This window comes from Monodon monoceros, unplaced genomic scaffold (assembly GCF_005190385.1).
Source record: "Monodon monoceros isolate NGI ecotype Baffin Bay Population unplaced genomic scaffold, NGI_Narwhal_1 Super_Scaffold_9, whole genome shotgun sequence".
NCBI classification, from domain to species: domain Eukaryota; kingdom Metazoa; phylum Chordata; class Mammalia; order Artiodactyla; family Monodontidae; genus Monodon; species Monodon monoceros.
The window spans coordinates 46,952,985-47,085,347 of record NW_021703786.1 but is presented as its reverse complement, the minus strand read 5'-3'; the positions used below and the strand labels follow the sequence as shown (position 1 = coordinate 47,085,347).

The window sequence follows — 132,363 nt, the reverse complement described above, 5'->3', positions numbered from 1 at the left end:
GGGCTGTCCACCCACCTAATTGCCATGGCAACAGTGGAGCCGCTGAGGGAGGGGCCTCTTCGTGAGAACTCGGCTGGAGAAACCACCTGGGGGATGGGGAGTGGAGGAGAGGACTGGCTGCCTCAGGAATGCCCCTGACCCCCTTCCCCGGCTGCAGTGGGGAGGGTTGAGAAGGGGATCTCAGATCTCAGGATAGGGAATCCTACCGCAGACCTTTGTCTCTGCACCTCTTGTTCTGTACATAGGAACTGTTTCAACAATTATTCATTGACTGATCCCTGGAGCTGTGCGAGGGGGAGGGGGTGGCAAAGGGAGGTGGAAGGGAGGAGAAGGGATCTATGTCCAGCCCCTTCAAATCTTGCTTGGGTCACCTCAGGTCTAGTCATGTTGGCGTAGCACCCCCAGCCATTAGCCTCACTGGAGGCTGGGTAATGCTATATAAAGAACAAGGAGTCATGTTCTGCCACTGACATGCTGTGTGACCTTGAACAAGTTGCTTTGCTTCTCTGGGCCTTTCTTTCATTGTGAATTTGAAAGAAAGAGAAGGCCGTTTGATCTTTGAGATCACTTCCAGCAATGATGGTATCTCCAAAAGACCCCACTGTCAGCCTTAATGTAAACATCACTTAGAAGAGTTTGAATGAAAAGTCCTTGGAAAGAGGCAGACATCCTCCTTTCTGGACCCTTCTCCTTTGCACATTCCGATGCACAACCAGTCTTGCTCCTCTCCTGCCCCCCCCCCGCCACGCCCAGTTTACCTTGCTGTTGTCCTTGTCCAAGCTATAATCATCACCTACCTCCAATACTCTTATTAGCCTCCTACTTGGTCTTCTTGACTGACCTCCTTAGGTCAATTCTCTATACTCAGAGTGCATGATTTTTCTAAAACTCAAATCTGATGTCACTCTTCTGTTTAAGATCTTTCACTAGCTCCCCACTGTCTTTGGAGCCTCAAGTGTGGCAACCATGATCCTTCAAGATTCTGCCTGCTTCTCCTGCCCTGTTTTTCAGTACTCTACCGTTCAACCTCACATATTCTAGCCATATGGAAATCCTCTACATGCAGTTCCCAGAACTCAAAAGACCCTCCCCAACCATTTCTTCTCCCCCAGAATATTCTGACCATGCCCATTCTCACTGACTTTTGCTTTGTCCTTCATGTCTAAATCACCTCCTCCATGAAGACTTCCTGAGACTGAGTTTGGCTCTTCTGTTTTAGCTACCTGGCTTCAACCCATAGTAACATTTAACACTTTGAATTGTAAATGTTGAATCTCCTTAAAGGCAAGAATTATGTCAGCCTTGTTCAACACAGGGCCTGGCACCCACTAGAGGTTCAGTAACATGCAAGTGAATGAAGGCCTCTGTGTCTGGGTAGGCACTGTGAAATACAGTAACTCCAGGACAAGAGCATGGGATAGTAGGAAAAAACACAGTGCTTTGTGCAAATCATTAATCTCTCAGGTTCAATTCTATCATCTGTAAAACAGAGATAATAACAGGAAGGTTAGGATAAAATAAAATTAGGTATGTGAAGCACTTGGTATATTCAAGGTCCTCAGTAAATTTACCAATGCCTGACTCAGGCAGTGTTTAATAAAGACATACTGAATCAAAGAATAAGCAAATTAAGATCACAGAGGTAGGACAGATGGCCACCCAAACCTCAAGAGGCAGTCTAACCTGGGGGGTGGGGAGGATAGAGAAACAAGATTGGCCCTGTGCTGATAATTATTGAAGCTGCAGTATTGATGTGTGGGTACCTGAGGTTTCATCAGTCTATTCTCTACTTTTATGTATATATGAAATTGTCCATAATAACTTTAAAAGAGACAATGTGGTAGAGGAAGCCCTGGATCAGGCATCAAGGAAAGTTAAACTATTAAAAATAAGACAAATTTTAGGGCTTCCCTGGTGGCGCAGTGGTTGGGAATCCGCCTGCCAGTTCAGGGGACACGGGTTCCTGCGCTCTGGGGCCCGTGCTCCGCAACGGGAGAGGCCGCCGCGATGGGAAACCTGCGCACCTCAGCTGGAGGAGGCCCGCGCACAGCGGGGAAGACCCAACGCAGCCAAAAATAAATAAATAGATAAAAATAAGACAAATTTTGGATCCCTGGGGGTTGGACATTTTGCACAGACCCAATCACCCTCAGGGCCTCCCGCCCACCTTGGGAGGCTGGATTCATTCTCTTCACCCTGGGTCTAGAGGCAACTCTTCTGATTGCAGGCCCACTGCTTTTTTTCCCTACACTGTGCGGGCCTCCATTCAAGAAACTCCAGGACCAATGAGTGGGGAGCAGATAGACCAGCAGACAGTAGGAAGCAGAAGCCCACCTCCCCCAGCCCAGCCCTGGGGCAGCTGCTGCCTCCACTCCACTTGCAGTTAATGAGGTAATGGTCCCTTAGGGAAAGAGGCCCGGAGTGCTGACAATGAGGCTAATTAGCAGAATGCCAATTAGTACCTGGGGACTGGCTCTACATGGGAGGGGGAATTTCTTGTGTGGAAGTGGCTTCTTCAGAGGAACGGAGGGCTGGACTCAAAGGAGAGGATGGGAGCAAGGCCACAGTATCCCCTCTCTCCACGCCATCATCCACAAGCACACTCCTCCTCCAGGAAGTCCTCCTAAACTGCTCACTCTATTCCCCTCTGTTTCTTCCTGCTCCTGTGGTCAATTCTGAGATTGGGGAGTGAGGCTGGGGGAACAAAGGGCAAGATCCAGGACTGCGCTAAACTTTTTTCTAATTGCAAAATATTTCAGATATGCAAAAAGATATGGAAAAAATATATAAAGTTCATATCCCACCACCCAGCTTAAGAAATAAAAGTCACCAGTTCACTCAAAGAGCTCTCTCTGTATACCCCTGTTATCTTATCCTTTTCTCTCCACCTGCCGTGGGAGGTAACCCTCCTCAGTCCAGTGTGAACTACATTCTCTTGTAGACTACACCATCTATTTTCTCTCTTCCCTCTGGAGCAGTGCCAACCAATTGAACTCTGTGCAATGACGGAAATGGTCTGTACCTGCACCGTCCAATATGCTAGACACGAGTAGCTCCTGAGCACTTGAAACATGGCTGCTGCGAGTGAGGAACTAAATCTTTACCTATTTCTAATTGTAATTAATTTAAATGTAAATAGCCAAATGTGGCTGGTGGCTACTGTACTGAACACTGAAGCTCCAGGACATAACGTGCCTGTCCCACGAGGGTGGGGACTTTGTTGTACTCACTGCTGTGAGTTTAGAATGGTGTCTGGCAAAGAGCAGGTACTCAATAAACATCTAAGTCAATGACTGAATCTTTACAGCAAGCCAGTTATTAAGTATTATTCCCATTTCCCAGTTGGGATCACCGAGGCCCAGAGAAGTGATGTGACTTGAGAAGGTCACCAAGGTAGTAAGTGACAAGTCCAGGATTTGGGCCCAGTTCTTCCTGACCTCAAGCTTTATACCCTTATCTACTCCCAGGGGCTTCGCTAAGCCTCTCCCCTTGCAGTCACTTGAGGAACAAGAGGCAGCCCCTCTGGGCCCTTCTTTGGGCGCCTCCCTCACCTGAAGCTGCACCATCAGCTCCACTGTCCTCCAGGAGTCCTGGTTTGACCCCGCCCTTCTTTTACCCAGGCATCCCTGTGTGAACACACCTGGTCTTCCCAGCACCTACTGATGGAGCTCCCGAAGCCACAGACGAGCGGAGCGGAGCTGAAGTCACAGAAAGAAGAAACCAGTGGTGTGGAGAGAGGATGAAGGGGCCTGTGCTGCTGTGTGTAGGCCTGGTGGGGCAGCTGAGACAAGCACTCAGTTCAGCCAAGGAAGCCGCAAGGACCTTTTCTAGGCTTTTATTTATGAAACGCTTATTGAACTGATACAGAGTTAGTGCCTGTCATCAGCTGGTGGGGGGGGTTAGTGTGCATCCCCCCACCCCCCGTCCCCTCCCCACCATGGGCACTGAAGCCGGGAGTGGCTCCATCCTTCCCTCCACCTTGGCAGTAATGAACCGGGAAAGGCCCTGGGGCAGGGAGGGTGTTCAAGGGCAGGAAGACGAAGGGAGAGATGGGAAGGCCTAGGGCAGAATCTGGTCCTCCTGGAGTAGGAGGCTGGCCCCAGGCATCCTGGCAGGTGTTTTGCTTCTCCTTTGTAGCAGTGGTTTGAACTGGGCAGCGAGGAGGATGAACTTCTCTGGACCCTCTCCTGCCTCCCCAGCCCGGGCTTGAGAGTGCCCTCTTGGGCTACTTCTCAAGAAAGGGTCCTCTGTGACTTCTCTAGTTCCCTCCGGGGATGCCTGCCTCCCCCAGGTCTCAAAGGCACTGCCCTCGGTCCTCAGGGTGAGGGGGCAGGGAGCCAGATGAGGTAGAGCCCAGCGGCTGGTGACCTCTCCCGGGCTGGACCCGCAGCTATGTCCACACTTCTAGGGGTATCACGCCCTCCTTGCTCCCCAGGGGGGGCAGCAAAGACTCATCCTCCAGGAACTTGAGGGGGAAGTGGACCAGGTGGCCCTGGACCTGGGTGAGTTCAGACCGGGCCAAGGGAGGGCTGACCGTGGCCAGCGGCTCCACGGCCACATACTCCCGGAGTGCCCGCAGGGAGCGAATGGCGTTGGACGGCAGGCAGCGGAAGATCTGTGGGCGAGAGGCATGGAAGCCAATAAGGCTTGGGGAGACTGCCCAAGAGTCCAAGCCCAACTAGGCTAGATGCCCTCATGCCCACCATATCCCTCTACACTGACCCTGAGCCACTGAATCCCATGATGTCCCCAGACCCTCATCCTCTTATGAGGATGGCTGTGCGGGGGCTCCTCTCTATCCCACCCTAGACAGGATAATCCATGAACTTCCCCCTGCCAGCACCCCTGCCCACCCCCCTTGCCCACCTGCTCATAGATATTGGCATTGCTCTCAGCTGTGTCTTGCCACGACTGGAAGAAGTCATCACAGACAGGGTCTCGGAGATCCAGGTCCGGCCGGGCATCTGCCCCGAGAATCACGCTGCGGGAGAAAGGGGTCCCAGCAGGGCCAGATTAAGATCCTTTGAAAGCCTGAATACCAGAAAATTATAATGTGCCTACCCAGGTATTTCAAAATAGAAGCAATGTTAAACAGTACAATAAGTGTAAACGAGTCCAACAGAGATTTAATTTGTCTCTACTTTGGTGACTACTTTAATGCCTTAAAAGATATACCAAATTACTTTTGAAATATTTGTTTCTCATTTTTTCGGTATCCCTGCTTTGCCGGTACCTTAAACTGGATGAGTCTGCCTCTTGGGAAATCCAGCACTACCTCTAAGCAATCCTCACACTTGCTCAAAAGGCAGACCCTCCCCCTTTCCACCTCTCCCACTACGCTGTAGCACCCCACCCCGGCTCTACCTGAAGCAGTGTTTCCGCAAACTCAAGGCAAACCTGCCCGCCTCATATTCCACACCATTCATGAGGGATGCCTCCATCTCCGTGTCCTCGATCAGCACGGCCAGCTCACTGTCCCGCTTCCCCAGTAAACTCCGATCATTGATGTTTGCGGAGCCTGGTGGGTGGTGCGGGACACACTGCGTCCTCCTGAGCCCAGGAGACCCCATCACCTCTACCCAAGAACCAGCCTGGGGGCAACACGCCTTCTTTGGCCTCCATCCCCAGTTGGGCCTCAGCTGCAATCTCCATCACCCACCTCCATCCCGTTGCCCCTGGCTGGGCCCTGCTCCACTTCTCCCCACCCTCCTCTCATTGCCGGGGGCCGAGATCCAGCACTGACCAATGATGACTGTCCGGTCATCTGCAATGAGCATCTTACTGTGGATGTAGATGAGCTCTGAGACCGGGTGCCTACCCAGCTCTCCGTGTGTGCGAAGCCCACAGATGGAAATATAGTCCCGCCACGCTGTCCCCACTGTGAGTAAGAGATGGGGGGAAGGGGAGTGAGGTGAGAGGTACTCTCCATGTGCAGACAGAGCCCTGTCCCATCTACCTCCTCACTTCAGAAGCCCTGGTCTATATACTTCTCTCTGCAGTGTAAGGCCACCTGCGGGCTCAGGCAGTAGCCCCAGAAGCATGCAGGAGTGATAGCCTCCTTCCCTCCATCCCTGGGGCTCCAGTCCCTCAATTGCCCCCTCCCCGGGGGTCCAGGGCTTGAAACCCCAGCTCCCAGCACTCACTGGCTGCTTTGAGCCGATGTAGAATTGAATATTCCCCACGACACAGCGTCCTGAGGGAAGAGAATGGGTGAGGGAGGTGGAGACTGGGGAGGAGATGGGGGATGTCAGGAGAGAGGTGGACCTCAAAAGTCCAGCAAGAAGGGATCAGGACGGAGTCAGGATGGAGGCATAGGTAGGATGGGGCCATGGAGAGGCAGAGTCTGGCTGAGGGGGGCCCCGGGGGTCACCTGTAAGTGAAGTGCAGAATGGCCTGGATGGAGTTACCACCACCTGTGGAGATGTCGCCCTCGAACCCGGGGAGCAGGGGCAAAAGCATGTAGACTCGGAAGCACTGCCCCTGTCTGGGGAGGGGTGGAGTCAGAGGTGTGACCTCTCCCCCAAGCCCCACCCATCCAGTTGGGCTTAAACCACGCCCACAATCCTCACACTGGCTGGTCTATCTTACTTGTGGGCCTTCAGGATTCTGTCCACAATCTCATCGCCCACCTTGTTCAGCACCGTCCGTCCATCTGAGCAGCTAATGAAGAATTGATTCTGGGGCAGGGACCAATGAGAGACATCAGCAGTCCGGTCCCAGCCCCTGCCCTCAGCTCCCCGCTGCCATCCCCACCCCCAGGCTCCAGGCCCTGGCTTCTGCATTTCTCCAGGCCCAGTACGTCAGTCCTCAACGATTGATGCCACTGACATCCTAAGTCTCTCCCCTGGGATGTCCCCTCCGTTCTCTGCCCCACCCTCACCCCGGTCAGACCTCAATGTAGAGGAAGTGCTGACTCTCCCTGATGGTGTGCAGGTAGGCATTGAGGATGGAGTTCTCCAAGGTCCCCGCTGACCAGCGGTCCACTGACCGCAAGACCTGGGGGGGACGGCAAATATGATGTGGCTCCTGAGCCCGGGAGAGGAGGGGTCTGGCGGGGGCTCTCAGGTCAGGGAGAGTGGGCCGGGGCATTGGGCTGAAGGGAGGGAGGCGAGGGCAGGCTGAAGTCGGAGCCTCACCTGCACGGTGGCGCACTGCACTCCCGGGAGCATGAAAGGGAGCTGGTTTGCGGTGCTGGTGGACTTGGGCAGCAGGTAGGGGTACCTGGGTATCTTGTACTTGGCCTTGGTGGTCTGAGGAAGAGGGATGGCAGAGTCAGAGGGAGGTGACGAGCTGCCCCAGGCTCCCTCCCGCCCTCCAGCCTCACAGGAGGGATCGAGCACCTTGGTGAAATTCCAGCGCTGGATGAAGTGCCGGGCAAGGTCCCTGGCGGGTAAGCCATGGACCACCACCCCGACATCCCGCCATGGCATCCGGGGTGTGGTCTCCCTGTCAATGAAATCTGGGGGTCCCAGGAGAGTCAGGGGAGAGGTCAGGGATGGTCTCTTGGGGACACTTGGGGCAGAGAGGAGGAGGATGCATTACCCTTGACCCAGTTCATCCCATCCTCAGTCCCAGCCCTGCCTTCTACCCCTGCTCCCTGCTCTCACGGGCTTTGGAGGAAGGGGACCCCTACCCTCAAAAGGCCGATCCAGCTGGACCCAGTCCTTAGTGATAAGATTGCTGTAGTCCTTGCCCAGCCAGAAGAGTTGGTTGTGAGAGAGGTCTGGTGTAGCTGGAGGGTCTGAGCATGAGGTGGGAGGCTGTAGGGGGAACACACCCAAGCCAGGGGCAAGGAGAGGTCATGGGGCTGTACAGAGCCAGGCCAAAGAGAAGAAAGGAGCACTGGGAGACTGGGAGACAGAGAGACACACAGAGTAAGAATGAAGCAGAGAGAGTTTGATTCCCCGATCCTCCCCTTCAGATGCATTTGAAATCCCTAGAGGAATGGGGGGAGGGGTGGGTAACGGACATGGGGAGGGGACTGGGTCATAGTATATTCAAAGCAGGTTCTTGGGGTCCCAGAAAGGCCAAGGAACCCTGAGTGTGGGCTTGGAATGACTGGAGGGGAAGGCTGGAGCCAGGAAGGGGTGTGGATTTAGGTTAGCTGAGTTTGGGGGAGCTCAGGAAGGCCTTGGGGGGTTACCTGGGGGGCAGCTGACTCAGAGGAGTCCCGAAGGTCAGTCAGTCTGTAGTGCAGGTCATCCCAGCGGCCATAGGCGAGGTCCAGCCCCCCCAAGAAGGCCACTACTTGGTCCACCACCAGGAGCTTCTCGTGATGGGCCCACAGAGTCACCTGGTTTGGGTGGCGCATCACCTGGAGCAGGTATGGGGGAGTTCAGGAGAGTGAGCTTAGGTGGGAGAAGAAAGAGGAGGCGTTGGGGGAGAGAATGGAAAGATGGAAGGATGAGATGTTCAAGAAAAGGGAGGGTTAAGGGGATGGGAAAGTGTGGTGAGGAGGGCTGCAGAGAAGGGGTCTCTGAGGCCTGAAAGTCACCTTTATGTTGGGATGCAGTAGCATTAGAACCTTCTTGCTATAGCCACTGTTGATGGCCAAGGCCAACTCCACTTCCTTAAACAGCAGTACGGACACCCGGACACCCTCCTCCTGGTGGTCAGTGAGGGAATCAGATCCTAATGCCTCTCTCAGAATGACCCCTTCCCACCCTCCCAAACCCTTCCCCATGCTCAGGATTCCTGTATATTCCTCCTCCCTGCGTGGAGATCCTCAAAGCTCTGCCACTTACACCCTGATTTGATGCTTACAGCAAACCTAGATTGAATATCATCTATCTGCTCACCCATCCACACATCTACCCACCTACCCAGCATTATCTATCCACCCATTTTCCCCAAAATTTACTCATCCCCTTATCTACCATCTATCATTCATCCATCTACCTACCTACTCTCCTACTGATCCACCTTCCCAACCTCATATCCTTCTATCTATCTCTCTTTCCATCATCTACCCATCCATTCGCCCACCCACTCTCCATCATCCACATATCTTTCCTCCCACCCATCAACATCTATGGATGCTCCCAACATAGCAGACACTATGCCTTGTATTGGAACTAGTGATATTGATCAGCCCAGGGAGAGAGACAGACATGTCCACCCTGCAGTAACACAACAGAGTGTAATGGATACTGGGAGGAAAGTCTATACCAGGTAGAGGAAGGGCAAGAACAGGGAGGTGTCAGTTCTCCTTAGGGAAGGGGAGGCGGTGATGTTTGCCAGACACTGAGCCAGGATGGGCATATTTCCTCCTCCTCAAGTTTCAGATTCCCTGCCTTCCCCCATGCTACAGTCCCTTCTAATCAATCTCCACCCACAGGCCACCCTGCCACCATGCTTCCCCTCCAGCCCAACCACTCTCCTCACCGCCTTCTTCTTGAGCATAATGTCCAGTCTCCAGTCATCCGAATGGGCCGGACGCTTCAGGTAAATCTCAGGACTCAACCTGGGATTCAGGGCAGCGGGTAAGGGCAAGCTAAGCTCCCGACAACAGCCACTCCTCCCCTTCCACTCCTTTTCTGACCCATAAGCCGATGTGTTGCAGGCCCTATCCTACCGCTTCCTGCTCAGGCTTTTCCCCCACTTACCACCAGTCTGTGATGAAAATCTCCTCTTGAGCTCGCAGGATGGCATCAGCTGCAGCAGCAAAGTAACCTGCCCCATTCACAAACCTGGGGGAGGCCGAGCCAAGGAGGTCAGGGGAGCCAGAAGCCAGAAAGCTCCAGGGAGCGAAGCCCGGAGGACACTCACGGGCCAGGGGCGACAGCAGGGTCAAAGACCAAGAGTGCTCACAGAGGTCAGACAGTAGCAGATATACCAAAGTGGGATAAACTTGCCAGTACGAGCTAAATAAAATTACAAACTACAAAAGACACAACAAACCAAAGAAAATGACTAAAGATTGGGAAGATTAATACATCACATATAAAGAGTTCCAACATATCAATAACAAAAAGACATATAGGGGGCTTCCCTGGTGGCACAGCGGTTGAGGGTCGGCCTGCCGATGCAGGGGACACGGGTTCGTGCCCTGGTCTGGGAGGAGCCCACATGCCGCGGAGTGGCTGGGCCCGTGGGCCATGGCCGCTGAGCCTGCGCGTCCGGAGCCTGTGCTCCACAGCAGGAGAGGCCACAGCAGTGAGAGGCCCGTGTACCGCAAAAAAAAAAAAAAAAAAAAAAAAAAAGACATATGGGCCAACTGAACAAAGAAAAGTGCTTTCACCGCAGAGGGCACGGGTTTGGTCCCTGGTTGGGGAACAGGGTCCCACAAGCCGCACGGCACGGCCAGAAAAAAAAAAAAGAGAACTGATAGTTCACAGGGGGAAAATGGCCAATCATAGATGAAAAGATGTTCAACTTCATCACTAAACAAGGAAATTGATATTAAAATGAATAACACTTTTTAAATTCACTAGATTGGCAAAAAATAAAATTGCAGGTTACGTTCAATATTAGCATGTGGGGAAGTGAGTATTCTCATAGTTTGTGAGAATATACATTGGTTTTATAGCTTTTTTAGAGGACAGTTTGGTATTACCTATCAGAACATTAAATCCACATACCCCCGATACCATTAAATGCACTTCGTAATTCTATATCTAGGAAGACATCCTATTAAGTGCTTAACCAAAGATTATGTTCATTGTAGTATCGTTTATAAGACTGAAAGTGGGAAATAATGTAAATGCCTAGTCTCTAACACGTGTTAAGTGAAAAAAATAAAACAGAGAGTGCATGATCTCATTTACATTAAAACAAAAAGTAACATATATGCTAAGCACATGAAAATATGCAGGAAAACATCTGGGAGAATAAATATCAAACTATCACCAGGATTACTTCTGGGGAGAAAAATGGGATTTGGGGGAGGGGGTGTAGAGAAGAACTAAGGGCCAGGGGGTAAAGGCTTGTGCAGTGAACTTTAATTTTTTTACTTAATATGTTTCCATATTGTTAGACTTTTAATAACTAACAGTCCTGTTTGATGGTGAAGAGCAGGGTCTTGACCCAGACTAGCTGGATTTGAATCCTGGTTCCACTGTTTACAAGGTGTGTGACATTGACAAGTTACTTAACTTCTCCTTGCCTCAGTTTTCTCACCTGTAAAGTGGATATAACAACTGTACCTGCTTCACGGGGCTGTTGTAAGTTCATAAACATAAAACACTCAGAATGGTTTCTGGCACACACTAAGTGCTACAAAAGTATTAGCTATGATCAGTTCTTATGTTAAAAAATAAATCTCAGGCTTCCCTGGTGGCGCAGTGGCTGGGAATCCTCCTGCCTATTCAGGGGACACGGGTTCGAGCCCTGGTCCGGGAAGATCCCACATGCCACAGAGCAACTAAGCCCGTGCGCCACAACTACGGAGCCTGTGCTCTAGAGCCCGCGAGCCACAACTACTGAGCCCGTGTGCCACAGCTACTGAAGCCTGTGCGCCTAGAGCCCGTGCTCCGCAACAAGAGAAGCCACCACAATGAGAAGCCTGCACACCGCAACGAAGAGTAGCCCCTGCTTGCCGCGACTAGAGAAAGTGCTAGCGCAGCAACGAAGACCCAACACAGCCAAAAATAAATAAAATAAATAAGTTTTTAAAATAAATAAATAAATAAATAAGTCTCTATCCCACCCCTCTAGGTCGTCACAAAGCATTGAGCTGATCTCCCTGTAGGGAGGGTGGGAGGGAGGCTCAACAGGGAGGGGATATGGGGTTATATGTATACTTATAGCTGATTCACTTTGTTGTACAGCAGAAACTAACACAACATTGTAAAGCAATTATACTCCAATTAAAAAAATCTCAACACCACCTCCAAGAAAAATTCTTTCCATGACTCCTCTCTGCCTATGATAAAGGTTAACCCCCTCAGCTTAGTGGGAGTGGCACTGATCAGACCCTGCGACCCCCAGACTCTTTACTGACCACTGCTCCTCACGCTGCAACAATGGTCAGTCTTTGTGGTTCCCAAACACGCTGGGCTATTTCTAGCTTCTCTGCACGGACTGCCCTTCTCCATTTTCTTTATCTTGCTAAGGTTAACCTCAGGGTTACTGCCTTCTAGAAGCCAGTCCTGACATCCTATGCTGGGGCAGATGTCCCTCCTCTGTGCTTGGTACCCTATACCTACCACCAGCGTGGCAAACTCCCATTGTTTCGGGACTGAATCACCTACTGAGTCTTATCCCTGCCACTGGACCTGGCACATAGTGGGTGCTCAGAAAATGTTTATTAAATGGACGAATAAATCAGAGACATTTGAGATCACTGAGAACAGAGAGGGTCAGTGTGGTGAAAGGAGATTAAAAAGGTCACAGGAGGTCGGAGAGGTCGGGGTCAGAGATTACCCAGTTTGGGTTTCAGAAAGATCAGAGGGGAATCAGAGGGATCAGCATGATTAAACAGGTCAGGGGGTCAGGGAAATTTGAGAAGTCAAAGGGGGAGGTTATTGAGGTCAGAAGGGGTCAGAGGAGATAAAGAGGATCAAGGACTCAGAGAAACCAAGGAGGTCGAAAAGGCCACTGACGATTTCAGAAAGGATGCCAGTGTCTCACCACCGGGCCAGGGTCCCAGGCCGAGGTGGAGCGTAGCTTTCGTGCCGGTGCAGCTGTACAAAGTCTCTGCCCGGGCCATGGGCCAGCTCAGCGATCTCCTGGGCCCACCACCGTGCCTGCCGGTAGCTGCTGCACTTGAGAATCAAGGACCTGGATGGGAACAATGGGTGGACCACAATCCTCACCCTCCACACCTCTGGCCTGGCCCAGAAACCTCCCCTTTAGCTATCACCTCTTTCCTACCTCTTCCCTTAGTCCCTACTTGACTTCACAGGGACAGGGAGTGTATCTGCCTTATTCACAGTTGGGTCCGTGGCACCTAGTATTGTGCCAGCCACTTAAGTTTGTTTTTTTGTCTTTTTGGGGGTTTTTTTGGCCATGCTGCACTACATGTGGGATCTTAGTTCCATGACCAGGGATCAAACCTGCTCCCCTTGCAGTGGAAGCATGGCATCTTAACCACTGGACCACCAGGGAAGTCCCTTAAGTTTGTTGAATGAATAAATGGATGAATGCAGTGCCCTATCTTTTGCACCAAAAGTCCTTCCCCCAGGCTTATACTCAACTCTCTTTCTCTGCGCCCAGCCTCTAAGAGCAGCCCCAAGCATCTGACTAGAACAGTTCTCTGGTTCCAAATCATGGCCGGCTCCAGGGAGGTGGGAACGCCTTCCTTTCTTCCATGGTCTCTTCCACTTAACTCCCCTTAGGGCCCCAGGCTGGCTCTTCACTCACCAGGTGTCTGTCCACACCAGGGAGGCCTTACCTATGGGAGGTGTCGATCCGGACCCCGTAACGTGCCTCTGTGCTCCTTTTCCCCACCTGCACCTTGAAGCCAGGGTCGAAGAGCTGAACAAATGTGATGGTGCCGGTCTCGAGGCACATGTACAGCAGGAAGGAGTCCTTCACCACCAGCCACCTGGAGTGGAAGGGCTCTGACCATTCCTCCATGCCCCTGGCATCTCCTTCCTCACCCCCACCCACTGCCCAGCAGCTCTGCTCAGGCCTCACCGCTTGGACCAGCGATAACAAACTTGGTCTCGGCCACAGCAGGTGAGGCCAGGAACACGGTGGCCACCTGAGCGCTTCCGGATCACCCCCTCCCTGTGGGGAAAACCAGGAAGAGATGTTGGATGAGGCTGGATGAGGGATCCAGACCTCCAGCCCACTGTGCACTGCTCTTTCCCTATTTTCAGCCAGGGAGAGATCCAGATATTGGCAGATGGCGGGTGAGGGGTGTCAGACACTCACAGTCCTTTGGATCCAAGGTCTGGGATAAAGGACAGCTGACTGACTTCCAGAAACTCTGTCTGCAGAGGAAGAAAAAGGCTCAGAGGAGAGACTCTTATTTTCATCCCCTCAGACTCTACCGACCCTGGTCCTCTGCTCCCTGCTCCATCTCAAGAGACCTGGCACCAGCCTCTTGACCTTACCATGGCATGGTAGTTGCGGTAGAAAGACATGGTCAGGAGGCGGTTGAGGTAATTCTCCAGGTATTTCTGAAGTAGGGATGGGAAAGAGGGAGAGACAGATGGGACCAGAACCATTTGCACCCAAACACCTTCCCAGAGGACCTGCTGTCCGGTCCCACCTGTTTGCTGGATGCATGTCTGGCGGAGCCCTCAGGACCTGCTCGGGGTAGAGAGGGCATCTGTCTGTTGTTTGCCTCTTGGGTTGGAGAATAAGCAACGGCAAAGCTGTGGAAGTGATGGGGGAGGGTCAATAGGAGGATGGGAGGATGGGTGCCTAGGTTCCTGAAGCACTGGAGGTGGGGTCTTGGAGGAGGCGAGGGGCTGGCAGAAGGAATGCCCCTTACCCTGAGGATGGAGACAGAAAAGGTGGGAGGCTGCCAAGGGTACTTTGGGCATCCAGCCCTGCTGAGATACTGGCCCAGAACCATGGACAGGGAGAGCTGAGCAGGGAAGGTTTCCTGGTAACCGGGGTCAGAGGAGCAGGCCCAGTGGCCAGAGTTGAGGGAGGAAAGCAGCTGGGGGAGGAAAGGCTGTGGTCTGGGGATGAGACAGAAGGAAAGCAGCAATGGGGGCTGGGGCAGTGACATCCCATGCTGCCCCGCGGTGAGGGGGCACCTGCCCTTCACAGGAGGCAGTCTTGTCCCCCTCACCGAGCCAGAGGGAGCAGACTCATCAAGACTTTGTGTCTCAGGAGGTCCCGATGCAATTCCTGGAAATGACGGAACTTCTTCTTGGTTGTCCAGGTAAAGTCACCGTGAGTCAAGCGGACAGAATACAGAGTGCAGGTGCCCACCTGGGGGAGTGAGGAACTGACTGAATGGATGTTCCCTGGTTGGGTGGCAGCCCCCACTCTGGCCAGCCCTCCCCTTAGCCCCCTCCCTGGTGCCAGCCCAGCCACCTTGGATCCACTGGTGTATCTTTCAGTGCCCACCACCTGGGCTATGACGGGAACCCCAGGGGCAAACACCAAGGGGTGAATTTTCAGAGGCTGGAGGTCGTAGATGGCCAGAAAGGGGTGCATCCGGTCAGCTGACAGGAGAGAAAGTGGAAGAATGTGGACTCCAGGAGGTCTCAGCCCCCTCCTCCTCCTCTCCCTGAGGGCGTCCTCCCTGTGTACCTGAGTCCTCTCCCTCCTTCAGAGTGTCCACCTCATCGGGCTCCATCTGTAACTGTCTGGAGTCCAGGTCACCCCCAGAGGGGAAGAGGCTCTCGGAGGTCGCCGCCATCCTAGGAATATGGGGAGGCCTCAGGAAGGTGACCTGCTTTGCAGAACCCTGCCCCCCCATCGCACCCCACGGTCTTCCATCTCCCACAGGTCCCCCGCTACCCCCCACCTGGCTCCCGCTGACTCCCCGTCTCTCTGATTATGGCTCATCGGTCTGCAACGTCCTGCCAACCCGCCTCTAATCTCCATCCCCTACCTCGATCCTTCCTGCCTCCAGAATGCCTGAGTCCCGTCTCCCGTCCCGTAACCAGGGTGCCGAGGAACACCCGGCCAGGCCCGGATGGCCCCGAAGTGGGGCAGAGCAGAAGCCAGGGGAGGGGCCCCGGGGGTTGCCAGGGGTCCCGAGCCACCGGGGCTCCAGCCAGGCCAAGCCAGCTGGAAGAAGGGGTCCAGGCGGGAATGAGGAAGTTACGCGTTCCTCGCCCGGGAGGGAAACCCCGAACTCTGAGCATGAGTCAGGAGGACCCGCAGCCCAAGCTCATTCCCCTCCCCGCCCGATTTCCTGGGCCCGGCACCTCCGCGGCGCCTCCTCCCCGGCCCCCTCACCCGGGCAGCCAAGCCGGCGGCAGCGCAGCAGAGTCAGAGCGGGAGCCCACAACCCAGAGGGCCAGGGCGGGGCGGGCGCTCAGGGCCTGCCCTTGGGGGCGGGACGGCCCCCGGCCTCACCTCCTCCGGATTCTCGTCGGTCCTGTCCCGCCCCCGCCGCCCTCGGCCTGTCCTTGCAGTCCTGCGTGCCGCCTGGGCGCTGGGGCCGCCCTCGGCTCTGCGGGACGGCGCTACCCTCCGCGTGCATCGGTGCGGCGCCGTCTGCCGGGCTGTCAGTCTGTCCCGCGCCGTCGGTCCGTGCAGGCCCGCTCCTCCCTGTGGGCCCTCGGCCCTGCGCACCCTCCTCCGCTCGGGCGCCGGCCCCCCCGGGGCCTCTCCGGCCAACGATCCCGCCAGGGCCCCTGGCGGGACGCGCCTCCGCGGCAGGGACCTGGCTGTGTCCCCTTCCCGGGCCGGCTGAGAACCGCATTGGCATTTGTAGATGGAAGGAATGACGAAAGGCCCGAGGGCTGGTGGCCGCAAATTCATTAACGTACGCAAGCTTGCATTCTTTCATTCATTCACTTACTGCGTACTTGCTCCGCGCCAGACTCTGAGTATACAGTAGTGAACAAAACTATCACGGGACTTGCTCTTCTGAAACTAACAGTCTAAGGAAAAATTTCAGGTTCTAATAGACAAAATATTTCATTTTTTTTTTAAAGTAGATTTCTTTATCTCTTCTAGATGGAAGAGTGGGTTGATGGATATTTCTTCATGGACATTTGGGTTGTTTGTAGTTTTTGCCTGCTGCGAATAAAGCTCCTATAAACACTCCTGGGTAAGTCTTTGTGTAGCAATATGTTTTCGTTTCTCTTGGGTAAATAGCTAGGAGTGGAGTTGCTCCATCATTTTAACTTTTTAAGAAACTAGCCAAACTTGTTTGATCTCTAATTGCACACATTTATATAGAGGCAGGGTGAAGAAAGTGACAAATAAAGGCTATTTTTAAATGGTCATTAAAAAGCACTTTTTAAACAATAGATCTTCATTGGAGTATAATTGCTTCACAATACTGTTAGTTTCTGTTGCACAACAAAGTGAATCAGCCACATGCGTACACATGTCCCCACATCCCCTCCCTCTTGAGCCTCCCTCCCATCCTCCCTATCCCACCCCTCTAGGTCATGGCAAAGCACTGAGCCGATCTCCCTGTGCTCTGCTGCTTCCCACCAGCCAACTATTTTACATTCGGTAGTGTATATATGTCGATTATACTCTCACTTCGCCCCAGCTTCACCCTCCCACCCCAAGTCCTCAAGTCCATTCTCTATGTCTACCTCTTTATTCCTGCCCTGCAACTAGGTTCATCAGTGCCATTTTTTTTTTTTTAAGATTCCATAGATATGCATTAGCATATGGTATTTGTTTTTCTCTTTCTGACTTACTTCACTCTGTATGACAGACGCTAGGTCCATCCACCTCACTACAAATAACTCAATTTCGTTCCTTTTTTGGCTGAGTAATATTCCATTGTATATATGTGCCACATCTTCTTTATCCATTCATCTGTCAGTGGACATTTAGGTTGGTTCCATGCCCTGGCTATTGTAAATAGTGCTGCAATGAACATTGTGGTACATGTCTCTTTTTGAATTACGGTTTTCTCAGGGTATATGCCCAGTAGTGGGATTGCTGGGTCATATAGTAGTTCTATTTTCAGTTTTTTAAGGAACCTCCATACTGTTTTCCATAGTGGTTGTATCAATTTACATTCCCACCAACAGTGCAGGAAGGTTTCCTTTTCACCACACCCTTTGCAGCATTTATTGTTTCTAGATTTTTTGATAATGACCGTTCTGACCGGTGTGAGGTGATACCTCATTGTAGTTTTGATTTACATTTCTCTAATAATTAGTGATGTTGAGCATCTTTTCATGTGCCTCTTGGCCACCTGTATGTCTTCTTTGGTGTAATGTCTATTTAGGTCTTCCGCCCATTTTTTAACTGGATTATTTGTTTTTTTGATATTGAGTCACATGAGCTGCTTGTATATTTTGGAGATTAATCCTTTGTCTGTTGTTTCATTTGCAAATATTTTCTCCCATTCTGAGGGTCGTCTTTTTGTCTTGTTTATGGTTTCCTTTGCCGTGCAAAAGCTTTGAAGTTGAATTAAGTCCCATTTGTTTATTTTTGTTTTTATTTCCGTTAGTCTAGGAGGTGGGTCAAAAAAGATCTTGCTGTGGTTTATGTCAAAGAGGGTTTTTCCTATGTTTTCCTCTAAGAGTTTTATAGTGTCTGGTCTTACATTTAAGTCTTTAATCTATTTGCAGTTTATTTTTGTGTATGGTGTTAGGTAGTGTTCTAATTTCATTCTTTTACATGTAGCTGTCCAGTTTTCCCAGAACCACTTATTGAAGAGGCTGTCTTTTGTCCATTGTATGTTCTTGCCTCCTTTGTCGTAAATTAGGTGCCCATATGTGTGTGGGTTTATCTCTGGGCACTCTATCCTGTATCATTGGTCTGTATTTCTGTTTTTGTGCCAGTACCATACTGTCTTGATTACTGTAGCTTTGTGGTATAGTTTGAAGTCAGGGAGCCTGATTCCTCCAACTCTGAAAAAGCACTTTTTAAATAAGTGAAATATTTTAAGATAGGGGGTAAAAGGAACTGCCAAACTGTTTTCCAAAATGGTTGTTGTGTTTTACATTTCCAAAATCTATGTATGATAATTCCATTTGTTCTGCAGCATGGCCAACGTTTGATATTGTCTATCTTTTTAGTGTTAGCCATGCTAATAAGTGTAAAATAGTACATCATCATAGTTTTATTTGCATTTCTCTGATGACTAATGATGTTGACCATGTTTCATGTGCTTATTGACCATTTTTATATCTCTTTTTAAGTGTTCAATTCTTTCACTAATTTTTAAAAAAACCATGTTATTTGTCTTATTATTGATTTGTAAGAGTTCTTTATATATTTTGGATACAAATCCTTCATCAGATATATGTATTGCAAATATTTTCACCCAGAATGTGCCTTGTTTTTTTAAAATAATGGTGCCTTTTGGGAATTCCCTGTTGGTCCAGTAGGACTTGGCTCTTTCACTGCTGGGGCCCAGCCACTCAGCATGGCCAAAATAAATAAATAAATAAAATAACGGTGCCTTTTGAAAAGCAGAGGTTTTTTATTTTGATTAATTTGTGGCCTGTAGACTATTACTCAGCAATAAAAATGAATAAAGGGTAAAATGGTACAGCCACCTCGGAAACAGTTTCAAAATGTTAAGCGTAGAGTTACCATGTGGCCCAGCAATTCCACTCCTAAGTATATGCCAAAAAGAACTGAAAATGTATGCCCTCACAAAAACTTGTACATGAATGTCCACAGTAGTATTATTCAAATAGCGAAAAAGTAGACACGAACCAAAATGTCCATCAAGTAATGAATAGATAAACAAAATGTGGTGTATCCCTACCATGGAATATTATTCAGCCATTAAAAGGAATGATGTACTGATACATGCTACAACAGGGATGGACCTTGAAACATTATGCTAAGCGAAAGAAGCCAGACACAAAGGACCACATATTACATGATTCCATTGGTATGAAATGTCCAGAATAAGTAAATTCAAAGAGACCATAGCTGGGACAGTAGCTGGGGAGAAGGACAGGGGAGTGACTTGCTAATGGGTACAGGGTTTCTCTTGAGGGTGATGAGAAGGTTATAACATTAGTTGTGATGGTTGCACACCTCTGTGAATATAGTAAAAAACCACTGAATTGTAGACTTTAAAGGGTGAATTTTATGGTGCATGAATTATTTCTCAATAAAGTTGTTATTACAAAAAATACAAACTGTTAATACATACAACACGGGTGAATTTCAAAACCATTATGCTGAAAGAAGCGTACACAAAAGAGTAGTACTATATGATTCCATTAATATAAGGTTCTGGAACGGAAAAACCAATCTATAGTGATGGAAATCAGATCAGTAGTTGCCTGTGGCAGGGAGTGGGGAAAAAGAGGGAGAGTAAAGGCCATACAGGGAACTTGGTGATGGAGATGTCCTATATCTTGATTCAGGTGGTGATTACATGGGTGTATGCACTTGTCAAAACTCATAGAACTGTACACTAAGATGTGTGCATTAAATTGTATGTAAATTTTTACTTCCATAACGTTAATTTAAAAAACAGATTTTCCAATATAAAATAAAAATTAAATTTAAAAAGAAATAAAATAACAGATTTCAGTCAGGCAGCATAGTCAGCAGTGCTTTCCAACCTTTCCCACATCGTGATACCCTTAGGGAATGATAATATAGCTCTTGGAGGGCATTTAGAGTCCTTGGTTAGCATACTGTGGACCTGAGGCTCCCAGCCCGGGCTCTGGCTGCCTTAAACCTGGCTGAGGGCAATACCTGTCAGGAACATGCTTGGGAAGCTCAGTGTGGCAGTTAACAGAGTGGACTCTGGGGTCAGACTGAAGAGGGTGAGGGAAAGTACTGCTCTTCTGATAACTGCCTGCGTGACCTTGGGCAAGCTACCTAATCTCCCAGTGCCTCTGATTCCTCATCTCTGAGATCAGCATAATAATAACACTTACTTTAAAAGATCATTGACGTTAAAAAGAAAAAGGGACTTCCCTGGTGGTCCAGTGGTTCAGACTCCCAATGCAGGGGGCATGGATTCAGTCCCTGGTCCGGGAACTAATACGCCACATGCTGCACGGCGTGGCCACACACACACACACACACACACACACACACAAATCATTGACACGATCAAGTGAGATAACATGTAAAATCCCTAGAATCTACCTGGCACAGCATAATTAATCAATTACAACTATTTTCATAAAAGGGGTCGAGAGCTACTGGACCATTTGAGAACATAACATTTCCCTAACTAGTAAAGTTTCTTGTTCTAAAAAAATAAACTATTCTTTAAATTTTTTACATCTTGGGCATTCTAAATACAAATGAATCTCATTCTAAAATATAAATGAGGGACTTCCCTGGTGGTCCAGTGGCTAAGACTCTGTGCTCCCAATGCAGAGGGCCCGGGTTCAATCCCTGGTCAGAGAACTAGATCCCACAGGCCGCAACTAAAAGATCCCGCACGCGGAAACGAAGATCCCACATGGCGCAACTAAGACCCGGCACAGCCAAATAAATAAATAAATAAATAAATATTAACAAAAAATAAAATAAAATACAAATGAATCCGCAGCAGGGTCCAGCCTGGCACCCTTGTCGTCTGGCATTGCTACGATGAATTTTCACTGCGTCTGTCTGTGCCGGCACTTGTGTGTCTGTCTCTACCATGCCTCCCCTCCTAGTCTCCTCCTGCTTCTTCATGGGGATCAGAGACGACCCCAAAATTAAGGGGGTACAAAAGGATAGGCGTTTGAGTGGGGGATCCCCCACCCCTTCCCTCCTCCCTCTTCTCCCCCTTCCATCTCCTGGCGCCTGTAATCACCAGGCGGTCTGAGGCTAAGTGGTAGTTTTGCCCACAGTGGAGGGGCTTGGAAACCACACCCCTCCTAGGGCGCTCCTGGCCATTGTCAGCATCCCAGTCTCGTCCATTATTGAGATGGATCTGAAGGGGGCATGGTGTTTCCCATGGTGTGGGTGCCGGAGACAGCGGGGGACTGAAAGAGGAGCAGGTATGGGGGAGACAGAGGAAAAGGTGGGCTGCCAGGCAGACAAACTGCACTGGGGAGAAAGGTAAATGCTCAAATCAGGGAAGGGAAAAGGATAATCTGCCCCCTGGGCGGGAGGTGGATTTATCACTTCGCCAAAGGATTGGCTAAACACTTTGCAGGGCCCAGTGCGAAATGGAGAAGTGGGACCCCCTTATTAAAAAAATTATTAAGAATTTCAAGACAGTGACAGCAGAGCATTACACCAAGCATGGGGGCCCTTCTGAGTGTGGCCCCGTGTCCAGTGCATAGGTCACAGGCCAGGGAAGCCAGCCCTGCTGCCAACGTCCCCTCTCCTCTCCCTGCTGATGCTAGCGACACTCACCCCCTAGGTTCCCTGGTCTCTTTCCTCCTCCTGACACACAACTCCTTTCTTCCCCCTCCAATCTCCCTTTTAGGCCTGGATCCAGCTGCTCCCCCAGATCCAGATCCCAGCCCAGCTGTAGCCTCCATCGTGGCTGAGGGAGGGTCCCTTGGGTCTGGCGCCTACTTCAGCAGGAAAGCCCGTCTCTCCTTCCGCCACCAGCTGCATGACATAGCATCGGCCAACGACTCCACCATTTGAAGGGGACAACCAAGGGCTGAACTTCCAGGAGGCCTTGGCAACCTTCCTTCCCCCGCCTTCTCAGTCATCCCAGTGTCCAGCTCCCTCAGATCCCTCAAGACCTTCTTATTAAATACACTGAGAATTGCCAAGTGCTGTGTGTATGTGCATGTTTTGGAGAGGAGATGGGGACCACGACACCAGGGCTGTTATGGGGCTGATGTGGGAAGTGCAGCATGAGGTGGGAGTGAGGACGCAGGATTGGGGAACAGGAGGCAGCTGATCTCATGCGGCGCCCAGGTGTGCCTAGCAGGAAGTAGGTTTACTGAAATCAAGCTTCAGAGTTGAGTGTGGTGAGAGCAGTTTGGAGCGGGTGCGGGGTAGGCAGGACAGCAGATGGGGCTAGGGAGCGTATTAGTTCAATGACTATCAAATGTCCACTCCCTGCCAGGCATTGAAAATATATCAGTGAATCAAGCACAAGGAATTCTCTCTTCTCACTGAATCTGCTTTCTGGTAGGGGAGGCAGACAATAAATAAATAAGCATGGTAATAGGAGACAGCGGTAAGTACTGCTACGAAGAAAATTAAACAGGTAATGTGAGAGCAGGGTGGAGGAGGGTGGTGTTTCTTAAAATTCAAGTGGCCAGGAAAGGGCTTTCTGTTGAGGGATGTAGCGTTCTCATGATTTTGGAGTACAAGGGAAAGAGGAATCAAAGACGCCTTGAGACAGGGAGGACCGGGAGAACAGGTTTTGCAGAAAATCAAAAGTTCCGCATTGGTTCTTTTGAGATACACATTTGGGGTGAGAGATCCTTCTTCACTTAATTCAGGACCTCACCAACTCCTTAGGAAGCCTCCTCTGTACCCCCCAAAATCCTCCAGGGTAGGATTATATTCTAGAACCAGGTTTTCAAATGTGGCTTCCACAGTTCCCTTATCCATAGACTGGAGAAATGTAGATTAGGGCAAGACTGTCGGTCACTGTCAATGAGCACTTGGCTGGAGTGGGGACCGTCTTGCAGGGGCCAGAGCCGGCTCCCAGTTTCTCAGCCGTGGGGCTGAAAGGTAACTTCCCATCACCTCCCCATGGGAATGGCGGCTTCTGGAGCCAACCCACAGCATTCCCAGTGGCCGCCCTCTCCCACTCAAGGTCAAACTTAAACTCCATGTGCACCAAGGTCCAACTTCCTCCCAAAAGCCAAAGAAGTCACACTGCTGCTTCTGACAAGATGAGGTGACAGAGGTGACTGTGAAGAGAGGGGACTGTGAACCTGGGTCAGACATGTGGAGTCCTTCTGACTTTAGGGCCAGTAGCCTCCCAGGAGGCAGGAGGCAGGCTGAGGGGAGGTGACTCCAGTCTCTCTCAGAATTCTGAGTTCCCCCTTAGGCTTAAACAGGGAGGGGAGTGGGTCATTTGCTGGGAGCCCCTACACCAACCACACTAGCGTCACAAAGACCTGGATATGGTAACGAAAGTGTGGGACATGATGACCTGGAGAAGGGTCCTCTCCAGCTCCCTCAGGGCAGTGGTTTATACAAACAGAAATGGGCCAGAGAAGTTCAGGCTTGAGGTTAAGAAAAGAACCCCAAAGCACACAGGTTCTCACTGACGAACTATTTATTGAATTTTGTCATCAGTATGGGATGTCTCTTGTTGTATCTTAGAATCCTAGGATTCAGGGAGGTGGTAAAGTGGCAATGGTGAATTTGGGAATCTGGTCTCCCAAAAGTACCTGCCGCTCTACCCCTGATTCCGCAATGGCTGCCAGGCGGATCACCCCTCCGCTGGAGCCATCCCGCTCCATGGCCAAAGCGAGAGCTGTGGAGAAAAGAAGAAAGTTGGGATTGGAGTCAGATGCTGGGATCGTGGCAAGGAAAGAGGAATGCTGACCTGGCTTGAGTATGGGGATTTATGCTCAGAAGCCGCAGTTCTCACCATTGGCAGTGAATTGCAGACATTCTTCCTTGGTCATGCCCTCCCGGTAGGTAGCATCGACATAGCCATAGATATAGGAACTCCCGGAGCCCCCGATGGCAAAGGACTGTCTTACCATCATACCCCCCATGGGTACCGAATACACCTGCCAGACGGAGGGAGGAGAAGAGTGTCACCATTTGTACCCTCCCCACAACACACATATGTTCGCCTGTCCACTGCGGAACTGGTATGTGAAAAGTTAATAGTAAGTGATGTAGAGACTGGAAAGAGAACTAGAAAATGCCTGCGGTGGGGAGAGAATGAAAGGCATGGCTCCAATGTTCTCGGGGTGGTGGTATCTGACCTGCCCCCCTTCTTGGGAGTCCCAGCCCGCAATGATGATTCCTGCCATCAGGTCTTCTCGGTATCGGTAACACATCTCCTTAAAGAGGCTGGCTGCCGTGTGTACCAGCGGAGGCTCATTCAGCTCGATGCTAGAGGGTGAAGGGAGTCATAGGGAAGGCAGTGTCAGGACCTGGAAGTCAGACCATTCCGCTCCTCAGGTCCCACCTCCTTTCAGATACTTGCTCCCCCACTGCCCACAAGTACCTGTGGAAACCAAGCTGATAAGTGACTGCGTCAGCTACTGCCTGGGTATCAGCTGCTGAGCCTGAGCGGCAGCAAAAAATACGGTCGTGAATAGGGGTCAGCTTGTCAGTCACTCGATTGGCGATGTACGACCTGCAGGATAGCAGAATAGTGAGGGTAGGACCCCACCTGTCTCCCACTTTCATCTTTTACCATCCACTCCCTCAACAGGAATTCCAGTATTTCCTGTTAGTTCTCATCTAAACTGAAGCAGGCTGGAGAACAAACTTTTGCAAGAAGTTCACCAAAAGGTGAAGAGAACTACGAAGCAGTAGAAGCTGGAACAAATCCTTATCTCCCGGGAGGGGCGAAACCTCCCTTCCCACAGTAGTCTATGGAGAGTAAAGATGGGCTGGCAGGCAAGGAAGGAAGGAAGGAAGGGAAAGACGGGAAGAAGACCCTTCACATATCTGTCCTGAGCTCACCCAGTGGTTGTTCTGGAGTCGGCTCCTAGAACCACGCCCCCTTCAAACTGCACGGCCATGATAGTGGTCTGGAGAAAGAGGAGAAAGGAGTGAGTCTGGGCCTCTCCATATTCTCCAGCATACACAAACCTTAATGATCCGTCTATCCAGTCCCTCGAGTATAAGAAAAGTCGTGCGCCACCAACACATCGTCAAATCTCATGGGGTTCTCAATAACCCGCAGAATACCAAAAATTCAATCTTCAAGTTCCCAAAGGCCCACCCTGACCTTAAGCTTTCGTCCTGCAAGATTCCAGAATTCCACGCTTCAGCCTACCTTCCACCTCCTCCCACACCACTCCTGCGTCCTTAGGATACCCCTCCCCTGCCTGACAGCATCACACAGACCACCTCTCTTCCCCGCCCCTCCAGTTCTCCCAACCCACTCCAGCCTTATCTTTCCATCGCTTCAATCCTTGTGCATATCTCGTGAACCCCGAGTCCTTCCTTACCCCTGTTGAGACTTCTCGGTTTTCCCAGTCGGGGGTAATGGCCTCAGGCCCCCAGGCTGGTGCTGGCCGCGCTCCCCGAGCAGCTACTAAGGTGGCCGCCATCTTCCTCCTCCGGTACGGCCACAAAGCAACTGTCGTAAAGCGCTCCGTCACCCTCTTTAGTCGTGCTCTGAGGCCTTCTGGGGGCGAAGCTGCGCCACGGTTGACGGCAGAAAGGAAAAGAAATGTGTAGCGAACCTTCTTTGCGACCGTGAGAGCTTGATGGCAGCGTGGGTGGCAAACAAAGAAACAAGAAACAAACAAACAAAAAAACCCAAACAACAAACAGATCCAAACCGTCTGGAAAAACTACGTTCCTATCGGTATACGCGGGACTGATCGGAGTTGCGATTCAAAGAGGCTTCAGGATAGACTTGAGCGTCTCCGATTTAGAATGACCGCACTATGTTTTCATTTCTCTTAGGTATATACTTAGGCGTATATACTAGGAGTGAAATTGTTAGGTCATGTAGTAAATTTTTGTTTAACATTTTAAGGAACTGACAGCTTTTCCACAGCAGCTGCCTCGTTTTACATTCTCACCAGCCATGAATGAGGATTCCGATTTCTCCACTTCCTAATTCTTGTGGTGCATTTTTAATTTTACCCATCCTAGTGGGTGTGAAGTGATATCTTGTGGGGTTGTTGTTGTTGTTGTTTTTGCTTTTCCCTGTGATGAGTGACATTGAACATATTTTCATGCGCTGATTGACCATTTGTATATCTTCTTTTGAAAAATACCTATTTAAGTCCTTTGCCTGTTTTAAAATTGGGTTATCTTTTTATTGTTGAGTTATGCGGGTGTTTTTTTTCCCTTCAAGAGCAAAGCATCAAACTTTTTCTTTTCTTTTTTTTTCTTTTGTCGCACCGCGCGGCTTGTGGGATCCTAGTTCCCCCACCAGGGACTAAACCCCGGGCCCCTGCAGTGAAAGCCCAGAATCCTAACCACTCAGTCACTAGGGAACTCCCAACATCAGACTTTTTTAAAAATTGAAGTATAGTTGATTTACAATATTGTGTTAGTTTCAGGTGTATAGCAAAGTGATTAAGATATATATATATATTTCCATTATAGGCTATTACAAGATATATGAGTATAGCTCCCTGTGCTATACAGTAAATCATTGTTGTTTATCTATTCTATGTATAGTAGTTTGCATCTGTTAATCCCATAATCCTAATTGTTCTTTTTATATTCTACATACTACACCTTTATCAGACATACAATTTGCAAATATTTTCTCCCATTCCATGGACTGTCTTCTCACTTTCTTTTCTTTTTTTTAAAATTAATTTATTTATTTTCGGCTGCATTGGGTTTTCATTGCTGTGTATGGGCTTTTTTTTAGTTGCAGCTTAGTTGCTCCGCGACATGTGGGATCTTCCCAGACCAGGGCTCGAACCTGTGTCCCCTGCATTGGCAGGCAGATTCTTAATCACTGGGCCACCAGGGAAGTCCCAGATTTTGTATTTATTCTTGAGTCAGGTTTGGTAGTATGTGTCTTTTTAGGAATTTGTCCATTTCATTTAGGTTATCTACTTTATTGGCCTACAGTTGTTTACAGTATTTCCTTATAATACTTTTTATTTCTGTAAGATCGTTAGTAATGTTTCCTCTTTTTTTTTTTTTTTTTTTTGCAGGATCTCAGTTCCTGACCAGGGATTGAACCCGGGCCACAGAAGTGAAAGCCTGGAATCCTAACCACTAGGCCATCAGGGAACACCCCCTCTTTCTTTCTTCTTTTTTTTTTTAAATTAATTTATTTATTGGCTGTGTTGGGTCTTTGTTGCTGTGCGCGGGCTTTCTCTAGTTGTGGTGAGCGGGGGCTACTCTTCGTTGTGGTGTGCAGGCTTCTCATTGCAGCGGCTTTTGTTTGTTGCGGAGCACAGGCTCTAGACACGCAGGCTGCAGTAGTCGTGGCATGTGGGCTCAGTAGTTGTGGCTTGCAGGCTCTACAGCGCAGGCTCAGTAGTTGTGGCACTCAGGCCTAGTTGATCTGCAGCATGTGGGATCTTCCTGGACCAGGGCTCGAACCTGTGTCCCCTGCATTGGCTGGTGGATTCTTAACCACTGCGCTACCAGAGAAGTCCCTCTTTTTTTTTTTTAATACTCTTTTGTATTTTCTTCTATAAACTCTTTTTTTTTTTTGGCTGCATTGGGTCTTCGTTGCTGCGTGCGTGCTTTCTCTAGTTGTGGCGAGCGGGGGCTACTCTTCGTTGTGGTGTGCGGGCTTCTCATTTCGATGGCTTCTCTTGTTGTGGAGCACAGGCTCTAGGCACACAGGCTTCAGTAGTGGCAGCACACAGGCTCAGTAGTTGTGGCTCACAGGCTCTAGAGTGCAGGCTCAGTAGTTGTGGTGCATGGGCTTAGTTGCTCCACAGCATCCCCTCTTTCATTTTTGATTTTAGTAATTTGAGTCTTCTCTCTCTTTTTCTTGGTCAGTCTAACTAAAGGTTCGTCAATCTTAGTGGTCTTTTCAAAGAGCCAACTTTTGTTTTAGTTGCTTCTGTTGTTTTTCTGTTTTCTATTTCATTTATTTACACCCTAATCTTTATTATTTCCTTCCTTCTGCTTTCTTTAGATTTAGTTTGCTCTCCTTTTTCTTTTCTTTTCTTTTATCTTTTCAGCTGTGACACGTGGCTTGCAGGATCTTAGCTCCCCAAGCAAGGACTGAACCCAGGCCCCATGCAGTGGAAGTGGGGAGTCCTAACCACTGGACTGCCAGGGAATTCCCTGCTTTTCTTTTTCTAGTTTATTAAAGTAGAAGGTTAAGCTGTTGATTTGAGATCTTTCTTCATTTTTAATATAGGCATTCATAGCTACACATTTCCTTCTGAGCACTGCTTATGCTGTATCCCAAGTTTTGGTATGTTTTGTTTTCATTTTCACTAACCTCAAAGTATTTTCCCTGTGATTTCTTCTTTGACCCAGTGGTTGGTTAGGAAAATTCACATACTTGTGAATTTTCTAAATTCCCTTTTGCTATTGATTTCTAATTTCACTCCAGTTTAGTTGGAGAATATTTTGTGACTTCAACCTTTTTAAATTAACTGAGACTTTTTTGTGGCCTACCCTATGGTCCATCCTGGAGAATGTTGCATGTGCGCTTGAGAAGAATGTGTATTTTGCTGTTACTGTGTGGAGTAGTCCTCCTATGAACCTGCCATACTATTTCTACATACTGCAGCTGGAGCTGGTGTTTTTTGTTTTTTTTTAAGTATTTATTTATTTGCCACGTAGGGTCTTAGTTGTGTCACGCAGGATCTTTCGTTGTGGTGCGTGGTCTTCTCTCTAATTGTGGTGTGCAGGCTCCAGAATGCACGGATTCCAGAGCACAGGGGCTCATTAGTTGTGGCGGGTGGGCTCTGTAGTTGCAGCACGTGGGTTTAGTTGCCCCGCGGCATGTGGGATCTTAGTTCGCTGACCAGGGATTGAACCAGCATCCCCTGCATTGCAAGATGGATTCTTAACCACTGGACCACCAGAGAATCCCTGGAGCTGGTGTTTTGAATTGAAAATATGATCCAGACAATCCCCCACTTAAAATTAACTCTCAAGATAAAGTCCTGTCTCTATAACATAGTTTATAAGGCCCTTCATGTACTCACTCCTGCCCACCTGTCTGGAATCACATCTCTTATTTACTTCTAAATTTTTTATTGTAATAAAATATAAATAACATAAAATTTAGCATTTTAACCATTTTTGGTGTACAATTCAGTAGCATGAAGTACATTTACTTTGTTGTGCAATCCCCTCTTTTCTTTTTGACACTCTTGTCTCCAGCCATCTGAACTATTTTTAGTGCTCATACATTCATTCAGCAAAAGCTGTTGAATGTGTACTGGGTGCCAGGCAGAGTTTGAGGCACTGGAAGTACATCAGGGAACAAAGTAGACAGAAATTCCTAGCCCCATGGAACTTACATGTATTAAGGGAGACAAAAAAGTAAGTGCAATATACAGCATGTTAAATAGTGAATCATATTAAGAAGAAAAAGCAAAGAAGGGAGATAGGAAGATGTGTGTGTGTGTGTGTGTGTGTGTGTGTGTGTGTGTGTGTTGAAATTTTAGAAAGAATAATCAGGGAAGGTCTCACTGGAGAGACATTTAAATAAAGACCAGAAGGAAGGAGGGAAGTCATTTGTATATTTTGGGGAAAAGCATTCTGGACAGAGGGAAGATCAAGTGCAAAGTCATGAGGCAGGATCATGCCTGACATATTCAATGAATATTGACGAGGTCAGTTTGGCTAGTGCAATCAGATCACATAGGGCCTTTGAGAAGCTTTTCATCATTCTCAACTGAAAATATGATCCAGAAAATTTCCTGCAATAGGAAGCCGTTGGAAAGTTTTGAGCAGGGAAGTGACATGATATGCTTTATATTTTAAAGATCACTTTGGCTGCTCTGTTGAAAATACACTGGAGGGACGCAAAGTATGGAAGAGAGAAACAATTAGGAGGCTATTGCAATAATCCAGGTGATAGATGAAGTTGACTTGACAAGGTTGGTAGCAGTGGAGATAGTGAGAAGTAGATTCTGACTGCTTGGAGGTGGGTACGATGAAAGAGAAACCAAAGAGTCAGGATGACTGCAAGGATTTTGGCTTAAGGACCTGGAAGAATGGAATTGTCGTTTGCTGAGCTAGCGAGGACTGTGGAGTATTTTGGGAGGAGAGAATATTGGAAGCTCAGTTTTGGACTTGTTAAGTTTGCTATCTCTAGTTGAAATCCAAGTGGAGGTGTGGAATAAGGAAGTGATATATAGTATTCTGGAGTCCAGGGGAAAGTGGGTTGGAGTTATAATTTGGGAATTAGTGTGTAACTTAACTATTGTGGGAGTGGAGTCATTTAATAAACATACATTACTGAGCTGAGCACTTGCTTGGTGTGAGGCAAGACGCACAGGTTTTAGCCTTGGGTAGTTGACAGGAAAGGGTGTCATTTATTGAGATAGGAAACACAAGAAGAGGTGCAGTTCTGGGAGGAGGTGACTGGATTCGTGTTGGATGTGTTGCATTTGTGGTGTCTGTGGAGGTGTCCAGGAAAGAGTTCACTTTATGGGGGCTGCAGCTCAGGGGACAGGTCTGGTCTGGAGACTTGGCACGTAGTTGGCAACTGAAGCTGTAGGAGTGGTTGACATAGGCCAGGGGTAGCGTGAGTCTCTCGGCGGCTGGAAACAGGGATGACACATCTTCCCACATCTATTTTTTCCTGTTTCCCTTAAGCGCCTGCTGTCATCACACAAAACGCCCTAAATCGACGGCTACCAAAGAATACTTTTTTTAAAATAAATTTATTTATTTATTTTAGGCTGCGTTGGGTCTTCGTTGCTGTGCACGGGCTTTTCTCTACTTGCGGCGAGCAGGGGCTACTCTTCCTTGCCGTGCAGGCTTCTCACTGCGGTGGCTTCTCTTGTTGCCGAGCAAGGGCTCTAGGCCTGTGGGCTCAGTAGTTGTGGTTCGCTGCTCTAGAGCACAGGCTCAGTAGTTGTGGCTCACGGGCTTAGTTGCTCCGCTGCATGTGGGATCTTCCGGACCAGGGCTCAAACCCGGGTTCTCTGCATTGGCAGGCGGATTCTCAACCACTGCCACCAGGGAAGTCCCAAAGAATACTTTTTATTCCCCACAGCTCCTCCCTTCTCCCGGAGATTGCGGATAGAGGCAGGGTCTAAAAAACCCACCCCTATCGAGGTGAGCCTCCAGGGGTGGTGGCCCCCGGGAGGCGGGTCCAAGGGCTCAACCTGGAGCTGCACCGACCCCTCCCCAGGGCGCTTCCTTCCTCCGGCCAGTAGGCGTCAGGCCAGCTCGAGCAGGCCGCCGTCGGCCAACAAGCCCTGAGTACGGTTGTAGACGTCCTCTAGGGTGCCCGCGGCCCGGACCAGCGCGTTCCGCGCCTCCGCCTCTTTGGAACCCGGACACGCCAGCTCGAGCAAGCGGCCGCGACCCGGGAAGGCGAGGAATGCGAGGTGAGCGGCCTGACGGACGAACCAGGGGTGGTGCGGAGCCAGGGCCGTGCCGTAGGCGTCGCTGCACTGAGCGCCAGCGTCCGGGCCTCCGAGCATCCCGGTAGCCACCCGGTGGAGGCAGAGCTGGGACCAGCGTAGCGCACGGTGCAGCAAGAGCATCGTCATTGAGCCCGGGCACCCGGCCGAGAGTCGTGGGGCGATCCCGGGCCGCTCCCACGCCACCATGGTCGCCAGCGACGTGTAGTGCGCGGCCTCTGGGCCGTGCACCAGAGCCTCGAGGGCTTTCACTTTGGCGGAGGCCTCGCTTGTGGCGAAGGCGAAGATGGAGCCGAGGGGAGTTAGGAACCTGTGTGTGATGGTGGGAAGGGTAGGAAGGTTTGAGAGAGGGAGATGGAGCCACAAAGAGGCGGGGACTGGATGGGGTTGGGGGAGAGACCACTCACCGTACTAGCTCCCTCCATCCTGCCAGGTACTGCGACAACTCCACATCCCTTTCCGGGTTCAGACTGGCGCGGAACGGCCTCATCATGCGGCCCAGCATCCCCTGAGGGCCCAGACACTGAGGCTCTTCCCGTTCCGGGGCCTCCAAGGGTCCCGACTGTTGCCGGTCCTGGGGGTGAGATAGGAGGGGAAAAGAGTGGGAGCAGAAGCCCTAGCTTGCTAGGTTCGCCAAGCAGCCCAGTTGGGCTCTGAAGAAATTATTTCTAAAATCTAGATGGTGTCCCTCTTGCTGTATTCTCAGCTTCTGACGGGAGAAGGGAGAGGAGGAGGAGGGCCTGCCCTTCATCGGATCCTCAGCCTGGTGCACTTCCCCCTGCTCAGGGTCCTACCTGGAGCTCCCAGTCCCAGCCCTTCCTGGAGCATACCTGGAAAGGAGGCGGTTCCCTGGCAATGCAGGACTGGGCCCCAGATCTGCAGCCTGAGAGGGCACCTGAGGGAAGTGAAACAGAACAATGAGGGCTTGAGGAGAGACCTTAGGTCTCAACGGCCTGGATTCCCCGGTTCCTCCCAGAGCAGGTGAGGGAAGGGGTACTCACGGAGGCTCCGAGCCCAGAGATAAACAAGCAGTAGTGTGAAGACAGCAAGAGGAATCGCACTGCGCAACCAGCGCCGAGGGACCGGCTGAGGCAGTGCGACCCGCATGGCTGCTGCAGGGACCACCGCCCCCTCACCAGCCCCTCGCCAGGCCTTGTCCCTTCGCCTCCAGGAGGGGAGAGAAGCCGCAGTGCCTGAGGCGCAAAGGATTAATAATTAACCTACTAAGTCCCCCTCCCCTGTGCCCTTTGCCCCAGAGGGCAGCATCTGAGGAGAGAGGGACTCAATGAAGAGGATTTGGGGGATTCGGTAGCAGTGACACGTCGCTACATTTCCCTTCCCTGTAAGGCCAGTTTGTAGTAAGAGGAAGGCTGGGTATTGTGAGGAGAGGCTGAGGTCAGAACCAGTTCCCCCACTGAGCAATGGTGGACCCTAAGTTGACTCTGGGCCTGAGTTCCCTCCACTGTACATTGAGGATAATATGTTCTTTGCAGGCTTCATGTGAGGATTAACTGATATCGTATGTGCAAACACTGTAAATGGAAAAGCTTACTACAGTTGCTCCATAAATCTTACCTTTTAAGTTCAAGCATGGGGCACCTGGGATTCAGAGAACACCCTCTTCTAAATTCTCTGCCCTGTCCCCAGGGGACCTTATCTTATTATTATTTTTTATTTTATAAATTTATTTATTTTTTGGCTGCGTTGGGTCTTCGTTGCTGCGCGCGGGCTTTCTCTCGTTGAGGTGAGCTGGTGCTACTCTTTGTTGCAGTGCGCGGGCTTCTCATTGTGGTGGCTTCTCTTGTTGTGGAGCACGGGCTCTAGGCGCGCGGGCTACAGTAGTTGTGGCACGAGGGCTCAGTAGTTGTGGCTCGCGGGCTCTAGAGCGCAGGCTCAGTAGTTGTGGCGCACGGGCTTAGTTGCTCCGCGGCATGTGGGATCTTCCTGGACCAGGGCTCGAACCTGTGTCCCCTGCATTGGCAGGCGGATTCTCAACCACTGTGCCTCCAGGGAAGCCCAGGGGACCTTATCTTAATCTGGGTGCCTGAGGTCTCAATTATATAGTTTAGGCTGTCACCTTTTACATTTTTGTAGTTTACTTTTTTTAATCTCCAAATTGATTCCTCAATCATTCATCAAACCAACCTTTATTAACTACCTCCACATGCCAGGCCCTGTACTAGGCCCCATGAAGACAAATGTGCCTTCACAGAGCTCAGGGTCCATTGGAGAATTTATCATCTGTCTCCCCCACTGGAGTGTGAGCTCTGATGAAGACAGGGGCCTTTTCTTGGTGGCTGCTCTATTTAGCATTTAGAATATTGCCTGGGCCCAAACACATTATTTCTAAATAAGTAATATTGAATAGACAAAGGAATGTGTATGAAGGGCAGGCAAATCAGGCAGGGGTGGTACTCCCCACAACAATTTTTTGTTTTTAATTAGGAGTCCCCCTGGTGGTCACAGGGGGAAAAACATCGAGGGAAAGGCTACAGGAAGCGATGAAAGAAATAGCGTCGTCTCCTGTTCTCAGTTCCCTGTCCATAAACTTTTTAAAACTGTTCCTGTCTCTGTGTACATTTTCTTTTGAGGGGAAGGGATGTCCCAGATTCTCAAGGAGTCGGGGCCCCAATCACTCACAAGATGCTTCCCAGCTCCCACAGTTCATGGATTCTTGCCCTGTCTCACTCCGATGCTCCCTCACATCCTGGAGGTCCCTGGGGTCCCTGTGCAGTGGGATTCTGGAACCATCACTTCCATCCCTAGCCGTGGGTTCCCCATTTCCTAGTGCTGGAATGTTCCCTGGCTTGCTGACTGTGACCTTAGGCAAGTCGCTTGCAATTTCGCAGCCCTAGTTCCCTCACTGGCAGAATAGGAATGGTAATTCTCACCTCCTAAAATTGTTGTGTGGATTAAATAAAACATGCCAGCAAAACGCTAACCACGATTCGTGGCCTATAGTCTGTAAACGTTCGGTAGGTTGGTGGTTATTTAAACCCTCCTCCTCTGGCGCTGGGAGCGTCAGTCTCCCTGAGCTGAGAAACAAGTTTGTAGGCTTCCGGAACGGATTAGTTTTGAGTGTCACTTAATCCAGGTGGCCCTTCCGCAGTCGGAGCCCTCTTAGGGCAAAGGTGGTATACACCTGCACAAAGGGCCTGGGCTCACAGAGGCCGCGGGATGGAGCGGGGCGCGGGAGCCAAGCTGCTTCTGCTGCTGTGGGCGACGTGCTTCGGGCGTGCAAGAGCAGATGCGTCGAGTGGCTACACATTGGTCATCGAGGTGACCAACGGGGGGCCCTGGGGCGACTGGGCCTGGCCAGAGATGTGTCCTGACGGATTCTTCGCCAGCGGGTTCTCACTCAAGGTAGGGGCTCAGGCCTAGGTCTCGGTGGGGACCCCAAGCAGAGGATGGTAGTCTTCTGACTCGTCCTCCGCCGCCCAGGTGAAGCCCCAGCAAGGCATTCCTGGCGACGACACGTCTCTGAACGGAATCCGGCTGCACTGCGCGCGCGGGAATGGGGAGCTCAACACGCACGGGGTGGAGTCCCAGTCTGGAAGGTGGGGGGCAGGGGCCGAGGATCCCCTAGGGTCGGGGTATGCCCCTTACTCTCCATTACACGCATCCCCTACCGATAGGCAGGTTCCTCCAGCGCTGTGGGGAGGTTTAGACCTGGGAAGCGGGTGGGAGACTCCCAGCTCCGCACCTCGGTGGAGGTCAGGTGACTGGAGCACCTGACTGGGAAGCCCCGAGGCCTGGGTCCGGCTGGAGGTGGGTGGGGGCGCCCGCGGAGACCGCGCGTCTCTGCTTTCCTCGCAGGTGGGGCGCGTGGAGTGAGCCGCTGTGGTGTCCCGGCGGCGGCTTCCTGGTGGCTTTCTCTCTTCGCTTGGAGGCACCCGTGACCCCCGGGGACAACACGGCTGCGAACAACGTGCGCTTCCGCTGCTCCGACAGCACGGAGCTGCAGGGGCCCGGTCTGTCCTGGGGAGACTTTGGAAACTGGAGTGAGCCATGCCCTAAAGGAGTGTGCGGCTTGCAGACCAAGATCGAGCGGCCTAGAGGCCTCCGCGATGACACCGCTGTTAACGACGCGCGCTTTTTCTGCTGCCGCAGTTGACACCATCGCCGCCCTCTCCCAGCCCAAGACTAGTCCCACCTCCGCTATTAAAGCTTCTCTATCTTGGCTTTGGTCTCTCTTGTTTTAGGGGTGGGAAACTGCGTAGCCCCATCTTCCTCCTAACCTAGCATTGGGCCAGGCCCAATTAGGATTTGGTTTCAGGAGTCCATGGCAAGCTACTGAAAGTTACCGACCCATAGTTCAGAAAAGACACACTTAAACACAATTTTGCGTACAAGTTAAGGAAGTCCCTGCCTTTCTGTGAGCCTCTGCAGATACATCGTCCCCATTAAGAGACCAGGTTGTTTCCTTTCTGAACCACCAGTGACCCCAGATCAAGAAATTTCTACCAAATTAGGAGGTGACAATGCTATATCGTCTTAAGGTTTCATTTTCTAGAACTTAGGAGGCTAAGATGTCTTTTCCATAGTTTTCCTTCCCCGCTGCGCCAAAACTCAAACAGTGGCTTTTCTGTATACTGAGTCCCATTGAGGGTCTTCGTCCTTGCTGCCCTCTCTGCCTGGAATCCCCCAACTGTCCAGATGGTTAGCCCATCCACCAGATTTCAGCTCCAATTTCTCTTTCTTGGACTTTATCTTATTAAAAAAGTCCATCCATCAGTCAATATCTATCCCACTACCTCCGTGTTTTTAAAAAGTGCTTATCACCAATTAAAATAATCTATTGCCTCTTTTAAAAATTGCCCATCTTCTACCCCTGGAATGTTAAATTCTTTAAGAGCACAGAACTTGCCTGTCTTGTTTACACAGTATTTCTAGTGCACTAATAGTTCAATAACTATTTATTAAGGAAGTAACAAGCGGGGTGCAAGGGTCCCAAACACGAGAGCCCCAAGCCACGGTGTATATGGAGACCTTCGGACACTCCTTGTAAAGGGCACAATCTGAGACGCGGAAGAGAGCTCTAAATAGTTTATTCCAGGGCGGGGGCGGGCCAGGCGGGTGTCCAGGAGCGACGGACCAGGTCCGTGGAGCCTCAGTGAGGGGCGCCCTGCGGAAAAAAAGTGAGGACTTTAGTCAGGGAGCAAATAGATTTCCTCGACAGCTCCATCCCACACAGTCCCACCTCCTTCTTCCGACAATCGCCGCAGAAGACACCAATGGACGCGTTCACCAGCTGCACCCCACACAGCAAAATCTCCAGGCACGAGGCGGCCACCAGCAGCGAGAAGAGTGTCACGTTCCAGTAGACCACACCAGGCGGCTCCACGCACGAGCTCCACTGAGTGCGGTTGAGCAGGTAGGAGCCTCTGCGGGCGGGGCAGGGTCACGTGAGAGAAGGAGGTCACGCGGAGCGCGCCCCCCTCGGGGCTCCCCGCCCCGCGCAGGCGCCGAGGGGGATATGCAAAGGACTCGTTCGGCCCACGTGGAGGAAGCTGTCTCGAAGCCGAATCCCACCGGCGCGAATACAGGCTGAGCCTTACGCGGTGTGTTGGAAGTGGTAGTCCCAGGAGCCGTGCATTAAGCATCGTGGTCCAATTCGGAGCCCGGCTCCTGATACCGAGAGGCAGTAGATGGCACCAAGCATCCCGAACGCCGAGCAGAAGACCGATCGCAGCATCTGGATACAGAGTGCGAGGAGAGGTGAGTTGGGCCGTCCCCGCCCCACTCGTGGGCAAAGCGCGCCTAGCGCCCGCCCCCCCCCCCCCCCCGCTTTGTTACCGAGCTCTAGCCAGTCTCGTTAAAAATACATTTCCCGTCAAACTCCAGGGCTTGGAGTTCGGCTAATTCTAAGAGCCACTGGTCGCGGAGGTTCATGGGGATTGTAGTTCCCTCCGGTCAGGCTCACTGAAGCCTAAGATTTGCGGGTGCGAGGGAGCGGTAAGATGGAGCCTGGGACTCTGCAGAGGAGCTCGTGAAGCTGGGAATTCTGTGGAGGGGTTTAGGTGTGATTCTTCGAAGACAGATTCAAAGACCTATGCTGAGTGCCGTCTTAATTTGCATCTTACCCTGCAGCGATTCCCACAGCAGCCTGCACCACAACAGCCTTTGCCCCCTGCCCGGACGGCGGAAATTCCTGGGCACAGTACCTGTGGGATCAGAGTCGATGTGATAGCGAGTCATGCAGGTCCCCAACTTGGATCAGCACTTACCCCGTATTGTGACGAGGTAAGCTTCCTGTGATTGCCTTCAGCCATTTGGACTATAGGGAGACCTTATGTCTACTTCTCCTGGAGCACTGTGGGGCTCTGCTTTAAATTTACCCATATTTATGCGCCTACTTATCTCTGTCCAGATTGTAGCCTCCAGGAGGATAGGGCGCAATATCATTATATCCCCCATAAATCTCAGCATACACTAGGTGCCCAACTGAATGGCAGTCAGGAGGCCTGGGTTTAATGCCAACCTTGTGCTCACTTCACACTCCGTGAATTGATTCATCTCTCTGGGTCTCAGTTTTGTCCTCTGTGAAATGGGCTGTTCTCAGGATTTAATGAAATAACAGGTTGCCTTGATGTCAAGACTTGCTCAGAGTAAATGGTCAATAACTATAGAGTCCCTCAGCGGCAGGAAGGAATAGTGGTGTTGGAATGCCTGGTGAACTGGGATTATGGTGGAGGGTGGAGGAGCATGTAAGACTCTGATGGGAAGAGTAGGAATCCCCAAGATCCAGCCTTGATCCTCTTTGTCTTTTTTTCTCCCGTGGCCCTCCTCAGAGAGCCCATCCCCTTCCAGGGCATCAGCTGCTTCCTCTAACAATTGTTGTCTCCTAAATTGATGCCTCCAAATTCAAATCTAACTGCCTGAAGGGTATGTTCGTTTGAATGTCTTGGTTTTAGCTTAAGTTCATCCAGCCTCATACTAATCTCACAGTTTGTTCCCCCCAATTCATCTCCCTTTGGCTTTCTTGTCTCCATCAGTGGAAATATCCTGCAGGTCACCCCAGCCTAAAAACTTGAATCCTTCACACCTAGCCAGACCTCAAGTCTTTGGGACTTCCTTCAATGGCTCTTGAATCTGTCAGTCCTTTTTTCTTCCCCACAGTCAATCCCCAGTCACCTCCCATGAGAAGGATGTGCTCAGCCTCCCTACTAGATTTTTGTATCTCTTGCCCTGTGCCAACTCACATTCCATACTACATTGCTACCGCCAGATTAAACTTAGCTTTCAACTGGTCTTTTCCCGATCCGATCCTTTAGGGTCTCCTCAAAGAGTAGCCCATCAAGACTGAACTCCACGAAGGCGTTCGAGGCATCTCACTTTTGGCTCCAGTCTTAACTTTGTTGCACCAGACCAGGTTCTTTGCCTGTCTTCCCATCTCTGGAATTCCACAGCTCTCTGGATCTGTGCCTCCCTGTCTTCCTTGTCTGGCACACACCAACAAGGCGGCATTTTGATCTTCTCCAAAGGAGGGGCTGAGAGTTTTAGTTCCATTATATCATCCACAGCAACCTTACAGAAACACCTGCAGAGTTGAATGAACTTTCCACCAGACACTCTTCCCTCTTCCATGTCTCATGGCAGGTCTAGGGCCAATGCTGGCCCCCTTGCTTAGCCTTTCTGTTTACATCACTTACTCAGAAGCTCCTGGATCCAAAGACACCTGGAATTTGGATTTACCAATTTCAAACGACCTCTCTGTTTGTGTTTTTTTTAATATAAATTTATTTATTTATTTTTGGCTGTGTTGGGTCTTTGTTCCTGCGCACAGGGTTTCTCTAGTTGCCACGAGTGGGGGCAACTCTTTGTTGAGGTGCGCGGGCTTCTTACCGCGGTGGCTTCTCTTGTTGTGGAGCACGGGCTCTAGGCATGTGGGCTTCAGCACTTGCAGCACGCGGGCTCAGTAGTTGTGGCTCACGGGCTCTAGAGCACAGGCTCAGTAGTTGTAGCGCACAGGGCTTAGTTGTTCTGCAGCATGTGGGATCTTCCCGGACCAGGGATCAAACCCTGCATTGTGTCCCCTGCATTGGCAGGCAGATTCTTAACCACTGTGCCACCAGCGAAGCCCTGTTTGTGATTTTTTAAAAAAATATTTACTTATTTATTTGGCTGCACCAGATCTTAGTTGCAGCACGCGGGATCTTTAGTTGCGGCATGTGGGATCTTAGTTCCCCGACCAGGGATGGAACCCGGGCCCCCTGCATTGGGAGCATGTAGTCTTAGCCACTGGACCACCAGGGAAGTCCCTGATTTTTACTTTTCTAGCCAAAGTGTTTCCTTTTGTCGTCTGAACTCGTCTGTCTTGCTCTCTGCTATCTCTTCTCATTGAAAAGAGAAGGGTAATTGAAAAGGCAGGAGGAAGCACTGAGTTTATAGCTCGAGTCTGTTTAATTTTCTCCATCTCCGTGGCCACTGGCCTCATCTAAGCCACTATCGTTTCCCCTGGACAACTGTAGTGACCTCAGTCTGGTCTTCCTGCACACAGTGCTGACCTCCTACTGTTTCCTCACCACCCAGCAGCCAGCCATATCCAGCGGGGTATGGAGCAACTAGAACTCTCACCCTTTGCTGGTGGGAATACAATCGGCATAAGTACTTCAGACAACTCTTTGGTAATATCTGTTAGCACCGAACATTTGCATACCTCAAGAATCAGCCGTTTTACTCCTAGGTATCTATCCAACAGAAATGCAAACGTACATTCACCTAAAGACATTTACAGGAATATTTATAGAGCATTATTTAGAATAAACCCGAGTTGGGAACTATCCAAATGTCCATCAACAGTAGAATGTTTAAATAAATTGTAGTAATACTTACACAATGGAAATAATTGTGTAAATATTAGAAATAGTAAACTACAGCACTGTGTAACAATATGGATGAAACTTACAAACATAATGTTGACCTCGATAAACCAGAACAAACGTGTCCACTCTGTATGATTCCATTTATATAAAGTGCTAACCAGACAAAACTAACCTCTGGGATAGAAGTCAGGATAGTGGGGCCCTTGTTGGTGTGGGGTAGGGCCTGGTGGGAGGCATGTCTGGGGTTCTTGTAATGACCCACATCTTGATCTGAGTGCCCAGAACATGGGTGTGTTCCCTTTATAAAAATTCACTGAGCTATATATTAAGGATCTGGGCATTTGTCTGTATGACTTTCTAAAAAGGTAAAAAGTCCTTCAAGAGTTTTCTGTGCACTTATAATAAAATTCAAATTCCTCACTGTGCCTTTCAAGGGTGTAGGTGCTCTGGCCTCTGCCCTCCTCCGATTGGCGGCCTCTCCAGCCCTGAGATGTGAAGGCCTATTCCTGCCTTACACTTTGTACTCACCTGTCTGTCATGCTGATTCCTTCTTTTTGTCTTTTGGCTCTCAGTTCAGAAGTCACCTCATCAAGGCCTTCCTTGAAAATGCTATAAAAAGTGCCCCCCCCCCCCCCGCCTTGCCCCAGGAGCTCTTTACACAGCATCCTGCTTTGTTTTCTTGATGGTCCCTACTTTTATCTGAGATCATCTCACTCGTCTGTTTACTTTGTTCATTCGCTATTAATCCAGTGCCTGTTAATCCAGGCCTAGGCGTCTGGCACACAGCAGCCAGTGAAACAGGCAGCCCTTCCTCCTGTGGGGCGTACATTTTTGCTTCCTTGATACTGTGTGTCTCTCCAGCAGAAACACCTGCTTCAGGGAGTGCAGGGCCCTCGCCTGTGTCCCTGTGGTATAGCAGTAACTGTGAATACACTTGAGAACCTTCTCCAGGGTGGCTGAGAGCATGGAGGCCGGAGGGAAGCTGGGAATGAGCATGTTGGGGGGGCATCCTTGGGGGTCTCCCCAGAAGCAGGCAAGTAAGATCGTGGGGAGGTGGTGGTGGTTTGGGCTGGAGGAGGGGTGTGATGTGACAGCGGCGGAGAGGGTGGGGTTGGGAGGAGTGTGACGTCTCAGAGAGGGTTGAGGTCAGAGGTATGGCACGGAGTCCAACAGCCATAAATCCATGGGTGGGGGGAGTAGGAGGAAAGACCTGGATGGGTAAGAGGGGATTGTTGGGTAAAGGAGAAGAGGTGTCCCCATTAGCTAACAGACTTGTGGCCAGTGAAAGAGACAAAGGTGAGGCATCCCCCTGAGAATTTCATCAGTCAGCCATCCTGAGAAGTGGGGAACCGTGCCGGGTAGATCTTTTATCTTCATGCCATAAAGATGTTAAATTCGCTTGACCTTCCAAAAAGTTCCCCTAGGGACTTCCCTGGCGGTCCAGCGGTTAAGCCAGTGGGCACGGTTTCAGTCCCTTGTGGGGGAACCAAGAACTTGCATGCCACGCGGTGCACAAACAAACAAAACAACAAAAAAGTTCCCTGAGTGGGGAGGGGGGTGGCGAATGGGGGTTAGAAAGTCCAGGAAGTCTGTGTCTCCCCTTCCCCAACTTCTCCTGACAGATCCTAGTCTCCAGGAAGCCACGGGACCCCTTCTCCACCATACTGACCCGAGTTCTGAGTTTATCCTTAGTGCCCAGCGCACAGTGGGCATCCAGGAACCTGGGTGGAGAGTGAAGGGACATGGAAATGGGGGAAGTGACACTGAGTTGATAGGTAGAAAGACTGATCTGCGACATCGCTCCCTGGCTCCAGATACTGTCACTGTAAACCACACCCACACCAAGCCCCATTATTGTCTTAACCTGATAACCTCCCATGGAACCAGCTGCTCCTTCTGCCTCAACCCCTGTAATGAGGTGTTTCCAGCATCTGCTCAGCGGTGAGGATGGCGAGGGGCTGGTAGGACATACTCCCTACCCAGGAGGGAAGAGTTTCGAGCAGTAAGGCTCCTTCCTTCTCATCCCCCTCAGACATTCAGCTCAGGACCCTGGGGCTGAGAACCTCCCCTACAGAGTGCTCAGTGTTTGGGGGCAGCCTGGGCAGGCTCCGGTCCCCCCACCAAGCTACCGCCATCCCTTCCCGGGCAGCCATCCTTTTCCCTCACTCCCTCTCCCTCCTGTTCAGGACCCCAGAGAGTGGCACCCCGCCCCCTGGCCCGTGTGCCCTGGCCAGCCCTCTCACCATCAGGCCCCCGCCGATGAAGCCAGCCATGAGCCAGACTTGCAAGCTGAGGCAGTCCTTGATCCAGGTGGTCTGACCGTTGGGCACTAGCAGGAGGGCGTTGGCCACAATGCAGATCAGGGAGAGGGGGATGAGGGAGAGCCCCACGAAGCGGGCGCACTTTCCCGTGCACATGCTGAGGCTCTTGGAAAGGACAGGCAGCAAGTGAAAGTGAGCCCGAGGTTCCCCGGTCCAGAGGGAAAAACAAGCCCGGAGCAAAGGTCGAGGAGGAGGTGTGGTGAAGCTGGCAGTAGCTGATGATAAGGGACAGAGGCAGGAGACACGGGGCTGCAGCAGAGACACGGAGACACGGGGCTGCAGCAGAGACGCGGGCAAATGGGGAGGATGTGGTGGAGGAGGTGGGGGAGCTTGACACACAGAGGACGTTGCCTGGGTTCAGTGTGTTTCCTCTTTTTCTGCACACGCCTCTCCACAGAACCTCGGTCTACTCCTTACCTGCTTTGTGACTTAGCCAAGCCCCTTAATGTCTCTGTCTCAGTTGCCTCATCTCGACAAAGGGTATACAGCCAAGGTATGCCCTTGGCTCACGGGCAGGTGGTGAGGATTAAATGGGTTAGGGAGTTCCCTGGCGGTCCAGTGATTAGGACTCAGCACCCTCACTGCCTGCGGCCTGGGTTTGATCCCTGGTTGGGGAACTAAGATCCTGCAAGCCGCGTGGGGTGGCCAAAAAAAAAAAAAAAAAGAGTCAAGGTGAGGGTGAGAAACATTTTGTAACCGAGGACACACTAAGCCAGTGTATGGTGCCCTATTAGTCCCATAGGGAGAGTTCCTCCTGGAGAGAAACTAAAGATGGTGGTAGAGGTTCATTATCCTTTTGTTTCTTCTTGTTAATGTCTGTTTATTGAACCATCTTCCTGTTGAGACCACCACTGAGGTCTCATTGATTAAAGCATCCATCCCCCTGGCCTCCATGTTTGATTCAGCAGTGGCCACGTGGTCCAAGCCAGTCCCATGGGAACCAACTTCTGGTTCTTGTTGGCAATCTGAGGTCAAAGAATTCCTGTTTTTGTTGCGCTGCTGCAGTTGCTGGTGGCATATCGTCACCTGCCTGCTGGAGAGTGAAGAAAATCCAGAGGAAAGACCAGTCAAGAGATGGAGAGAGACTAAGTCCCCCCCCCCCCGTGCCCCCCTCCCCCCACTTTTGGGATCTTAGTTCCCTGACCAGGAATTGAAGCTGGGCCCTTGGCAGTGGAAGCGCAGAACCCTAACCACTGGACTGCTGAGGAATTCACAGGACTAAGTCTTGATGACATCATGTGAACGTGTAGACCCAGCTATGCCTGAAGCCTTATCCTTGGAAACTTTTGATTATGTGAACCAGTTTGAGTTGTGTTTCTGTCAACTGCAGGGTAAAGAGTCTTTTTTTGTTGTTTTTTTTTAAACCTCCCTCTGTTTTGAGCTGCACACAACAGCATTTTTTATTCACATCTTTATTGGAGTATAAATGCTTTACAATGTTGTGTTCGTTTCTGCTGTACAACAAAGTGAATCAGCTATATGTATACATATATCCCCATTATCCCCATATCCCCTCCCTCCCACCCTTCCTATCCCACCCCTCTAGGTCATCACAAAGCATGGAGCTGATCTCCTTACGCTTCCCACTAGCCATCCATTTTACATTTGGTAGTGTATATATGTCAATGCTACTCTCACTTCATCCCATCTTCCCCTTCCCCCACCCTGTGCCCTCAAGTCCGTTCTCTACATCTGCATCTTTTTTCCTGCCCTGCCACTAGGTCCATCAGTACCACTTTGTAAAATTCCATATATATGCATTAGCATACGGTATTTGTTTTTCTCTTTCTGACTTACTTCACTCTGTATGACAGACTCTAGGTCCATCCACCTCACTACAAATAACTCGATTTCGTTCCTTTTTATGGCTGAGTAATACTCCATTGTATATATGTGCCACATCTTCTTTATCCATTCATCTGTTGATGGACATTTAGGTTGCTTCCATGTCCTGGCTGTTGTGAATAGTGCTGCAATGAATATTGTGGTACATGTAGCTTTTTGAATTACGGTTTTCTCAGGGTATATGCCCAGGAGTGGGATTGCTGGGTCATATGGTAGTTCTATTTTTAGTTTTTTAAGGAACCTCCATACTGTTCTCCATAGTGGCTGTATCAATTTACATTCCCACCAACAGTGCAGGAGGGTTCCCTTTTCTCCACACCCTTTCCAGCATTTATTGTTTCTAGATTTTTTGATGATGGCCATTCTGACTGGTGTGAGGTGATACCTCACTGTGGTTTTGATTTGCATTTCTCTAATGATTAGTGATGTTGACCATCTTTTCATGTACTTGTTGCCCATATGTATGTCTTCTTTGGAGAAATGTCAATTTAGGTCTTCTGCCCATTTTTGGATTGGGTTGTTTGTTTTTGTGATATCGAGCTGCGTGAGCTGCTTGTATATTTTGGAGATTAATCCTTTGTCAGTTGCTTCATTTGAAAATATTTTCTCCCATTCTGAGGATTCTCTTTTCGTCTTGTTTATGGTTTCCTTTGCTGTGCAGAAGCTTTTAAGTTTCATTAGGTCCCATTTGTTTATTTTTGTTTATTTTTGTTTTTATTTCCCTTACTCTAGGAGGTGGGTCAAAAAGGATTTTGCTGTGATTTATGTCATAGAGTCTTCTGCCTATGTTTTCGTCTAAGAGTTTTATAGTGTCTGCCCTGACATTTAGGTCTCTAATCCATTTTGAGTTTATTTTTGTGTATGGTGTTAGGGTGTATTCTAATTTCATCCTTTTACACGTTATCTGTCCATTTTTCCCAGCACCACCTATTGAAGAGGCTGTCTTTTCTCCATTGTATATTCTGGCCTCCTTTGTCAAAGATAAGGTGACCAGATGTGTGTGGGTTTATCTCTGGGCTTTCTATCCTGTTCCATTGATCTATATTTCTGTTTTCGTGCCAGTACCATTGGTTTCACTCAACCAATGTTGAGTGAAACCAATGTATGAGTGAAATAAATGCTGATATTTGTAGGCCACTAAGACTTCGTGGGATTTTTTTGTTCCACAGCAATAGCTGACTGACACAGACCCCATTATCTAAGCCACAGCTGATTGATCCAAGAAGGAGTAGCCAACCCAAAAGGAGACATGAAACCAGAGACCTGTGTGGTTGCTTGAGGTAAGAACTCTGCCCAACAGAGAGAGGTACCCTTACTGAATGATGACTGATCAATGAATTGGATCTTCATTCTTGGGAGGGTTGACTGAAGACAACCTGAGAGTCATCAGAGGGAAGGATGGCCCCAACCTGAGAGTCATCAGAGGGAACTGAGAGAAGTATGAAAGCAGGGAGTGAGCAAAAGCCACAAGGCAACTGAATCCATAAATAAGCAGAAGCCATAGGAAGAGAATTGTGTAGAGAACAGGTATTCAGAAACAGTGCAGGAGAAAGAAGCACAAGCCCTGGGGAGTAGAGGTGGGAAACCTGGGTCCGAGGTGAGGCAGAGGACATGTGGTTCTCCTGAGTCGCCAGAAGTGACGTTGAACCACTAGAGCGGCTGCGACGCCCATGTCGCAGGTCTTCCCACTTAAGCCTGGAGCGGGGATTCAGCCATTGTCCTGATGGACAGGGAGTAGGGCCAAGAGAAGCTGCATATTCACTACAAGTTCATCAATCATGAGTCTGAGAGATGGTTCTGCTTTTCAGGATAAATAAAGAGAAAAAAAGAAAAGTTGTGTGTGGGGGGTGGTATGTATTCATTTCTATTACATTTTGTACAACTCCGTATGCACGGAATAATAATGTTAAAAACATTATAGGGATTCTGAAAAACTTTATCAAAACAAGAGAAAGGGCACATCGTCCTGAAGATTGAAAGAAAGAAACAGAACTCTTGAGAAATATTTACTGTAGGATTTGGAAGGAATTTTCAGGAAGGGTTTCACTAGAAGGAGGAGTAGAGTTCTTTAAGGAACGAAAGACTGAGATGAAAAGGCACCAGTGCGTGTTTGGGGAAGAAGGAGAATTGCATGGAAACTCAAAAAATGCACAGAGCTAAAGTCCACGCGTGAATCACTAAAGAACAGAACTGAAAGTGGGGCAAAGCGGGAGAGGGAAACAGAGGACAAACTTGAACAAGATGCACAGGAAAAGGACCAAAAGGTTAGAAAAAAAGGACCAGCGATTAAAACAGCACAAGGGAAGATAAGGGAACCAGCTGCTCCCAAAGATAAGAACAGAGCTGGTGGGAGTGACGTCACAGGTGACAAATCTGTACTGGGAGAAGGCTTCCCCAGGGCGCGGCTCCACTTGAGTTAGTGGGCTGGAGGGCATACTGTATCCCAGGTGAAGTATTAAAAATGAACTGAACCCAGATCCATCCTGACTAAATATGTGAGTTAAAGAATACAGCTCAGCAAAGTTAAAAGGCTTCCTAGAAAGGAACAAAAGTCGGTCTTGAGACATCTCTGTAACACTAAATGCCCAGAAGACAAAGGAGCAACGTCTGTAGTCATGACACAAGCTATGAGTCAGTAATTGTATGCGTATGCAAGTTTCCTCTTGCGTGTGAAGGGCAAGAGAACTGCATTTCTGAGAACGTTTGGGTTTGGAAATACCACTATGTCTCCTTCTTCTCCTTTTTTAAGATATTTTAACTCACCAAGAGATGAAGTGAAATAAAAACTCCCAAAATGGGGAAATCTTGGCATGACTGTAAATAATTTTTGTTTTGTTTTGTTTTTTTGGTACGCGGGCCTCTCACTGTTGTGGCCTCTCCCGTTGCGGAGCACAGGCTCCGGACGCGCAGGCTTAGCGGCCATGGCTCACGGGCCCAGCTGCTCCGCGGCATGTGGGATCTTCCCGGACCGGGGCACGAACCCGTGTCCCCTGCATCGGCAGACAGACTCTCAACCACTGCGCCACCAGGGAAGCCCCTGTAAATAATTTTTATAAACCCAGTTATGACACTGAATATGTTTCAAAAAATCCTTTTAAAGAGAAAATATATAGTGTAAATTCTAAAAATTATAATAACAAAAGTAAAGATGTCAATCATTTATTGCGGGCCATGACTAGAGTCCATTTTAAGGAAACGTATCAGGTCACAGAAACTCAACTCTACTGAAACAAAGAGAGCATTTATTGGTTCAGGTAATTAAAATGTCCAAAGGCAGAACCAACTTCTGTGCGTGATCCATGAAAGAAATAATTGATAAGCTGGACTTCATTGATTTTAATTAAATAATTTTTACTAATTGTAATTTTTATTTTTTGACCACACCGCATGGCATGTGGGATCCTAGTTCCTTGACCAGGGATCGAACCCATGCCCCCTGCAGTAGAAGCATGAAGTCTTAACCACTGGACCTCCAGGGAAGTCCTGGACTTCATTGAAATTAAAAACTTCTGATCTGTGAAAGACACTGTCAAGAGAATAAGAAGACACATTGCAGATTGGGAGAAAATATTTGTAAAAGACATATCTGATAAAGGGTTGTTATTCAAAACATACAAAGAACTCTTAAAACTGAACAAGAAGGAAAAAGAGCCACCTGATGTAAAAATTGGGCAAAAGACTTGAACAGACACCTCATCAAAGAAGATATATAAATGGTAAATAAACACGTGAAAAGATGCTCAACATCATATGTCATTTCCCTACAATAATGAGATACCACGACACACCTATTAGAATGGCCAAAATTCAAAATACTGACAACATCAAATGCTGATGAAGACGTGGAGCAACAGGAATTCTCATTCATTGCTAGTGGGGATGCAAAATGATACAGGCACTTTGGAAGAAAGTTCGGCAGTGTCATAAAACTAAACATACTTTTACCATAAGACCTAGGACTCATGCTTCTAGGTGTTTACCCAAATGATTTGAAAAACTTATGTCCCCACAAAAACCTGCACATGGATGTTTATAGCAGCTTTATTCATGATTGCCAAAACTTGGAAGCAACCAAGATGTCCTTCAGTAGGTGAATGGCTAAATAAACTGTGGTACATCCAGACAATAGAATATTGTTCAACATTAAAAGAAATAAGCTCTCAAGTCATGAAAAACATAGAGGAAACTTAAATGCATATTTCTAAGTGAAAGGACCAATCTGAAAAGGCTACACACTATGTGATTCCAACTATATGACATTCTGGAAAAGGCAAAACTCTGGAGACAGTAAAAAGGTCAGTGGTTGCCAAGGGTTGGGGGATGGGGAGAGATGAGTAGGCAGAGCTCAGAGGGTTTTTAGGACTGTGAAATTATCCTATATGATACTATAATGGTGGATCCATATCATTATACATTTGTCAAAACCCATAGAATGTACAACACCAAGAGTGAACCCTATATAAACAATGTTGTTTTTTAAAAATTTATTTATTTAAACTATGGACTTTGGGTGGTAATGATATGTCAATGTAGCTTCACTGATTGTTACCAGTGTACCACTTTGATGGGGGATGTTGATAGTGGGGGAGACTCTGCACATGTGGGGGCAGTAGGTATGTGGAACGCTCTGTACTTTCTGTTCACTTTTGCTGTGACCCTAAACTACTCTAAAAAAATATAGTCTATTTTTTAAAAAAGTGTCCAAGCTAAGAGAGTAGATCTTGTTTCAGAAATTTTATTGAAGTATAATTGATTTACAGTATTGTGTTGGGGCTTCCCTGGTGACGCAGTGGTTAGGAGTCTGCCTGCCAATGCAGGGGACACGGGTTCGAGCCCTGGTCTGGGAAGATCCCACATGCCGTGGAGCACCTAAGCCTGTGCTCCACAACTACAGAGCCTGCGCTCTAGAGCCCGCGAGCCACAACTACTGAGCCCGCGTGCCACAACTACCAAAGCCCGCGCTCCTAGAGCCTGTGCTCTGCAACAAAGAGAAGCCACAGCAATGAGAAGCCCGCGCAACGCGACGAAGCATAGCCCCCGCTCGACAATACTAGAGAAAGCCTGTGTGCAGCAGCGAAGACCCAACGCAACCAAAAATAAGAAAATAAATTTTAAAAAATGTTACAATGTTGTGTTAATTTGTTCTGTACAGCAAAGTGACTCAGTGACACATACATATATATACATGTATGTGTACAAATCATTACATTGTACACTTAAAATATATACAATGTTATATGTCAATTATATTTCAATTTTGAAAAGTCTCCAAAAAGATTACATTGTGTTTTAAAATTGAGACAAAAAAACTAATGATAGGGACTTCCCTGGTGGTACAGTGGTTAAGACTCTGCGCTTCCACTGCAAGGGGCACGGTTCGATCCCTGGCTGGGGAACTAAGATTCTGCATGCCATGAGATGCAGACAAAAGATAAATAAATAAATTAATTTTAAAAACCCTAATGATATATTAAGAAAGTCATGGAAACAAAGGAGTGGGTCAAAAATTGGACGTGAGTGAAGGTGTTGATTTACCACATGATTTACCATGAGGTAAAACAAGAAAGCACCAGCAGTTTGGGAGAAAATCTCAGTGATAGTAGGGGATCAGTCTTGAGAAATGCTGCATCACCAGTGCCCTTAATGGCACAGAGGTCAGTCAGAAAATGAATCAGAAGAGTCGGACTCGGAAGAAACTTTGTGAATATTTTAACCAATTTATTTTACTTACAATTTTCTTTTCATGTATGCACCAGGATGATTTTTTTTTGAAGGGCCTAAAATAACTTTTAATTAGCATACAATACCTATTTTAAGTGCTTAGAAAGCATTGTGCTATAATTTACCAGGCAGCATTTTTTTCTTAGTGGTACATAAAATAATAGTGTGTATTACAATTGAAGACGTCTTAGAGTCAGTGGAATTCTCTGTGTAGGCCCAGTTCTGGACCCAGTGAATCCAGCACTAAACACTTGACAGATAAGGTCCCTCCCTGTAGCTTCTATTACACTTTGGGAAACAGGCAGTAAACTAGAAATTAGAGACTCTACTAAGTTTTGTGAAGGAAATCAACAATGTGATGTGATGGGGAGTGACTTGGGCCAGTGGCTACTCTAGCTCTTGTGGTTAGGGAACCAGAACCACACTGAGACCTGGGCAAGAGGGGCCCCTACCTAGCTCTCTGCTTAACTTTATGCAGATCTCCAGGGGATCTTGTTAAAATGCAGATTTTGACTCAGCAGGGCTGGGAGGGGACCAGAGAGTCTGCATTTCTAACACGCCCCCAGGTGATGCCGAGGCTTCTGTTCCCGAGGACTGCACTTCGGTGGCAAGGCTGCAGGGCGCCCGGTGTATCACAAATACTGAAACACGAGGCCCCTTTCCCTCCCTTTCGGCCTTTGAGAAGGGTTTTGCCAGTGTGGTAAGCAACTGAGCAAATGGGAATTAACGAGGGAGCAGTGGGCCAGTTGGAGTGGATGGGAGGTTGAGAGTCTGCTGTTGTGTGTGTGTGTTGGTGGGTCTCGGTCAACCATGTAGGCATCTGGGCCCAGAGCAGCTCTGCTCACTCTGTCCACCCATTCTGAGCTAACCCTCAGGCTTGCAGGCAGCAGCCCTGGTCTGGGAAGAATTTGGTTCCTTCAGCCTCTGGATCATGAGGAGGTGAGCAGGCCAATGGGGTGAATATGGGCCTGGCCTTGAGCATAGCTTGATTTATACAATAAACTATTTTTTGGGTTTTATTTGTTTTTGTTTTTTGGGGGCCGCGCGGCATGTGGGGTCTTAGTTCTCCAGCCAGGGTTTGAACTCATGCCCCCTGCATTGGAAGCGCAGAGTCTTAACCACTGGACCGCCGGGGAAGTCCCACATACAATAAACTATTTAGACTTACAGTACGTGTGCCTTCATTTGTGCTGCTGTCCTGGGCCTTACAAATGTTAGCAGTGGGCCTGCAGGATATAATAATAATAACAACTGACATCATAATACTGTCTCACCTGTATGCCAGTCTAAGTATTTAACATGTATTAACTCCTGTAATTCTCATAACAAACCTATGAGGAAGTGGAATGGTTATCCTCATGCCCGTTTTGCAGATCAGGAAACTGGAAGAGACTGCATTGGAATCCTGGCAGTTTGGCTCCAGGGTCTGTGCTCTTGACCGTAATGCTCTGTTGCTTCCGCTCAGAGAGGGGAGCCTCTCGGAGGAGGCCTGAAGGACTGGAGGAGACAGCCATGTGATGAGCTGGAGGCAAAGCACATTCTGGTTGAGGGAAGAGGCAAAGGCTCTGGGGGAGAAGAGTCGTATTAAGGAACCAGAAAGAGATCAGTGATTAGGATGGGGCAGAGGGGTCCGAGAGGAGGAGACAGGCAAGATGAGAGAGGTAGGCAGGGGCTAGATCATGTAGGGCCTTCTGGGGAGTCTAGAAGGCATTGGAGGGTTTTAAGCAAGGGAGTGACATGATCTTATTTAATTTTTAAAAGATTATTTTGGTGATGCCTGGCAAATGGATTGTATTGGCAGAGGGGGGGAAGAGTGGAAGCAGGGGGACCAATGTGAGGAGGCTATCACAGTAGCCCAGGTGAGAAATGACATAGGTGTGGACCAGGGGGATGCATAGGGAGAGAACTGGATTGCGGATGAGTTGAATGTGGAGGTGATGGAAAAAAAGAAGGAAACCAAAGATGGTTTCTAAATTTGGGGTTTGGACAACTGAATGGGTAATGTTTTTTCTTCCCTGAGGTGGGGAAGTCAAAACCATGGGAGTGAGAGGTATGGAGGGAGACCCAGGCCTAAGAGTGATGCTGTTCAGAGGACCCTATGAATTTCGGCTGAGGATGTTTTGTAATGTAACCTGGGTAGGGTGGAGGGTGAATGCTCTCTTAGCTTGGCGAAGCCAGTGTTATCAGCCAGGTGAGGACCAGATGGAGTCTTCAGAAGGGAAATATTCATCAGATGGGGTGGAGTGTTTGAATTCAGGGTGTAGACACCCTGCAGATACAACCCTTCAGCATTTCTCTTCTCTTCCCTCTCCCAGCTGAGACCCCTGGAGACTGAGCTCGCTGCACCCACGCACCCACAGTCGCCCTCCACTGTATGTTTGTGGTGAGTAGGCACTCAGATACCAGGAAAAATGCATTTGGCTATAATGTTTACAAGGCCCAAGAAGGTTTGCGGAATAGATTCTTTCCATAGGAAGGAAGGGGTGGTGTTTCCTGAGAAAAGGGCATCAACTCAGCAGGGACTGGGAGAGAATCGTGGAAAGAGGTAGAGCGTTGGAAATGAGTTATCTGCCAGTGAGACACAATCTCGGGTGTGGGGCAAGGGACAAGGTCACTAGAGCAGGAGTTCCATGCCTGGTGTCTCTCTCCTCGTTCCCTCCAGGGGAAGATATCTAAATGTTGCAGTAAATATTGTTTACCTCCTTATAATGGGAAGCTAGCAAGGCAGAATCCTGAGCAGGGGAGGGTCACTTCCTGGTCAATGTCATCCAAGAGGCATCAGTCACTGCATCCTCATCAGGGACCACTGAGTGTTAAGGAAGAGATGCCCACAGAGGGCAGGGCAGCCGGGAATACATCGTGCTCCATCCCCCTCTATAGGTTTCTCTCTAGAGGGTCGTTAGAGACACTGTGTGGAACCATGAGAGGGGGCTTGCCCATGATCCCCTTTTTCCTTGAGTTATTTTGGGTGATGTATTCGTTTGCTAAGGCTGCCATAACAAAGTACCAGGGACTGGGTGACTTAAAGAGCAGACATTTATTTCTCACAGTTTCAGGAGGTCAGAAGTCTGAGATCAAGGCATTAGTAGGATTGGTTTCTTCTGCGGCCCCTTTGTTTGGCTTGTAGGTGGCGGCCATCTCCCTGTGTCTTCACGTGATCTTTCTTCTTTACACGTTGGTGTCCAGATTTCCTCTTTTTATAAGGACATCCGTCATATTGGATTAGGACCCACTGTAATGATCTCTTTTTGACTTTATTACCTCTTTAAAGACCCTGTCTCCAAATACAGTCACATTCTGAGGTACTGGGGATTAATACTTCAACATATGAATTTTGGGGAGATACAATTGAACCCTTAACAGGTGGGTAAGTCTCCCTTACAACCACAGAGCAAGATTAGAACAATAATAACAAGCTCTATCTGTAACTCCCAGTTTATCAACATTATCTGAGGAGGGGAGGAAACAGATATGCTTAACTTCTTGATTTAACTGGGGAGACTCATAGCATGTTATTTTACTCCTTTTTTTTTTTTTTTTTTTGGCCATGCCACATGGCATACGGTATCTTAGTTCCCCAACCAGGGATCGAACCCCGTGCGCCTTTCAGTGGAAGCACAGAGTCCTAACCACTGGACCGCCAGGGAATTCCCATGTTATTTTATTCTTGACTACAAGTTAAGAATACTTTTGGAAATGTTAAAGGAAAACATTAGAGAAATAAAAAATGAGATATATGCCTCCAAGCCTCCAGAGAAGATAAAAGCAAAGAAAATGTAATCCATATAACAAAATATAAAGCATCAAGGAAGCATAAGAAAGAGAAAACATAAAATAAGATCACTAATTATACCAAATATATGGATCAAAACAATTCATGTAACTATTTTAAACTCCTCTATGAAAAAAAATAATGTTTCCAAATTAGGCTAGTCAGCAAAATTCTGTTAACAGTAGTTGCCTCAGGGGAGGGAAACAGGGCAATGGGAGACCAGAGGGAAAGGGAAATTACTTTTCACTTTTATGAAAAGGTACTATTGCACATTTTGAATTTTATTATTATGTTTTGCTTATTCCAAATAATAAATGCACAATAAAACTAAACCATATGGTATAGATGTTTTGTTAAGTGTTAATTTTATATTGATATAGGGTATATTTACAATGATTATATAACAGCCATAAATCTTTAGGCACGAAATCATATTGTATTGAAATATATAAAGTCCAAATACTTAGAAATACCCTGGGAAACTATATATATATCTATATAGCTATATAGACTAGAAAAGATAATAGTGGTGAGAAACTGTGACATAACACAGCAGTCTTTGGCAGATGAAGTAAGAAAAAATAAACAAAGGTACAAAGGTATTGAGAATCTAAATGATAATAGGTGATTGATTAATTAGCCACTCATTCAGCAAATATTTATGGAATGTGTCTGATGTGCACCACGCCCTTTGCGGGATACCAGGAATACAGCAATAGATAAAGTCTCCATCCTGGAGCTTGCCTTCAAATGATATTTCTTGAACCTTGTATCTCATAAATGGAGAACACACATTTTTCAATGTCAATGAAACATTTATAAATATTGATAAAATATGAAGTTTTGAAGGAAATACCAGATAACCCCAAACTTGAAATTGTATTGGCTACCTTCTCCAACCACAATGCAATAAACCAGAAATTTACAAATGTTTAAGTAAAAAAGTCCAACCGTTAAAAAACCCCCAAATAGGGCTTCCCTGGTTGCGCAGTGGTTGAGAGTCCGCCTGCCGATGCAGGGGACACGGGTTCGTGCCCCGGTCCGGGAAGATCCCACATGCTGCAGAGCGGCTGGGCCCGTGAGCCGTGGCCGCTGAGCCTGCGCGTCCGGAGCCTGTGCTCCGCAACGGGAGAGGCCACAACAGTGAGAGGCCCACGTACCGCAAAAAAAAAAAAAAAAGAAAAAAAAGAAAACACCCCCAAACAGTCCTGGGACTTCCCCGGTGGTCCAGTGGTTGACTCCACGCTTCCGGGCTTCCCTGGTGGCGCAGCGGTTAAGAATCTGCCTGCCAGTGCAGGGGACACGGGTTCAATTCCTGGTCTGGGAGGATCCCACATGCCTCGGAGCAACTAAGCCCGTGCGCCCCAACTACTGAGCCTGCGCTCTAGAGCCCGTGAGCGACAACTACTGAGCCTGCGTGCAGCAGCTACTGAAGCCCGCGGGCCTAGAGCCCGTGGTCCGCAGCAAGAGAAGCCACCGCAATGAGAAGCCCGAACGCAGCCATGAAGACCCAACCCAGCCAAAAAAAAAAAAAAAGACTCCACGCTTCCACTGCAGGGCGCACGCGTTCAATCCTTGGTCGGGGAACTAAGATCCCGCATGCTGTGTGGCATGGCCCAAAACAAAACAACAAAAACCCCACCAAAACAGTCCTAAATAATTCTTTGATCACTGAGAAAATCTGAATTGCAAACACAGATGATTATAAACAGATGAGAATGTATCATGGCAAGACTTGAAGAATGGGTGTAAATGACACCAGATTGCTGAGTACTTATGAGTAGCACTTGTGATTGGTATCAGAGACATTTCATAAATTATCTTATATAATCCTCACAACAGATATGGCGTAATGCCTCTGTTGTAAATAGGCACTCCTAAAAATTTGCCAAAGCGGGGTATGTGGCTCAGAGAGATTAAGTCACTTGCTTAAAACCACACAGCTGACACCAGTCAAACTGGGACTTGTACTCATGCCTGGCAGACTCTTGTGCTTGTAATTGCTGTGCCACCATCAACATGATTGATGGAATATGCAGAGGGGAGGAACCGGTGATTTAAGCTGGCTTTAACCGAAACCTGTTTTCTCAGGCTTTTTGCTGACCTGTTCTTTGTCTCTTTCTTCCCTCTCCTTTTCTTTCTTTCATATGACAAAGGTTTATTGAGTACTTACTGTGTACCGGATATTGTTCAATATGCGGGTGATTCAACTGGGGAGAGGCAAACAAGTCAGCAATACATATACAACTTTAGGGAGAAATACGTGTTGTGAAGAAAAAGGAAACAAGATAAGGAGGTAGACTGACAGGCTATTTTAGTTAGCGAGGTCAGGGAAGGTCTCTCTGAGGCAGTGACCTTGAGGAAGGGAGTGGGATTTGGGAGGAAGAGTGTTCCAGCGAAGGCAACAGTAAGGGCAAAGGCCCTGGGAAAACGGGCTTGGCCTGCAAAGAATGGGCACAGCAGGCACTTCCCTGGTGGTCCAGTGTTTAAGACTCTGCACTTCCACTGCAGGGGGCATGGGTTCGATCTCTGGTCGGGGAACTGAAATCCCGCGTGCTGCATGGCGTGGCCAAAAATAAATACTTAAAAAAAAAAAAAAAGGGACTTCCCTGGTGGTCCAGTGGCTAAGGCTCCATGTTCCCAATGCAGGGGACCCAGGTTCAATCCCTGGTCAGGGAACTAGATCCCACATGCCGCAACTAAGAGTTTGTATGCCGCAACTAAAGATCCCACATGCCGCAACTAAGACCGGGCGCAGCCAAATAAATAAATAAATACACATTTTATAAATAAATATTAAAAACAAAATAAACATGAGGAAGCACGGGGAAGACAGGTGCAGAGGGCAAGGGAGAAAGGAGAGTAGAGGACAGACAGAGAGGCAGGAGGAGGAACCAGCACAAGGATACCCTAGCAAAGGGGGAGGAAAACCAGGAGAGTGTGCTGTCCCGGAGGCCAACACAGTGCTTCAAAGAGTGAGTGCATTTAACAACTCTGTTAAATGCTGCTAAGAGAGTGAATACTGACCATTGGGCTTGGCATTATCTCAACAAGGGTACTCTTCATCGGAGTGGTTGGGATGTGAATGGAGAAGAAAGGATGACCAGACATTTGAGGAATGCATTTAACATGAATGACCAAAAAAACAAACAGAAAAACAGAAAAACGGAAATTGCAGGGAATAGATATCATAAGAAGCACTGGTGGAAAGATGAGGAAGTTCTGAGGATAGGGCCGTGCAGTGTTGCCATCTGAGGCAAGAAGGGGAATTTCAGAGAGCAGAAGAGAGGATGGAGTAGAGAAATCATAGGATGGTTGGGTGTGCTAAGAGCCCACTTGTGATCTGTTGTTACACATTCAAAGTGAGATTTGTCAGCCCACTTGTTTATCCCCAGCCGTGCTCAGTTGCTCAGGGAAAGTCTCACTGTTGGTGGAGTTTGGTTTGATCCTTCTTGCAGTTTTGCAAGGAAAATGGTGGGACAAGAGCATTAAGAGTGTGTGCGAAGGAATCATTATAGTCATGGACCTAAACTGGGTGAAGTGGGATGTGAAGATGTGAAGAGGGTGACGGGCAGTGAAAATGTGGACTAAAGAACCTGAAAGGTTAAAGGATTGTTGAACTGAGGATATCAGAGAGGGGACTAGAAGGATGGATAGTAGTGGGGTGCTGGGAATCAGAAGGTTGGAAGAGGTGCAGTTACTGGTAATGACAGGGCTCTAGGGTTTGGCCATTGGAGCGTGTGGCTGAGGAGGGGTGGAAGAGAAGAGGGCAAGGAGCTGAGAGGTTGGGCTGTTGGATGGATTATCTCAGTGGATGTCTCAGTTACACAAATGAAGACATGATTAAAGATGGAGAAGTAAACATAAGCCAAATGCTCAAGCCCTTGATGAAGCCGGTAGATGTCACAAGATGATTGCCCCAGGAAGGGTAATGGCTGGTCTAGTCTCCTGGCATGTGCTTCAAAGAGGCTGGGGTTTTGGAGGGAGGAGAAATTTTTTGGAAGCAAAAACATACGGTAAGAAAGACAACTGCCTCATCTCAGAATTTGTGGAATGTGGGAGAAAAAAATATTTCTTCAAAGGGTTGCAAGGGGGTAGTGGCTTTGGAGGAGCACCAAGTTTCTGAGAGCAAGAAGGCAAAGGGAAAACCAAGAGAAGAGGTGGATGATTTGGGGCATCTTGTTGACCTTAAATCCCAGAGGGTCCAATGAGAGGATCTGGAGCAGGAAAGGGAGGAGGTAGGAGATTGAACCCAAGAGGGCATGAACAGAGTCATGTGGGGATAAGTCAAGGTGACAATGGGTATGTTGGCAAGTGTGGACTCCTGGCGTGTTGACAGTGAAAGCGTTATGACTTTGCTTCCTGGGCTGTAGGTGCTGTGCTGTTCTCTTCATGCCCCTCGGCTTTACAGCAGCTCTTTGGCTTCTGTCTGTGGTTCCTGTCTTCTAGGCCTCAGATCTGTGTCCACGAGGCTGGGCTGGGACTAGCACCCCACACAGGCCCATGTTGTCTTCCTCATCCTACACTTCTACCTCGGTCCCTGCAAACTGCCTTCCTCCTTCCTTGGCCGGAAACTCCATGCGAAGTGTCTCAGGCATATCAACTCCCCGCCCACCAGGGAGGCCCAGACAGTCTTGGGTCCTGCTTTGGTTCCCAGCTGGGACACTTTCTACTTCCTCTTTCCTTTATAATAGAGAAAAATTAGGAACTGCCTAAATGTTCCACTAGGCCATGTCACATTCATAAAGTAAACTAATATACAGCCATCTGTATAGACAGATGAGACAAAGAGACTGTCTAATGACATAAAAAGCTGTTCATAACATATTATACATTTATTTATTTATTTATTATTTTTGGCTGCGTTGTGTCTTCGTTGCTGCTCGCAGGCTTTCTCTAGTTGCAGCGAGCGGGGGCTACTCTTTGTTGCGGTGCGCAGGCTTCTCATTGCGGTGGCTTCTCTTGTTGCAGAGCATGGGCTCTAGGCACGCGGGCTTCAGTAGTTGTGGCGTGAGGGCTCAGTAGTTGTGGCTCGTGGGCTCCAGAGCGCAGACTCAGTAGTTGTGGCACACGGGCTTAGTTGCTCCGCGGCATGTGGGATCTTCCCGGACCAGGGCTCGAACCCGTGCCCCCTGCATTGGCAGGCAGATTCTTAACCACTGCGCCACCAGGGAAGTCCCCAAAAGCTGTTCATAACATATTGTTTATTAAAAGAGCAAGCTAGTTAGCATGATGTACAGCAAGATTAAAGTTTGTAAAAATATGTACATTTTGGTAAAAGAGACTGTAAGCACACCAAAATGGCGATGGTGGTTATCTCTGGGTGTTGGGATTGAGGGCCATTTGAATTTTCTTTTTAGGGTCTTCTGTATTCTCTAAGTTGCCCAATTGTTGCCTCCAATTCGCCTCCCTCTCACTCTCCACCCTCTCAAGGCTGCCACCACCACTCTGTTGAATACTCTCTTGTCTTTGTTGTGAAGTACAGGGGACATTTCTTCACTTTGATCTGACCTGGCCTAAGCAGTGTCTGGCAGAGCTGAGCACCCTTTCTTTGTTTCTGAACCCTCCTGGTTTTCCAGTGCTCTCAGCACTTCTCCCTCCCCTAGTTGCCTCCTCTTCCTCTGACCATCCTTACCTCCACCAGGATTCCGTTTTGAAGGCCCCTTCTTCTTTCTAGGGTCCTCATCCACTCTCCTAGTTGTGTGAATTCCATCTCACATGTCAACTGCCTACCAGAATCTCTACTGCGAGGTCCCATGAGCATTTCAAACTTAACAAGTCCCACCCTGAGTTCATTACCTTTCTCTCCCACCCCTTCCAACCGCTCTAACTCCATCCCTTCTCTTCCTGTGTCCCCACTGTGAGCACACGGCACTTCCTTCGATCTGGTTGTCCTGGCTGGGAACGTTCAGCTCCTTCTCTGCCCTCCTTTTGTTCCAATAGAATTGCTCACCATCTGTTATTTCTACCTCCTCATTAGCCCTAGGATTTAACCTGTTTCTCTCCAGCATCAAGGCACCATCAGCTCTTGCCTGTATTGCTACCAAAAACTCCTAGCTGATCCGTCTCAAGTCTTGCCCTCTCACAGTCCATTTTTCCTCCAGTATAGCAGGAATAGGTTTCTAAAAGTCCTTTAGGGAATTCCCTGGCTGTCCAGTGGTTAGGACTCGGTGCTTTCATTGCCGTGGGCCGGGGTTCAATCTCTGGTCAGGGAACTAAGATCCCTCAAGCTGCGCAGCCGGAAAAAAAAAAAAAATTTCCTTTAGTAAATGCTGAGTGGCTATTACATCCCAGGCACTGTGCTGGGGCATAGTTATAATCAGACAGACAAGGTCTCCCCTTTCATGGAATTCACTTTTTAGTGTGTATTAGAGGAGGAGGGGTAATAAACATAAATAAATGAATGACATAGTAAAATAACTGTGATACGTGCTCAAAGAAAATAAAAGAGTAATGTGATAGAGAGTGATGGGGGTAAGGGATCCTTGTAAATTTCATGGAAGCAGGGACCATTCTCTTGTTTTTTTTCCCCCACTGCATCTCTAACACAAAGCCGTGTGTGCACTCAATCAGTATTTAGTAAGTGAATTATTAAGGTGGGCAGATTTGTAAATTAAACGTTTTTATTACAAAAGTACTGTGTGTTCACGGAAGAAAAATGAGCAGGACAGCAAAACAAAATGAATAAACAAATCCTTAGTAATCCCGCTGCTCGGAGATAACAATATGCTTTCATGTAGGAGATGGCAGGAACTTAGGGAGAGGTTATTTTTCTGGCCAAGGGAGTGGGGAAAAGTTCTCTTTCCCCTCAATCCACCAGGGACCTAGGCTGCCCTTTTATGGCTGTAGGGGATTTACAAGGTATCATCAGGGGGTGTCTACCCTCATCTGGGGTCAAGGAAGGCCTCCCTTCCGAAGGAAGTGAGCTTTAGGCTGAGAAGGAATTAATTGTGCAAGAAAACAGGGAAGTTCCACACTGAGAGAGTGTGGTGTCTTCATTTAGAGCCCCTGGCTCGAGGGTAGGGAGGGGGCAGGAAGCAGGATGAGATCAGCCTGTGGAGGTTGGCAGGCGGCCACATTAAAAGGGCCTTGTTTGTCATCTAGATCTAACTGCCAGATTATAGAACTAAAGAATATAGATGAACAGATTAAAAAAACACCCAGAGGAAATAATCAGCCAGATCCAGAATGAGGAACATTCTACAGCACAAGTGATTTAGTTTCTCATTGAATCAGTGGACTGAAAGTAAAAAAGGGAAGGTCTGTTATAGAAAAACAACAAAAAAACTTAAGAGAGATAACAACCGAAAGCCATGTGTAGATCTTATTCATTTCTTGATTGTAACAAACCAACTGTAAAAGCCATTTCTGAGATAATTCAAGAAATATGAGGGCTTTCCTGGTGGCGCAGTGGTTGAGAGTCTGCCTGCCGATGCAGGGGACACGGGTTCGTGCCCCGGTCCGGGAAGATCCCACATGCCGCGGAGCGGCTGGGCCCTTGAGCCATGGCCGTTGAGCCTGCGTGTCCGGAGCCTGTGCTCTGCAACGGGAGAGGCCACAACAGTGAGAGGCCCGCGTACCACAAAAAGAAAAAAAAGAAAAGAAACTTGAATATGAACTGGGTATTGTGATAAGATATTAAAGAATAATTGTTAATTTTATTGGGTATGATAATGGCATGGTGGTTACATTTTTTAAAAGACTTCATTAGTTATAGATGCCTATAAGTGAGCTAACTGATGTCTGGGGTGTGCCTTAAAACACTCTGGGAAACAGCTGGGGGCGTGTGATATTGTGATGTAAGAAATACATATTTTGGTCTTCATCCCAGATTCTTGGCTCAAAAGTGTGGAAAACCCTTGGAATTTCCTGAGTGATAAGAGGTGAGAGGAGTGTCTTTTGTTATACATAACAGGCCCCTTTGACTATACCTGAGTTTATGTTAATGAGGTGACTCTTGGTGGGTCCTGGATAGCTTTAGGATTATTCCTCAGGAATAACCTCCTGTGTGTCTGGTTGGCGTACAGCCATCTATGATTGTTTAATAGTGAACTGGGGATCCTGTATCAACCCAAACGTGCTGTTCTATCCTGAGCACTTATAAACAAAGATACTGCCCCTCAATTAGTCACTCTCACAATCCATTTTAGTAAAGGTCCTGCAGGAAGCTGATGATACCAATCTACAAAATGAAGCAACTCCTTCACAACTATATTCCTGGTTTCAGTAGATCCTTGGTTTTTGCCTTCCCCCCATGCTGACTACATTCTTGGTGAGCAGAGGCCTTAGAGGTACTTTCTGTTGTCCCAGCCTAATTATTTACTGGATAGCTTTGAGGCTGGTGGCCAAAACTCAGACTGACTCAAACCCAAGCTTAGCCTAGCACCAAAGTCCAAACCAGAACTCTTTTCAAATTTCATTTTAGCTATTACAAATAATTACCAAGGGATTGTATATTTCACTTTTTTTCTTATTGGTTTGCATTTCCTTATGCATCTAGTGAAACAACTGCCTGGGAGTTGAATCCAATTTTAAATTCCATTTGTTACTTTTACCTTTAGTAACTGAGTGCAGCACAGCTGCTGCTCCATGCCATGGGTGACCACGTGGCCACCCAGGAATCAAAGGTTCTGCATCTCCCATCTTTTTATCCTTTCTCCTCTCAAACCACATATTTCTGTGAGCTAGGGCCAGTCTAGCTAATCTCACTTCTGACACCAACTATTAGCTGTTTTTACTAATAGCACTTTTGACACCAAATAGGTGTTTTGTTTTTGTTTGTTCTCTCACACCAACCAATTCTCCAACTACCCTGACACCAACTGGGTGTCCTACAATTCAATCAATTCTTTTTTATTTTTTAAATAGGGTATGTATGTATTTATTTATTTATTTTGGCTGCGTTGGGTCTTTGTTGCTGCACACAGGCTTTCTCTAGTTGTGGTGAGCAGGGGCTACTCTCCGTTGCAGTGCATGGGCTTCTCATTGCAGTGGCTTCTCTTTTTGCGTACCACGGGCTCTAGGCACATGGGCTTCAATAGTTGCAGCACACGGGCTCAGTTGTTGCAGCACGTGGGCTCTAGAGCGCAGGCTCAGTAGTCGTGGTGCACAGGCTTAGTTGCTCGACGGCATGTGGGATCTTCCCAGACCAGGGATTGAACCTGTGTCCCCTGCGTTGGCAGGCAGATTCTTTACCACTGCACCACCAGGGAAGTCCCAATTCAATCACTCCAGACACGGAATTTTTCCCTTTCTATACTTTGTGATAAGAGTCATTAAGCCCGGCCCAGAGTGAGCACAGACTGCCACAGGTTAAGGGCTCAGTCCTAAAAGACTGCCCCCACTTCAGATGCTAATTGCAAGCCCTGGGCCCTCTGACCAACTGACTATAAACAGGCTTCCTGTGATCTCCTTCTCAGGTTCAATAATTTGCTAAAATGGCTCACAGAACTCAGGAAAACAGTTTACTAATTATTACTGGTTTGTTGTAAAGGAACTGCAAAATGGAAAAGAGGTATAGGGCAAGGTGTGGTGAGGGAAGAGGGGGTAGCCTGGAGCTTCCATGTTCTCTCCAGGTGTGCCAGCCTCAGTACCTCAGTGTGTTCATTAACCCAGAAGCTCTCTGAACCCCATCGTTTAGGGATTTTTATGCAGGTTGCTTGGTGATTAACTTAATCTCCAGCCTCGCTCCTCTCCCTTGGAGAGTAAGGGGTGGGGCTGAACGTTTCAGCCCTCTCTAATCATGCCGTTGGTTCCTCTAGTATCTAACTTCCATCCTGAAGTTAAATAAGGGCCCACCTAGAGTTACCTTATTAAACTCAGGTATGGTTGAAAGCGGCTTATTATGAATAACAAAAGATGCTCCTCTCACCTCTGTCACTCAGATTATAGAAGCTCTTGTGCCAGAAATGGGGCACGCAGACCAAATATATATTTCTTATATTATCACATTATCACAGGGAGTAATAATAAAATTTGAAAAATGTTGATAATTGTTGAAGCTGGGTGATGGGCACATAGAGATTCATTATGCTGAATCTTCTGGGCTTTTGTGTATATTTGGAAACTTTGATAATAAGATAGTTCTAATAAAAGAGGATGACAGAAAGAGAAGCAACTTACAAGCCATACTAAAGAGTCTGAAATTTTAAACTTTTTTTTTTGAAATAATTTTAGATTTATAGGTGGGGTGCAAAGACAGTAGAGTGTTCCCAAATACTCCTCACACATCTTCCTTATTACTTCTTCTATAACCACAGCGTGTTTATCAACACTAAGAAATTAGCATTGATACAATACCATTAGCTAAACTGAAAACTTTATTTGAATTTCCCCAGTTTTTCCATTAATTTTTTTTTTCTGTTCCAGGGTCCAAACCAGGATACTGCATCGTATTTAGTTGTCATGTCTCCTTAGTCTCTTCCAATCTGTCACCGTTTCTTGGTCTTTCTTTGCTTTTCGTGACTTTGATGCTTTTGAAGAATAGCAGTCAGGGGTTTTGTAGACTGTCCCACAGATTGGTTTTGTCTGGTGTGTTCTCATGATTAGTCTAAAGTTATGGATTTGGGGGAAGAACACTACAGAGGGGATGTGGCCTTATTGCATCATGTCAGGGAGCATGACATCAACATGACTTCTTATTTCTTGTAAACCTAGTCACTTGGTGCAGGTGGTGTCTGCCAGGTTTCCCCACTATTTTTCCCTTTCTATACTTTGTGATAAGAGTCATTAAGCCCGGCCCACACTCACGGGGATTTTAAAAGTAGAGGAAAGTTCATTGAAGGGATTTAAGCAGGGAGTAATGTTTCGAATGTCTGTTTTGGAAGGAACACGAGATATGGTGGCATTTGCAGTGGGACTGGACATAAACTGCTGGATGTTGAGTGACCAGCAGCCTGACTCAGCTGGAGCTGGTTCTTTATGGGCCATGAAGGATGAGAGAAGGTGGAGTCAGGGATGGCCATGAAGTTTCTAACTTGGACAGTTGGGTGGCTGGGGTCTTTCACTGACTCTAAACCAAGGTTGTGAGTGCCCCTAGGAGGTTGCATGCCTCCCCTGCCCCCGCCCCCGTCCCCTCTCCCCCCCAGAGAGAAGCCACTTTCTGTTTCTTGGTCTTGCTTGACTCGGATCCGGTCCCTGCCTGTTACTGGGGCCGGAAAATGCCTTGTCAACACACACATTAGAAGAAGTTTGGGATTACCCAGGAGGGCAGAATCCCAGAGGGGACAGCTTTCGAGGAACTGAAGAAAGATGGAAGAAAATGTCATCCGTAAATCCTTTAATCCTCTTTCCATTTAAGGACCCAGTTATGAGCGTTTGACTCAGTGGTTTCAAACAAGTAAGTTTAATTACCTTTCGTGTTCCACCAACTGGCCTCCCCCTCGGCCTCGCCTGTTTCGTGTTCCTTTCTGAGGCGTGTTAGGAGAGGGGGTGGACTTTACCTCTCCGCCCTCACCTCCGCCGGCGGGCCCCCCGCCCAGGTTTCTTTTCTCCTCGGCGCCTACGGGCGGGGGCGGGAGGAACGGTAGGAGTTGGGGCGGGAGGCGCGGGCCCTGGCGCCGGGCGGGCCCAGCTCCCTTGCGGAGGCTTGTAGACCAGGTGGAAGATGAAGGCGTTGCAGTACCTGAGGGGGGCGTGGCGCCGTCAGGGGCGGTGCCAAGAGGCCGGGATTTTCCCAAGGCGCGGAGTTTGTGGGCTCCGAGTTTCAGGGGGTGGGGCTAAACTTAGGGCTCTGCCAGCCCGAGCGGAACCTGGCTTTTTTTTGCTGAGGGGTTGGGGCCGGGGGGGTGGGGGTGGTGCGGGGCTGGGAAACGAGGAGTTGGAGAGATTTTTGTGAGCTGGATCTAAAGAGGGGTGTGTGGGCGTTGTCGAGACCCTCCAGCGGGGGTGGTGGGAGTGCGGGCGGCGAAAGCAGGGTGTAGGGCTGGGCCAGGAGGGTCCCAGGACCGCAGAGACGAGGGTAGCGGTGGGCCTTTCAGGATGCGTGGCCAGAGAGTAAGAAGGCCTTACCAGGGCATACAGTTGTCCGCCGCTCTGAGGCGAAAGGGGGAGCGGAAAGGGTTGGGCTGTGGAGGGCTGGTGCCCCCTCCCGTGGCCACCGCCATGGTCTGGTCGTCCATCACACAGCCGTACTCGCTGCTCTCGGTGAAGAAGGCCGGCACTCGGAGGGACTGGGGTGGGGGTGGGGGTGGGGGTGGGGGCGGGGCCTCAGACACTCTCAGAAAGGATCCCAACCACACGTACCTCCCGAGGACCCAGGCGGACCGGGATGGGGAGAGGCACGAGGCAGGCACAGAGGGGGGCAGGAGGACCCGTTGGCACACCCCAGGTCTGTAGAGCGGATGATGGGGAAGAAGAGACTTTCAGAAAAGGAGGAGGGACCGGGCAGGAGGTGAGAGAAGGTCCCTTTTGTCCCATCCCCCACCTGTAACCGGGGCAGCGAGCTCAGCCAAGTGTCCTTTAGACCAAAGCCAGAGTTAAATCCTGCGGAGGAAAGGAGAGCAGGGAGAAGCTGGCTCCCAGGGCCTCCTCCGACCTCCCCCATGCTCCTACCCCAGGCGCTTACCGATAACCAAGTCAGGCTTGGGCCCCTGGAGCAGGTGGTAGGGCCGTGCAGACACCTTGATCTGCAGGTCCCTGCGGCTCCCCTTCTCCTTAGTCCCAGAGCTTAGCCGTGCTGATACCCCGGAACCAGGACGGACAGATACTTCGAGGTCATCCTGGGGAGTTTGGAGTGGGGTGGAGAAGCCAGTGGAAGTTTTGGTACTGGGAGATGCATCAGGTAAGACGGGGAGAGGAGGCAGGGATCGGAAGGGCAGAGCCCAGCTGGGAGGACAGCAGGAGGGTTAGGGCTAAAGAGCAGGGCACCCCCCTCAGCCCTCACCCTCTGCAGGGTAAAATTCTGCTGGTCACTCTCAGGGGGCAGGCTGTCACCCACAAACTGCAGCTCCAGGGCCACGTGGGGGAGCAAGACCAAGAGCTCCTGAAGGGCAAAGAGGACAGATCTGGGTCCCACCCTGCGTCCACCTCCACACCCAAATGCTCAACCCTCAGGCCTGGAGGGACTTACCCAAAACACCATGATGAGGTCAAACTCCTTCCCAGCCTCCATCACGTGGATTTTCAGTGACTGTTTGTTCTGGATGTTGAGCTCAGGGACTGGGTGATAAGCTAGTCATTTAAGAATACGGTCTCCTCCTCCCCTCCCTCCTGTCCCCTACCTCCCCCCCCCACCCCGGCCCTCCTGCTCCACGCACTCCTCCCCCTGCCTCCGCCCTCCTTACAGGACTGGGGCACCAGATGGGTGATGACGTAGTACACAGTCAGCGGGTAGGTGAGAAGCACAGCCATGGGGGAGTCCAAGCTGAGCCCCCGCCATGTGTAGTAATCCTGCCACGAGCCTGGGGAGAGTGGGTTACTGGGGACCTTGCCCCAGGCCTGGACCCCCACCTCTCCTGTCCAATAGCCCCTTTTCTCGGCCACCGAGTCTGCTGGCCCTCCAGTCCCCGTCCCTACCCCTAGCTCCCTCAGGGCCCCTCCAGCTCACCAAAGAGGCCCCTGGGTGGATCTGGGGGCACAGGAGGCATCAGAGCAGGCCCATCCCCCTGAAGAAGCTGGTAGGGATCTCCTGAGAGGATGAAAGAAGAGGAGCCTGGTGTCAGGGAGGTCTCCACCTGGCCTCTTCCTTCTTCCAAAGGAGCTGTGTTCCCTGAGAGAGGGCCTGGAGCTGCAGCAGGAGGAATGGGGAGCTGCCTAGGGATGGGGCTTCTGGATGGGCTGGGCAGGGGTGACTTTTCTGAGGGTTGAGGAGAGGCATGAAATGCCCTGGTGGTGGTGGTGAGGTTTGGTGTGTATGTGGAGGGGTTATCTAGGACCCGGACAACTTTTTGCTCTCCCGTCCTTCCCTCTAGTCTGAGGGACTTATGCCTGGAGAGAGGCCCCACACACCATTGAGAAGAACGCTGAGGGATGGCGTGCTGCCCCTTGGGTGCCCGGGGGTGCCAGGGCCTGGAATCAGCATGCTGAGCTGGGTCCAATAGCCACGAGTGAGGCCTCGTGAGGCCAGGAAGGCCTCCTTGTTAAAGGTTTCACTGGTCACCTCTGGAGAAGGATGAGGGGAGGGGTTGAGGGCCTGGTGGCCAGGATTCCAGACTTTGGCTCTCCTCAGTCTCTCCCCAGGACCCTGAGTCTGAGTCTGGTTCTAGTCAGGCAGAGAACTATTAACATTCCTGAGTGTCTACAGCGTAGCCCAGAGAACCCATATAACAATTCCATGGGTTTTAACATTTGTTAGTCTGCCCATTTCACAGTTGAGGAAATAGCTCTAAGAAGTAAAGCGATTTGTTTCAGGTCACCAGTTAGTGGTGAAGCTGAGAAGAAAGTACTTGAATCCCTACTCCCGAATCCCATAAGTTCTCTCAGGGACCAGGGCGCTCAGTTCTCAGCTCCAGAGATGCTGTGTCCAGCCCCAGGGGTCTAGCCCCCAGCCCCAAATACCCAGCACCCAGCTGTTATTCCAGGGATCTAGATTCCAGCCCCAGGCACTTAGCCTTCAAGCCCAAGACCCTGTTCCCAGGCACCTGGGGCCCCAGTTCCAAAGACCGGGTGCCACTTTCCCCCACCCATCCTGACCTTCTTAGGGTACCTGCGGTGTAGGTAAAAGGCAGAGTTCCCAGTTCTCCGGCCCGCTCCATGAAGGCTGCAAGCCTTGGGCACCAAAATCGATGGCTCACATCATCTGGGGATCGCTTCCAGTCAGCCTGGAGACAAGCCTCTCCGCAGTACAAGACAGCGCCACACTGGGGGCTGGAGTCACGGGGGGTGGGGGGGGGGGGGCACTCAGTGTTGGTGTCTGTAGGTCCCCTGTCTGCTGTCCATCTGTCCTGCGGCTGCCCATACGCACTCAGTCTGTTTGTACTCTCTCTGCCTATAACAGCTTTTTTTTGTGTGTGTCATCTTGTTTCCCTGTCCGTCACTCTGTCTGTCTGCAGGCCCCCCCCCCCAGCCTGCTTCCTCTCTGTTTGCCTGACTGTTGGGGTCTTCCTTCCGCTCCCTCCATCTCTGCAGGCTGCTCACCAGGGGGTTAGCTTCACTTCAAAGCTATGCCTGTGACAAACATGGCAGTTTCGAGCCCGAAGGGAGGCAAAGGTGAAGCCGGGCCGGGGACCCCATGTCCGCATCGGGGTCTTGGCTAGCTTCACTTTCAGCCTTGGGACCAGATTCTCCAGCTCCCTGAATGGGGGTGGAGACGGCATCAGGCTGGGGGGCTCAGGAGCCCAGGGCCCCAGGCTTCCCCACCCTCTACCAGGTTTCTGTACCGATGCAGCTGGGCGTCTCCCACAGTAAGCTTTCGGGGCTTTCGGGGGTCTCCAGAGCCCATGGGACAGGCCATGCTGTGGCAGAGGAGAGCATAGGCCCGAGGAGCCAGGTTCTGTGTCCCTGAGCCCCTGCCTGCACTCCCCTGCCCTCCATCCATCAGCAGGTCAATGCCCAAGATGGTGCCATGTTCATCCGTCACCAGTAGGAGGCAGGAAAGGTGCAGGGGGGCCGCCTCTGGGGAAAAAGGGAAAAGTCGGGGGCAAAGACTGTCAGGGTCAGGGATACCAAATCAAATGCCCACGGGGACTAGGAGACTGAGCGAAGGGGACTAGGGAGAGAGGGCACGCCTCATCGGAAGGGGACTGCGGCTACACAGAACCAGCATTTGCTGCTGGGTGGAAATGTGGGCCTGCTGTGGGAACTTTACATTTTTTTTAAGGGGTAGCTCCAGAATTCTGGAAGTTTTTTCTTTTAATGTTTAAATGTTGGCTCAAATTTTAAAAAACAAAGAACATTGTGGATCAATGAAGACACCTTTTTAGGCCACATTGGCCTGAGGGCCACCCATTTGTGACTCCTAACTGGATTCTGAGGGGCAGAGGAGGGCTTTGAAGGGGAGTATGCCTGGGCAGGGGCAAGGCAGGGCCAGCCCTGCGTTCTTACCACTTCTCTGTCCCTTTCTCCTCTCAGGCCTTGGTTTGTCCTCCGCTCTGTCCTCTTGGCAGCCGACCTCGCCACCTCCTGCCTCCTGCTGGGCCCCGTCTGCCTCCCCTGGGGGGTTTGCTTCCCGTGGGGACTCCCTGCTGGTAGGGGCTGGCTTCCCATCCGCCTCTGTTTCTACTTTCTCGGTGCCTGCGCCCTCCTCCTCTCCCCCTTCCTCCAGGTTGACAAAGCTGACATAGGGGCTTAGGTCCCGCAGGTGGAGTGGGGGCTCGTCTCCCAGGAGCTGGGCAGCCCCCAGGCCTGGTGCAGGGCCTGGCTCTGCCCCTTGCCCCAGGCTGATGCCCACACTACGGTTGGGCAAGACGTGGAGCACCCAAAGGGCGCGGTCCTGGGGCAGCCTTCTGATCTGAGCCTCCAGCTGCCACCAGCAACCCTCCGGGCTGGTTCTCACGGCCCCGCGCTCCGCCACGAACTTGTGGAACCAGCCAAAGAGGAGGGCAACGAAATCAAGGAACTCATCCCGGTATCCAGACACAAACTCCATGTCTTCAGGGAAACAAGGCCTGGGCCCAGACTGAGCAGAGGGAGGGATGTATGGTGAGAGAGAGGTACTCGGGAGAGTTTGGGGCTGGGTCATAAAATGGGGGAGATTGTGGGTTTGAGGGTCACTTAGGGTGGAATCTATGTATGAGTGTTAGGAGTGAGGAAGGAGTTTTCAGGGCGGAGGATGGGAATTCAGGGTGAGAATGGGGTCCAGACTTGAAAGTGGGTGATAGGGTTAAGGATGACTGGTCGGGAGGGAGATGGTATTTGGGGCTCAAAATTTGAGGCTCAAACCCTCAAAGGTAGGGTTTGAGTTGAGGATAGAAGTGGGAGAGGGCTAATCCTATGGGCAAGGGTTTGGTGAGGAGGGAAGAGTTTTGGATTCGTCTGTGGGGTGTGGGAGGAGGGGGACAGGAGCTAGGGCATCTTCGGCTTGGATAGGTTTGGCGGTGAGCCCCGGTACACCTAGCCCCTCCCGTCCGGTCCGCTACTCCGGTACCTGCAGCCGCCACCACTTTTCGAAGGTAAATACCTCGGGGTGGGGCGTGACGTCAGGCTGCCCGAGCCCTCCGCCGGCTCCTTGGGTTGCCACGCCCCCTGTGTCTTGCGCGGCGCAGAGGCGCTCAGGGCAGTCAGTGTGCTGCTGGGCGCGCGGACTCGTCTGCCGCGGTCACTCCAACCATGTGACTGGATCCGTGACTGGATCCCGGTGCGCCGGACCCGAGCCCGAAAAGTGAAAGCCTCTCGAAGGAGGAGGTCCAGCGGACTGACCTGTGGAGGGAGGGCGGGCGGGCGGGCGGGGCTGACATCCCCGGGCCGAACCGGATCAGCCTAGTGGGCAGTGCCCGCCCGCCGCGCCTGGACCTGCAGCCTGGACTTTCTTCCGCTTTCTTTCGCCTTCTTCAAACATTCCTGGCTGCCTCCTCGACGGGGCACTGGGCTGGGTGCGGGAGCGCGGGCAGAGGCGCTCCGCCTCCCGGAGTTTCCCCGCCGCCCCAGGCTGGCGATCACGCGGCTACAACGGTACTGACCGCACTTACTGGTTCGAGACGGTGAGGGCGCCCAGAGGGAGGCGCCGCCACCTCGCGCCTCGCCTCGGCCCGGCCTTGGTGCCGACGGCCGACGTCTCCCGCAGAATCTCAGGCGTAGCGGGAGAAGGAAGCGAAAGCCATTGAGAAACCGGCTGGACGTCAGGCTCCGGAGCACGTCTGGGAGTCAGACAGGGCGAGACGGGTCCGAGATGATGCTGAGCTGGGAACTCCAGATTCTCTTGCTCCTACTCTTTCTATTGTGCCACACTCCTCCAGGTTCGTCAGGGGCCCGGCTGGTGCCCAGATCCCCGAATCCGGGGAAGGGGATGGGGGGCACGAGGGCCGCGGGGTTGAGTTGAATAAGTGGGGAACCAGGGTCCCCAAGGCAGCCGGGGCAGGGGGAGGGCCAGCTGCCTGGGGTTGGGGACGGGCTGGGGAACACCAGGGCCCAGGTGTGATTATGGACGTGTTTGGGGAGTGTGATGTGTGAGTTGAGCCCTGGGGGTGGGAGGGGCTCAGATCCCCGGGTCTAGGGGAGAGGCTGCAGTGGGGCTGTGGGTTGGAGGCTAAGTTTACCGCTGCGTGAGCCCCTGAACCTGGGAACCTGTGCTGACCACCTCGGTCCCGCTCAGGCGATGGCAATGAAGGTAGCATCGCTGGCAGTTGTCCCTGTGATAGAAGAATTTCTTCCCACTCCCCTCCTAACGATCAATACATGGGACATCTCCGAAAATACCTGAAAGTCTATCAACGTTGCTCTTCCTACGTCAGGTAATCTCACCCACCCCTGGGAGCGCAGAGCCTCCGGGTGCCTCCAGGACCCTCTCTGGTCAAACTTGAACTCCTTCTGGGAGGACCCCTAGTCCCTTCTATAGTCCGCATAACATTAGGTTATGTGTGCCCTAATTCTCCACACCTTAGTTTCCCTGTCCCGCCTGGAATTTCCCAGTCCCGGCAGAAACTGCTGAATCTTGGCAGTGACCTCACTTCTTTGGAACGAGGAAAGAGCTGGGAAAGTGGGGGGAGGGAAGGGGGGCGGAGATTGGAGACACAGCTGAGACCACGTCCTTCCTTACAGGTTCCAGCTACCTTTGGGAAATGTGTGTGGAGGCAGCAGTGACCGGTGGGTCCACGAACTGATGCGCTGCTTTGATCGTGAAGGTGAGTGCGTTCTCCCTCCTCCCCAGGCTCTGTCTCCAGGGCTCGGCCGCCTCCACCTTACACTTTTCTTTGCCTCAGCCCTTTCCCCTTTGACGCCTCACATTCCTATTCTGTGTACTTTCACTTAAGTCCCTGTTTACCAGAAATCACTCACCGTCACTTCCAGGATTTTTGCCAATTCATCCTATCACCTGTGCATTTACTTAGTGTTTTCCTTGAAATCAAGGCACTATTTTTATTTTCCAGTAATTTATTATGGAAATTTAAAGACATATATAAAAGTTGAAAGATTTGTACAGTGAATATCCATATACCCACCACCTAGATTCTATAATATTTGATTTTTATATTTTATGTGTGTACATAATAAAGCAAATATATTTTATATTTTACAATATCGAGTCTACAGCATTTTAACTATATTTGCTCTATTGCACGCCCATCTGTCTATCCATCCCTCTATTCCTCATCAACCTGCCTAATATTTTTTGGTGCACTTCCAAGTAAGTTGCAGGGTTGACTATACTTTATCCCCAGACATTTCATCATGTATATTATTAAGGAGGGTTTTATATTTTATTGTACCTTTTTTTTTCTTTTAAGGTAAAATTTACAAACAATGAAACGAATAAATCTTAAATGTACACAGCCACTTCTGAAAAACTTAATGGCAACTAGTCCTAAGCAGGAACATCTGTGAAGTCACAAATTTGATATGCTGGTTGTATTTTTCTCCTAAAATAAATACACAACCACTAAGACACAAAGTGTTCTTCCAGGTCCCAGCTAAAGTTGTCTTCTGTAGCATTGGTGGTACCCATACTGCCCTTTGGCTACGTAGACCTACCTTATTCATTTACTCTTCCTGGCTACTCTGGCCTTTAGTACTAAAATTATCCCTGCTTTACAGCTGAAAGAAATGAATCCCAGAGAGGTTAAGAGACAAGGGGCAAGGTCACAGCTACTTTGTAGCAGAGCCCGGGTTCCAACCCAGGTCTCCTGACTTCCCTGTTCAGAATGCATGCTCGCCCCAGTGGTTCCATGTTGTGGTTTGCTCACTTCCATCTCCCCATGTTTCCCCTCTGCCCCTGCCTTTCTTTCCTGGCATTTAGCTGTTCCCTTGATGTTCTCCTTGACCCACTACCCTTCCCTCTATCTAGTTCTTCAGCTTATCCCCTCATAGCCCTGATTCCTCACTTCTTGCTTCTTCAGAATGTGGACGTGCTCACGCCAGGAGTGTGGCCCGCCAGGGACATGTACCTCCCCGCAGCACCCAGGTTCCTGAGCCCACAGAAAACACACCTTCAGCCACGGGCACCCCCGCACAGAAGTACCTGCCATCCACCCTGCAGCCTACCCAGCAGCCCACCCCTCCAGAAGGAGCACCTTCATTGGACCAAAAGCTCATCCACACCAATGAGACTACCACTTACACTTTGGGCCACCATCTGGGGGCAAGGCCTGGGGCCAAGGGGAACCAGAGGCAGCTGGGAGAGAATGTGGGTCCTGCAGCTGGGACATCAGCCATGGTGCCAGTGCTGTCCCTCTTGGGCATCGTTTTCCTCCTCACTGGAGCCCTGCTCTACATGCTGTGCGAGAAGAGGAGGGAGCAGTCACTGCAGTGTCCTCCAGGTAAACTGGGCCTCTGAACCCCTCCTCCAGGGATCCAGAGGCTCCTTGGTAGGGATCGTGCCCACAGTAGCTCTCAGGCCGGCAAATGTGGAGGCTGCCTGCACCACGGACAACAGGCAATGAGGGGAGAGTCAGCCAGACTACAGAATGGGGAGGGAGGGAAGCCACCATAGGCCCAGGGACCAGTGCATGGCCTTCAAAGCCAGGCAGTGCTTGAGCAACATCAAGATGGCAGCTAGAGCAGACGAGTGGGAGGTGAAGCGATGGAGGAAGGTGGGAGCTATTCGTTCAGTTCACACATCTTTATTGAGCACCTACTGTGTACCTGATCTGTAGTCAATGTTTTGGAATCTGATTCCCCAGTTCAAGCTATCACCCCTTGCCCCCCACTCCCCCCGCCCAACTTCCCTTGATCTCAGAGCTCATCTCTCAATTTCTTTCTCTTTTCCAGATTTGCACCTTCATTATGTGCGTGTGGCAGCAGACGCCAATGCTTAAAGAATGGAAGCTTGTGAGGGCAGATTACGATTTATTCAGTATCAAATGCAGTTAATATACTAGAGCAATCCCTGGCACATGGCAGGCACTCTCTACATATTTGTCGATGTTTAATATACAACTAACCAGCCACCGCCCTCTCTTAGACGTTCCCTCCATTTTTTTTTTCTATGCTGTAATGTAAAATCACCTCTTATACTAGATATCTTGTACAAATTCTATATGTGGATTTTTTAACTACTAAAACTTATTTTTATAATTATTGACTCTTCTTTCTGCAGACATTGGTCTCATGCCCTTGCCCCCTTACCATGATTCCTGGCTTCAGCTTCTCTGCTGATGGCCACCTGACACCTTCCCCCTCAGCGCATCCCCCAATCCCTGCCAACCTCCTCGTCCCAAGTCCCTTGTGTCTTGTCCTTGTCTCTTCACACCACAGCAGTGTTCCTCCCCAACTTCAGCCCTCTCCCACTTTCCCACCCTCCCTCCTCAGCAGCTGCCATACAGCCTGGTTTTACTTCCTCAACCCCTTACATCACCCATATATGCCCCAATGAGAGTCTGAGCTCCTTGTTTTTAGTGTTACTGTTTTTATTATCAAAACCCTTAGTTCTCATTTTATCTTTTCCAGTGAACAAAAATGTGTGTTCATTGGTCCAAGTCTACCAGAAGCCTGGGGCAGGGACCTGAGGAAGTGGATTGGGTGTCTTGAGTCTCTGTCTCCTGTCCTGAGTTTGTCAGCGCTCGGTGAAGTGCATGGCAAGAGGAGCCAGGGCACAGCCAGGCATGGGCTTGGTCTTTAAGGTTCTCCATTCCCGCCTTTTGTGCCTTCGTCCTCATGGTTTCTGACCAGCAGCACATGTACGGGGCAGCCCATGCTCTCCAGGTTCTGTCCTGGGGTGCAGGTGGAGCTCCCCTTCCAAGCTTTTCACCTGCTTGGCCTAGTTTTCCAGCATCTGCTCACAGGTTCGAGCCACCTCACTGAGCTTGAGACGAGCATAGTCCACTCGCTTCAGAGCCATCTGACAGTCCTTCCTCGAAGAGTAGCTGGAGCCCTCATGGGGCTGCCCTGTGGCCACCTACAGGACATTTAGATTGATCAAAGAAGCACCCCTCCCCTTTCCCATCTCCCCAACCAGGCATCAGGTCTCTTGCCTCATTTCTTCCCTGAGTCTGAATTTGCTATGCCACTTGGTTAGCTGGATTACCTAGGGCATATCACTGAATTTCTGTTAACCTCATCTGTAAAATGGGGATGACAGTAACTAACTACTTTCTGGAGTTGTTATAGGATTAGATAATGCAGAGTGGCACACTGTAAAAGTTTAGTAAATGGTAGTTGCTGTTATAATGACCTCAGAACACTTCCAATCCTGTTCCTTTTCTCAGGAGGTAGCCATCTGGAGCTCCATACCCTTGAGGTCTGGTCAAGTTTCTAAGAGCATATCCTGTGGCTTTCGTATTGTTTACACACCCTCTCCCAGGACTTCCCCATCCAGTGGCTCATGTGATGCAACTCAGTGACAAAGGAAACCTACCCTGGAAGGGAGGGGTCCTGCCAGGGTCAACAGGCCTGCTGGGTAGGGCTGGTCTTGCTTAGCTCCTGAGACCAAAGCTCTGCCCGGGACTCCTGAAGGCTAAGGCTAAGGCAGTGAGCTGGGCGTGTTGCACGGTCCAAAACACACACACACACACACACACGCGTAGGACGTTCCAACACACACACACACACACACCTGAGTGAGATAGCGGATCTGAGCCGACAGCTCCGCCTCCACGTGCTGCACCGACGCGGTGAAGGCGGCTGCCTGTCGGTCTAGGAGCCGCTCATTGGTTTTTTCCTTGGAAAGTTCCAAGATCACTGTACCTGCCGGGGTGGAGAGTGGGCGGGGCTCTCCGGAGACTGCCAGTATAGCCGCGCCCCAGAGCCAGCCCCCCCCACCCCTGCACCCACTTAGGATCCCTCCCAACCCCACTCCCAGTCACCGGTCGGCGCATGTGCGCACGGTCGGTCTAGCTCGCGCTCTCGCTGCCGCTCCTCCTCTGGTCGTCGTATCCCGAACCTGCATTCTGAAGAATGGCTCCAATTTCCCGTTCGATGTCTTCCAGGGCGCGTAATCGCTCGTTCGCCAAGCTGTAGGTAGCCATCGTTACTCCGGGATTCCCTCCTTTTGCGAAATGCTGCGGAAAAGTGCCCGGAAATGGCTGTCGGTTTGCGCCCGCGCAGAGCGCGCCCCTTAGCTAACACTACAGTTCCCGGGATGCTCAGCACCGTCTCGCCTTCTCTGTTCTCCTGGTGAACTACAACTCCCAGGGTCTCCTGCGCATGCCCAGGTCTGCGCCACCACCGCGTGACCACCTGTGGTAAGAGGCAATATCGAAATATTCACGCCCTTCAACCTGTCCACCTTTACGACACTGTCTTGTGGTCTGTGTTTAATTTCTTCTACAAGAATTTAGTGAGCGTCTGCTGGGTGCTAGGTGATGATGGTGGGAGCGCTGGGGTATTACAGACTGGACAGCCATGGACCCTGTGTTTGCCTATCCCACTCCGCCACCTATCGGAGCCTGGGGAAAGCCGGACTTGGTGAGTGTGACCTTATTCGCCCTAGCGATTCCCCCTGAATGGGAGCCCTGAAACACGGACTGTCAGTATATTCTGAGAAGCTGGCTCCTATCAGCCTTTTCCCTCTCTGATCGCCTGTTAATGTGGTTGGCTCTGGGGATACAAAGGTGAGTGAGGTGGACTCTCACGTGATAGTGGGATAAATGTTTCGTTAGGGCTACGCCCAGGGTGTGTCTCTGGGAACACAGAGAAAGGATTCTGGGAGGAAATCCTGCTTGAACTGAATCTGAAGGCTTAACCAGGTGGATGAGAGCTTGGCGTGGAAAAGGGGAAGGCACAGGCAAGCGCATGGTGGTGTGAAGGGGCTTACACATTGGAAGTCCAGCAAGGGGTTCAGTTTGACTGGAGTGAACGCAGTGTGGTGGTGGATAGGTGTGACTGAGGAGACTGGAGTGGGGAACCAGATCAGGAAATGGCTTGCAAGCTAAGGAATTTGGACTTTATTTTGAAAGCATTTGGGAGCCTTTGAAGGATTTTCAAGAAGTGTGTTCTGACCAGCTGTACCTTTTAGGGAAGATCAATATTCACAGTTTACGGAAGATTGAGAATGAAGCCAGTTTGCACAGAGTTAGCAAACGAGTGGAGACTTTCAGTTAAACTTGAGAGATCTAGCGTTTAACTTCACTCCTTTACTAAATCCTAGGAAGATAGCAATAAGGGGATTTTAGAAAGGAGTCAAGGAGAGAGAGGAGTTAATAGCAAAACTTTAAATAGAAACTGCAAGACAGAAGGGTGTGTGGTAACTGATTTAGCAGTGAAGCAATTAAGCCAGCAGTGAAGAAAGCTTAGAAGCAACTCTTTTTTAGAATTTAATTTAATTTTTTATTGAAATATAGTTGATTGGCTTAGAAGCAAGTTGATTTACCCTTAAATCAGTGGCATCACAGTGCAGCTGGGCTGTAGGTAGTACTAAAATTAGGAGGATTATTTGAAGTAGTTAGACCCCCCTATCTCCTCCTTTATATCCTCATATATCTTGGCAGCTACTCACCCCCAACTCATCAGATTGCTGGAGGTTTCTTGGTTGGAGATGGAAACCAGAGAGTCTTTGGCATGGAGGGCACCTGGGCATGACTGTATTTAAAACAGAGATTGAGTGAAAGTTTATTTACTGAATGGTGGTTTCTAGAACTCTGGCAACCAGGCTTTTACCTTCCAGGTCAGAGACTGGAAGACTCTCATCTGGGGAATTTGACTATTCAGAGGAAAGATCTAAGAGTATTAACATCAGGGGTTCTCCAGCAAAGCAGTTAGCCGGATCACCCCATAGTGAAACCCACAGTTGATAAGTCCCAACTGTGTCCACAGATCTTCTAGTCAACTTCTCAGCATGTCACCCTTAAAATGAGCAGACAAAAGATTTCTAGATGTTTGCAGAAACTTTCTAACATGGAAGGCAGAGACCAAAATAAACAGAAAAAAAACCCCAAACAAACCAAAAAAACCCCACCTTCGATGACATAGAGTAAAACTTAAGGAAAAAAAAATATTGACGCGCTTAGGTCAGAGATACTATAATAAAGGATTGCATCCAAGAAAACACACTTGAAAAATAAAACCATGAGGGAGAGAATGAAAAATTGAGCAAAAGGGTTGAAAGAGAAATTGAAACACTCTCCCAGCAAGTAAAGCAAAAGAAAGAAGATGGCATATAGGAAAGATGATGTGAGAAAATTAGAGAATCAGTCCAGGGGGCTTAAATTCTCTGAGAACAGGGAAAACAAAGGGAAGAAAGGACTTGTGTTTCTAGATGAAAAGGACCCATTAAGTGCCCAGCATCAAGGCACATCGTGAAATACCAGAACACTAGTCTCACAGAAAAGGGTCTTGCAGAAGCTTCCAGAGAGAAAATAGACCAGCAATCAGAATGGCCTTGATCCTCTGAATACTAACACTCCACACCAGTGGAGCAGCGCCTTCAACGTTTTTGGGGAAAGTGATTTCCAATGTGGAGTTCTGTACTCCAGCTGTAGTAGGGTGAAGGCTAAAAATGCAGTGGCTCAACCAAACAGAACTTAACTTTTTCTCAGAAAACAGTTTGGTGTGGGTAGTTCAGTGTGCTCCACAAATCAGACCGAGACCAAGGCTAGCAAGCAGTGCAGCTCTGCCATCCTTTAGGCTCTTATGCTCAAAAGTATGGTCTTCAGGCCACAGCATTGGCATTACCTAGATGCTTTTTAGAAATGCAGGATCTCAGGCCCCACCACAGACCCACTGCATCAGTATCTGTGTTTGAAGGTCCCAGGGGATCTGTATACACAGTATACTTTGAGAAACGCTGCTTTTCCCTTCCAGGTGATCTGTATGCACAGTAAACTTTGAGAAATGCTGCTTTGCTCTGGGACATTGCTGTGTGCAATGTCAAAACTGGGTTGCTGCCCTCCGTGGGTTGCAGCTGGCAGGAAGGCAGAAGAGTAAATGTGGAGGAGGCACACCTGTCTCGGAGGTCTGGCTAGGGAGTGGCACATATAATTTCTACTCACATTCCTTTGAAGAAAACCCAGTCATGTGGTCTTACCAGCTCCGGGGTTCTGGGAAATCCCGTCCTTACCTAGCTATTGTTCTAGCACCGCGGCAGAATAGGTTTTAGGGGATATCTAGACTCTCACAACAGCCCAACTATCAATAACGAAGATAGAATAAGGACATTTTGATATGTACAAGGTCTCAAGTTTCTCTTCCAAGTACCCTTCTCAGGAGGTGACTAGAATTAGACCCTAGTCAGAAGCCTCCTGGAGAGAGATTTTTCAAGGAGATGGAAGAGATAACATCTGTTTTGTTTTGAATGAATTGAGAGGATACCCAGATTTTTGGAGGAGAGTATAGAGCAGAATTAGTGATAAATCAGAGAATAAGCAAATTTTAAAAATGATAGCTATTCAGGGAAAACAGTTGTGCAAGAAGAGAAAGGTAATCATAGTAGACCACATGACGCAGCTATGGATAACATTTGCAATAAATCCTGGATGTTGATTTAACCCCGATTGATAGAATTCCCTTGGGAGAGCTTCCCATGTCGGGGCAGGGGGGGCGAAAGGGCGCTCAGGCTTCACCTTACATGGCAGGAAGCCCATAGACGATGCTTAAAACAAAAATCAAGAAGTAGCAAAACAAGCATGTTGTTTAGAGATGGAGGTAAATGCCAAAAGAAACATCGAACGGAGGTGAAAGTAATTGCCTCTGAGGAGAAGGAAATTGCAGGGGGAAGGAATTTACTTTTTCTTGTAATAGCCCTTGTAGTTGTATCTGACTCCTTCAACTATGTGGATATACAACTTTGAAAATAAAAATTAAATAAACATGAAAAGCAAGAGAGGAGATAGACTTGACTGTGAAAGAGCCCTGAGTGTGGAGGAGTGTGTTTTCTTTGGTTTCCTGCCTTTATCCCTCCCTTTTTCCCTCCTTCCCTCCCTGCCTTCCTTCCTCTCTCCCTTTCTTCCTTTAACGGAAGAGACTTGCACGGGTCTGTTTACCATGGAGGAAGAACCAGTAGAGAGAGGCAGAGTTTGAAGAGATGGGGGCGGTTTGATGAATCAAGGTCTCAGAGGAGGTGGGAGGGGGAGCGATCTGAGCACAGGTGGAGGGATTAGCTTCGACCTGGAGGCGGCACCTTAGCCTTGGTTGTGTAGGAGAAACGGTGTCGATGTCGGTGCTTGCTTGTCGGTAGGAGGTGGGAATTAAAAATCATTCATCCCTCAGAGCCTAATCTCTGTGAAGAGCGGGAGAAGTCACTCTGAATGTGAGGAAGGTTTAGAAAATTAGTGAGTTGGATGGGAGCAGGAATAGGAGGTGACCAGGGACGTGGAGGGGGATAGGGGTTTATCAGGTGTTGAGGGCCCAGCTGAGGTTAAAGGCCATAGGTTTGTAGTGGCCCAAACCCATACCCAGCGCCTAGCATGGTGTTGGCACCTAGGATGCGTTAAAAATATTTGTTGGATGAATGAGTACATACGTGGTTGTGTGATTTTTCTCTGGCAGTGCCTCAGCAGCCCCGTGTTGGAGGGGACAAGGGCGGGGTGGTGGTTAGAGCCAAGAGTGGGGTTTGAGAGCAGGTTTTGTGAAAGGAGGAACAGTTGAAGGTGCTGATGGGATAGTGGTTGATGTGATGATCCTGAAGTTTAGTCTGGGAAGAAAACCAAGTGTTAAATTGCGAGAAAACAGAAGGGCCAAGAGCTTGGTGACAAAAAACCAAGAAGTCATTAAAAAAAGTGATTATAATTGACTACATATTAAATATAAAAATTATGAATTATTAAAAATGCCAGAAGCAAAATACTTTGAAGCTAGAAGTGATGGTTGCACAACATTTTGCATGAACTAAGTGCCACCGAATTTTACACTTTAAAATGGTTAACTTGGGACTTTCCTGGTGGCACAGTGCTTAAGAATCCGCCTGCCAATGCAGGGGACACTGGTCCGGGAAGATCCCACGTGCCGCGGAGCAACTAAGCACGTGAGCCACAACTATGGAGCCTGTGCTCTAGAGCCCATAAACCACAACTACTGAGCCCACGTGCTGCAAGTACTGAGCCCTTGTGCCACAACTACTGAAGCCCGTGCACCTAGAGCCTGTGCTCCGCAACGAGAAGCCACCACGAGAAGCCCGCGCACCGCAACGAAGAGTAGCCCCCGCTCACCGCCACGAGAGAAAGCCCGCGCATAGCAACGAAGACCCAAAGCGGCAAAAATAAATAAATAAAATAAATAAAATGGTTAACTTTATGTTATATGAATTTTACCTCAGTAAAAAGAAAAGAAAAAAAAGCTAGGAACAAATTCAGAAGACAACGTGGGACAAATATGAGCAAAATAAATGACAAAGGGTTAATTGCTTTACTATATAAAGAGTTCTTAGGGTACTTTTAGAACAACAACATCAACCCAGTAAATCGGGTTCATCCTCACTCATGATCAAAGAGATGCAAATTAAAACTAGGGTGATACCATGTCATCTGCTTGATTGGCAGTAATGAAAAAGGCGCTCACCCTTTTTTTTCTCATTTTTTAAAAAAACTTTTATTGAAGTATAGTCGATTTATAATGTTGTGTTAGTTTTAGGTGTACAGCAAAGTGATTCAGTTATATGTATACATATATATATATATATATATATATACTTTTTACATATATACTTTTTTTATTTTTGGCCACACTCTGTGGGATCTTAGTTCCCCAACCAGGGATCGAACCCGTGCCCCCTGCAGTGGAAGCGTGGCGTCTTAACCGCTGGACCACCAGGGAAGTCCCTGTATACTTTTATATTTATATGTTGGGTTGGCCAAAAAGGTCGTCCGGGTTTTTCCGTAAGATGTTACATAAGATGTTCTGTAACATCTTGTGGAAAAACCCGAACGACCTCTGTAACATCTTACAGAAAAACCCAAACGACCTTTCTGGCCAGCCGGATACTTTTATATATATATACTTTTTCAGATTCTTTTCCACTATAGGTTATTACAAGATGTTGAGTGTAGTTCCCTGTGCTACACAGTAGGTCCTGTTGGTTATCTATTTTATATACAGTAGTGATGCTTACCCTCTTTGACCCACCAATTCTGCTTTTTTTTTTGACCACGTGGTGGTTTGTGGGATCTTAGTTCCCTGACCAGGGATTGAACCCGGGGCCTTGGCAGTGAAAACAGGGAGTCCTAACTACTGGACTGCCAGTGAATTCCTCCACCAATTCTACTTTAAAGAGTTTGTCCTATAGACGCACTTTGCATGTGCAAAAAGACATATCTTCAAGGATAATTATTGTAATACTGTTTGAATTAGCAAGAGTGGACATCCTTCATGTCCATCGATAGAAAATTGGTAAAAGTAAATGACATCTAGGCAATGGAAAGCTAGGCAACTCGTTTTTAAAAATATATTTATTTTATTTATTTATTTTTGGCTGCATTGAGTCTTCGTTGCTGCGTGCAGGCTTCCTCTAGTTGCGGCGAGCGGGGGCTACTCTTCATTGCGGTGTGCGGGCTTCTGTGGTGGCTTCTCTCGTTGTGGAGCACAGGCTCTAGGCGCGCGCAGGCTTCAGTAGTTGTGGAACGTGGGCTCAGTAGTTGTGGTTCGCGAGCTCTAGAGCGCAGGCTCAGTAGTTGTGGTGCACGGGCTTAGCTGCTCCGCGGCATGTGGGATCTAACCGGACCAGGGCTCGAACCCGTGACCCCTGCATTGGCAGGTGGATTCTTAACCACTGCACTACCAGGGAAGCCCCTAGGCAACTCTTTAAAAGAATGAGGTAGATCTATGTGGATTGCTAAAGGAATGTTCTCCTAGCCGCATTATTAAGGGAAAAAAGCAAAGTGGAGAAGGGTGTGCATAGTGTGCTACTATCTGTATTTAAAATAAGGGGGAAATATGTTCATATGTATATGACTGTGTCTGAAGAACGTCTTTGGAAGAGTAATCAAGGAACTGCTGATAATGATCGCCTCTGGGAATGAGAAATGGGAGGCTGGGGATCAGGGGCAGGAGGGAGCCTTCTGTTCACTCTTTACTGTTTAGATTTTTTTTTTTTTAAGCCATGTGCTTGTTTTACTTAAAAACATTAAAAACGTGAAAAGCTAAAAGAAAAAAGGCATTGTTTCTCAAAGTGTGTGCTAATTCAAAATCCCGATTCATGGATTCTTCTGGGATCGACTGAATCAGAATTGGGGAAGGTAGAAGCCTGGACTCTGTGTGTTTATCGCGTACCCCAGAGGATTCTGATTCACCTGAAAAAGTTTGAGATCCACGGGCCAAGAGCTCAGAGGTCAAGGAGCAGGTTCGTGGTTGTCAGAGGGATGATGCCAGTTCCTTCGCATGAAGAAGACCAGGGCGTGCAGGGTAGGCTGCTACTGTGGAGAGGTTAGCAAGGTCATTGGCATTTTGGCAGCACTTAAAGCCTGTGGGTAAATCATGATTTAATTAGATGTCATGAGCCATAACACAGACTAAAGGCCTGTATGAGTGGCTCCATTTGCCTCACCAGCCTCATCTGGAACTACTTTGCCACTGGCTGTCTCTGTCCCAGTCCCTCTGGCCTCTTTCAGTCTCTGAAATGTGCTCTGTTCCCTTCTGCCTTCACATGTGGTGTTACTTTTTTTTTTTTTTTTTTATGGTACGCGGGCCTCTCACTGTTGTGGCCTCTCCCGTTGCGGAGCACAGGCTCCGGACGCGCAGGCTCAGCGGCCATGGCTCACGGGCCCAGCCGCTCCGTGGCATGTGGGATCTTCCCGGACCGGGGCACGAACCTGTGTCCCCTGCATCGGCAGGCGGACTCTCAACCACTGCGCCAGCAGGGAAGCCCCGTGGTGTTACTTTTGCCTGGGATACTGGAACTTCTCCTCATCTTCCAGTACTCTGCTCAAAGGTCACTACCTCCAGTGACATCTTTTTCCAGCCCTAGCCTAGATCAGAACTCCCTAGCTCCTGCATTTCTCCTTTGGAGCACAGATACTGCAATGATTTAATGTTTGCTTCGGTCACTGCCAACCCTATACTATGCCTGGCACATAATAGGGGTTTAAATCAAGATTGTTCATGGAATGAATGAATGAGCCTTAAGAGAAAAAGGAGAAAGGTTGGGCTACAGGAATGGGAGTGGGTGGTGGGGTGAGGGATGTCAGTGGAGTACTGCTAACTCCCTCCAGCCTAGCCTGGGGCTTCGGCCAAGCCTCTGGGAGTCCCTGATGGATGTCAGAGGAGCAGCAGTAGGATGTAGCTTCTTGGACTTGTCCACAGCAGCATGACTCCCTTTGGCTGCCCAAAGCCTCGGTGTCTGTGTTACAGTGTAAGGACCAGGCTCCACAGAGATGTGTGTCGTGTGGCTTCTGCCTGCAGCCGTGGTGCCGCTGAGCCCCAGGAGTGGACAGCTTGAGCAACCATAAAGAGCAGTGGAAATGAACACAGTCGGTCACGACAGGTCACCATGCAGTCGTGTGTGTCAACTGCAACAGGGAAGGGCCTGCCCTGCGCACCTCCCAAGAACATCTAGTCTGCAGGGAAGTGAGTTATTATTCCCTCTGTAAATGAGTGAGTTTACTTTGTGGCTTTACCAAACTGTACCTTTGAGTTGGGACTGACCAAATCAAGTTTCCATGTTTACCTTGGAGCTCAGGTACAGCTCAACCATTGAGTAAGTGTTTACTGACAGCCTGTGGGCCGGCCAGGCGCCACGTGGGTGCAGAGAAGAGACTGCGCCCTCACTCACGGCTAACAGTCATGGGTGCGCACACCATGTGCTCCTTAAGCGCTGCTAGAAAACGCACGTGCTCATGCCTGTTGAAAGGTTTATTTTCTTCTTTATGCTCAGAAGCAAAGAACTGGCCTTGCCCCCCAAAGGGTCTCATCCTGAAGGAATGGGAGGCAGAGATAGTGACAGGAGGGGGTGTTGGTGTGAGGTTGAATGTGGGAGCTCTTCCCCCCGCCCTTTCCCTACTGTCCTCTTCAGTGTCCCCCTCCAAAACATTTAGGTACAAACCCAGCTTGCCACCCACTGGGGGCTGGGGAAGCACAGCCGTAGTCAAAAAATTAATGCCCACGATCCACAAGAGATGGGTCCAGTGTGTATCTGGTGGGGGATAGGGGAGGGAGGGAGGGGAGGGGTTGGTTGAGGAAGCCGCTGGGTGGAGGGGAAAGGAAGAGAGGCTGGGATCCCCCCCCCGGTGACAGTGGGGGTCTTGGTCCTGCCCCTATGTCTCCCAGCACCATCCACGCCCTTCTTCCAGCCCCGTTTCCTAGCAGAACTGGTCGTCGTAGTCCTCGTCCTTCATCCCCTTCAGCCGAAGCCGGGCAAAGTCCTCAAACACGATGTCGTCATCTGTGGCATAGCTTGGTGGTGGAGAGGAGGGGTGAGGCGAGGGCTCCGGCCCTCCTTCTCCACCTCCCACACCCCTCCCGGAGACAGAGGTGCTGGGGCAGCCGCGGGGCTGGAGGTATTTGCAAGAAGGGACAGAGAAGGGGAGGTAATCGGCAGCTCACATGGCTAAGTCCTCTCGATTGGATGCTTCAACCATCCCTCCCCCAAGAGAAAAACAATGAGGGGCAGAGGGTAGGTTTGAACGTTACAGGAATCTCTATCCAAAGAGAGTCAAAGCTAGGAAGGTAGGGGGTGAGTCTCTTACTTGGTATCAAATTCAATGAGGTTGGTGTCCACAGGGGCATCTGTTTCAGGAGCAGCTGAGGGGAGGAGGAGAGTGGGGGGGTGGGGGGTTGCTGAAAGGACCGGCTTTTTCCTCCACTGGCCTTGCTTCAGGCCTTCCCTTGCGGGGCTTGGGCGGGTGGCAAGCTCACCTGACTGGGGTCTGGGGAGGGTGATGTGGTCATGGGGTTTGGGGTGCATAAGAACAAAAGGCAGTTCCACGGAGACATCCCTGGGGAGAGAGAGAGGCACGGTGATGAGATGACACTGCAGCGCCAGAGGAAAGCCCTGCGCCACCGCCCCACCCCAGCACTCACCCGCCTCGAGACACCACCAGCTTCACCTTGACCCTGTAGGACACCAGGATTCCCAGCACCTCCTTGTTGGCACCCTCCTTAACGCTGCAAGTGGGAGGAGGAGTTGGACCAGAGCCCATTGCCCTGCGCCCTAGGCTGGTCTTGTGTAAGGTACCCGGCTGCATCCTTCCTCTCATCTTCTCAGTTCTCTCCAGTAAAAGCCCAAGTCCTTGTGACCCAGCAGCCCTGCACTGTCTTGCTCTCCATTAGCCCTCTGACCTCACTTCCTGCTCCCACGCTGGCCTCAAGGCCTGCTGTGTGTGGTCGTGTACAGAGGTGCCAGTGTGGGTGAAATCCAGCCCACCCTTGGTGGAGCTGTTCCGAGAGGCACAGGGCCCGCAGAGGCCAGCAGTGGCTCTGCGGCCGCTCCTGCCGCCTCAGACACACGGGGCCGTCTGCCTCCGCGTCTTTGTGCCTGTAGTACCCTCTGCCCGGAGCACTCTTCCCCTGCGCACCCACAGTACCTACTTCCTTTATATCTTTCCTCAGAATTCACCTCTGGATTACGTGCCCCCCCCCGCCCCCACCGCGGCTTTGTATCTCCTTTCTCTGCCTTGCTTTTTCTCCTCAACACCTATGACTAAACATGCCTTATATTTTGCCATTTATCTGATCTGTCTGGCCTCCGTCTCCGAGAATGTAAGAGATGTTTGGGGTCTGCTCTGTTCACCGATAGGGCCTGGCACACACCTGGCGTGGAACGAGTGTCTGTCTCCTGTGCTGTAGGACTCCCCTCCCCCAGCCCCCCCCTCACATGGTGCTGGATGCCAGGTTGGTGTCCTCGTGCTTGAGCTTCCCGTCCAGGGCGAGACCGCGCTTCTCGCGGTTGTTGCTGAGCAGGGGGGTTATGGTGTACACCTTACAGAACGTGGAACTGGGCGACACCTGGTCACTGGGGGATGGGGACAAGAGAGCGAGACTCTGGGGGCGCAGATGGGGTGAGGGGGCAGCTCCCACCCCCAGCAGCTTCTCCCCGGTCACTAGCCCCTGCCCTCTTTGGGCACAGGTCACAGGGAGGAGGTTTTGGCTCGACCTGCTCAATAAAATGAGCAGCTCGGAGCCACTCAGCTGGAGGGAATGCCCTTGTAAGTGGAGACAGTTCGGGAAGAATTTCCCCCCAACCTCACGTTCCCTGGGCCTACTCTTCTCCCCTGAGGTTGGGACCCAGGGCTGTTGTGCTACTCACTCTTGTTCGATCTGAGCCACAGGACACTTGTACTGGGCGGTGCTGAAGAGGCAGATGTCGGCGTACTGTCTCACTGTGGGGTGGGGTAGGGCCAAGCAGCTCCACATGGAGTGCTGGCAGCCCCCCCCCCCCCCACCCCAGACCCAGGCAAGGGCCCTGGCCCCAGCGCATCACCGCCCCTGCCCCTCTGATGACCCGCACCCTCCCCCTAGCAGTAAACCCCACCCCCATCTCATCCTGGGACAGACAGCCTGAGTCCTTTGAGCCCCTCGGGTCTCCCCACTGGGCTATGTCCTGGGGCTGAGCTGATGCCTGAGGCCACATTTGCAGCAACTCCCTCCCCTAAGACACTCTTCCAACCCCCATGTCCTACCAGAGACTTTGATCTTCTTGACAGTCTTGGTGGAGTTGTTGGTGACGTGGACATTGACATTGAGGGGCTCCCCATGGTAGTACAGCTTTTGAGTGGGGGGGTCAGGTTAATCGGATCTTTTTTCACTGGTCCCATTATTAGTGTGCCCCCTGACACACACACACACACACACACACACACACACACACACACACGTTGCTAGGCCTCCTCCCTCTAAACCCAAGCCCACCCCCAGCTAAGGTGGCCTCCTTTAAAAACACCATCCTGACATGTGGCTTCACCCCTCCCCCCCGGGTCTGCAGCAGCTGGGTCCCCACCCCACCTCCTTGTCCAGGGAAGCCTCAAGGTGGAGGGACCGGTCAGACATGAGGAAGTGGCGTGTGGTTTCAGCCGAAGGCTGGGGGCCGGGTTTCTCTGGGGCAAACTGCACCTTTCGGATCACCAGACGCACGGAGTTCCTGGGGGCACAGATGAGGGGTGAGAGGGTCAGTCCTCAGATGCCCAGACACTGGCTCCCGCCTCCCACAGGGGCCTGGGGCTCCTGGGACCCAGAGGGAATGGTCAGACCTGAGGGGAGGTTGCTTCTCTCACCTTTTGTGGCTTTTCTCTTCTAGTGATTTGGCACAGAAGGCTCGAATCTCAAAGTCTACCCCACAGGCCTTGGGAGGGGGAGAAAAGGTCACATCTTACACAAGGCCTCTGCCACTGCCGCCACTCCCTTCCTTCCCACTTCCCTGTCTTGGCCATGGACTCTTGCCCCATCATGGTCTGAGGAGCGTAGGGCCTGGGTCTTCCGCCTCTGCCTCCCCGAGGCCCGGCCCGGCAGAGGCTCGGTCCTCGCTGCACAAGGTGAGCCCCCCTACTCAGGGCCGTGCAGGTCAAGAGCAGGAGGCGTCGCAACTGAACAGTGACCGTTCCATACACCCACTGCCATCGGGGACATTTCCCTATCCTTAGTCCCACCCTGACGCCTCCTCCCACCCCCCCGGTGTGTCCCCTGGCTCTTGCTGGACCCTGTTCCTCCCGTACCTTCCCTGTGTCCTCTGGGCCTGGTTGCAGGGTGACGGAGCAGGGCAGGTTCTGGGGTATCTGTGGCAGAAGAAAAGAGTTCAGTTCTTCCAGAAAGCCCCAGCATCTTCCTCCCAATCTCAACTTAAGAGGTTGGAGGACTCCTGGAGAAGAGAAAGGAAAAAGGAAGGGGCCCCGGGGGGAGGCAAAGAGGCAAGGGCTTCCTGAGTGCAGGGTGACCCTGAAGCGGGGGTTCTAGGGTCCCTCCTCACTGTTTCTCCCAGACCTGCCCTTAACAGGTGCCTCACCCCCCCCACCCCACCCCCAACACAGTCCCAGACGCCTTGCTCTGCAGAGGGTGGGGGTGTCCTCACTGTGAAAAAAAAGGGGTGGGCATGCTTGCCCAGCTTCCTCAGCAGCCGGTCCTGCAGGCGGGTGGGGGGCCGGGGCGGGTTGGGCGTTGGGGGGAAGGCCTGGTAGTTGGCGATGAACAGGTCCTTGCGGAAGGACAGGCCCAGCACATCCAGGTCTTCGCGGCCATAGCGGAAGGCACAGGTGAGGGTCACAAACACTGGCAAAGGTGGGCAAGGTAGGGTGGTCAGGAGCCCCCCTCCCACAGTCCCCTCACCTCCTGGCAGCAGCTGCCCCTTCCTCAGCAGCATAAAACCGGCCTGGATCCTACTCCTGGCTCCCGCCTCGGCCCTCCGTCTCCCCAGGGCCCCTCTCAATGCCAGCCCATTTCATTTCCCCACCTCCCTCTTTCCCTCCCTCCCCTGGGGCCCCTGGACTCAGGGCCAGTACCTTTGCGGTCCTTCAAGTAGTCAGGGTCCACTAGCACCACGCCATCTGGGAAGGGGACACATGAGCTCAGTTCCTGTCAGGGCCTCTCCTCCACTCCTGGGCCCAGGAACTGCCTCCCCTCTTGGGGCACATGAGGCCACTTTCGGGGCACACTTACCTACAGGATCCACTCTGTCCAGGTGATCTACAAAGTCCCGCTTGCCCAGGTACACGGTGAGCTGAGGATGCAGAGGGGCCGCAGGGAAGGCGGTCGGCGGGCGGCAGGGCTTCAGAGCCCTCAGAAGTGGCTGCCCTGACCCTGGTCTTCCCAGGCTGGGGTATCTGAAGGAGTTTCTCCTGGTTTCCTCCCAGTGGGGTTGGAAGAGGAGAGTGGTGGGCTTTGCCGGACTAGCCAATCTTGAGGCTTTTTAACTGCTCCCTAATATCTTTTCGCACTTCTGAACACCAGTCGGGTATATGTGTGTGCGTGGGTCCAGGAGGACCTGGCGATAGGCAGGCAGTTAGAGAGCCTCACTGCATGTCCTCAAGGACTTCTGGGATAAACAGGCCATAGCCTGGGGGGATGTTATCTGTTCCCAGCCCCAGGCACCCGTGGGTTGCCTCCTAAGAGGGCTCCAGGCGTGAGCTTCTGGCCCCTCCCCCTTGGTCTCACTTAGGGACCCAAACTGAACTGAGCCTGTCCCCACCCAGCCCTGTTGCTGGCTCAGGCCTTTGCGGCAAGGGGCTTCAGGAGGGAAGGAAGTTGGCTCTTAGCTGTCACAGGAAGTGGGGAGCTTGGGGTTGAGGACTGTCTAGGGGCAGGCTGGGCCTTGTGAGGGCCCAGGGAGGGTTGGGAGAAGCACTGTGGGAGACTCACCTTGCAGTTGGGACTCGACTTCTTGAAGACCCTAACAAAACAGAAAGGGAAACCTCACTGCCTCCCTCAGACTCAGCAGGGACCCCAGTGCCAGGACCTTGTGCCTCCCAGCCTGAGAAGCAGAGGTCACCCGAGATTCCTGCCTGGAGGCTTTGGGGCCTTACCTAGCCCTACCTGTTCCCACTTCTTCCCAGAAGGAAAGGTAACCAGAGGTCCTTAATACTCCCAGCATGGCAGCCCCTCAAAGCTGGTTGCCATGTCAACGCCCCCCCCACCCCCCGTAGTTCCCCTCCTCCCATGGCAGTGGCCACTGGTTGCCAGAGGAACCACTCAGGCTCTTCCCAGAGGACCTCCCCCAGGGGAACCTGAATGGACAGGTTGCAGTAGTGTCTGTGTAAGGCCTAACTCTCTTTCCATCTCTGGTCTCCACCTCCCACAAGAGCTGGAGTACTTGAAAGAGCAATGGCTCTAAAATGGTTTCTATTATGGGCAGTACCTAAGTGTGACCCTACTCTCCATTAACCTCCAACTGTCCCCATCTCTGATCTCAGCAGCTTAAAAGCTTATTTGTCTTTCAAGGCCCAGCTCAGATATCACCTCCTTTAGAAAGCAGATCCAGCCCAGACTCTGGTCACTCCCTTTTTTGGGATTCCTGTCACACGTTGTTTATGCTTTACCTATGGTGTGATAGCGTGCAAGGGCAGTTAGCTGTGTATCATCTATCTCACCAGATAGACTGTGAACAGCAGAGGCCTTATTAATTTGGGTGTCCCCAGCACAGCACCAGCCATGAGACAAACATGATGATGCTGGCTAACATTTATTGGATGAATGGTCTATGCTCAGCACTGCTGCAAGTATTTCATGTGTGTTATCTCATTTAACACTCTTAGCAACCCAATGATGGGAGATCCTAATGTTCCTATTTTACAGGTGAGGAGACTGAGGCACAGGAGAGGTCAAATATTTTACCTAAGGTCACAGAGAGTAAATGGTGGAATTTGGGTGCAAACAGGTATTCTGGCTCTTCATCACTAAACTACTGTACTATCCTGCCTCTGTTATTGGCATTAGGTTTGTTGGAGTGAAGGAGATTCACTTTCCAGTTGCTGAAACAATCTAAGCCTGGACTCCACCCATTGCTGGGAGGGTAGGGAGGTGTCTGGCAACCCCTGTGTCCTGGCCACTGTGGGCCTATTCTTTGCTGCACCGTCTTACTCCTCCCAATCCACTCTGCCTCTGTAGTTATATCTGTGAAGGGTCCCCAGGTAGCAGAAATTGAAATCCTGCCAAGTGGCCCATCCCTCCTCTAACTCCCCCACCCCAGTTTTTGCTATAACAACTTCACATGCCCCTTCTTCCCAGAAGGCCAAGCTATCCAAAGACTATAAGGCATAGGGTATGGAGGCCCCCAGGTATCCCCATCTAATAAAGAAGAGCAAACATTGGTAAGGTGGCAGCTAGGATAAGCACCCTATCTCCTGTCCCCACTTGGGGGCTGACTGCTGTGGCATCCTCCAGCTCTCCCTCCCCTTTGCTTCTGGTTTTCCTCTTTGTCCTAGTGTTTCTTCCTATTAGGAGTACTGGCAGAGGGTTGGGACAGCCACAATCCGTTGGACAACTGGAGTGTGGCTCTGGGGTAATTGCCCTGAAGTAGCTGCAGGGCACCTGCCCTTTAGATTCTAACCCAGCCAGCCTCCTGCGGGCTAGGGAGGAGCAGTGTGTATACTGCGGTTGGCATGACCAGAGAGGTACCCAGTGAGGGGGCAGGGGGCAGCAGAAGCAGATGCCCCTTCACACTTCCTGCTATTCTCTCCATTTCCTGTGGCCCAGAATTTGATGGGGGTGGGAGGAATTGTGCCAAGTCAGCAGTCCCCCTTTGGTCCATCCGTCCCCCTCCCTGAACCACATAACGGAAATCTGGGGCCTCCCTCAAGTCAGCAACTTCCCCTTTCTCTGTGTTTAACCCCTAATCCAGGACACCAATCCTCGCTCCGATCATCTCTCCAATATCAGTTGACTTGGTGCTCACAAACCTACGCTTTCCTACTCTACGGGTGGGGGGTGGTAGGGCTGGTAAAATTTTTTTGCAGAACAAGTGACAAACCAGAACCAGGCCCCCATTCCTGATCCTCTCCGGAGAGAAGCAAATAGCCCCACTCTTTTTCCTCTTTTGCTCCTGCTCTCCAGGGATTCAGGCGTTCACCCACTGCCCCCTTGGGGGTGTTGGGTCACAACAGGAAGTGGATTTTGCTAGAGACCAAAAAAGAGAACTCGGGGTGTCAGTAGAAGGAAGGAGCCTCGATTGCACAGAAAACATCCGGGGAGTGGATGGCGTGCCCAGAGCAGATACAGCTTCCCCTCACGCCCGGGAAGAGGGGTAAGGCCCAGAATCGGGGAGGGTCGCCAAGCACTCTGCTCCACCAAGATGAAGCTGTTGCTCCTAGCAACCCGGGGGAAGGCAGAAGTTTGGAAGCGGAGCCACCCGGCCCTTGGGACAGGTTGGGGCAGCCCGACTGCCTGTGGGTTACTGGACAGGAGGCTTTCCAGTGGCTCGGAACGAGCCTGGGGGGGGGGATCCCCTCCTGGCATCCAGCCTGCCCATACCCGTCCCCTCGGGGCCGGCCACCTGCTCCGCCCTCCTCCGCCCCTGCATCGCAGCCTGTACTGGAGTCGTCCGGCCCCCACATGTCTGCGAGAACCCAGATGCAGGTTTCCTGATCCCCTTCAGCCCTCGCTTTCTGCATGGGCTGTGGCATGCGTTCCCCTCATCATCCCCGAGGACCTAGGCGTGCGGCCCCGGATGGCTGTCCCCTAGGGACCCAGGAGTCCGACCCCCGGATTCTCTCCCCCGGGTTCCTGTCTGGGGACCGTCCCGGCACCCGCCCCGAGCCGCCGCCCACGTCCCGCTGCGTGGCCCCACCTCTCTTACCTGGTCCCGGGTTTCTCCCCCATGGTGCGCGCGCCCGCCGCCCGCCCGGTTCGCGGCTAGCTCGCAGCCTCCTAGCCCGCTGCCAGGTCCCTGCTCCTCCCCGCGCCACTGCGCACGCGCGCCCCCGCTCTTTCTCCACTCCCCCCTCCCCTCCTTTCCCCCCCGCCTCGGATCCTGGGGAACTGGGGCCAGATGCGTCAGCCCGGATCGCGCGCGCCACGGCGCTGCCCGCCCTCTCTTCACAGACACGCGCGGTGATTGGCTCCACCCGCTCCCCTCAGCACTCCAGCCCCACCCTTCCCGAAGGATCCCTAGCTGGCGCGCGCTGTCCCTACACCCTGCTCTTCCCGCCCATCTCTCCGCCCCTCCACACCCGCTTAGGAACTGATTTGGCCTCCTCAAACGAAGGCGCCCGCCTTCCAAGAGATTAAAGCCCTCTGATTGGTTCCCTGCATCCAGGACCCTGCAGGGGTCCCCTCCCCTTTGTTTGCTTTCTCAGTGGCGGTGGAGGCGAAGGCGGTGGTGGGGGCGGTGCAGGAGCTCAAGCACAGTCTAGGAAGGAGGATGAGGGGAGGCACACGTGGGTGAACGGTTGCAGTTGCGTGATGCTCGCCTATTGCGCGCCTCTCACCCGCTCACCCCAGAGCTTGTAGCCGTCTTTGGCCCGCCCTCCCGATTCTTTATTGTGGTGTGTCAGCTCCCCCTGGTGTCTGTCTTTGATCTTTGCAGGGTTACTTTTCCTAATTTCTCTTAACCACCCTTCTCCATCCGTTCATCAAAGCTAATATCCATTCATGCACGCCTGCATCTATCCATGCCTATTTTGTGCTAATCACTATGCTAGGAGATGGGGACCCAGACATGAATTTACATGGCCCCTGCCTTCCTGGTATGGTTGAGGAGACATATAAAGAGGTATTATGATCCTAGGAACGCTATAATAGACGTATGACTCAGAAGACAAAGTGACTCCCAGCGCTTGACTGGGGGAGGGATGGAGGCAGTGCAGGCTGTCCAGAGGAGGGGACATTTGAGGACAATCTTTCTGAAGGGTGGGCAGAAGTTGAGAAAGGGTTTTCCAAAGAGAGAGAAAGGCAAGGGGCACATCCTGTTCTGAGGTGTCTGTGGGGTTAGAGGGCAGGAGAGATAAGGCTGAGGAGGATGGCTGGAACAGGAGTGTGAAGGATATTGTATAGCAGGTAAAGGAGTGAGACAGGGGCCTCTCGTGGAGGAGGACACATGGATCCAGTAGTGGTTTTTTTAAGCCAAGGGGTGGCTTAAAATCTTCCTAAAGGATGAGATTTCTCCTTTAGGAAGATAATTCTGGGCAGTGTGGAGGGTGGAGGGAGTGGGGCACGGCTGTTGTAGATGAAAACTAGTCAAGGAGAGATGACAAACAATAGAGTGGAAGGGAGAAAGGGGGCCAGGCTGAAGAGTCATTTTTAGGGCAAAATTGAGCGGACTGGGGGAGGATGATGGATGATGGACATTCCTAGACTTAAGGAGCTAACGTATCCTCTTTCTTCCATCTCTTTCCCCATACTCCCCTGTCTCCCCCAAATGAACTAACTTCACCCTTCTCCCTCCACTTTTCTGTGCAACAAAAAGTAATGTGCACAACAAGTTTCTGAAATCATCTTTAAGGTTCAAATACAGGCTTACTAACCAGCTGCTACTTCCCCACCCCCAGTTCTCCCACCACCTTCTAAGCTCACTCTTCACACCTTTCGAGCTTTAGCTCATGCATTTCTTTTAAACTCATGAATCACTTTTGTCAAAAGGTCATGACCAGTAGGTAATGAGATATATATTGCTACATATCTAAAGTGATTTTGGAGCTGAAAGGTAGTGGTCTGCATGGCATTAAAGCTACTGTATTTAAAAAAATACTAATATAAAGATAACTTTAGAATATTAAAGAAGGCTGGAAAGAATGAAAGAGATACACCATATAATCATAGTGGGAAAAACCATCATTATAAAGACATCATTTCTCATATTGCCTATACATTTAATGCTGTATCAAAATAATAATGAGACTTTATTGGGGGGGGGAACCGGATTCTAAACATTATCAAAAGAATCAACTTTCACATATAGTCAGGAAAATTCTGAAAAATTGGAGTGAAGCAGGCATTTGTCTTACCAGATAATTTGTTATGTTATGATAATTAAAATAGTGTTATTGGTGCAATCATACTAAACGTGGTGATGAAACAGAATAGGGTGTCCAGATACACACCCACATGGTAGTATTTCAAGTCCATGGAGAAATAATGGCAGATTCACTAGATAGGGTTGGGACAATTGGCTATCTATTTGGGAAAAAAGTTGTATCTCTCACACCTTAAACAAAATGAATTCTAAGTGGTTTAAGATCTAAATGCACAGAATAAAACTATAAAAGTATTAGGAGAAAATACATGAGAATATTTTTATAACCTTGGAGGTTAGGGAAAGCCTCACAAGATATCAGACCCCAGGGCTTGAAATAATAACAGCTTACACTTTATGTACAGTATCTACCATGTGCCAAACATTGTTCCAAGCATTTTACAAATATCAACTCATTTAATCCTCACAAGCCTATGAGTGAATGTTCTACAATATCCCCACTTCATAGATAAAGAAGGGGAGGCACAGTTAAGTAACTTGCAGACTCACACAACTTGCAAGAAGCAAAGCTGGTGTTTAAACCCTGCAGTCTAGCTCCAGAGTCTGTGCCCTTAATCATAACACCTTCCTTGAAAAAGGCTAAGAAATTTAAAAATAACAAAATAAAAAGGCAAATTGGAAAAAATCCCTTGCAACCTTGCAACACAGATAACAGTCAAGAATACATTCCCTCATCTGCAAAGAGTCCCTACAAATTAATAAGATAAACAACCCAATAGAAAAAGGGGTAAAAGTTATGGAAAGATAATTAATAAAGAAGGAACACAAATGTCTACTAAACATATGAAGTTACTCCATTTCGCTAATGAAACAAAAGAAATTGAAAGAAGGAGATATTCTTCTTCATTATTCAGTTGACAAAATTAAAAAATAAACCTAGTTTTGGGATGATGTATAAACTAGAGAACACTGTTCTACATGGTTGGCAGGGGCGTTAATCGATGCAAACTTTCTAGAGGGCATTTTGCTTAGTTCTTGTCAAAATTAAAAAAGGCATTTTCTTACATCCAAAACTCATTCATTTATTCACTCAACAAATATTTACTGAGCACTTTTTATGTGCCAGGTACTACTGTTCTAGGGGATGAGGATAAAATAGTGAAGATGACAAGACCCTTCTCATGGGGTCTGTATTTTAGACAGAAGAAACAGTCAGTGAGGACTTCCCTGGAGGTGCAGTGGTTAAGAATCCGCCTGCCAATGCAGGGGACATGGGTTCGAGCCCTGGTCTGGGAAGATCCCACATGCCACGGAGCAACTAGGCCCGTGCGCCACAACTACTGAGCCTGCGCTCTAGAGCCCGTGAGCCAAAACTACTGAAGCCTGTGTGCCTAGAGCCCGTGCTCTGCAACAAGAGAAGCCACCGCAGTGAGAAGCACACGCACCACAACGAAGAGTAGGCCCTGCTCACCGCAATTAGAGAAAGCCCACACGCAGCGATGAAGACCCAACGCAGCCAAAAAAACACAACAGTCAGTGAATAAGTAAGAAAATAAATTTTGGATAGTGTGATGAGCTGTAAAAAAAATTAAATAGGGTAATGTGATAGAGGGTGATGGGGGTGAGAGTGGGAACTTCTTAAAAAGGAGCCCTTTCTGAGGATGGCCAGATGGCATCAGTCATACAGAGTCAAAGGAACGTTTCTCCAGGCATGTGCCAAGGCACTGAGGTGGGAATGGGCTTGCCAGAGGACAGAAAGTAGGCTAGTGTGGCTCAAGGATAGGGAAAGAGAGGGGGAGTGACTTATGTGGTATGTGTTGAGGTCACAGGTGGGTATGGGTCGGATCGTGGGGATTCTAGTAGGCCAAGGTGAAAAGATGGGATTTCATTCACATGATATTTGGAAGCCACTGAAGGGCTTTAAGCAGGGAGTGACAAGGACTGACTTCCATCTGAAAAGACAACTCTGGTTGCTGCGTGGAGAAGGGAGTACAAAGGGCCAAAAGGGGAGCAGGGAGAGCAATGAAGAGGCCACTGCAGGAGGCTAGCATAAGAGGCCAGGTGAGAGAGAATGGTTACTTGGCCCAGAGTGTCACTGGAGATGGAGAAATAGAGAAAAATGAACCCTACTGGGTAGTATATTTTGGAGGCAGAATGCCAGGACTTGAAGAAGGATTAGATAAAGTGCAATGAAAGAGGAAAAAAGATCACCCTTGCATTTGAATCTGGGATTTGAATTTTATTAGATTCAAATTATGAAGATTTTGTGTACAAAAAAATGCACAGAAGTATCAGGATGTTCATTAAAGTGTTTATATTAAAAAAAAAGTGTATTAGTGAAAAAACTGGAGCAGTTGGAAGTACTCAGCAAAAGAATTGTGAACTCGTGGTGCGCCCATTTCATTGTACCGCGCCGCTTAAAAAACGGCGTAAAGTTGCCCACAATATATATCGAGTGACAAAAGTCAAGTACAGGGCTTCCCTGGTGGCGCAGTGGTTGGGCGTCCGCCTGCCGATGTGGGGGACGCGGGTTCTTACCCCGGTCCGGGAGGATCCCACGTACCACGGAGCGGCTGGGCCCGTGGGCCCGTGGGCCGTGGCCGCTGAGCCTGGGTGTCCGGAGCCTGTGCTCCGCGGCGGGAGAGGCCACAGCAGTGAGAGGCCCGCGTACCGCAAAAAAAAAAAACCAAGTACAGACCCCGCTCTTGTAAAATATACTCTGTATTTATGTGTTTGTGCATAGACTAATATTAGGAAAGTATACACATTACTGGGGGAAGGACTTGGGGGGGAGGGAGTTTCTCTTTTTACTTTATGCCCTCTTTATTGTTTGAATTTGTATTTGCAAGGCACGTGTATTGTATCATTTCTGTCGTTGTAAATGTAGTTAACAATATCTATGATTTCAGACAACGAGGCCAGGCCAGTGATGCCTAGATCGAAAGTGTCCTGAGATTACGCTACGTTAAAGGCTAGCTTTTGGACTCCGGCGCCTGTAGTCCTGACCACGTGTTCTTTAACTGCCACTGGTCCGGCCTCCCGCCCTCGACCCAGCCCACCGACCAGGCCTTGACACCCCGGGAACTAAACACCCACAGCTGGGTCGCCCCGGCCCTTCCACGCCGCGCATGCTCCCTCCCAGCCGGCGAGCGGACTGCAAAGCGCAGGACCAAGGCCCCCTCCTCAAGCCCCTCCCCTCGAGGCGTCCGTCGCGGGGTATTTGCGTCATCGCGCCACGCCACCTCTAGAGCCCGGGGGAAGATGGCGGCAGCTGTTCTTAGCGGGCCGTCTGCGGGCTCCGCGGCTGGGGTTCCCGGCGGGACCGGGGGTCTCTCGGCGGTGAACTCGGGCCCGCGTCTCCGCCTGCTTCTGCTGGAGAGCGTGTCGGGGTTGCTACAGCCGCGAGCTGGGTCCACCGTTTCTCCTGTGCACCACCCAACCCGCTCGGTCCCACATTTGCCGGGGCTCATGTGCCTATTGCGGCTACATGGGACGGTGGGCGGGGCCCAGGTGAGTCTGTAGCCCGCAGGCCCGCGGCCCTGTTGGAAGGTTGGCGCAGCTTTTGTGCACCGGGGTCTTGATGCACTGCAGCTGCAGTGGAGAGGTGGAGGGAAGGAAAGCTGGGGGCAGAAAGCGGATCCAGGTATCACTCTGGACGAGACTCACGCATTTCTCCTTTATCAGCCGTGAATCGAAGAAACTCGGAAGAGAAAGGGCCTCGTTTTCTCTACTGCTAGGCTATCGGTAGACATGCATGAATGGGTTCGATCCCAGGCCTCGTCATTCACTAGATGTATGATCTTTAGCTTCTTTTTCATCTGGAAGTATCTGTTTTGGGGATTGTTTCGACTGAGTGAATGGATGTATTCAACAAATATTTACTGTACTCTTACTGAGGGCTAAATGCTGGGCGCTCCAGTTATAGATGCGATGGCGATGAACAAAATGTTACAAAACACTACGAGAATTGTATAGTAGGGACCTCTAACCTAATCTGGAAAATTGCAGAAATTTTCTTGAGGTACTGGAGTTTAAGTTGAGATTCCCAAAGATAATCATAGGAGTTGGGTAGGGGAAGAAAATAGGAGGGGCGGTTCAGTCAGCGAAAAGCTCATGTGGGAAGGTCCTCTGGTAGGAACTGAAAAGAAGGGCATTGTGCTTGAGGTTCAGAGGTGGAGGGGAAGAGAGTGGGCGCTATGAGGTGAGTAGGCAGTGAACAGATCATGCAGCGCTTTGTAGACTGGTTTAGAAGAGTCCTTTGGATTATACACAGACTAGAATCTAACTTCCATTCAGTCCTACAAGCTAGAAACCCAGATGTCATTCTGAACACTTTCTTTTTGCTCACACACCTCCATATACAGTCTGTTAAGTCCTTTTGATTTTATTCTCTAAGTAGCTTTCAGATCTGTCCACTGCTTTCCATATCTTTCCCATTGCCCCCATCCTGGCTTTAACCCCCATCATCTTACCCAGATTCTAAGAAGACATAACTGTCTAACCTACAGTAGGTTCACCTTTAATATTATCTCCCGTGCTCCATCTTCTCCCGCTAACCCTCCCCCACATTCTATTCATCCTTCAAGACCCGTGTACATGAGTTCTTCCTTGTCCAACATTTGTTACCGGGATCTTCCCAGCTCTATGCTTCCTTCCAGGAAGAGGGTTATCACAACCTACTGGGTGGTTCAGTAATCTTAGCCTCAAATTTATTAGAGATGACCTCATTTATTTATTAGTCCTCATTCAGGGTGACAAAACTGTGCCTCTGTTATCTCAGCCCAGTTCCCCTCCTGTGATTCATGTGGTTCCTAAGTATTTCTGAAATATTATCTATTCTGTTTATAAATGTGTGATTTCCGTCATCATCTCTTTCAAGTCTTCCCCTCCTCCCTCAAGGCGAGCTACATGAACTTAATGTCTTGCTTAATTTCTCTTAAGTGTCTAAAAGCATTTTTTTTAAATTGAAGTATAATTGATTTACACTGTTGTGTTAATTTCTGCTGTACAGCAAAGCGACTCAGTTATACACATATATACATTCTTTTTTATATTCTTTTCCATTATAGTTTATCCCAGGATATTCAATGCAGTTCCCTGTGCTATACAGTAGGACCTTGTTTATCCATTCTATATGTTTTGATATAGTTTATATCTACTAACCCCAAACTCCCAGTTCATCCCTTGCCCACCCTCCCTTCCCTTAGAAGAATTTTGAGTAAAGAATCTAAGGGTGATGTGGGAAACACCTTTAAATTGCCTGTACTATATTTTTTGGGTATATCTTGCCTTGAATTTTTTTCTACTTGTCTGTGTTGTATTGAGTTCTCAGAACGTGGACCTGTGTGGTGGGTTTCCTTCACTTCCTTGTAGATTTTCATTCAACAAAGATTTTTTGAGTATCTCTTATGTGTTACCTACTATCCCTCATCTCTAGGTAGATAAGTAAGACATCATCCTTTTCCTCGGAGAATTTCTAGCTTAGCTGAGATGAGAAATGAAGGTAAGTAAATAGGCCTGGAGCTTGAGAGAAAAAGAGATCCATTGATTGGCCCATCCATCTACGCTTAATCACCAACTTTGTTTTCCCACAGGTACTGCAAACTCAGTAGTTCCAAAATGGAACTACCTGAGCACAGTTCACAGTTTCTGGCTTGCATTATGGCAGCTGGTCTCCTTGCTGTCAGTCTTGCTCTTTTTAATTCATTTCCCACATAACAGCTGATCCTGTTTGTAAAATCCTTAACCTGTGTGCTGCCTTTTAAAATCCTTAAGCACCTGAACTTTCCTGCCTCAGGGCCTTTGCACTTGTGCTTGGAATCTCTCCTTGTGCCGCCTCTCCATACCCGCCCCCCCCCCTCCCCCCCCCCCCACAATCCCCCAAATCTTTTCAACTCAATGTTTGTCTGTCACTGCCTTTGGGAAACCTTTCCAAACCACCTATGATTAGCTGTTCTTTATTACACCATATGGAAATTATTTATTCATTGTACATATACACTCAACCTCCTTCCCCCATACCCACACAACTGGGCTTTGATTTGTTTTCGTGTGTAGTTAAAAAAAAAACTTCTGGAAAATTTCAGATGACACAAAAGTAGAGAAGATAGTATTTTGAACCACCCGCACCCCGGCCCGTGCTGTCTCTATCACCCAGATTTAACAGTGAACATTTTGCCAGTCTTGTTTCATTCCCACTTTCCCAACTTTGCCTCCAACCTCCCCTGCCCCCGGAGCGCTTTATTTTTATTTATTTATTTATGGCTGCGTCGGGTCATAGTTGCGGCGCAGGGGATCTTTTGTTGTGGTACGCAGGCTTCTCTCTAGTTGTGGCATGTGGTCTCAGTAGTTGCGGCACGTGGGCTCTCTGTTTGTGGCACGCGGGTTCCAGAGCGCATGGGCTCTGCAGTTGTGGCATGCGGGCTTAGTTGCCCCGCGGTGTGTGGGATCTTAGTTCCCCTACCAGGGATCGAATCTGTGTCCCCTGCATTGGAAGGTGGATTCTTAACCACTCGAACCAGGGAAGTCCCTCCCACCCCAGAGCATTTTAAAACAAATCCTGTATCTCATTTCCCTTATAATTGCACGTACTTTGAAGGACAGCGTGTCTTGTTCTGCCTTGTGTCCCTAGGGCTTTGTACTGTCCCATTCTCTAGCCAGTACCCAGTGATCTTCTTAAAAATATCAGTAAGATTAGAGCATTGTCCTGCTTAAAACCGTACACTAACTTATTGCACCAGGCCTTACATAGTGCGGCCTATGCTGGCCTCTTGACCTCCCCTCACACAACTCCTGGCCTGTCTTCACTGTGCTCCAGCCACCCAGGCTGATCTCATTTCTGCAGCAGCTGAGGCCACTGCTCATTAGTTCTTTCAGTCTTTGCTGGGAAACTCCTGGGGAGGTGAGCTGCTTGTTTAGATCCCAGCTTCCATGCCACCATTTCAGAGGAGCCTTTCCTGAGCACGCTGTTTTAAAATACAGTGGTCCTTCCCATTTCAGTCATTTTCTGTCAGATTATTCTGTTTTGGTTCTTTCCTAGCGTTTATCACTATTTGAAATAAATTAACTTATTTATTATCTGTCATGTTCTCTCTTCTCACCTTGTTTAAATTCCATTATAATCACTTCCTCACCCTCCTGCCTTCATTGTACTTGCCCGGCAGCACCCCGTCTGTGCTAAATCCAACTCTGTTTATTTGGTGCCTGTACCTGTTACAGCTCAGTATGGCTGGAGATACATGTATCCTGGCTGGCTGGTCTCACTTTAAATTCAGGCTGTCATCTTCTCAAGTGGACTCTTAGTGTTGCCTAGGAATCCTGTTACATTTCCACTTTCCTAGACAACCTCTGATTACTTCTTTCCATCCTCACTCTTAACTGATGACGTCACTTCCCATTTCAGTGAGAAAATAGAAACTGGGGGATGGGAATTCCCATAGGCTGCCGTCACCACATCTGCCAGCTTACCTGTGTCTGCGCTCTTATGCTCTGCCTTCCCTCCCATTACTAGGGGTGAGCTGGTCCATGCCCCTACTAAGGCCAGCCCTCTGCTTGTACATGACATCTGTCCCCTCTGCATGTACACAAGTCCTTTGCTTCTCCACTTGTTCAGATCAGCTTTTCCTGCTTTGTTAGGTCATTTTCATCAGCATATAGCTCAAAACCGCTTTAAAAAAAGTCCCCCTTCCAGCTCCTGCCCCATTTCTGTGCTTCCCTTTATGGCAAAACTCCTCAAAAGAGTTGTTTGCACTTTCTCCCATTCTTCTTTTTAAAAAAATAATATTACTTTGAAATGATTTACAATTTATAGAAAATTTGAAAGACTATACCCTTCACCCAGATTCCCTGAATGTCAGTATTTTAAATGCATATTTGTTTGATCATTCTCTGTGCATATGTTTTCTGGGTCCATGAAGGAGGAAGTTGCAGACACGATGCCCTTTTGCCTGTAAATTCTTCAGCGTGCATTTCCTTGAAAACGACGTTCTCTTACATAACTGCATTCCATCATCAAACTCAAAACCCATACCAGTGCCGTAAGTGATTTAATCTGTAGATCTTATTCCAGTTTTGTCAGTTGTGCTAAAAGTGTCCTTGATGGCAAAAGAAAGATTTCTTACGGTCTTGACATTTTTGAAGAGTGCAGGATAGTTATTTTATAGGATGTCCCTGAGCTTGGTTTGTCTGCTGTTTTCTGGTGATTAGGTTCAGGATGTGCAGTTTTGGCAGGAACACTGCAGAAATGATGTGCGACGTTCTTGTCGCGTTGTATCAGGGGGCACATAATGTCTCTTTGTCCCATTACTGGTGATGTTAACTTTGATCATGGGTTAAAGTGATGTCTGCCAGTTTTCTTCATTATAAAGTTTTGGTTTTTTCCTGTGGGGAGATTATGTAATTTTGTGTCTTGTTACCCTTTCACCCGTTTTTTTTAGTGTCCATTAAAGATTCTTCCCTGAACGAATCATTACCCTGATGGTTGTCCCTTAGAACTCATCCCATTTAGGCTTTTAGCCTAACTACTTCACCAAAATACTGCTTTACCAGGTGACTTGGTAAGTCTTGAGGGTCAGCAATGACCACTGAAGATATCAAGTTCAAAGGTCAAATTTTGGTCCTCCTGTTACTTGACTTGTCTGTAGTATTTGTTACAGCTGATGACTCCTTTCTTGCAGAATTTTCTTCACTTGGCTTCTGGGATACCACTCTCTCTTGATTCTCCTCTTACCATACTGGTCACTCCTTCGCAGCCTTCTTTACTGGCTCCTCCTCTCTAACCTCTCAGTGTTTGAGTGCCCAAGAACCCAGTCCTTGTACTGCTTTCTTCCTCTATTTACACTCACTCCCACAGTGAGCTGATCCAGTCTGATGACTGACAACTTCCCAAATCCATACTCTGACCAGGATTTCTCCTAACTCCGGACTTAGCTACCCAGTGCCTATTTGGCATTAAATAGACATCCCAGACTTAACACCTGAAACTGAACTCCTGATTCTCACCCCCAAACCTGCTCCTCCTGCGGTATTCTGCTGCCTAGCAAGTGACAACTCCATCTTTCTAGTTGCTCAGGCAAAAAACTTTGGAATTAGCTTTGCCTCTTTTCTTTATCTCCCACCCATATCCAGTGTGTTATCAAATCCTGTGGGCTCTACCTTCAGAGTATAACCACAGCTTGAGGCTTGAATCCCCACTCTTACCATGCTCTTTACACTGCCTCGTCTCTCTCCTGGATCCTTAAAATAGCCTACTTGCATTTGCTTCTGCCTTCTGGACAAGGCAACTCAGGTGTTTTGGATGTGTTTTAAAAAATAAATTATGTCAAGTAATATCCCTTCTCTGCCTAATTCTCCTCTACCCCATGGCTTTTATCTTATTCAGAGTGAAAGTCAGCGGTTGCCTATATGATTCCAAAAGGTCCCACCCTGCTCCCGGGGCCTCGTCTCTCCCACTCAGTCTCCTCTAGTGACAGTTCACCTCCTTGCTGCTCCTCAGATACGCCTAGTGTGCTGTTGTCTCACAACCTTTGCTCTTGTTCTCTGCTTTGCCTGGAACAACAAAAAGTTACCAGCATGCCTTTTTTTTTTTTAACAGTTTTATTGAGATGTAATTCACATACTTACAATTCACCCATTTAAAGTGTACGATTCCATGGTTTTTAGTATTTGCAGAGTTGTGCAACCATCACCATGATCAATTTTAGAGCATTTCCATCACTCCCAAAGGAAACCCTATACCCATTGGTAGTCACTCCCCATTTCCCCCCAACCCTTCTCTGCTCTTCAGCCTGAGGCAACCACTAAGCTACTTTTTGTCTCCATAGGTTTGCCTGCTCTGACGATTTCATAGAAGTGAATCATACAATATGTGGCTTTTGGGGTCTGTCTTCCTTCCCTTAGCATAATGTTCTTAAGGTTCATCCACGTCTCAGAACTTCATTCCTTTTTATGGCCAAGTAATATTCCATTGTATAGATATACTACGTTTTGTTTATCCATTCATGGTTGATGGACATCTGGGTTGTTTCCAGTTTCTGGCTGTTATGAGTAATGCTGCTATGAGTGTTCGTATACGATTTCTTACGAGAACGTGTGTTTTCATTTTTCTTGGGCATATACTTAGGAGTGGTGTTGCTAGGTCATGTGGTTAACTCCAGCCTTTGGAGGAACTGCTGGGCTGTTTCCCCAGGTGGCTGCACCATTTTATGTTCACAGTGCGTGTGAGCGTATCAGGACGCCTCGCTCTCACTTTCCTCTGCTCAGAGAGGGCCCTGTGTCCACTCCACATAGAGTGCTGTCTCCCTTCCCTACTCCAGCCTCTCCTTTCCTTCCTCAGTTTATTTTTCCCCTTAGCACCTAGCACCCTCCAACATGCTATTTCTTATTTGGTCATTTGTTTATTTTCTGTCTCCTCTAACTAGAATATAAGCTCCCTAGCACCTCAAACAATGTCTCACATAAAGTAGGTAAATAAATGTTTATTAAGCGAATCAACATTTCCCTTCACGAGGACAGGGACCTTATTTATTTTATTCAGCTCTGTATTCCTTCATGTGATTCAGTGCATAAGATGTGTTTGTTGAAAGAATGAATGATGAGTGCAGTTAGGGAGATACAGGGGCCACCAGAGGACTCTGGCCATGTAAGCATGGAGAGTTTACTCGTGGGAGGGCTGAGGAGGAGACCTCTTTCAGGGCTGCCAGAATGTGCAGGAAGGAAGCTCTGGTTGACTTGGTTTATGTTGGCATTAGCAGCTCGAAGGGAGCCAGGAACAGGAGGAGGGGGATTTGGGGTGAAGGAAGAAGGGGTCAGATGAGTTTAGTGTCCAGTCAGCAAGCATTTAGGGATGTCCCTCTGTGCTAGGTGCTGTCTAGGGAAACGGAAGGAGCCTGTCTTCGAAGTCTGGTAGCTGGGATGAGTCGGGCAGTCTAGCCTTCTGGGTAACACTAGTTCGTTGGGTGGGAAGTTGGGGAGGGGACAGGTGGGATGTTACTTGAGGAAAGCCCACGGGACAGGACAGGCTGCTGTGTGTGTCACCTACTGAAAATAGGGAAAAGGTTGTCGGCCTCTAGAGGAATGGCCTTTTGGCCTCAAAGGAGGTGTTACTTCAGAAAAGGCTTCGGAAACACTGGGGCAGGGAAGCGCTTGGAGAAATCCTGTGTCTTTAGCATCCTATTCCCAACTCACTTCCTTGTCTTCTTTCCTCCAGAACCTTTCAGCTGTTGGCGCGTTGGTGGGTCTCAGTAATGCACGTCTTGGTTCTATCAAAACTCGGTAAGTCTTTAACCCTGTTTTTTCTCCAGGGGGATGTTTCTTTAGGAAGAGGGCTGTATATCTGTCCATCCACTGTCACCACCCCACGGATTCCTGAGATTTCTCCATTCCCCAAGAAGGTGGAGAGTTTGATTCTTTTCATGAGTTCACTTGGCTTTGAACCCCACCTATTCCAGCTTCCAGGTTTCTGTGCCCCACCTTCTGTTCCCTTCTTTCCTTGTTGCCCGCACCTCACTCCAAGTCCTCCAAGTACTTCAGGAGTTAGAAGCCGCCGTGGATCTGGAGGTGATGTGTTTCTCTAGCCAGTGAGCGTTAAAGGGCGATGAATTGCTTTCTCTGCAGTCTAGCCACCACCCACTTGTCACTCACCTTTCTTACAAGGTTTGAGGGCCTGTGTCTGCTGTCCCTGCTAGTGGGGGAGAGCTCCACAGAGATGTTCCAGCAGCACTGTGTGTCCTGGCTTCGGAGCATTCAGCAGGTCTTGCAGGTAAGGATTCAGCTGCCACCCTGCCTCCCTCCCTCCCTCCCTCAGCCATGCCGTATTCTCCATTCTGGATGTGGTACATCTTTGTGGCTTAGACATTTAGTTCTGAGGACAGAATAATTAGAAGCAGTTTTTTTCTAGTAGGGAGGATGAGCTTCAAATAGAAACATCCTTTTAAACGTTTTGAATTTTTTTTTTTTTTTTTTGCGGTACGCGGGCCTCTCACTGTTGTGGCCTCTCCCGTTGCGGAGCACAGGCTCCGGACGCGCAGGCTCAGCGGCCATGGCTCACGGGCCCAGCCGCTCCACGGCATGTGGGATCTTCCCGAACCAGGGCACGGACCCGTGTTCCCTGCATCGGCAGGGGGACTCTCAACCACTGTGCCACCAGGGAAGCCCACATTTTGATATTTTTATCTACTGGGTTATTTTAATTCATCTGACCTTTCATACTCTGTAACCGCTGTTTCACATCCTTATTAGCTTTTCTAATGAGTGACATCTCTAAAGCTGCTTTTCCTAGATGTTTGATTTTTTAAAATAATTAGTTTACTAATTTTTTTTTTTTTTTGGCTGCATTGAGTCTTTGTTGCTGTGTGTGGGCTTTTCTCTAGTTGAGGCGAGTGGGGGCTACTCTTAGTTGCGGTGCATGTGCCTCTCACTGTGGTGGCTTCTCTTGTTGCGGAGCATGGGCCCCAGGGGCATGGGCATCAGTAGTTGCAGCACGTGGGCTCAGCAGTTGTGGCTCTCAGGCTCAGTAGTTGTGGTGCACGGGCCTAGTCGCTCCATGACATGTGGGATCTTTCCAGGCCAGGGTTTGAACCCGTGTCCCCTGCATTGGCAGGCGGATTCTTAACCACTCTGCGTCACCAGGGAAGTCCCCCCAAATTTTTTTTTAATTTTTGTTTTTTGGCCACGCCGTGTGGCTTGTGGGATCTTAGTTCCCCAACCGGGGATTGAACTCGTGCCTTCAGCAGTGAAAGCGCAGGATACTAACCACTGGACTGCCAGGGAATTCCCCAGGTGTTTTTTTTTTCCTACTCCTCTCTTCCTCTTTTAACATTTAAATTTTTTTCTGCTTTTACATCCTTTGATGACATCCCCACTTAGTTCTTCCACAAGCATGTTCTGGGCACACATGGCAGGTTGTGTGCTAAGCTCTGGTGGAGAGATGTACTTGGACCCTGCTTTCAGGTGTTTAGAGTCTCTTGCAGGGGTTGGGAAACTTTCTAGGTGCCTATAGATAGTAAAATGTTTTAGGTTTTACGAACCCCCTATGGTTTCTGTTTTTTATTGGCTGTGCCTCACACACATGGGATCTTAGTTCCCCAACCAGGGATCAAACTCGTGCCCCCTGCAGTGGAAGTGTGTAGTCCTAACCACTGGACCACAAGGGGATTCCCATGGTTTCTACTGTGTAGTGTTTCTTTGTTGGTTTGTTTTCCAACCCTTTAAAAATTTAAAAACCATTCTTAGCTTGTGGGCTGTGCAAAAACAGGCACCAACAGACCATGGTTTGCTGATCTGTAGTCTAGTGGAAGAGAATAATATTTATTTTTTAAGTGCTTTTTATTTTATTTTAAAAATCTATTCATTTACTTTATTTATTTATTTATTTATTTATTTGGTTGCACCTGGTCTTAGTTGCAGCTTGCCAGCTCCTTAGTTGTGGCACGTGGGCTCCTTAGTCGTGGCATGTGAACTCTTCGTTGCGGCGTGCCCGTGGGATCTAGTTCCCTGACCAGGGATTGGACCCGGGCCCCCTGCGTTGGGAGTGCAGAGTCTTAACCAAGGAAGTCCTGAAAGAGAATAATTATACAATGAGAGAAAGATAAACTTCAGTAGGTGCTCTGGAGGTAAAGAATGTAGTTCTCTGAGAGCATGTAACGAGAGAGCCTGACCCAGACTGGGGTGGTGATCAGGGTCAGTGGTTCAGGGAGGGCTGTTCTGATGAGTAGGAGTGAACTGGGCTGAGAGTTTTCTAAGTGTTCTAGAAGCCTGCAAAAGTCCTGAGAGAAAAGGAGTTTGACTCATTTGTGAATAATTATAAGCAGGCTGGTGTGGCTGAGGTTAATGAGATGCGACCGGGGAGGTATGTGCATGGGGACCAGGCTGTGTGTGGCGTTGTAGGCATATTAGGGAGTTTGGTTTTTATTCTCAGAACAGTGGGAATTCGTGGAAGGTTTTGAGTAGGGGGAAGGAGGTGGTGGTAGTGGTGACGTGATCAAACTTTCTTTTGGAAATACCACTCTGGCTGCTGTGTGGAGACAGGATTAGAAAGGAGCCAGAATGGCAGCAGAAGGACCACGAGGAAGGTACTAAGGGTAACCTAGGAGAGCATTCACGGTAGCCTGGACTAGGGCGGCAGGTGGAGACATGATGAGAAGTAGGTGAGAGATTTGGAGGCAAAGAGGGATTTCAAGAGAGATTTAGAGGCAAAATAGACAACAGGTCCTGATGATGGAATAGTGTCAGGGAAAGGATGTGTCCAGGATGACTCCCGGGTATCAGAACATTGGAAGACAGCCAGGTTCCAAGGGGAGTGGTGAAAATAACATGAGTATGGTCTTGGGCATTCAGTAGAGGCCCCCAGGAAGCATACCCTTGACCTAGTGTGCGTGGAAGTGACCAGATATCTCAGAGGGTAACCCTGAGGGTTCAGTGGTGGGGGCTTCAGTCAATATGTTTTACAAAGAGGCAGAGTCCTCAGCATTTAGATTGCTGCTGAGGATGAGGCTCAGGCGATCAAGCTGAATACTTCTACGGACTGGATCTTGAGGCGCTCCACAGTCAGTGGTCAGGTAGAGGAGGATGAGCTTACAAAGCAGACAAGACAGGGCTTCCCTGGTGGCGCAGTGGTTGAGAGTCCGCCTGCCGATGCAGGGGACATGGGTTCGTGCCCTGGTCCGTGAAGATCACACATGCCGCGGAGCGGCTGGGCCCGTGAGCCTTGGCCGCTGAGCCTGCCCGTCCGGAGCCTGTGCTCTGCAACGGGAGAGGCCACAACAGTGAGAGGCCCGTGAACCGCAAAAAAGAAAAAGCAGACAAGACAGAGCAGCAGAAAGGAGATAACCAGGATGGTGGGTTGAATGGAATCCAAATACTTCAGGGAAGACGGAGGAGTCATTTCTCTTTATGCCCTTCTGAGCTGGAATAAGACAAGGACTGAAAATTTTTTATCAGATTTAGCAACTCAAGGGTAATGAGACTGTGAAAGTGTTTTTGGTGGAGCAGTGGACACGGAAGCCAGGTTGCCCTGGGATGAGCGTGAGTGGGAGAAGGAGTGGAAGTGGAGGAGGTAGGCAGTCCTGTCAAGACGTCTGGCTCTGCTGGTAAGAGGGAGAAACTGGGCAACAGCTGAGATTGGGCAAGTGGAGTATGGGCTCAGGAGAAGGACTTTTAGGATGGGAGAGACTGGAGCATGCACAAATGTCAGTAGAAAGAATCCTTTTGAAAGGGATTGGAGAGAGGGGGCCAGTTAACAGGGTTAGGTTCTGAGAAGAAGGGAGGGGGGACTATCTAAAGCACCGAGGAGGGATTGTCCTCGGATGGGAGGAGCATCTCCTCTAGTGGGACAGGAGGAAGGAGAGTGGGGATGAGGATGGAGATGGAGTTTTCAGTTTGGTGGTGGGAAGCTGAGGGAGTGCCCATCTTTGGGCTTCAGCTTTCTCTGAAGTTGCAGGTTAGGTTATTCGGAGGTGACAGGTGACGGTGGTGGGAGAGGGGCTGAGTAGCAGAGGGAGTTAACGAGTGAGAGGTGCAGGAGGATTGCTGGACAGTGTTGAGGCCTGCTTGTGGTTGGTAAGCCCACTGAGTCGGACTTCCTAACAGTCATTCTTGTTTGTTTCATTGACACGTGGCGTCTGGTCTAGCAGGGGGTAATGTGCTGAAGGCTTTTCCCTTAGATACATGTTAATTTTCTAGAGAAGTCCTTCTTTATAAATTTAAGCCATTTTTCCTCCGTGAATTCCACAGTAGGTCTGAGACAGCCAGAAGCAAGCTTGGCGAGATGGGGCGGTTTTGTTTTGGCTGAGACTTTTCTTGTGGTCTGAGAAGTGCTCCTCTCCATTCCTAGCAGGGAAATGTAGTATGGGAGCAACAAGAAACTCTTGAGATGGTCTAGTCAGGCAGATCTTTAAAGTATGGCTTTGTTACCTTTCTTTTCCCCAAATTCCTCGGACCCCCAGACGCGCATAGTACTAAAGTGTGAACACACGTCCTGTCTGTAGATGAATGTGTTACTTCGGATGCTCCATATCTCTAATACACTCTGTCCCTAGTGGATTTTTTTTTTAAATCTATTTATCTTTGGCTGCATTGGATCTTTGTTGCTGTGCACTGGCTTTCTCTAGTTGTGGCGAGCAGGGGCTGCTCTTCGTCGCAGTGCGTGGGCTTCTCACTGCGGTGGCTTCTCTTGCTGCGGAGCACGGGCTCTAGGCGCATGGGCTTCAGTAGTTGTGGTGCGCGGGCTCTAGAGCGCAGTCCTAGTAGTTGTGGCGCACAGGCTTAGTTGCTCCGTGGCATGTGGGATCTTCCCGGACCAGGGCTTGAACCCACGTCCCCCGCATTGGCAGGCGGATTCTTAACCACTGCGCCACCAGGGAAGCCCCTGTCCCTAGTAGATTTGATGGTAATGTTGACGTTAACTGTGGTGTTTGTCGAAAGCCCCATGTTGTCATACCTCTCATTCCTCCTTTCGGTGACCGTGAAGGTGAGGTTAGGAGCATGGGGTGTTGTTGCTCTTTAGTCCCAGGACCCGCCCCCCACGATGGAGCTGGCCGTGGCTGTGCTGGGGGACCTGCTCCGCTACGCGGCCCAGCTCCCCACACTCTTCCGGGACATCTCCATGAACCACCTTCCTGGCCTTCTCACCTCCCTGCTGGGCCTCAGACCGGAGGTGAGACGCCTGCCCGGGTCCCCCTCCCCTGGGCCCCTTGCATTGCTTGCCCTCACTGATACCCATTGGGTTAAAGAATGTGATGGGAAGTGATTGGGGAATAGGACTGAAGAAGTGAGAAGGGGTCTGGGCCAAGAAAAAGTATAAGGAGAAGGGACCCTGAGGGGCACGTGGTGGGGTGGAGATAGGGTCTGGGGCGTTGGGCCCTCGGCCTCTTCCTTACTTTCTGTTTCCCCACAGAGTGAGCTCTCAGCACTGGAAGGAATGAAGGCTTGTATGACCTATTTTCCTCGGGCGTGTGGGTCTCTCAAAGTAAGTGTTCATGGGAACTCCTCTTCCCACAAACATACACCTTGATAGCCGTCTTACCTCAGATTCCGGTGCTGAGATTTCTAAGCTCCTGTCTCCACAGCTCTAATTGTGCCACCTCATAGCTTTAAATGCATTCTTATTTAATCCTCACAGATAAAGAAATCGAAATTAAGTAACTTGCCTAAGAACTGATGCCAAAGCTCAGGCTCTTACCCCTGGACTCTTTCCTCTCTCTGCCCTGCTTTCTCTGTACCTCTAGAATGCCCTGCCCATTTTTCTACCATCTCATTTTACTTTGTTCCTAAAGCTCTTATGATTTCCTCTGGGAAGCCTTCCTGACTTATTACTTCCCTATATCAGCTTCCCCAGCGCTTCTTTCTCCTTATTTTCCTGACTAATCTCTCACCCTGTCCCCCGAACTGTCATGGCTGTACAAAGGTGGCTGCACAGCAGAGCCTTATTAGGGCAAACAGGCAGGGTGGACGTGGATCAGGTGAGGGAGGAAGGAGGTCAGTGGAAGAATTCGTTTTATTTTCAAGGAGATAAAATAACAAATATGAATGGTTATCAAATTCTGCCAAAGCAGTAACAGTTAAAGGGCCTTTGGAATTGGTACATTGATTGTTTGCAAAATAATTCAATGCCAAGAAGTACCTAAGAACAAACAGGTGTTCTCCTGTCGATTAGATGTTCTCTCTCGTTTTGATACACTCATCATTGCTTGACAAACCATTGGGCACCCCTTCTCAGATGGAAGCACAAACCTATGGAGAACTGGAATTAGCAGCAAATTAATATTTTTTTTGTATAACTCATGTGGTTAATCACAGTAATTGGTAATACTATACTCAGTATTACCAATTAAGGGGGAGTTTGCCATACAAGTTATCTTGAAAGTAAGCTCACATGGTTCTATGACCAAGTTAAGAAAGTAAAAGGGAAAGGGAACTGGTACTTAGAACTGCTACTCACTATGTGCCAGGCACTCCGCTGTGTGTCTTCTCAGTTTACAGTAATTCTGTAGAGCTGGTGTCACCGAATTAAACAGGAGGAAGCGGGTCCAGAAGGGTTTGACTAACACAAGCCTGTGTATCTGGTAGTTGTAGAACCAGGGTGAGAGTGAGAACTATTTGTCCTTCATGCCCATGTTTTTTCCACCAAACCAAGCTCCCCAGGCACTTTTAAGAACGTGGACAGGATTGACAGACAGGCTTCCACACTGATGCCGGCTCTGATCAGTTGTTAGTGGCTTGGGAACGATCGTGAGCCTGACGCGGAGCTCTGGGGGCACGTGCGCTGTGGTCTGGGAATGGTACTTACAGAGACTTTGCAGTATTTGAAAAGCCCTGGAGCAGGTGATATTTCTCAGTGAACGTGGGTCCCGTCCTTGCTGATGCTTTGCTTTCATATGACTGCCACTAATGGCAGGTAGTAGAATCTTTGGGTAGCAGGGCAGGACTTTGTCAAGAAGACATTTGGAGTAACTTGGGGATTTTATTAAAGTTTTTTTTTTTTTTAACTAAAGTTTACTAAGTTTAGTTTACTAAGCTAAACTTTCTTCTAGAATGCTCTGTAAATTAACTTCTCAAATTGCACAGGCTAGATCTTTGTCTCTGACCCCTCATTGGTCAAAGTATGTGAGGTTTTACTGCATACGCCTGCTTTGATTCAGCTTGGTTTGGGGTTATCTATACCTACCTGCATCCTCCCAGGAAAGTGCAGGGAGAATTGAGTGTTATCTTTGGGGTCAAGATTTGAGTAGTCAGACTAGCCTGCCCGTGAGTCCTCTGCTAGTGCTCCTTAATTTTCGTTGTGAGTGGTGGTCAAGAGAATTCATCTTTAACTCACAGCCTTTTCTCAGACGTGTAGTTTTTGAAGTTATGGCCTGCATTTTAAGTACCCTCTCCAAACCAAACAACAAAACTTTGATATGTTGTTACGGGGTGCATATGCCTTTATCTCTCTAAGAATACAGTGTCATCTGGAGAACTTCCCTCTGTTGAGGAGTCTGGCTTTGTCTATTGCCTACATGGCAGATAAGACTCTGTCTTGTGTGGAGGCCCCGGGGGCAGTTTGTACTTGAAATGTCTTGCAGACCAGTACTTAGGGACTGATCATTGGAGTGTTTATCTGTTCTCTATTCCATCCCCCAGAAGTTCCCAGGGCAATTGCAGTCTCCAAGCTCAGGATCACCCCTCCCAAATGAGGTATCTCAAGCATTCTGGGTCCATGACGTCAGTCCTGTAGAGGCTTTGCCTTTCCTCCTCGACAGATTATTTGTTCCCTGGAATGAGTGGGAAGACTCACCCCACTCTTAAGAGACACCCAGGACGTACTGTGTGTGCACGCGTGCTTGCGTTTCCAGTGAAATGCTCCAAGTGAGCCATTACTTTGGTTGGCTTTGCAGGTCACTTGGGGTAGACCTGTGGTCAGAGCCATGTCCCTGTACTTTGCTTGACTGCAGTCACGTAAGCAGACTTTAGGTGGCCTCAGCGTCTCAGGGAAAGCGTGAGCAGTAAGTTGGCCAAAAGGGCTGAGTGCTGCTATAGATAAGGGGCTTTGGCGACTCTCTTTCATCCTTGGAGAAGCCGGTGTCAGGAGACCTGTGGGCGGTTGCTGCTCTTGGTTTGAAGTGTGCAGAACCCTAGCACACCGGACCTGAAAGTGCTTTCCAAGTCCCAAGGGAAACGGTTCTAGGCCTTCTGTAACAGTGCTTGTCTCATGGTGAGAATCCTGCAGTGGAACGTGGGAAACCAGATGTGGTTCCTGCCACAGGGCGATGGCAGGGAGCCCTTGGAGGGCTGCTTTCTGAACCACACGCTGCTAGACCTCCGTGCCTGCTTCCTCCCATAAGTCCCCTGCTGCGTGCCTGGTGCCACTGTTGATTTGTCTTCCTTGTCTTCTGGAAGTTTACCTTTGTGCATGTGATGCCCCCATCCCCTGATGAAGTCCATACACACTAGCCTGGGATTTAAGGCCCGGCCTGCTTCTCCGTGGGCCTCTTGTGAGCCTGGAGCTCTCCTCATGGTGTCCCTCCCTCTGTCTCCTTATCCGGGTCCTCCCTTTTCTCCCAAACCCAGCTCAGTCCTGCCTCTCAGCATCAGTCCCTTCTGACCCTCCCTCTGTTTTCCACGCATTTGTCTTCCCGACTGTTACACCCACTGAAGGTGGAAATCCTGTTATACTTCAGTGTTCTCACCCTTTTTGTGCCATAGACCTCTTCGAATGTTTTTAAATCCATAAAATACATGGAGTTGCAAGGGACACTGATTCTGTTGAAATGTATACTTTAAAAAATTGTGATAGAGTAGGATGTGCTTCTTTACTAACGTGTCAAATAACAGGATCCAGCAGCAGGTCTGGTAACTATCTAAGTTTCAAATTAGTGATGCACGTGAATGATAATCCAAGATAACTGTTTACAACTATATGTAACATGAAATGAAAATAAGTGATTTCTGATGGTGACAGAGGTACTGCTGATACTACTGTGGCTTTTTGTCTACATATACAGTTAAAAAAAAAAATTATACTTCATTTACAGGTTAGTGAAAATGATTTAAAAAATTTCCCTTCCATGTTCACAGGCCCCTTTGATTCTACCTCCAGCTAAATGGGGCCCCAGTTAAACACTCCCGTGCCGGCGCCTTCACATAGCAGGCGGAGTGCTGTTGTTGGCTAACTGACAGGTCGCTGCTCTGAGATGTGCTACCTCAGTCCTGCTGGGCAGCCTTTCCTTCTCTCTCCACCTTGTCCTGCCCTCGCACCTCTGGTTAGTGCCGCAGCTCCCAGCTTGGACCCTTGCTTCTTGTCTGAGCTGGCAGGGAGTTGGGGCATGGAGGTAGCTGCTTTTCAGTGCTGTGTCTTTGGCTTGAGGGAGATGACTGTCATTTTGCAAAGATTGGCAGGAGGGGGCCCAGTCGTCTGTGGGACACAGGCCTCAAACAGGGAGGCTAAGGACAAGAGGCGACATTCAGGGTGTCTTTCTACCATGAGAGCATGTCTGCACCCAGGCATGATGCCCCTTAGAATGTGGTGCTTCCTTGTCTGCAGGAAAGAAAAAGGCCTTAGATCCTGGGCCTCGATTCTGCTGCTGGGAATGGGCGGGGTCTACGTCTCTGGCCCTTGGAGCTGACTCACCAGCCTCTCCCTTTCTTTCCCTCTAATCCAGGGCAAGCTGGCCTCATTTTTCCTGTCTCGGGTGGATGCCTTGAGCCCTCAGCTCCAGCAGGTAAAGGGAAAGGAGGGAGATGGAGAGCCTGGGGTCTGAGCTGGAGCTTCTTTTCTCTCTCTATTTTTCTGTCTGTTACTGCTTTTCGACCACGGTCTCACTCCCCTCCCTGTGAACATACGCAGTAAACACAAGTCGTGACTTCTGCCTCCGTGTCTCCATCTGTGTCTTTCTGCCCCGTAGTCCCTTCCGTTTTCCCTCAGAGCTCTCTTTGATCTCCGTCTTCCTGGGCATTGGTGGGGTTGGGATTCCGTGGCTGGGCTGGATTCCCATCTGACCAGGGTTCCAACCTGTCTTCTGCAGTTGGCCTGTGAGTGTTACTCCCGGCTGCCCTCTCTAGGGGCTGGCTTCTCCCAGGGCCTGAAGCACACGGACAGCTGGGAGCAGGAGCTGCACAGCCTGCTGGCCTCTCTGCACAGCCTGCTTGGGGCCCTGTATGCAGGGGCGGACACGGGTAGGGACTGTGGCTGCTGTGGTCAGTGGCATGGTGGTGAGGGGAGCGGGGGCTGGTCTGGAGAGGCGGGGCCTTTGGGTTCTAGGCAAAAGGGAGTAGAATATGGGTGGGTCCTCCACCAGAATGGAGGAGGAGGGGATGGAAGACAGACCTGGTGTGTGAAGGTGGTTGTGTTTCTGGCCAGCTCCTATGCAGTACGAAGGCCCTGGGGTGGAGACGCTGCTCTCCCCCTCAGAAGACGGCGATGCCCATGTCCTTCTCCGGCTTTGGCAGAGGTTTTCCGGGCTGGCCCGCTGCCTGGGGCTCATGCTCAGGTGTGTGAGTGTCGGAGGGAGCAAGGGCCTGGAGCAGGAGGGGCCAAGATGGGTGTCGTCTTCATCATGAGGAGGGAGGTTGAGGGTGGGTGTGGAGTCGCCCTGGGCCCCCGCGCTGAGGATCTCCCTGCTCCGATTCTCGTTAGCTCCGAGTTCGGGGCTCCCGTGTCCGTCCCCGTGCAGGAAATCCTGGATCTTATCTGCCGGACCCTCAGCGTCAGTGCCAAGAACATCGTAAGTGGAGTTCGTGCCCTGTTCACAGCGCTTGCCCAGGATGCAGGGCAGCTGGGCAAGCAGTGTGGGCTGTGGCTCCCGAAGTGATGTCGCCTGAGGTTGCCCCGGCCAGCTCCTTACCTCTCCAGATGCCGTTATTCCCGTGCTCCCGGCACACGCACATCGGTGCCGATTCGCTCCCGTGTTGCGGGAGCACGTGTAGCAGATGCTTCCTCGGGGGAGGGTGAGCTGGGGGCCAGCGGCATCACTGCCGCGAGGTTCTGCCGTCCCTCCCTCGTCCTCCTTCCAGGGTCTGCTGAGGAGGATGGCAGTTTGATCTTGTTGGGGGAGTTGGGGTCAGGTGTGGGTTCCTTACCTGCGTGCACACGTGTATTCAGTCACATGCACGTACCCTGCCTCCATTTCTCTTTCTTTGCCTCACTTTCTTCCCCCACTCTTTGCTAATTTTTTTCTGCAGAGTTTGCTTGGGGATGGTCCCCTGCGGTTGCTGCTGCTGCCCTCCCTCCACCTGGAAGCCTTGGACCTGCTCTCTGCACTCATCCTCGCGTGAGTGGGGTCAGGAGGATGCGGTGCAGGGGCTGGGATGTGCTGGGAGCGGGGGTCACTGTTCTGTCTTCACCCCCAGGTGTAGAGGCCGGCTCTTGCGCTTTGGGGCCCTGATCAGCCGCCTGCTTCCCCAGGTTCTCAATGCCTGGAGCATTGGGAGGGACAGCCTCTCTCCAGGCCAGGAGAGGCCTTACAGGTGACCATCTAGGAATAGAATAAAGAGGAGAGGGTGGGTGAGGGGGTGCCGGTAGACCGGGGGTGCCGGTGGCTGGGACATCGACCCCCTTTCACAAGCTGCCCTCTGCTCCTCCCACAGCACTATGCGGACCAAGGTGTACGCTGTCCTGGAGCTGTGGGTGCAGGTGTGTGGGGCCTCGGCAGGAGTGCTTCAGGGGGGAGCCTCGGGTGAGGCCCTGCTCACCCACCTGCTCAGTGACATCTCCCCACCGGCTGATGCCCTCAAAGTGAGTGAGGCCTCTGCCCCTGTCCCGGGACCCCATCCTGCACCCCTTGTCCTCACCAGCCTTGTCACCAGACACTGCCTTCTGACTGTCCTGCCTTCCTGTCGGCCGGTGTGTGTGATTTATGTTCCCCTCCCCCTCCAGCTGCGCAGTCCCCGGGGTAGCCCTGATGGGGGTTTGCAGACCGGGAAGCCCAGCGCCCCCAAGAAGCTAAAGCTGGATATGGGGGAGGCTCTGGCTCCGCCCAGCCACCGGAAAGGGGACAGCAATGCCAACAGTGACGTGTGTGCAGCTGCGCTGAGAGGTGGGTGAGGCCTGTGCCCTGCACCTCGGCACACTGGGATGGCCTGGGGTGATAGCCCCAAACCAGTCGTTGAGGTGGAGGGTGTAGAAAAAATGCAGACCCAGCTAAGAGCCTGTGGAGAAGCTATGCCATCCCCAGGGCTGCAGGTGGAATCTTGGGTCCTGCTGTTAGATGGAGTGCTGGTGTTGACACCGCCCCTCCAGGGTCTCAGCTATCTTTGTTCGTGCATCCCCTGTACGTGCCAAGTGCTGTTCTAGTACGAGAGGGCGGGGCCAGGAAGAGGACGAAATCCCTGGGCTGTGGAGCTCACACTCCCCAGGTGGGCTGCTCAGTGGGGCTTCCTGCTTCTGACACAGTTGCTAATCTGGACGCAGAAGTGACTTTCTTTTGGGTCCTGTGTATTCCACTGCCTTCCAACCCCCCTTCCCCCCACCCCGTGTGAAGGGAAGTGCCAGCTCTCCCCAAATACGTAAATGCACATTTATAATGTTGTACCTCCATCATCTATCTCATTTACATAATGTTGTCAACAGCCTTAGGTAGTAGGGATACGTTTAGGATCCCCATTTTATAGTTGAGAAAACAAACTTAAAGGAGTTACGTGACTTGCCTGAGGTGGGCTGCGGCAGAGTGGGGTGCTCAGCTGGGGCCATGTGCTTCAGAAGCCCTGGCTTGTCATCGTGTTAGCCGCCCGCCTCTGACATACTGGTCTTCTTCCCCAGGCCTCAGCCGGACCGTCCTCATGTGTGGGCCTCTCATCAAGGAGGAGACTCACAGGGTGAGTGGAGCCTGGTCCCCACGGAGGTGGGGAGGAGCCACTGCTCTGTACCTGTTGGGGGCTCATTCACACCAGGAAGTAGGCCCCGGAGAAGGGTTGGCTCGTCGTGGTGTCATCTCAGGGTGTGCTCTCTGTCCTTTTCAGAGACTGCATGATCTGGTCCTCCCACTGGTCATGGGCGTCCAGCAGGGCGAGGTCCTAGGCAGCTCCCCGTATACCAGCTCGCGCTGCCGCCGGGAACTCTACCGCCTGCTGCTGGCTCTGCTGCTGGCGCCTTCTCCTCGCTGCCCGCCTCCTCTCGCCTGTGCCCTGCAGGCCTTCTCCCTGGGCCAGAGAGAAGACAGCCTTGAGGTAACTGCAGAGTGTGGCCAAATCCACCTCGTGCGTTCCTGGATTCTCTTGTTTCTGATGCTGGTCGGCATTCCCTCCCTGGTTTCGTGAAGGCCCATATCCCTGATGCTCGCTCTCACCCTTTTTTCCCTCCTCAGGTCTCCGCTTTCTGCTCAGAAGCACTGGTGACCTGTGCAGCTCTGACCCATCCCCGGGTTCCTCCCCTGCAGACCATGGGCCCTGCCTGCCCCACCCCTGCCCCAGTTCCCCCTCCTGAGGCTCCATCTCCGTTCAGGGCTCCAGCTTTTCATCCCCCAGGCCCCATGCCCTCTGTGGGTCCCATGCCCTCGGTGGGCCCCATGCCCTCAGCAGGCCCCATGCCCTCCCCAGGCCCTGTGCCCCCAGCGGGCCCCATGCCCTCAGTGGGCCCCATGCCCCCGGCACGCCCTGGACCTCCAGCCACAGCCAACCACTTAGGCCTCTCCGTCCCAGGCCTGGTGTCTGTATCCCCCCGGCTCCTTCCTGGCCCTGAGAACCACCGGGCAGGCTCAAATGAGGATGCTGTCCTTGCCCCTAGTGGCACTCCTCCACCTACTATACCCCCAGATGAGACTTTTGGGGGAAGGGTGCCCAGGCCAGCCTTTGTCCACTATGATAAGGAGGAGGCATCCGATGTGGAGATTTCCTTGGAAAGCGACTCTGATGACAGTGTGGTGATCGTGCCTGAGGGGCTGCCACCCCTGCCGCCCCCACCCCCCTCGGGTACCACACCCCCGCCTGCAGCCCTGGTTGGGCCCCCAACAGCCTCCCCTCCTGTGCCAGCCAAGGAGGAGCCAGAAGAGCTGCCTGCGGCCCCGGGGCCTCTCCCTCCGCCGCCTCCCCCTCCTGTTCCTGGCCCTGTGGCACTCCCACCACCCCAGCTGGTCCCTGAAGGGACTCCCAGTGGCGGAGGACCCCCAGCCCTGGAAGAAGATTTGACAGTTATTAACATCAACAGCAGTGAGGAGGAGGAGGAGGACGATGAGGAAGATGAGGACGAGGAGGATTTTGAGGAGGAGGAGGAGGAGGAGGAGGAAGAGGAGGAGTATTTTGAGGAGGAGGAAGAAGAGGAAGAAGAGTTTGAGGAGGAGTTTGAGGAAGAGGAAGGTGAGTTAGAGGAGGAAGAAGAGGACGAGGACGAGGAGGAAGAGGTGGAAGAGGTGGAGTTCGGCCCGGCGGGCGGGGAGGTGGAAGAAGGAGGGCCTGCACCCCCAAGCCTGCCTCCAGCTCTGCCCCCCGCCGCGTCCCCCAAGGTGCAGCCGCAGCCAGAACCGGAACCCGGGCTGCTGCTGGAAGTGGAGGAGCCGGGGGCTGAGGAGGGGCCTGGGGCCGAGACGGCCCCCACACTGGCCCCTGAGGTGCTCCCCTCCCAGGGGGAGGTGGAGAGGGAAGGGGGGAGCCCCCCTGCAGTGCCACCTCCTCAGGAGCTTGTTGAAGAGGAGCCCTCTGTGCCCCCAACCCTGCTGGAAGAGGGGGCTGAGGGTGGGGGTGACAAGGTACCACCCCCACCAGAGGCAGCTGCAGCAGAAGAGATGGAGGCAGAGGCAGCAGCTCTCCAGGAAAAGGTGAGCGGGCCGGGCGGGGAGAAGTGCTGGCTGCTTGCACAGCCTGACCCACTCTTCATTGTGTGTGTGTGTGTGTGTGTGTGTGACTGTTTTGGATTTGATGTCTTTGTCCCTCAAAGGAGCAGGATGACACAGCTGCCATGCTGGCTGACTTCATTGATTGCCCCCCTGATGATGAGAAGCCACCACCTGCCACAGAGCCTGATTCCTAGCCCTCTCCCACACCTCTCACTCTTCGTTTCCAATAAAGTTATGTCCTTGGATAGCGACTGCTGCTTCTGCCTTTTGCCACCACAGTGTCCCCAGCCAAAAGCCCAAATGTCTGCTGGGCTTGTCCTGTACCCATAGTGTTTCCCAGACGTGTCCATGGCTGTCCTGTTAGCTCCACCGTCCAGAAGAGGAGCCATTGACTTACAGGGGTAACAGCCTGTCCTGTTGCTCAGCAAGTCAGTGTCAAAAGTGTTGAATTTTTGCCTGGTGCTCTTGCTGATGCTAAGTGTGTGCTGGGTTGCCTGGAGAAGGAGAAGGAAGTAGCCCTGCTTCTGTGAGTAATCCAGGTGTGGGAGTATGTGGGAAATTTATGGGATTAAGTGTCCTAGTGAGTGAACCTGTGTATACACACAGCCCCTTGGTCTCAAAGAGCAGGTTAAGTGACTGTGATGGAACTTTAGAAAATTACGATAAAGTACAGAGGAGTTTAATCATTGACTTCTCTGAACTGGGAACTTGGGTGTCCTAAATTATAGGGGCATCCATCATGGATATGGGGGATGAGCTCTATTCTGGGACTGGTCCTTCCAGTGACAACATCCCCACCCAACACCTCCCTGGCAGGAATTTGACAAGCTCACCTCCAGCCTTCCTACTCACTCTTGAGATTTGGACATTTCCCAGCCAGTGTCTGATCCCTTTAAGCATTTATAGACTATATATATTCTAGGACTTGTTAGGATGCACATGTGAGCATCACCCAGAGTTGTGTATGTGAGAGGGTATTGAGGTTTATGGGCTTGAGGTAGATGCCTCATGGTTTTTTCAGTCTGTGAACATGAGTAAAGTGCCTTGGAAATGCAGAAAGGGTGGTGACTTCCCAACTGCCTGTATCCTGAAGGGCCTCTTTGAGAAGTGACATTTGTGCCAATTTTTGCAAGATTAGTAGGTGTTTAAAAAAATTTTCCACCCCCTTGGAAGGAGGAGACAAGATGGCGGAGTAGGAACTTGAGTTCACCCCCTCACAGGAAAACACCAAAATCACAACTAACAGCTATGAATAATCATCGACAAAAAAGACTGGAACCTACCAAAAAAGATAATCTACATCCAAAGACAAAGAAGAAGCCACAACAAGACGGTAGGAGGGGTGCTTTCGTGATACCAAATCCCATACCCACCAGGTGGGCAACCTACAAGCTGGAAAATAATTATATCGAAGAGGTTCTCTCACAGGAGTGAGCGTTCTGAGCCCCATGTCAAGCTCCCCAGCCTGGGGGTCTGGCCTCGGGAGGAGGAGCCATTAGAGCATTTGGCTTTGAAGGCCAGTGGGCCTTGAGTGCAGGAGCTACACAGGACTGGGAGAAGCAGAGACTCCATTCTTGGAGGGCACACACAGGGTTTCGCCTGCACTGGTACCCAGGGCAAGGCAGTGACCTCCTTAGGAGCCTGGGCCAGACCTACCTGTGGGTCTTGGAGGGTCTTCTGGGGAGGTGGGGGTTGGCTGTGGCTCACTGTGTGGGCAAGGACACTGGTGGCAGAGGCCCCAGGGAATATTAATTGATGTGAGCTCTCCCAGAGGTCGCCATTTTGGCATGGAGACCTGGCCCCACTCAACAGCCTGCAGGCTCCCAGACCAAACAACCAACAGTGTCGGAAGCCAGCCCCAGCCATCAGCAGACAAGCTGCCTAAAGACGTCCTGAGCACACAGCTGCCTCTAAACACACCCTTGAAATGGCCCTGTCCACCAGAGGGCCAAGATCCACCTCCACCCACTAGTGGGCAGGCACCAGTCCCTCCCACCAGGAAGCCTACACAAGCCCCTGGACCAACCTCACCCATCAGGGGCAGACACCAGAAGGATAAGGAACTGCAAGTCTGCAGCCTGAAATGGAGACCACAAACACAGAAAGTCAGACAAAATGAGACAGCAGAGAAATATGTTCCAGATGAAGGAACAAGGTAAAAACCCAGAAGAACACCTAAGTGAAGTGGAGATAGGCAATCTGCCTGAAAAAGAATTCAGAGAATGAGAGTAAACATGATGCAAGATCTCAGAAAAAGAATGGAAGCACAGACCAAGAAGATACAAGAAATGTTTAACAAGGAGCTAGAAGATTTAAAGAACAGATGAACAATACAATAACTGAAATGAAAAATACACTAGAGGGAATCAATAGCAGAATAAATGAGGCAGAACAAATATGTGAGTTGGAAGACATTGGTGGAAATCACTGCTGCAGAACAGAATAAAGAAAAAAGAATGAAAAGAAACGAGGACAGTCTAAGAGGCCTCTGGGACAACATTAAATGCACCAACATTTATAGGGGTCCCAGAAGGAGAAGAGAGAAAGGGCCTGAGAAAATATTTGAAGAGATAGCTGAAAACTTCCCTAACGTGGGAAAGGAAACACTCACGTCCAGGAAGCGCAGAGAGTCCCATACAGAATAAACCTAAGGAGGAGCATGCCAAGACACATATTAATCAAACTGACGAAAACTAAAGACAGAGAAAATATTAAAAGCAATAAAGAAAAAGCAGCAAATAACATACAAGGGAATCCCCATATGGTTATCAGCTGAATTTTCAGCACAAACCCTGCAGGCCATAAGGAAACAGCACAATATATTTAGCGATGAAAGGGAAAAACCTACAACCAGGAATACTTGACCCAGCAAGGCTCTCATTCAGATTCAACAGAGAAATCAAAAGCTTTACAGACAAGCAAACACTAAGAGAATTCAGCACCACCAAACCAGCTTTACAACAAATGCTAAAGGAACTTCTCTAGGTGGAGAAGGAAAGGTCATAATCAGAAACAAGAAAATTACAAATTGTAAAGTCAAGAGTATAGTAAGGGTAGGAAATCATCCACACACAAATATGATATCAAAACCAGCAATTCTGAGAAGAGGAGAGCACAAATGCAGGATACTGGATATGCATTTGAAATTAAGAGACCGGTAACTTCAAACAATCCTGTATATATACAGACTTCTGTATCAAAACCTCATAGTAACTGCAAATAAAAAATCTACAATAGATAACACACACAAAAAAAAGAAAAAGCAATCCAAACACAACTCTAAAGATAGTCATCAAATCCCAAGAGAAGAGAATGAAAGAGGAAGGGAAGAAAAAAGACTTAGAAACCAAATCCTAACAATTAACAAAATGGCAATAAGAACATACATATCGATAATTACCTCAAATGTAAATGGATTAAATGCTCCAACCAAAGGACATAGACTGGCTGAATGGATTAAGAAAAACAAGACCCGTATATGCTGTCTACAAGAGACCCACTTCAGATCTAGGGACACATACAGACTGAAAGTGAGGGGATGGAAAAAGATATTTCATGCAAATGGAAATTGAAAGCTGGAGCAGCAATACTCATATGAGACAAAATAGACTTTAAAATAAAGACTGTTACAAGAGACAAAGAAGGACACTACATAATGATCAAGGGATCAATCCAAGAAGAAGATATAACAATCATATGTGCACCCAGTATAGCAGCACCTCAATATATAAGGCAAATGCTAACATCCATAAAAGGAGAAATTGACAGTAACAATAATAGTGGGGGACTTTAACACCCCACTTACATCAATGGACAGACCATCCAGACAGAAAATCAATAAGGAAACACAGGTCTTAAATGACACATTAGACCAGATGGACTTAGTTGATATTTATAGAACATTCCATCTGAAAGCAGCAGAATACGTATTCTTCTCAACTGCACATGGAACATTCTCCAGGATTGGTCACATGTTGGCCATAGGGCAAACTGCTGTACATTTAAGAAAATTGAAATAGGACTTCCCTGGTGGCGTAGTGGTTAAGAATCCGCCTGCCAGTGCAGGGGACATGGGTTTGAGCCCCAGTTGGGGAAGATCCCACATGCCACGGAGCAACTAAGCCCGTGCACCACAACTACTGAGCCTGCACTCTGGAGCCCACAAGCCACAACTACTGAGCCCGCGTGCCACAACTACTGAAGCCCACATGCCTAGAGCCTGTGCTCTGCAACAAGAGAAAGCACTGCAGTGAGAAGCCTGTGCACCACAACGAAGAGTAGCCCCCACTCGCCGCAACTAGAGAAAGCCCGCATGCAGCAATGAAGACCCAGAGCAGCCAAAAATAAATAAATAAACTTATAAAAGAAAAAAGAAAATTGAAATTATATCAGGCATCTTTTCCGACCACAACACTATGAGATTAGAAATCAACTATAAGACAAAAACTACAAAAAAAAAAACACGTGGAGGCTGAACAATATGTTATTAAACAACCAGTGGATCACCACAGAAATCAAAGAGGAAATAAAAAAATACCTAGGGACAAATGAAAACGAAAACGCAACGATCCAAAACCTTTGGGATGTAGCAAAAGCAGTTCTAAGAAGGAAGTTTATAGCAATACAGTCCTACCTCAGGAAACAAGAAAAATCTCAAATAAACAACCTAACCTTAACCCTAAAGCAACTAGAGGAAGAAGAACAAACAAAACCCAAAATTAGTAGAAGAAATCATAAAAATCGGAGAAGAAATAAATGAAATAGAGATGAAGAAAACAATAGAAAAGATCAATGGAACTAAAAATGTTCTTTGAAAAGATATACAGAATTGATAAACCTTCACCCAGACTCATCAAGAAAAAAAGGGAAAGGGCTCAAATCGGTAAAATTAGAAATGAAAAAGAAATTACAACTGACACCACAGAAATACAAAGGATCACAAGAGACTACTACAAGCAACTATATGGCAATAAAATGGACAACCTAGAAGAAATGGACAAATTCTTAGAAAGGTACAATCTTCCAAGACTGAACCAAGAAGAAATAGAAAATATGAACAGACCAATCACAAGTACTGAAATTGAAACTGTGATTTAAAAACTTCCAACAAGCAAAAGTCCAGGACCAGATGACTTCACAGGCGAATTCTATCAAACATTTAGAGAAGAGTTAACACCTATCCTTCTGAAACTATTCCAAGAAGTTGCAGAGGAACACTCCCAAACTCATTTTCTGAGGCCACCATCACCCTGATACCAAAACCAAAGATACCACAAAAAAAGAAAATTACAGGCCAATAACACTGATGAACATAGACGCAAAAATTCTCAACAAAATACTGGCAAACCGAATCCAACAATACATTAAAAGGATCATACACCACAATCAAGTGGCATTTATCCCAGGGATGCAATGATTTTTCAATATCCACACATCAATCAGTGTGATACACCACATTAACAAATTGAAGAATAAAAACCATACGAACATCTCAGTAGATGCAGAAAGAGCTTTTGACAAAATTCAGCAACCATTTATGATTAAAAAAAAAAAAAACTCTCCAGAAAGTGGACATAGAGGGAACCTACCTCAACATAATAAAGGCCATATATGACAAACTCATAGCTAACATCATACTCAATGGTGAAAAGCTGAAAGCATTTCCTCTAAGATCAGGAACAAGACAAGGATGTCCACTCTTGCCACTTTTATTCAGCATAGTTTTGGAAGTCCTAGCCTTGGCAATCAGGGAGAAATAAAGGATAAAAGGAATCCAAATTGGAAAAAAAGAGGTAAAACTGTCACTGTCTGCAGATGACATGGTACTATCCATAGAAAATCCTAAAGATGCTACCAGAAAACTACTAGAGTTCATCAATGAATTTGGTAAGGTTACAGGATACAAAATTAATACACAGAAATCTGTTGCATTTCTATATACTAACAATGAAAGATCAGAAAGAGAAATTAAGGAAACAATCCCATTTACTATCACACCCAAAAGAATAAAATACCTAGGAATAAACCTACCTAAGGAGGCAAAATACCTGTACTCTGAAAACTATAAGATGCTGATGAAAGAAATCGAAGATGACACAAACAGATGGAAGGATATACGATGTTCCTGGATTGGAAGAATCAATATTATCAAAATGACTATACCACCCAAGGCAATCTACAGAGTCAATGCAATCCCTATCAAATTACCAATGGCATTTTCCACAGAACTAGAATAAAAATTTTAAAATTTGTATGGAAACACAAAAGACCTTGAATAGCCAAAGCAATTCTGAGAAAGAAAAACGGAGCTGGAGAAACCAGGCTCCCTGACTTCAAACTATACTACAAAACTACAGTAATCAAGACAGTATGATGCTGGCACAAAAACAAATATAGATCAATGGAACAGGATAGAGAGCCCAGAAATAAACCCACACACCTATGGTCAATTAATCTATGACAAAGGAGGAAAGAATATACAATAGAGAAAAGATGGTCTCTTCAGTAAATGGTGCTGGGAAAACTGGACAAGTACATGTAAAAGAATGAAATTAGAACATTCTCTAACACCATACACAAAAATAAACTCAAAATGGATTAAAGACCTAAATGTAACACGAGATACTGTAAAACCCTTAGAGGAAAACAGAGGCAGAACACTCTTTGACATGAATCACAGCAAGATTTTTTTGGATCTACCTCATAGAGTAATGAAGATAAAAACAAAAATAAACAAATGGGACCTAATGAAACTTAAAAGCTTTTGCTCAGCAAAGGAAACCATAAACAAAATGAAAAGACAACCTACAGAATGGGAGAAAATATTTGCAAACAAAGCAACCAACAAAGGATTAATCTCCAAAACATTCAAACAGCTCATGCAGCTCAATATCAGAAAAAATAAAAAAGAACAACAACAAAAACTACAAAACAAACAACCCAATCAAAAAATGGGCAGAGGGGGCTTCCCTGGTGGCACAGAGGTTGAGAGTACGCCTGCTGATGCAGGGGACATGGGTTCATGCCCCGGTTTGGGAAGATCCCACATGCCGCAGAGCAGCTAGGCCCGTGAGCCATGGCCGCTGAGCCTGTGCGTCCGGAGCCTGTGCTCCGCAACGGGAGGGGCCACAAAAGTGAGAGGCCTGTGTACCGCAAAAAAAAAAAAAAAAAAAAAATGGGCAGAGGATCTAAATAGACATTTTTCCAAAGAAGACATACAGATGGCCAAGAGGCACATGAAAAGATGCTCAACATCACTAATTATTAGAGAAATGAAAATCAAAACTACAATGAGGCATCACCTCACACCGGTCAGAATGGCCATCATCAAAATATCTACAAACAGGGACTTCCCTGGTGGTCCAATGGTTAAGAGTCCATGCTCCCAATGCAGGGGGCTTGGGTTTTGGGAACTAGATCCCACGTGATGCAACTAAGAGCCCGCATGCCGCAACTAAGAGATCCCTCATGCCACAACTAAAGATCTCACATGTCACAACTAAAAAGATCCCACATGCTGCAATGAAGATCCTGCATGCTGCAACTAAGACCTGGCGCAGCCAAATAAATAAATAAATTTTTAAAAATCTACAAACAATAAATGCTGGAGAGGGTACAGAGAAAAGGGAACCCTCCTACACTATTGGTGGGAATGTAAATTGGTACAACTACTATGGAGAACAGTATGGAGGGTTCCTTAAAAAACTAAAAACAGAACTACAATATTATCCAGCATTCCCACTCTTGGGCATGTATCTGGAGAAAACTATAATTCAAAAAGATACATGTGGGACTTCCCTGGTGGTGCAGTGGCTAAGGATCCGCCTGCCAATTCAGGAGACATGGGTTCAATCCCTGGTCTGGGAAGATCCCACATGCCGCGGAGCAACTAAACCCGTGCGCCACAACCACTGAGCCTGCGCTCTAGAGACTGCAAGCCACAGCTACTGAGCCCGCGTGCCACAACTACTGTAGCCCACGCACCTGGAGCCCATGCTCCACAAGAAGAGAAGCCACCACAATGAGAAGCCCGCGCACCGCAACGAAGAGTAGCCCCAGCTTGCTACACCCAGAGAAAGTCCACGCACAAAAACGAAGACCCAATGCTGCCAAAAAATTGAAGAAAAAAAAAAGATACATGCACTCCAATGTTCACTGCAGCACTATTTACAATAGCCAGACATGGAAGCAACCTAAGTGTCCATTGACAGAGGAATGGATAAAGAAGATGTGGTACAAATATAGAATGGAATATTACTCAGCCATAAAAAGAAATGAAATGCCATTTGCAGCAACATGGATGGACCTAGAGATTATCATTCTAAGTGAAGTCAGACCGAGAAAGACAAATATCATATATCACTTACATGTGGAATTTAGGAAGATATACAAATGAACTTATTTACAAAAGAGAAACAGACTCAGACTTCGAAACGAAGATTTTGGTTACCAAAGGGGAAAGGTGGTGGCTGGGGAAGAATAAATTAGGACGTTGGGATTAACATACACACACTACTATATATAAAATAGATAACCAACAAGGACCTACTGTATAGCACAGGGAACTCTACTCAATATTCTGTAATAACCTATATGGGAAAAGAATCTGAAAAAGAATGGATATATATATAACTGAACCACTCTGCTGTACACCTGAAACTAACACAACATTGTAAATCAACTACACCTCAATATAAAATAAAAATTAAAAGAGATAATTATTATGGATGGTTATACCATTTATGCAAAGATAAAGTACAAATTTAAATTGTCAAAAAATTTTCCCCTCAACTTGTTATTTTGAAAAATTTTAAACCTGCAGAAAAGTTGAAAGAACAGTACAGTATGTAACCCTTCCATGAATTGACCAATTAACCTTTGCCATGTGAGTTTTTATCTCTAACTACGTCTGTATCTACGTGTAGACGTGTATTTACACATGCATGTATGTCTCTATAATCAATACATTTATATCTATACACATTTTTTTGTTGTTGGATCACATAAAAGTTGCAGACAGCATGGCCCCTCACCTCTGAACTCTTCAGCATTATCTCCTAAGGTGAAGGACATTTTCTACATAATCACAATACCACTAACAGACCTAAGAAAAGTAACAGTAATTCAATAGTACCGACTATATACAGTTGACCCTTGGACAACGTGGGGGGTTAGGGATGCCAACCCTCTCAGCAGTCAAAACAGAGTTGGCCCTCTGCCTCCGAGGTTCTGCATCTGAGGATTCAACCAACCTCAGATCACGTATTACTGTAGTACTTAGAACTGGAAAAAAAAGGTGTATAAGTGGACCCATGCAGTTGAAATCCTCATTGTTCAAGGGTCAGCTGCAGTGTGGTATTCAAATTTCTTTTTTAAAAAAATGTCTTTTATAGCTGTTTGTTTTTTAGGTGGAGGGGGCTTAAGGATCACAAGGACAAAGGTGCATAGGTGTGAAAACTCCTGCAATAGTGATTTTTCAAAAATGCAAAGAACCTGAATCCTGTAGATAGGTAAAGTTGACATTGATCCCGAGGAAGATGCCAGAACAGAAAATTTTCTAATTTAAATTGTATTCTGAATGGATAATATATTCACTTGGTTCAAAACTCAAGAGGTACAAAAGGTTTGTTGAAAAGTCTTCTTGCCCCGTTCTCTAGTCACCCAGACTTTTTTACCTGAGCAGCAAGTATTAGCAGTTTTATATTTTCTTCCAGAGATAATGTATGCATACACAAGCAAATATGAAAATCCTTCCCTTTTTCACGCAAGTAGTAGTGTTTTATCACTTAATATAAATCATATAATTTCACTAAGTCATGGGGTTGATTCATTTGACAAATACTGAA

At 49.3% G+C, this 132,363-nt stretch overlaps 10 protein-coding genes and 1 long non-coding RNA gene across 21 annotated transcripts; 4 read left to right on the top strand and 7 right to left on the bottom strand.

Annotated features, from left to right (window-relative positions):
• Positions 1-3,820: 3,820 nt before the first annotated feature.
• PLD2 (phospholipase D2) lies at positions 3,821-15,881 on the bottom strand. 3 transcript variants are annotated; one of them, XM_029211146.1, is made up of 25 exons: positions 15,811-15,881; positions 15,157-15,266; positions 14,938-15,068; positions 14,690-14,832; positions 14,159-14,264; positions 14,001-14,066; positions 13,819-13,877; positions 13,579-13,671; positions 13,334-13,486; positions 12,571-12,720; positions 9,606-9,689; positions 9,385-9,463; positions 8,495-8,605; positions 8,144-8,314; positions 7,634-7,760; positions 7,341-7,459; positions 7,137-7,250; positions 6,892-6,996; positions 6,589-6,677; positions 6,371-6,484; positions 6,144-6,193; positions 5,744-5,878; positions 5,365-5,518; positions 4,867-4,981; positions 3,821-4,615 (listed from the first exon to the last, which is right to left on the bottom strand). In XM_029211146.1, the coding sequence occupies exons 2-25, from the start codon at positions 15,263-15,265 to the stop codon at positions 4,391-4,393; spliced, it is 2,802 nt and encodes a 933-aa protein (XP_029066979.1). In that variant the 5' UTR covers position 15,266; positions 15,811-15,881; the 3' UTR covers positions 3,821-4,390. The 3 variants fall into 3 exon arrangements, with proteins under 3 accessions (XP_029066979.1, XP_029066980.1, XP_029066982.1); XM_029211147.1 differs by lacking the exon at positions 15,811-15,881 and adding an exon at positions 15,461-15,654; XM_029211149.1 differs by having other exon boundaries at positions 3,831-4,615; positions 5,819-5,878.
• Positions 15,882-23,650: 7,769 nt separating this feature from the next.
• Positions 23,651-25,973, bottom strand: PSMB6 (proteasome subunit beta 6). Its single transcript, XM_029211202.1, has 6 exons — positions 25,533-25,973; positions 25,042-25,109; positions 24,578-24,709; positions 24,333-24,462; positions 23,987-24,131; positions 23,651-23,869 (listed from the first exon to the last, which is right to left on the bottom strand). The coding sequence occupies exons 1-6, from the start codon at positions 25,632-25,634 to the stop codon at positions 23,727-23,729; spliced, it is 720 nt and encodes a 239-aa protein (XP_029067035.1). The 5' UTR covers positions 25,635-25,973; the 3' UTR covers positions 23,651-23,726.
• A 5,067-nt stretch (positions 25,974-31,040) lies between these two features.
• On the bottom strand, positions 31,041-33,270 carry GLTPD2 (glycolipid transfer protein domain containing 2). Its single transcript, XM_029211201.1, has 4 exons — positions 32,579-33,270; positions 32,408-32,472; positions 31,985-32,151; positions 31,041-31,887 (listed from the first exon to the last, which is right to left on the bottom strand). Exons 1-4 carry the CDS (start codon positions 32,682-32,684, stop codon positions 31,371-31,373), a joined length of 855 nt encoding a protein of 284 aa, XP_029067034.1. The 5' UTR covers positions 32,685-33,270; the 3' UTR covers positions 31,041-31,370.
• VMO1 (vitelline membrane outer layer 1 homolog) lies at positions 31,518-35,757 on the top strand. The gene is made up of 4 exons (XM_029211203.1): positions 31,518-31,541; positions 34,672-34,940; positions 35,019-35,134; positions 35,394-35,757. The coding sequence occupies exons 1-4, from the start codon at positions 31,535-31,537 to the stop codon at positions 35,689-35,691; spliced, it is 690 nt and encodes a 229-aa protein (XP_029067036.1). The 5' UTR covers positions 31,518-31,534; the 3' UTR covers positions 35,692-35,757.
• A 711-nt stretch (positions 35,758-36,468) lies between these two features.
• Positions 36,469-43,824, bottom strand: TM4SF5 (transmembrane 4 L six family member 5). 2 transcript variants are annotated; one of them, XM_029211206.1, is made up of 5 exons: positions 42,646-43,824; positions 37,661-37,741; positions 37,136-37,272; positions 36,778-36,961; positions 36,469-36,702 (listed from the first exon to the last, which is right to left on the bottom strand). In XM_029211206.1, exons 1-5 carry the CDS (start codon positions 42,817-42,819, stop codon positions 36,688-36,690), a joined length of 591 nt encoding a protein of 196 aa, XP_029067039.1. In that variant the 5' UTR covers positions 42,820-43,824; the 3' UTR covers positions 36,469-36,687. The 2 variants fall into 2 exon arrangements, with proteins under 2 accessions (XP_029067039.1, XP_029067040.1); XM_029211207.1 differs by lacking the exon at positions 37,661-37,741 and having other exon boundaries at positions 36,477-36,702.
• On the top strand, positions 37,125-46,738 carry LOC114888773. The gene is made up of 3 exons (XR_003791879.1): positions 37,125-37,295; positions 37,668-37,820; positions 45,738-46,738. It is a non-coding gene; the product is annotated as an uncharacterized LOC114888773 (long non-coding RNA).
• An 18,411-nt stretch (positions 46,739-65,149) lies between these two features.
• On the bottom strand, positions 65,150-71,279 carry ZMYND15 (zinc finger MYND-type containing 15). 4 transcript variants are annotated; one of them, XM_029211150.1, is made up of 13 exons: positions 70,043-71,279; positions 69,379-69,613; positions 69,137-69,292; positions 68,706-68,866; positions 68,009-68,161; positions 67,608-67,688; positions 67,345-67,461; positions 67,131-67,219; positions 66,945-67,043; positions 66,627-66,780; positions 66,486-66,544; positions 66,305-66,391; positions 65,150-66,196 (listed from the first exon to the last, which is right to left on the bottom strand). In XM_029211150.1, the coding sequence occupies exons 1-13, from the start codon at positions 70,677-70,679 to the stop codon at positions 65,705-65,707; spliced, it is 2,520 nt and encodes an 839-aa protein (XP_029066983.1). In that variant the 5' UTR covers positions 70,680-71,279; the 3' UTR covers positions 65,150-65,704. The 4 variants fall into 4 exon arrangements, with proteins under 4 accessions (XP_029066983.1, XP_029066984.1, XP_029066986.1 ...); XM_029211153.1 differs by lacking the exon at positions 66,305-66,391 and having other exon boundaries at positions 65,154-65,684; positions 66,071-66,231; positions 66,486-66,589; XM_029211152.1 differs by lacking the exon at positions 66,305-66,391 and having other exon boundaries at positions 65,459-65,684; positions 66,071-66,231.
• Positions 70,406-75,172, top strand: CXCL16 (C-X-C motif chemokine ligand 16). Of its 2 annotated transcripts, XM_029211198.1 has the most exons (7): positions 70,406-70,639; positions 71,027-71,109; positions 71,721-71,892; positions 72,249-72,387; positions 72,695-72,777; positions 73,990-74,409; positions 74,861-75,172. In XM_029211198.1, exons 1-7 carry the CDS (start codon positions 70,633-70,635, stop codon positions 74,905-74,907), a joined length of 951 nt encoding a protein of 316 aa, XP_029067031.1. In that variant the 5' UTR covers positions 70,406-70,632; the 3' UTR covers positions 74,908-75,172. The 2 variants fall into 2 exon arrangements, with proteins under 2 accessions (XP_029067031.1, XP_029067032.1); XM_029211199.1 differs by lacking the exon at positions 71,027-71,109 and having other exon boundaries at positions 70,466-70,639; positions 74,861-75,171.
• Positions 75,173-75,486: 314 nt separating this feature from the next.
• MED11 (mediator complex subunit 11) lies at positions 75,487-77,301 on the bottom strand. Its single transcript, XM_029211213.1, has 3 exons — positions 76,971-77,301; positions 76,644-76,774; positions 75,487-75,986 (listed from the first exon to the last, which is right to left on the bottom strand). Exons 1-3 carry the CDS (start codon positions 77,053-77,055, stop codon positions 75,849-75,851), a joined length of 354 nt encoding a protein of 117 aa, XP_029067046.1. The 5' UTR covers positions 77,056-77,301; the 3' UTR covers positions 75,487-75,848.
• Positions 77,302-85,786: 8,485 nt separating this feature from the next.
• Positions 85,787-94,289, bottom strand: ARRB2 (arrestin beta 2). 3 transcript variants are annotated; one of them, XM_029211189.1, is made up of 15 exons: positions 94,167-94,288; positions 91,235-91,265; positions 90,536-90,596; positions 90,379-90,423; positions 89,952-90,148; positions 89,599-89,658; positions 89,161-89,228; positions 88,892-89,027; positions 88,570-88,654; positions 88,197-88,269; positions 87,765-87,902; positions 86,972-87,055; positions 86,807-86,886; positions 86,638-86,692; positions 85,787-86,344 (listed from the first exon to the last, which is right to left on the bottom strand). In XM_029211189.1, exons 1-15 carry the CDS (start codon positions 94,187-94,189, stop codon positions 86,251-86,253), a joined length of 1,230 nt encoding a protein of 409 aa, XP_029067022.1. In that variant the 5' UTR covers positions 94,190-94,288; the 3' UTR covers positions 85,787-86,250. The 3 variants fall into 3 exon arrangements, with proteins under 3 accessions (XP_029067022.1, XP_029067023.1, XP_029067024.1); XM_029211190.1 differs by having other exon boundaries at positions 90,536-90,860; positions 94,167-94,259; XM_029211191.1 differs by having other exon boundaries at positions 85,792-86,344; positions 86,638-86,728; positions 94,167-94,289.
• A 5,238-nt stretch (positions 94,290-99,527) lies between these two features.
• On the top strand, positions 99,528-122,763 carry PELP1 (proline, glutamate and leucine rich protein 1). 2 transcript variants are annotated; one of them, XM_029211144.1, is made up of 17 exons: positions 99,528-99,791; positions 107,488-107,552; positions 107,934-108,039; positions 112,783-112,932; positions 113,173-113,244; positions 117,416-117,475; positions 117,779-117,929; positions 118,114-118,243; positions 118,390-118,477; positions 118,935-119,023; positions 119,103-119,219; positions 119,340-119,487; positions 119,629-119,788; positions 120,511-120,566; positions 120,711-120,917; positions 121,055-122,500; positions 122,620-122,763. In XM_029211144.1, exons 1-17 carry the CDS (start codon positions 99,543-99,545, stop codon positions 122,710-122,712), a joined length of 3,387 nt encoding a protein of 1,128 aa, XP_029066977.1. In that variant the 5' UTR covers positions 99,528-99,542; the 3' UTR covers positions 122,713-122,763. The 2 variants fall into 2 exon arrangements, with proteins under 2 accessions (XP_029066977.1, XP_029066978.1); XM_029211145.1 differs by lacking the exons at positions 99,528-99,791; positions 107,488-107,552; positions 107,934-108,039; positions 112,783-112,932; positions 113,173-113,244 and adding an exon at positions 114,256-117,016.
• Positions 122,764-132,363: the final 9,600 nt, after the last annotated feature.

Coding starts and splice junctions, on each gene's coding strand:
- PSMB6 (XM_029211202.1), bottom strand. CDS start 25,634: ATGGCGGCCACCTTAGTAGCTGCTCGGGGAGCGCGGCCAGCACCAGCC. Junction 24,463..24,577: donor TATCAGCTTGGTTTCCACAG/GTACTTGTGGGC, acceptor TTCACCCTCTAG/CATCGAGCTGAATGAGCCTC. Junction 24,132..24,332: donor ACTCCCAAGAAGGGGGGCAG/GTCAGATACCAC, acceptor TCCGTCTGGCAG/GTGTATTCGGTACCCATGGG.
- PELP1 (XM_029211144.1), top strand. CDS start 99,543: ATGGCGGCAGCTGTTCTTAGCGGGCCGTCTGCGGGCTCCGCGGCTGGG. Junction 118,244..118,389: donor TGCCTGGGGCTCATGCTCAG/GTGTGTGAGTGT, acceptor GATTCTCGTTAG/CTCCGAGTTCGGGGCTCCCG. Junction 122,501..122,619: donor CAGCAGCTCTCCAGGAAAAG/GTGAGCGGGCCG, acceptor TGTCCCTCAAAG/GAGCAGGATGACACAGCTGC.
- MED11 (XM_029211213.1), bottom strand. CDS start 77,055: ATGGCTACCTACAGCTTGGCGAACGAGCGATTACGCGCCCTGGAAGAC. Junction 76,775..76,970: donor AGCCATTCTTCAGAATGCAG/GTTCGGGATACG, acceptor CCACCCCGGCAG/GTACAGTGATCTTGGAACTT. Junction 75,987..76,643: donor AGATCCGCTATCTCACTCAG/GTGTGTGTGTGT, acceptor AATGTCCTGTAG/GTGGCCACAGGGCAGCCCCA.
- ZMYND15 (XM_029211150.1), bottom strand. CDS start 70,679: ATGACCCAGCCCCAAACTCTCCCGAGTACCTCTCTCTCACCATACATC. Junction 67,462..67,607: donor TCCACCCAGGGGCCTCTTTG/GTGAGCTGGAGG, acceptor CACTCTCCCCAG/GCTCGTGGCAGGATTACTAC. Junction 66,197..66,304: donor TCCGCCTGGGTCCTCGGGAG/GTACGTGTGGTT, acceptor CACCGAGAGCAG/CGAGTACGGCTGTGTGATGG.
- PLD2 (XM_029211146.1), bottom strand. CDS start 15,265: ATGGCGGCGACCTCCGAGAGCCTCTTCCCCTCTGGGGGTGACCTGGAC. Junction 9,690..12,570: donor CCTGGGACCCTGGCCCGGTG/GTGAGACACTGG, acceptor GGCCTCCCCCAG/GTTTGTGAATGGGGCAGGTT. Junction 8,315..8,494: donor TACTGCATCCCAACATAAAG/GTGACTTTCAGG, acceptor TACCTGCTCCAG/GTGATGCGCCACCCAAACCA.
- TM4SF5 (XM_029211206.1), bottom strand. CDS start 42,819: ATGTGCACGGGAAAGTGCGCCCGCTTCGTGGGGCTCTCCCTCATCCCC. Junction 37,742..42,645: donor TCATCGGCGGGGGCCTGATG/GTGAGAGGGCTG, acceptor CTGATCCCACAG/GTACTGTGCCCAGGAATTTC. Junction 37,273..37,660: donor GCTGTGGGAATCGCTGCAGG/GTAAGATGCAAA, acceptor CTCTGTATCCAG/ATGCTGCGATCGGTCTTCTG.
- CXCL16 (XM_029211198.1), top strand. Junction 71,893..72,248: donor ATTGTGCCACACTCCTCCAG/GTTCGTCAGGGG, acceptor GGTCCCGCTCAG/GCGATGGCAATGAAGGTAGC. Junction 72,778..73,989: donor GCGCTGCTTTGATCGTGAAG/GTGAGTGCGTTC, acceptor TTGCTTCTTCAG/AATGTGGACGTGCTCACGCC.
- GLTPD2 (XM_029211201.1), bottom strand. CDS start 32,684: ATGCGGGTCGCACTGCCTCAGCCGGTCCCTCGGCGCTGGTTGCGCAGT. Junction 32,473..32,578: donor TCTCTGGGCTCGGAGCCTCC/GTGAGTACCCCT, acceptor CACTTCCCTCAG/GTGCCCTCTCAGGCTGCAGA. Junction 32,152..32,407: donor GGGAACCGCCTCCTTTCCAG/GTATGCTCCAGG, acceptor TCTCACCCCCAG/GACCGGCAACAGTCGGGACC.
- VMO1 (XM_029211203.1), top strand. Junction 34,941..35,018: donor CCAGCGGGTTCTCACTCAAG/GTAGGGGCTCAG, acceptor TCCGCCGCCCAG/GTGAAGCCCCAGCAAGGCAT. Junction 35,135..35,393: donor GTGGAGTCCCAGTCTGGAAG/GTGGGGGGCAGG, acceptor CTTTCCTCGCAG/GTGGGGCGCGTGGAGTGAGC.
- ARRB2 (XM_029211191.1), bottom strand. CDS start 94,189: ATGGGGGAGAAACCCGGGACCAG. Junction 87,903..88,196: donor GTGGCTCAGATCGAACAAGA/GTGAGTAGCACA, acceptor CCCATCCCCCAG/TGACCAGGTGTCGCCCAGTT. Junction 87,056..87,764: donor AACCTGGCATCCAGCACCAT/GTGAGGGGGGGG, acceptor TCCCACTTGCAG/CGTTAAGGAGGGTGCCAACA.